Here is a 117616-nt window from a genome sequence, read left to right as displayed (position 1 = left end):
CGTCTCCATGAAACATAAAGTGTCAGTATGTCTGTATTATACTGCCCCCAGGTGGCCAAGGTGCACGCACTAAAAGGAGCAGCACAATAGCCACTGAAATGAAGCAAAAGAAAAGTGACAAAAAATTATCTTTAATCATGTCATTACTGTATGTTGTTTTATATGTTCAATTGCTATTTTTTGAGTTTTGAGTTATTGACGTGGTCACAGACCAAATTGAACTATCTCAAGGCACCATTGCACCTAATATGTGATCGATACGTAATCTTGCAGTATGGCACACCACTAGAAAACAGTGCGAGGTTCGGATGGGGTGATTTGAACCTCTTCCAGCAGAGTGGCTTTTAATGAGGAAAAAAGCAGTGCACTTGAGGTTGGATCCAAGATATTTGAAGTAAAAGCTGCCTTCAAGTCATCATCAGCAGCAGTGTGGAAGCTGACAGCGTAATGCACCAAGTGAGAAAGCTGGAAATGAATGACATTTTTTTATATTTCAATTCTCTTTTGTTTGGAGGGCGGAAAAAAGAAAATCACAACGAAGTGTGCACAGCCTGACATGCTTCCCTTTAGCTACAGTATGTATCTATGTTCAAATGAGCCTTTTTTTTGTTGTTGTTGTTGTACATAGTTGAACTTCTGAAGCTGAAAGCCTACTAGAAGGAAGAGAAAGTCTTGTTTTTCTTTCTTTCTTAATTTTTTTTTTTTTGCCAAACTCATTCCCCCTCCAAAAAAATAACTTTACACCTTTGACTTCAACAATAGTTAAGTTATTTTCACACGAGAAAGACGGTAAAAAATGAAAATAAATAAATAAGTTCAGAAAAGTATAAACGTGATCTCAAACAGTGACTGGGTGGGATTAATTGAAAAAAATATATGTGTAATTTCCTGTGGCAATTTTGCAAATAAAGGGATTAGAGGGGAAAGTTGAAAGATTTTTTCCTTTGCCTCCGTGCCTCCGTCAATGCTTGTTGGTGTGCGGTTTAGATGGTTGTTTTTAAATTTGTGAGCTTATTGCTTCAAGACCTGCTCTATATTTAATTGGAGATAACTTGTGTTGGCAATTTGCTTCTATGTAAATAAAATTGACCTCACTTGGTTAGGAGAAATATGACTTAAGTGGACTTTTGTGTTTTTGTTGTTGGTGTTGTTGTTTTTTTGTTTTTGTGCGTGAGAAACAACTTCCAAGTGACTGAAGACGACAGGTTACCAAATGACTGTTTTCCCCACATTGGGCACCAGGGGGCGCTACCGCCTCGCGAAAAATAAATGCTAACAACCACTGCGACACACCTGTTTCCTGTTCACGAGGCCGACAAGGAAGGAATGGAGAGACTTGATATCAAAGTAGAATCTAAAATAAATACTTCCTACTTCACCAAACCACCCCAAAGTGAGCATTATCTTATGGTAAGGACACAATGTTTGATACAACTCTTGTATTGGATCACATTAGAATGTGAAGTTACTGTTGGGAGTGGAAAGCACAATTTAAACACGTTAGGTAATGTGGTACTCTAGCGTATACATTATCTAGCTAGCTAGATAACTATCAAATATCTCGTTTCTATCCATCTATCCTATAAACTTAATTTATCTGTCGTATGTAGGCTTACTGTATTGTACTTACTGTCGTTAGTGGTATCATAGCCAGGGTATATAGCATCTATCTAGATTGCTATTTTATCATCACTCTTATCTATCATAATGTGTCCATGTCCTGTGTCCATCTGCTGTGTCTACACCATATCTATCAGACAGTGTTTTCAATAAATGAATTATCAACTGATTGCACGAGAGTAAGAAGATAACCGCATTGTAAATATAATATATACCGCTGTATAAAACTGAAATAAAGCAAAACTACTCAACCGTCGAGGCATTGCTGATGGGGAGTCTACGTCATGCATTGCACGTTTTGACATTTTCACTAAGTGTACAAAGTTAATCGATACGTAATGAAACTTAAAGGGGAAATTTGCATTATGACTTGACAGTAGTATGACAAATGATAGGTGAAGAAAAACAAATCAGCTGTCTGGCCCTATCTTGTCCATCTGATTAATTTTTTTAGAGACAAGGAGTGACTTCCACGGTGTCAATCATTTGTAGCGCACTCAGCCCAACGGCCTCGCAAAATATTGTGTTATAACAACACTCCTTTACGAATAAGGCGTTTTTCTACGGTAACAACAGGTCAGCGCTTGGTCGAGCCTGTGAGCGCGTGACAAATGACTGACACCTTTTAACTCAGGCTTTGTCTCTGATTGGTTGTTTTCCTTGCGCACAGTGGTTTCTTGTATAAATTAAAGGCACAATATGGGGCAGAGACAGCTAATTTTTTTTCACAGATCCTATTTATCATGTATTACAGCCAAGTCATAATGACTCAACAAATAAGACCAAAAGTTTATATTGTTAAATTTCTTTTAAACTCCCCCTTTGAGAAATTGTGTAGAGGGAGAGTACTGCGAGTCGGGGAGATGACTTAATTCCTGTCAAAGACAGAACACAGTAATGTGTAGAAATTTGTGAAAAACACTAGAACACTATTGCATAAGAGGGAACAAACAAGGGAGTATGAGAGGGAGGTAGGTTGGAAGGATGGTTGGTAGGAAACAATGATGGTAAGGAGCAAAACAAGGCTGGTAAAACTGGAAGGAAGGATGGGGATACCCTACCTCTAGCTTGAAACCCTACTTTAAATTTACAAGTTTAAACTGTTAAATCAATGTAGGCTAATTGTAATAAATAAGTGTAAATCAGGGGTGTCCAAACCTTTTCCTTGAAGGAGTGCATAAAGAAAAAATTAAGAATGCAAGGGCAACTTTGACATTGTTTGACATTTTTTTAACACGCTAAAATCAATCCATCAAGCAATTATACTGTGTATTATAGTTATTTTTAGAAAATACAACATCACAGCTTTCTGTGAAAGCTGATTATGTAAGTAATTTTGTCTTTTTTAAATTATTCTTGGCCTGGCCGCAGCCCTGTATCCCACTAGTCTAGATCCGCCCCTGCCCTGAGCAGATCTCCATATTCAGAACCAAAATATTTCACAATCTATAATATGCTCCCAATCTTTAAATCTGTGTGTATTTGAGGATCATAATTGATCATTAATGTGATATGTTCACAAGTCAGACCTTGAGACAGAGCAGAAAGTGGAGTGCTTCTGAAACAGAATGATCTTTATTCATGAGGCGTAAAGAGAAATTTCGTTACTTTTTAGTTGTAAATCATTTCTTTACATATCTAAAAAACGACATAAAACCTATTTATTCTTCTTCTTGTAGTTATCGTAGCAGTTGTCAGGGGCGTGGCACCCATGGAGGATGTATCTATCTATCCGTCGTAAAATGAGCACTGCAGTCGGGTGGTGGTGTTGATGTTCATCTCACCATCTGCGTGTCTTCAAAAAGTCAATCCATCACTTTTTTATTTCCTTATTTTTTTTGGGAGCTTAAATAACTTCACTGAGCTTTTCTGTAAAATTGAAGCTTCCAACAACGACACATTTTCTGGGTATAACCATCGTTAGCTTGCTAACTGCACGCTGGAGTTGTAAATGGGCCTTTTTATGGAAGCTAAGCACAGCTAACTCACAACTGAGCAGCATAGCCAAACAAAACGACATCACTTTGTCCTTATATAGTGGGGGAGGGAACTTGCGCTAGGAAGTATACGCCCCAGCCCCTTTGACGTCAGTCTTTGTATATATTTTCAGCACTTTTCTTCAAACGTATTTAATGTATTTAGAAACAAAAATGGATATCTGTTTAGTGCCACTTTAATATATGCTGTGGGCCGCAAATGGCCCCTGGGCCGTAGTTTGGACACCACTGGTGTAAATGTAACAAAATGAATTTTTAAAAGCTGCATGCAGTACCTACTGTAATTTGGGCACACCCTGTACTGCATATTGATATTGAAGTCCCATCAGATTGAATGGTCTCACATGAGTCCATCCCAAAAACATGTGGCCTCCTTCCTCCCTCCAACTCTGGTATTTCTCAGTGAAGCCCACAGACACTCCCCCCCCCCCCCCTCCCATGCCCTCCCCTCATGTCTCCTCAGATGGATTCTTCAGCCAGTCGAGTGGAAGCTGCGCGGCAGACGTGGACACGAGGCTGCCGGGTCACAACACTTCGCACCCAGACGATCACGTGAACGCGCACGCACGCGCGCGCACACGCGCAGGGGAGAAGAATAATAAGGAGGAGGAGGTGGTGAATAATGTGACAGGATGTGGTTTCCCTGAGCTGGCAGAACATCTGCGCGCACCAAGCGGGGACTTGGAGTGTTTTCACCCCGCGTGTGGAGGACTGTGTTCAGCCAAGGGGGAGATTGAGCTCGGAACCGACACTGCCTAACCCAACCATCCTTCGTCCACGCGTGGGATGCTTCTCTCCGCGTGACGCACGCACGCTCTCTACTTTGATCCACAGCGAGAGGTAAGTACGTTACGCGTTTCACGGCACACATTTCCATCTATAATATGATTATTTGTATGTGTTATGATGAAATAAACGCAATTGTGACTGCGTTTTGCCAGTCTGATTGACTGCAAAGTTGACAGTTTTGTTTGTTTATCGTGACACGCGCGGACAAGTTTCGCGCACGCGCACTAACACCAACGTCACGGTACCGGGAGTCAACGTCACGGTACCGGGAGTCAAAGGATCGTCCGATCACGCACGCACACACGTTGACTGCGCAGACGCACATACAGTACGTGTGTGATGGTCATGATCGATGGTGGATTACAAAGCATCGATAGTGGATAACTAGGTCTGTGAATGACCACATTTGACACTAATATAACATATCGCCAGGTGATTTCCTATACAATATGAAAGAAAAGTGTATTTAAAAAAAACAAAAAAAACACTTTTGTGTCTTGGACAATTAGTTATTGTGGCGGTATTTACCTGTACATCAAGTCATTCTCAAAATGTGAGGATGATACAGTGAATCAAGACAAAAATATAATTTGTTAATACTTGTAATAATCGCCTATATTAATAGTTTACACCATCAAATGTGCAACAAACTATAGCCCCGAAAACACTTCATCATTTCAAACCTAATTTACATTGTGACGAATGGCTTACTGATGATTTTATTTTGAGAAAATGTACTGGAAGTGAGAGGTCACTGGCCTGAATACGTTGCAACCCTACTTTCCTATTTGCCAGTTTTTTCCTCTATTGACTTAGTGATATACATAGGCTGTGTTGGGAATCATTCACTCATTCCCTACTCCCTTAATCGCTGTACAGTGGTGCCTTGAGATGCAAGTGAGCTGCCTTACGATTTTTTTTGAATATTCGAGCCGTCATTCGGACGATTTTTTGCTTTGACTTGCAAGCGCAAACGTAATACATGAGTAATATATGGTGGCAGTGAACTCAGTTCAACTAACTTTACACTAAGCAGAAGTTTGGCAAATAGTGAAAAATTTATCAAAAAAGAGGCTTCAAGTTGTTTAATGTTGTTTTGTTGTTTATATTTATTATTGTTCTTACTTATATGTTTTATGAAGTACATATTATTGAGTACTATTTTCCTTATTAAAAACACTTGTATTTTGGGGGAAGCTGGTGTATATTAATATTTCAATTACTTTCAAGAAGGAAAGATTATTTTTATATATCAGTGTTTTGAGTTGCAAGCATGGTAACTAGAATAATTAAACTTGTATCTCAAGGCACCAGTGGACAGTGTAGCTTGCATCCTCGGTGTGGCAACTGCCGATTCACCTTTTTGCAGATTTCTTCCCCAATTTTTTTTTAACTTCTTTTCATTTTTTTTGTTTTTTCTTTTTTGGGGGGAACCAACCCAGGAAATACTTACTGCTGGTTTTCCCCCTGCTTATTTATGAATATTTGTGCAATTACAATGGGCGTCAATTATCCTTGGATTTTTGCTCTTCACGGTCCGGTACCGACCTGCCGCGAACAGTCCGGGTCCTCTGTATCGCAAATGACACTTCATCTTTATTTGAAAATTACTGTATCTTACGTTGGGTGGCATAGGGGAGTTTTTGTTTGTTTCCACAGGCAAAATTACGAATGGTGAATCACAAATAGGCGCTGGTTCACTGGATCGTCGTGATATATCACTCCAAATATGGCAATATTATTGCATTGTAAGTTACTGTACGTGCTGGTGGATAAAAGGGGAAAAACAAGCTGAGGCATGTCAGTGAGGAGGAAGTAAGGGGTATGAGAGAGGAAAAGACGACCGTGTGTTTGTGTGTCAGTGTGTGTGAGAGAGTGAGAGTGCAGATAATTAGTTCCAGCTGGTGGCCTGTGGAGTTAACTTTACACTGTTGGTACACACTCACAGTAAGCATGTATACACACTACACACACACGCACGGTTATAAATGTGGAAGTGATTGGCGTTGCGTCACGCTGCAGCCATGCCACCGAGCCACAGGAAAGAGGTCAAAGTTGAACTAATGGTCGGACTAATGCTTACGAAATGCGTTCAGTTTTGTTTTCCTTCCTTTCTTTCTTCCTCACTCTGTGCTCCAGATGTTTGGGTCCCTAGTCAGTCAGCACATCGCATGAAACCAGCGTCGAAGGTTTCAGTCTGTATGTGTTGTTCTTCTTCTTTGGCTTTTTTTTCAGTGGTACTTATTCTAAAAGCCAGAAGCCTCAACAAGGCATGTTAAGAGAAACAGGAGGTTATCTTTTTAAACAAATGTTTACACTTGTATGACAGTGAAGAATGTTTTACTCATTCACTGCCAGCTTTTATCTAAGGAGGGTTCCCCATATTGACAGCTGTTTTGGAGCAGTTAGACTGATCTTTCAAGACCCACAGAATATTGTTCTGTGACAACAGAAGCACCCAACCTATCAAAACAAAGTAGACTCTCTTGCATTAGATTTATTTTTTTCTAGCATTTTCTGTTCTATTGTAATCAGCAGTAGAACATGGGTTGGTTTCACCAAAAACATCGGTTTCTGACCAAAACGTGGCGAGCGAAAACAAGCTTTTTGTGAAACTAAAAATGTTAAGCATAACAGTGACTTTGGCGGTAATAGATTTTGATTCATCTCAAGGTACTATAAAACAACAAAACAAGACTGAGGAAGGGCTTTTGATAGCAACATAATAATTTCTTTACCTATATGCAACTAAGAAACGCGCCGTCAGAGGCTTTTTTATATGCTGTTTTCATTCACTCCATGAACTGTTATTTTTACTCAAGCTTGTGACACATACTTTCTATTAACTACCACAATCCACACACTCTTTATAAATACATGCACATATTCTGTTTGAGTGCCAGGTGCCTGAACTTGTCCGACTTCCGTGTTAGTATTTCTCTACCTCATACTTGATGTGACAAGCTGAGATTCACTGCCTAATCCTTATCTTCTACACAAAAGTTATGCAGATCTCAAATCCAAAGCTATGCATCGCCACCATCTACAGGGATCTGTTAGTCATTACAGTGGTTTTTACAAACTTGTATTTTGCAGACAAGCCGCGTGAGACCCTTTTCCAAGCTTGCCAGTTAAAAAACATACTTGATGAGTATACACGTCAGTGACAGTAAACTATTGGATTCCAGTTGACAAATCTAAACCTCCACCGCAGTGAATCACTTACCAGGGGACAACACTAAACAGTTTCAAATGATTGTTTCGAAACAGGGTTGGTGAATGTCTTTCTCTGCCAGGTCCAACATCACCTCATAAATTGACAAAAATTCCCACGAAACTCTCCAACATTCACAATTACGACACATGCATACTGTAGCTAAGTCGCTAGCTCCGCGCATGTTTACACTCATGGCTCAGTAGAGCCCCCCGGGGAGGCCCGCCTCACGCTTTGAAAACATCATTAACACAGACAGGGAGTGGACATTGGCACGTACTTTCACACATTGACACTTCCGTTGATCGGGTGTTCACCACCGTGTGTCATTGTCTGCTTTAATGACTTCATGGTGGCGTCTGTGTGACTCCCATGTGTGTTGTTTAATGTCATTGAGGTAAATTGACTGCTGACTCAAATGTTTTCTCCTCGCTAAAAGACAAACGAGGATGAGTTGAGGAGCTTTTTAAAGCGCAGGAACCTAATCCCAAAACTATCAACTTTTGGAGGACTATTCTGTTTGGACAGCAGGAACAATTGTCTATTACTTTCTACTGTTATCTACATTTAGTTATGGGCTAATTTATTGTGGACAAAAGAAAACCATGTTTGAGGGGTCGCACTTGAAACTCTAACCATGGATTCAAACCCTAATTTGAATCCCTAACTAGTTTGAAACCATGATTTCAAACCTTAACCCTTCTTTGAAATGCTAACCTTTGTCTCAAACCCTAATTTGAAACCGTAACCTAGACTGAAACTGTAATCCTAAATCCTTATTTGAAATGCTAAAACTATCTTGAGAGACAAATTTGACACCCTACATCTAGTTTGAAACCCTAGCTTGGCTTTAAACACTAATTCGAAAAGGCTTGTTTGAAACCCTCATTTGAAACCCCAACCCTTGTTTGAAAGGCCAACCTTGACTTCAAACCCCAATTTGGAACCCTACATTTTGGTTGAAAACCTAATTTGAAAGACTGACCTTGTCTTCAAATGCTAATTTGAAACCCTAACATTGCGCTTGAACCCCAAGTCCTTCTTTGAAATGCAAATATTGACTTCAAACCCTAATTTGAATACCTAACCTTTGCTTGAAACGCCAACCTTAGCTTCAAACTCTAATTTGAAAACCCTACTCTAGTTTGAAACCCTAATTTTAAACTCTAGCCCTTGTTTGAAAAGCCAACCTTGGCTTCAAACCCTAATTTGAAACCCAGCATGTTTATTGTTGACACAGGTGTCATCATAGTCTTACTTCCCTTTTATTTAACCTCCTGTGGATTCAAACTGTGCAAATCCTCCGTTTCAGTAGTGTTAAATTGTCTGTTTTGTTTTGGATCACGGGAGCAGTCAGACAACACGCTGAGCGACCCGTCTCTAGATGGGCTTTGACATTTTCACCACAAGCGATGTCATCTCCATTGCGGTCGTTACGCTCCTGCTGCAAAACGCTCATCTGCGAGGCCGCAGTTTTCATTATTTTTCCTGTCCTCTCTCCAAAGACATCATGCATCCGTCTTTGAAATGTATGTAGCATCACCGTCGGATAACAACCATGTACCTTCACAGTCTACTCTTTATCTTCATGCAAGGATCACTGACTTGTGTTGTAATGACTGCTTAGGAAAATTGCAACACTTATTGATTGTGTAATGTGCACATGTCGATAGACGCCTAAGGACTGAACAATTTCAGCTCCAGGCAGGTTTTTTTATTTATTCACTTAATGAGCCTGCTTGCAGCAACTTTATGTGTAACTTTCGCCGTCTTTAAGAAACTAATATGACACGAATGTTGATAAAACAATGATAGCCAATAATGTGATATATACAATACCATATATGGAAAACGAGTCCAGATTCACTCGAATTGATGTGATAGCATTACCACAATGCAGATATAAGATATGCTCTATGCCAATTTTGATATGCTGCGATATGATACGATTACAATACAATATGCTTTATTCCAATTTTGATATGCTACGATATGATACAATATACAATACAATATTCACTCCAATTATGATACAAATAATTCAAATTACGATACCATAACATCTACTTCTTAGCAATGCAGTACAATACGATATGATTTACTCCAAGTTCGACGCGATATGATCCACTCCAATTACAAAGTGATAAAATACAGTACGATTCTTTTTAATGACGTAACGCTCTAATTATACTACGATTCAGTCCAATTACCGAGTGATACACTCCCATTACAAAGCGATAGAATGCTAAACAATTCTATATGAGTCGCTCAAATTTCAATACCGTATGATTTACACTCATCTCAATGCGATACAATATTATTTATCCCGATTGCAATGTGATGATAATGTGACTAATATTACTGCAGCTGACTGAGTAAATTTTTAATCTTTGTGTGTGCCTCTCTGTCTATATTTTACTGCCCCCAGGTGGCCAAGGCACACACACCAGAAGGAGCAGTACAATGTCCATCGAATTGAACCCAAAAAAAATGTGGCAAAAATTGTTTTATTCTTTACATTCGAATTAATTATGTCATTACTTCATGTTTTTCATAAAGTACAATATTATACAGTGTGTTTTTTTTCCCGTTAAAAACAACTTTTTTTGCTGGGTTTAATCAGGAAGTTTGAACGGATTAATAGCATTTTCATTCATTTCTATCGGGGAAGATATTTTGAGATATGAATGTGGTCATGGAACGAATAAAGCTCGTATCTCAAGGCACCACTTTTATTTTCTTCAATTCCATAGCAATATAATACAATACTGTTCACTCAAATTGGATATAATACTATCTAGCCAGATCAGTAAAATATTTTTTTTACATTTGCCACACTACACCACTATTGTATTTCAAATGTTCTAGTTTTTCAAATAGAATATGATGACCATGCATCCATGGCTGTCGTTTTTTTCCGTCTTCCTCCCCAAACACGACTGTGAATCCCTTCGTGTTTATTGCGTTTGCGAGCTTTAGGCTGGCTGACGTACTGCGGGGTGTTTGCAAACCTACGCCAAAGATGGTGTTTTTTTTTTTTTTTTTTTGCCTCAACAAATCTCGGCGTGGAAGGATTATGCGGCGCAAATCAAACTCATGACCGCCCAAGGCATGTGAGAGGAGCTGGAAAGGGGAGGAGGTGGGAGAGAAGAAGAGAAGGTGTTGGTCCTGAAGCGAGGCAGAAAGAGGGAAAGTGACAATGAAAGAAGCGAGAGGCAGAGAGAGAGATTGCTGCCTATTATTCTTCTGAGAAGCCGGCAGTCGGCGAGGGCTCGTTCCCATGGTGATAGCTGTCTTCATCTGTGTGTGTGTGTGTGTGGGGGGGGGGGGGGGGGGCCTTGAGACAGCACGGAGGCAGTGGCAGGTTTTGGCCGTAGTCCGCATCATGCCACTTGTTTCATTTACTCGCCATTTCATCGTTTTCATCATCTGAGACTCTTCCGTAGCATCCTCCAATGTCTTTTACTCGCGAGCAAACATTTGAGATATGACGGCAGTGTGGTGGCAGTAAACTCAACTCACTTCACAACAAGCAGCAGTTTGGCAGATAAACAATTCCTTGAAAATCTATTGAAAAGCGTCATCAAGCTGTTAAATGTCACTCGCAGTTGAAATTTACTGTCAAACTAAACACAGAACAAAGAGAATTACATTTATTAAATTTATTTATATAGCGCATTTCATACACAAGGTAACTCAATGTGCTTCACATGATTAAAAGCAAAAGCAAAAGCAGCTTATAAATATTTAAAACAAAGAGGGGGTCGGGGGGAATAAAAGTACAAACCCAATTCCTTTTGTTTTTGTTTTTTTTTGTTGTTTTTTGTCCTGTTCGGCTGTTAGGTCAAGCAGAATGGAAACTCTGTATCCCTGTATCTGTACAAACCTAATTCCAAAGTTGGGACGTTGTGTTAAACATAAATAAAAACTGAATACAATGATTTGCAAATCATGTTCGACCTATATTTAATTGAATACACTACAAAGACAATATAATGTTCAAACTGAGAAACTTTGTTGTTTTTAGCAAATAATCATTAACTTAGAATTTTATGGCTGCAACACATTCCAAAAAAGCTGGGACAGGGTCATGTTTACCACTGTGTTACATCACCTTTTCTTTTAACAACATTCAATAAACATTTGGGAACTGAGGACACTAATTGTTGAAGCTTTGTAGGTGGAATTATTTCCCATTCTTGCTTGATGTACAGCTTCAGCTGTTCAACAGTCCGGGGTCTCCGTTGTCGTATTTTACGCTTCATAATGCCCCACACATTTTCAATGGGAGACAGGTCTGGACTGCAGGCAGGCCAGTCGAGTACCCGCACTCTTTTACTACAAAGCCACGCTGTTGTAACACGTGCAGAATGTGGTTTGGCATTGTATTGCTGAAACGGATGGATTAATGGCATTTCCTTTTATTTCAGTGGGGAAAGATGTTTTGAGAAGTGTTTTGAGTGTATTGTCCTTGAAAAGTAAAATATTTACTGTATTGGATTTAAAAAAAAAAAAAAAAAAAAAAAAAAAAAGAACTTAGCATAGCCAACGATGAAATGGCGAGTAGCATAGCTACTATCTTCATTAAAATGTTTGACTGGATTTCACATTTTAAATGTTGCAAACTTTATTTCTATTTAATTCAGTGATTATTTTGCATACCACTAGAGGGAGCCCACGTACTACCTGTGATAGTCATACCACACTTTGACAATCACTACTGTAGATCTTTACGTCAGACTTCAGAAAATTTAGTTTAAAAAAACAGCTCAATTTTAGTTAAGTTTTTACGTAAAAAAGGCAGGGGGATTGTGTTTTTATGTGATGATATTGCGCTGAGATTCAGCAAATTTTTTTAAATTGGTTTTGTTCATTATTATCATTTTCATAAACTGTAGTGTATAGGTCCCTTTTTAAGGGAAAATGGGGTAAATAAATGTTTAACTCATTCACTGCTAGCCTTCCCATTTAACATGGATATTTGACTCGTGTTAAATAGTGTTGTGATCTAATAATAACTAATAACTCCGCAAGTTTCCTTTTTCTCACATTGCCTTAGATGTTGTGCCTTTACTGGACATGACTTTCTTCAGGCTTCTGATTGGCTACTGTGGCCGGACTGTTAGGGATTAGTTTAATGCCCTCTATAGCTGGTAAATGCAGTTTACTGAAAAACTTGTTCTGTGTGTGGATGTACTCTACATCTTTTTTTAATGCTGGAGCTAGGAAAATATATGTTTTTAAAATCATCCCCAAGCCTACAGTAAGTCAAAATAAAAGTTTCACAGCTATAGATGTTCTTTTAATCAATCACTACACTTGTGGTTGATTTTTGGCTTTTTTTTTTCAGACTTAAATCGACTTCCTCAAATCTGTAAACTGCACTCAAATCATCTCCTGAACGTGGTTCTGTTGTGTGACATTGCAAACCTCCAAATGACAGACAAAACCTCTTGCACTAAAATAAACGTCAAGAGGTTGGTTGCTCCTTTAGCAGAAGGGAAACCGACAAATCTCTTCTTCCTGTTTTTGCCCGACAGCTCTCTTCGCACAAAGCAATGATTTGAAACTGTGTGTACGCTTATGCTAAAAAACTGATCTGTGCGGTGAACTGACAAAATGGCTGAAAACAGGGTCAACTGGCAACAGTTTCCTGCAATAACTCATCTCTAGAGATCTAGAGTGAACCCCTGCGTCTCAGTGACAATATCGTTTTACACCGAACCTCCCAAAAGAAAGAGTAGACTCTTCTTTCACCAGAAAAAAGTTTGTTTCTAGCTTTTTCTTTTCTTTAATAATCAGTAGCAGAGCACCGATTAGTTTCACCAAAATCACGGGTTTATTACTAAAAAGGGGAAAAAGCGAGCTTTTTGTGAAAACGTCAAGCAAAACAACAAAAACAAGTCTTATGGCAAAATAATTATTTACACATATACAACTAAGGAACGTGCCGTGAACGATGCTGATTCACCGCATGGCTCGATTTGAATGTCAGTGGCCTTTTTACACGGCCTTCACCATTCACTCCATGAACTGTCATCTTTTCTCACGCTTGTGACACAAACTGTCTAATAACTCCCGTTTATACTACATACTACATTTATACCATACATATACATACTCTCTTCGAATGTGAGATGCCTAAACTTGTCCGACAGCCAACATGTTGGCATTTCTCTTCCTCATAGTTGATATGAAAAGCTGAGATTCACCGCCTAATCTTTATCTTCAACTCAAAAGCTGTGCTGAGGGATCTCAAATCCAAAGTGATGCAACGCTGCCATCCACTGGCGTGTGTGGCGTCATCATGACGGTTAAATTTCACAGACAAGCTGGGCAAGACCATCTTTCACGCTTACCCTTTGAAAAACACGCTCTATGAATACTGTATGTTATTTTGGTGGTGGTAAACGGCCGATTTCCAGTTGACGAATTTAAACGTCCATGGCAGTGAATGAGTTTATACACCCCACACAACAGGATAATCACTCAGGATCGTCTTTAGAGACAGCCAATAGTTTCTTTTTATTTTAATTTCAAAGGAGCGAAAATGCTTACATTTGTGCCGATTGTCTGTACGCGTTTACCCGGCCTAACATTTTCAATTGCTGGCCTTGACTGTTTTCCGAGGAAATTGTGCAACGAAATATCTCTTAAAACACACCCCCACACCACAAGATAATCACTGAGGATGATCTTTGGAGTCATCCGATAATCGGTTTTTGGTGAGTTTGATCACAAGGGAGGAAAAGGCTCCAATTTGGCCCGATGTCACGCACGATACCTCAAGGCTGTAAGATTATGAAGTGTACAACTTGTAGGTTTTGCAGGTTGTTGAGATATGAGTCACGAGTGCAGTCTGCCGTTTTAGTCATCCTGTCATACGTTTCGTTAGCCACATGACTTCCTGTTTGCCCATATGACTCTGATGTGCGTTGACGTTCACAAATTAATCTACAGCATCTTCTCCCCTCGCTCCTTTTGTTTGCTGTTCCGCGGCGTCTTCATTTCACGCTCTTCAGTCCCGCGTTCCCCGTTTTCTCCCTTGATTGAGTCTCACCTTTCCCATTCTCGCCGCTCACCTCATTAGCGAAGCGGCCGTCTGCTCATTTCCTCTTCTTGTCCTGCTACCACCTCCCAACAGTGCACACTTCCTGCGGTCCAAACCCTGCAAGCCCACAATCCCCCAACCCCCCGCACATCCTGTCCTGTTATTCATTGTGTCCGGACAAAACGTTCCACAAATAGACCCGTGCTTGATTTGGATGAGCAAGGAGACAATTTAGTATGAATTAATTTATTCATTTAATAATCCATCCATCTGTTCTATGTCATAGAGGGGTGTCAAACTAATCTTCTTTGTGGCTGTGGGCGTCTTATGGCTGTGAAAATCATATACTGTACAGTGAATTCCCGCTTTATCACGTTATACCGTTCCCGCCCCACTATGCTACAGATTTTTAAGTGATCATTCTGTATGGGTTTTTGCAGTATACAGCTAAGTCCTTATTTAGAGTTGTTGAGTATTGTTGTATGTTATGTTTATGTCCTGCTGCTCCGTGTGTGTTCGAGTAGCAGTTGTTTGAAGTTTTTTAATTACTGTCACTAGTATGCTAATTTCCGTTAGCCCATCTATGGCATTTCCCATTATTTTAGCATTTACTAGCACTTTCGTTAGACACATTTATATGGTTTAGTTGAAGATTTTGGTGTTTGAAAATACAATGTTGAATTCTCTTTTCTTTTGTGTCAGTTTTACAGTAAACCTCAACTAGGAGTGACAAACAGCTTGTAGCAAGCATGCATTGGCTTGAAATTTGGACAACTGCAAGCGAGAGTCTTCTTTCCTCAAAGTGATGTTACATGATAGAATCCCGTTTCTTGACAGTGAGAGTGAGAACGAGGATTAAAGAATGCTTTGAAAAGTGTGTTTTAACAAGTTTAAAGTGTGTAGGAGGGGTAAAACTATGAAACTATTTTATATGGTCTCTCATGCAACAATCCATCCTTAAAACCATCACTGTTTATCCATCCATCCATTCATCTAGCCTTACATACATCCTTGCAATCATCAATTCATCTGGTATTTCATCCATCCATCTATTGCTTCTTCTATAAATCTGTACATTTTTCATTTAGCTATGCAATAATACATCTATGCATCAATCATTTTTTTAGATAAATAAAATGTCCCTGTATGTTGATCCATTCATTTGTGGCACGAAGATAGCAGTTTGCTGTTTGGGGTTTACCTTCTTCGCCTCTTTCATGTGAGTTTGCATTTCATATGGTCTCAGGTGGGAACAAGGAAGAGCAAAGGCGTGAAAAAAATCAACCTTATTGACTCTCCCTTTTCTAATTTTTTTATTTGAGGAGGCTTAGCTACCTTGTACTTCCTTATTGCTTCTGCCTTTCATACTTGTGTGAATGTTAGATTTCCTACATCTTTTTAAAGCTTTACGCTTTTCTACCTCTCAGATACTGGACAGTATTACCACCCATCTAGTAGTCACACTGATTATGTTGCATATTTTGAGACTAACTAGTTGGGGTGCAGTCATAACTACACTGTGTTAATGCTGTTTTAATGCGCTTGCTCTATTCATAGGTTTTCCTTCGTGTCTTTGAACACGATATTAAAATTAATGAGCTTGCTCACTCCAAATATGTTTAACAGTACTTACAATATCAAAGGGGAAAGTCTATTACAAAGTGGGTGCACTGATATGTTCTATTATTAAAATGTGGCATTACTGCACTCTAATGTAGTTTTTTAAATATACTAAAAACAAAGTTGTTTAATAACTTAGTTTTGTTTTGTTAAAACAAAGGACTTCTAAGAATGCACTGCACTAAATTGAATATGTATTGTTGTTTTTACAGGAAAGCTCACTAATCTTCCAGCTCATCATTTGCTTCGATGGTTCTGTTGTTTTTTCCCCCTCCTAATACTGACAGACTCCCCAAAGCCTGGTGGGAAAATAACAACAGATTAGTCTGTAAAGAGGTTGGCTTCGGAAGATAATTGTTGGGGAAAAGCTCTCAAAACTGAAGACTGAAAGTGAAAATTGTCTGTGTTTCAAGTGTTTAGGTGATGAGTTGTGAGTTTAATAAGAGTTGGCGATCTGGGACTTTTTTCAAGCAAATCACAGGTTTTTTGTTCAGTGTGTCATCATGCTGACAGCCCTCATCAAGTGCTTTCATTCTAGATATGACTTGATGTTGTTTGGTACAAATGCCGTATCTTCACGACCATAGGGTGCACCGTATTAAAAGGCGCAGTCTCAGTTATGGGGTCTATTTCTGTATTTAACACATACATAAGGTGCACTGTATTATTAGGCGCAGGCATGGTAAAACATACGCTAGCTTAAAACATACGGTAGCATGCATGCACGCTAAAACAATGTTTTTAAAGAGGCAGCGGGAGCAAAACTGAGTTGGGTTGTACTTTATTGAAGTATTTAACAATGTACTAACTAGCTAAAAAAAAAAGTCACGCAGAGCGCTCATCACACAACAACATTTATAGATGTTGGAACTCGGTGAACACATAAGGCACGCCGAATTGTAAGGCGCCCCGTCCATTTTGGAGAAAATTTAAGACTTTTAAGTGCGCATTGTGGTCGTGAAAATACAGTTGATTTTTTTTTACATGAATACAGGTGAAGTGTGACATTAAGCAAATAGTTTTTTAGGTCATTATCATCAAATGTGGACATAAAGAAAATATAATTTCAGATGTGGAAAACCTTAATTGAGGAGCTACCATTTGAGGTATGATTAAATGTGGTGTGTTGTAAATTGATTTTTGAAATAATTAGGTGTGCTGTGAAATTATTAAGCAAATCACTTTATTGGTCATTGTGTCAACATATGAGGATGTACTGTATTAACAAAATAATACAAATATCTGGAAAGCCTTTGTCAAGGGCCTTCATTTGAAATATTACTCAATTTGTTGCAAATTGATTTTTGACAAATGTGAACTGAGACATTAAGCCAATCGCTTTGTTTGGTCACTATGGCAAAAGTAGGACATATTGACAAACTAGTTACAGATAGTGAAATCCCTGTTTAAGTGCTTTCATTTAAGGTATGACTCAATGTGTATTTTTGCAAATACATTTTTGGTTGATTCACAGGTAAACTTTGACTAAGGTTATCCCATTAAGTTCACAATCAATTGCCATCAAAAACTAATCACCTGAGTGGTTTTGTACTAACTACATGTCCATCGAATTTGACATTTTACTCAGACTTTGATGCTTTGGCATGGAGAAACTTTTCAAGCCAAAGAAACTTAACAGCGAACATCAAATGTTATGGTGATTGATGATTTGCGAGTGAAACGTGAACATTTGTTGGCTCTTCAGGGTTGACGGTACAACGAGCGGCATCATGGGCTGCGGACTACGTAAGATGAAGCCCACCTCGGAGGACAAGTCGCCAGGCAAGATTTACTCTACACTGAAGAGACCTCAGGTCGAAACCAAGGTGGGCATGGCCTACACCTACCGCTACCTGGACTTCCTCATCGGCAAAGACGGTAAGACTTTAATACAGTATTCTACTTCTGTATTAAAAACAAGACATTTACAGACATGTTTAATATTTGAACTGCAATACAGTGAACCCTCGTTCATCGCGGGAGTTAGGTTCCAGGACTGGGCACGATAAGCGAATTTCCGCAAAGTAGAGACACCATATTGATTTAATTTTTTAACGTATATTGTGACCTTTTAAAACCCTCTCTATCATATTATCCGTAGGATAATCATATAGGATATCACATTTTTGCACACTACTTAGTAGTAACAATTAAAATTAAATAAAAAAACAAAGATGGGTACTATACTGTAAATAATGTTCATACATATAACTTAAAAACCCCGCAAAGTCGTGAATCCGCGATAGTCGCACCGCGAAGTAGCGAGGGTTCACTGTAGTGCATTTCCCATGTTGATGAATAAAGTATCTATCAATCTAAATATGTGCCTTATATCATTCGTTTTATAATTTTCAATTGACAATCAAAAAATGAAAAAGGAAAGTGACTTATTTTATCAGATTTTAAATCTCACAAAAAAATTTAAAACTGCGAGATTCCTCACATTTCAATTTTTGTCTTAGATCAAAAATACGAAATAAAAAAATGGGCCACAGGATTTGAAAATTTAATTGGTCGGGCTTATGTGACCAGAATGTTCGGTAACGAGCATTAGTAAAGCTACATTAGCTTGTTAGCTGCCGCAATCAAGCGGGACCGCGACCACTAGCCATCAAATAAATAAATTTAAAATAAAAAAAGCCAGATTTTTCAGCATTTTTTTCATTGTTTTAGTTAAGAAATTATGAAATTTGTCATTTTTGTCAAGTGAGAATAGAAAAAACGAATGCTAGATTAATCTGCTTCTTGATGAATGGAACTTTCCAATCGCCTTGTTTCTGTCATGCCTACACAGGAGGAGATGAAGCTCCTTTACTGAGGCCGCCATCAATGTCACAAACATTTAGCGCTTAAAATTCATCTACTTGTGCCTCTTTGGCCATAAAACAAATTAGACTTGATGTCTTTTAATTAGTTTTACGCCACTGCTCTCTAAACACTTTCTGTTTTCAGTGACGATACATCCGAGTTACAAGTCACTCATCCTTTACTGGGAAGCGAAAGATTTAATTTTTTTTAAGATAAATGGTTTATAAATTGGGTGGAACGGTGGACGACTGGTTAGTACATCTGCCTCACAGTTCTGGGGACTGGGGTTCAAATCCCGGCCTCGCCTGTGTGGAGTTTGCATGTTCTTCCCGTGCCTGCGTAGATTTTCTCCGGGTACTCCGGTTTCCTCCCACATCCCAAAAACATGCATGGTAGGTTGTTTGAAGACTCTAAATTGCCCATAGGTGTGAATGTGTGTGCAAATGGTTGTTTGTTTATATGTGCCCTGTGATTGGCTGGCGACCAGTTCAGGGTGTACCCTGCCTCTGGCTCAAAAAAAAGCTTGGATAAGCTCCAGCACGCCCGCGACCCTAGTGAGGAGAAACGGGAAAGAAAATGGATGGATGGGTTCATAAATTGTTTTTAGACGAGCAACAAATTGTTGGTAATTACAATCTCTCGAAGATTCTGAAAATATTGGCCTATACACCTTTGTTTTTTAAGTGAGTGAGGTATGAACTGATTTGTGTATATAAGTGGGCACTGAATGCAAATATTTCTTACTATAAACATTGTGATGTTTTTTTTTTTTGAAACAACTGGCTTTTTGAAATGATAAACTTTTTTGACAAATGTGACATTCTGTTTATAAGTGTAACATCATCTATCACATAACATAAACATTGTTAATTATTACTTTTTCTACAAATTAATTGACTTTTGGGGACTCTTTCATGTCCGAACACCCACCAATTTATGCAAGTGCTTGTATCCTGGCGAAAGTGTAGGTATTTTAGGGGTCCCAATAGACACAAGAATAAGTCTCAAGGACTCATGCCCGAAATTAGAAGAGGAAGTTGGACATTTTGGTTCGAAAATTCTAATGCTAATACTTTGACGAACTCCAACTAATGAATTTGCCCAAATGATGCCCAATCAAAAGCATGTATCTGAGACAGATGGGCAACGCTAAATTGCCAAGCATTTTTTCCTTTTCCATCGAATGTGGGCGGAGCATGGCATTAAAGTTTGTTGATCATCATTTCGAGGATTCGTGGAAAGTTAGAAAAAAATAGCAGCTAACACCAGTTATAAATAAATAAATAGTGTCTGTTGATTATTTTAATCATAAAACTAGGGATAATTTAAAGTACTGCAGTAACAGAGTAAAAATTATGTAAAAATGATTTATTGCCTATAAAGAGGCTTTGTTTTCACTTTTGTGGGTGAGCTCATTGGGCGCGCTGATTTTTTGGGATCTAGGGGGAAAGAATAAAATGCTGAGCCTGCATCTTTCTGCCGAATGAAGACAAACTAACCATATTGTTTCCACTGTAAAGGTTTTGTGTCTGCTGACTTAGTGGAAAGAAAAAACCCCACTATAACAGCAAGGCACCGCCCACTTGGCGGGAAGTGAGGTGAAGGCTGAGTTCACTTCCTTGTTTGTTCCTCTGAGTGGAGGCCTTTTTGTTAAATTTAGATGCTTTGCTCCTCTTCAGTCCGTCCAGACTGATTGCATTTCACCACAATCGATAGAGATGTATTGATCCCAGCCAGAGGACAATCACAGCCAATGAAGCTTTGCTTTGATGCTGGCTGAAAAGAAGCAGCAAGGAGGCATGCTGGGTAAATAAAAACGGACGTTGTGAGGTTATGAGGGCTGCATAAATTACACCATGTATAATTTTTCACACAATTCTAAATGCATAGAATATTAAATGTGATGTAATGATGTTTCCTAACTGTTCCCAAAAGATTTCCCAAATGTTCCCTAAATGTTTGCTAAATGTTTCACAAATGTTCCCCAAATCTTCCCTCAACATTCCCAAAACATTCCCAAAAATGATACCCAAATATTCCCGAAATACTCCCCAAATCTCCCTTTAATCTTCCCCAAATGTTCCTGAAATGCACCCAAATTGTTGGTAATAATTTTCAAATCTTCCCTAAATGTTCCCTCACTGTTCATCAAATCTTCCCTGAATGATCCCCAAATCATTAGCGCTTTAAAGATATTAATAAGATATGGCACATTAGACATGTATTGAACATTAAATGTTGTAAATGACAATGTTCCCTAACTCTTTCCCAAAACTTCCCTAAATGGTATCCAAATGTTCCCTAAAAGATCCCTATATGATCGACAAATGTTCGTGTAATACTCCCTAAGGTTTTCGTTCTCTTTTTTTAAAAGCTTAACAAACCTCGCTGTTGTATTTGTGGGAATTTGTGCAGAACCTTTATCGATTTAACACAATTTCACCTTGAACGCCGCATTCAATCAATATTGACGTCTTTATTTTTTAACCCTTATTCTCCAATGGATAATCTTGGTAGTATTTTTAAGTGAAACCATGCCGCAGGACTAGAAAGGGGAGTGGACAGGGTAATAAAGGATGGTGAATTCCCGACTCAATGTCACGCTGGCCTTCGGTGAGATGGATTCAATTCCAGCTCTCCATCCGGTGAGCTGCGGGGATAAGTCCCAGCTCCCCCGCCGTGCCGTCACTAATCTCCCTCCAGAAAAGACACTCCGGCGCAACGCTTTCACGCTGACATCTCCTGCAGCACTGAGGTGCATCTAAGAGCCACTGAGTGCAAAAATGAGGGGGGCAGGAAGTAGAGCGGCGCGGGGAAATAGTTTTATGCACGTCCCTCACCTGACGCCATGACAACTGCTCATGTCAATTGAGGAGGGAAGGAACTCCAGGGGGCTCTTTTCATATCACAAGGTGATTTCAAAAGGTGTGTGATGCATCGTTTCCTGGTGTGTCTGTGATAGTGTATTGCGGAGACGCGCTGCATTATGAGACACCCGCATTGCATTGTGGTGATGGACTAGGGCTGGCACGACATTTTGAAGTTGACGCTAATGTGAAGATGGTCGAGTCGGAGTTGATTAATCGATGGCGTCATTATTTTTTCAGTACCATACAGCAGTCCCCAACGTTTATTGCGCCACTGACTGGTTTCACTTTGTAACATATAAAAACTAATGATTAAAAATACCATTATGCGGAATGTAGTTGTTGTAATTAGCCCTCAGTTGTTTCTCTTCAAAGAGCTGACTGTACTGCTAGTGTTACGATACAAGTGTTGCTTTACAACCAGTAAAGCGACTCAAGTATTGTTATGTTGGAATCTGAACTCGTTAGCGTAGAATCGTTGTCTGCGCATTATTGGACGTAACATTTTGTTAAAAGTTGTCATGATTTGACATTTAGTTTTTGTTTTATGCAATGTCATGTGTTCCCAGCTGTTCAACCTCTAGAGGCGACACCCGCATTGCATAATGGGGACATCCGCATTGCATGGTGACCTGAGGGCACTCCTGCATTGCATTCTTGCATGGTGGGGACCTGTGAGGATGACCACATTGCATGGTGTGGACGCCTGCATTGAAATTTGGCTTGGTGGGGATGCATTACACTAGGCATCGAAACTGGGAACCCACCCATCCATCCATTTTCTGAGCCGCTTCTCCTCACAAGGGTCGCGGGAGTGCTGGAGCCTATCCCAGCTATCATCGGGCAGGATGCGGGGTACACCCTGAACTGGTTGCCAGCCAATCGCAGGGCACATACAAACAAACAAACAACCATCCGCACTCACATTCACAACTACAAGCAATTTAGAGACTTCAATTAACCTACCATGCATGTTTTTGGGATGTGGGAGGAAACCAGAGTGCCCGGAGAAAACCCACGCAGGCACGGGGAGAACATGCAAACTCCACATAGGCGGGGCCGGGGATTGAACCCGGGTTCTCAGAACTGTGAGGCAGACGCTCTAACCAGTCTACCACCGTGCCGCGGAAACTGGGAACCGAAAGTTTTTAATTTGAAAGATACCGGGAGAACCGGAACTAGTCCCGGTTCCAATTGGTTCTCGATTCTCGATGCCCAACCCTACCCACCTATCATGTTGGGGACCTGTGCTTCTTATGTCCTAATATTTTTATCAATTTCATTTTGGCTATATCAGATTTTGGGCGCTTTCCCAAGGCTGCGGCGGTCACATCAACAACATTGGAGCGCTCTGTCATCCCCGTGGCGTCGCCACCCCAATATCAGACACTTTTGTTTTTGTGTGTGGAGCAGTTGTGTAATAAAAGCAGATGACAAGCTTTATTACTTACAGCTCTCCTCCAATTTACACTGGCTTTCATCAGCCAAAGCTTATTTTGGTACATTTGGAAGCAGTTTAGCAGCCTGTTGAGGCATCTCTCTCGTCGCTCTCTGTCTCTCTGTCTCTTTTTGTCTCTGTCTGTCTCTCTCTCTCTGTCTGTCTGTCTGTCTGTCTCAGGAGCAATGATCAGGGAGTCTAAATCTTGTGTTCTCTCAAGGATGCAATGATGCACTAAAGGTTTTCCAACCTGGGGAGTCTCACGTCAAATTCCCATGACCACAATAATGAATGATCGATATTTTTTAAATCGAAATTATCATAAATCATTTGATAATTTTTTGATATAACTCACTAAATGTGCATTATTCAATTGGATGATATCATTGATACGAATACATTCCCTAAAATATTTCTAAAACATTGAAAATAGTTTTTTGTCTTTTAAGCTACATACCTTACAAAACATTTTTTTACTGATAAAACAAACATTTTTAGCTTGTTTTTTTTTTTAATAAACGTTTGCAAATTGCAAAACGAAGAAAACATGATTTTACTGATTAAACAACATTTGGAGTTACCTGTGTACAACCTCATTGATACCAACATATCAATTATCACATTCTGAACGGTCAAATTAAAAGAAAGCATGTATTTCCATCATCGATATGAATCTTACATCGATTCAACACGATGACCACAATTCTGAACAATCAGAAATTTATATCAACATTTTAAACAACATTACCTTGGCTCGTGAATACCCATGATGCTCCAGTCATTTTTCTTGCCTGCAGCTGGCAATCAAACACAGAGAGCAAAATGTTGACTGAAGCAGAAAAGCAAACCACACCATCTCACACTTATCTTAAAGTATCTTTTCATGAAGCTGTGTGTATTTTCGTGTGCCCATCTCACACTACTACCTGGGCTTATTCACACCTTTAATGAAGCATGTAAAAAGAAAAAAGAAGTATAAATGGAACAAGGTCATTCTAGAGGAAAGTGGGATGCAAAACGTGCTGATGCAGTGAAGTCATTCAACCACTGGGGTGGCGCCGGCTGGCAGACTTTCAGGTCTCACGGCAGACGTGCTCTCTCGGGGAAGACTGTCTACGCACGCACACACACACACACACACACACACACACACACACACACACACGCACACACCCTTCATCCATCCATCCCATCCCGTCCTGTCCTGTCATCCTGACACGCTAATGGAGACTAATCAAGTGCCCGGGGGAGCACAATGGGCCCTTCATCTCCAGACTTCCCGGACCACCCAGCTCCCCTCCCACCACGGCATGTGTAATGTGATTTATGGGCAGAAATAACTACATAGACACTTACTGACCACTTCATTTGGTACACCTGCCTGAATCACATTGGATTTGGAGTTCACTGTATTATGCCAGTATTGCATCATATTTGGAGTTATTTCTATCCTATTTTAATTGGAAGGAATGCTATTGTAGCTGGAATAAATTGTATTGTAATTAGAGTGAGTCCCATTGTAATTGGAGTAAATTCTATTGTAATTGGAGCAAATCGTACTGCATCATGCAGTAATTGGAGTTAATTGTATCATAATTAGAGTGAATTGTATCATATTATAATTGGAAATAATTGTATGGTAACTGGAGTGAATCGTATCGTAAGTGGAGTCAATTGTATTATTGTATAATTTGAGTAAATCGTATTGCAATTGGAGTGAATTGTATGATATTGTAATTGGAAAGAGTCGTAACTCGAGTGAATCGGATCGGAATTGGAGTGATTTATATCCGATTGTAATTGGAAAGAATCCTATCATAACTGGAATACAATCTATTGTAATTGGAATAGTATCGCATCGTAATTGTAGTCAATCATATCGTAATTTGAGGGAATTTTATCGCATCATAATTGGATTGAATCGTATCGTAATTGGAGTGTACTGTATCATATCGTAATTTGAGAGACTCATAACACATTGTAATTGTAGTGAGTTTTGTCGTAATTGGAGTCAAATAGTATCACATCGCAGTTGGAGTTAACGGTGTCGTCTGGTAATTGGAGATAACCGTATCGTTATTAGATAGAATCGTATCATATTGTAATTGGGGTAAAATTGATCATATTTGGAGTGAAATCGTATCATATGAATTGGAGTTAACGGGAGTGAATCTTATCGTCATTGCAGTTAATATTGTCGTTACTGGAGTAAATCATATGACATCATAATTGAAGAGAATCATATCACAATTGACGAGAATTAAATCATAATTGGAGATAATCGTATCACATCGATATTGGAGTTAATTGGAACATACTGTAGCATATCACAGTAACTTCATACCGTATGTATAGCAACTGTATTGTACCATTGGCAGTGTATTAAGAGTGTGCCCCTGCTATAAACCCTACCACTAATTACCACAATCATGGGCACTCAGGCCTGACCAATCAACCACAGATCCTCAGCGAGAGCAGCACGTGTGACCTTGAAAAGCAACAACTTTTTCAGCCATCCAGCAGGTCGCCCCCGCCACTGCTCTGCTTGTACATAATTGATGAAAGTTGCATATCATTAAGGCAACTTGAAAGACGGATGTGACTGAACAGATGTTAGCATACAGCCAGCGTGTGCTAATTCAGAAATTGCTGATGCAAACTGCAGCATGCCATGGATTTCCTCTGCATTTCAACTGCTGCTAAAATGGAGCTTTCACACGGTGTGTATTTTGTGTTTCACAATATTGTAATATGGTTATGATCTTTTTTTGTATGAACAAATAACCTATTGTAGGTTATTCATTGTCCCAACATGTCATATTTTCTGTGCATTTCAGAGCGTAGGTCCTTTATTGATTTCTGTGTGTCTCGTCGTGGGGAATTTATTTAGATTTTACGTATAACAGACTCACTGCTGCTAAATTCTACTATTTTGTTACTCTTTGGTGCGCCCTAAAGCCCTGGAAAATCACACCTTCAATCTGACATAGCCGACTCCAAATGCATTTCACAGCTGAGGTTCTTCATTGCTTTCAGTGCTTCTTTTCGTGATGAATGTGTGCTGGATTTAGAGAACACTCACAAGGAGCTGCTGTAGGCTACAATTCACACCCAGACACTCATACGCAGACTCACCAGCCAACCGACTCCAGCACTTGATGTCACTCACTAGGCCATTGCCCCTTAAAGGCACACAACACAAATACTACAGTACGTACAGTAATTACACTTTATAAAACCAGGTTATTTCTTCACATTCTCTTATTACAATTAACAATTCCTCAAAAAAAGACTAAGCTTTTTAATGCCACTCCCAGTTGAAATTTACTGTCAAACTAAACAAAACAAAGAGAATTACTCGCTGCCTACTTTAAAACATCTGCAGTACTTTACATTCCGCTAGCGCAATAATAACATACAATGCAAAATGCCAAAACTGGCTAACAAATCACATCGATAGTCGCTCTGTTATGACTCTTTAACAACGGGTATTTGAACACAAACTGTGCATTAACACAGGTAGACAGACCATATCAAAATACTCACAGGCATATTCTTTGTCTGTGAAAAACAACTAATATTACTGCAGTTTACTGAGTCTCTTAAAGTAATGTTCGTTTGTCTTCGTGACTGTATTATGCTGCCCCTGATGGCCAAGTTGCAAACACAAGGTGTCGTAATGACTTACCGTAATCATCACAAACCATTTATAGTCTTTGCATTCTATTTAATTGTTATAACTATATTTCCATAAAGTACATTATCCGGTGCTATTTTCCTTATTAAAAACACATTTTATTTTTTTATTTTTTTGAGGAGGCTGGAATGATTATTCATGACATTTCCATTCATTTAAATGAGGAAAGATAATTTGAGTTATGAGTGTGATCACAGAACAAATTAAGCTCGTATCTCAACTGCACCACTGTATAGGTGAAGGTTTGAGTGAGAAAAAAAATAATGTCCTTCAATAAAAATCCAAACTTCAAACTATTAACAGTCCCTGCTTAGGAGTTGATAAAGGGGTTAAAAAAACATTAATTAAATTGTTATATTATTTATTACAGCCGCGTTGCTCCACACACGACAAACAGGTCTGTCTTTTACTCTAGTGAAGAGATAATCTGCCTCCCATGTTTTGGACGTTAACTGTTTTCCATCTTTCGTTTGGCCATTTTTGGGAAAGGGAAGTGTGAATTTGCTCGAGGAGACTGGTAGCATGTTGCTAACAACTGCAACAGAAAGGGAAGGGGCACTCGCCGGTCTAGCCTGATGGACCAACACACTAGCAAAGTATTCTGGGATTTGTAATATTAGTGGCGCATGTGCTATATACTGACGGGGCAGCTCTAATAGATATTTAATATGGTCTTGCGGGCCAAATATAATTACATCGTGGGCCAAATTTGGCCCCGGGCCTGAGTTAGACGTTATGCCTTTATCCCTGAAAATGGTAGATTCAAACCAGAATTGCTGACTATCTGTAAATTTAACCTCACAGGCTCTTTATTGTTTTCCCAGTGTCCTGTCGTGATAAACACGCATGCCGGATTGGGTGTAAAGCGGACAAAATGTAGGCAGCCTGCGTATTTACCTGGCGTCTTTTTATTCCTGGTGCGGCCAGTGAAGTGCCGCCTGATTGAGGCGCTTTTGCATGCACGCTGCTCTTTGATTGCAGCCATTTGTCGGCGTGATGAATTTGCAGACATGCAAGAGAGACGAAGAGGGAAAAGCAATCAGAGTTCACCTTGGAACAGCTGCAATGTGGACAGATTCTCTCGTCGTGATATAACCCCGTTGGATGCCGCAATGTCCCAACATGCTAATCTTAGTCCTGCTTGCTTGGGGTTCAGGTTGTCCCTCTCACCTGTATTACATTCATGGCATGTTTGCGTTCACAATCTTTACTTTCTACTCCACTCACTTGAATAGAAACAGTCTTTTGGTACACGTGAAACCCTCATTGAAATCCATAATTAAAACCCTAACACAGGATTGAACCCCCAGTTTTTTTCAATTCTTGTTTGAAACATGATTTGAAAACCAAAACTTGTCTTAAAACTCTAATTTCCAACCCTGAACCTTACTTGAAAACATAACCCTGTCTTAAAACCTTAATTTGAAACGTTAGCCTTAGTTTGAAACCCTAATTTGAATCCCTGACTCGAAACACTACTTTGAAACCCTAACCTTGGGTTGAAACCCTAATTTAGAAACCATACCCTGGTTAAAATTCAATATCTGAAGCCCTAAACATTGCTTCAAACCCTAATTTGAAAGCCTAACCCAAATTTCAAACCCTAATCCTGACTTGGCTTCAAACCCCAATTTAAAAGCCTAAATGAGGTTTGAGATCTTAATTTGAAATGCTAACCTTGTCTTGAAACGCTAAACCATACTTGAATCACTAATTAAAACTTTAACCCTAGCTTCAAACCTGAATTTGAAACAATAACCTTCACTGCAAACACTAATTTGAAGCCTAATTCAGGTTTGAAGCCAAATTTAAAACTCTTAGTCTTGAAACCGTAATTTGAAAGGCATCCAATAAGTCACCCAGACTCAAAAAATAAACCACACACTGTCCCTTTAAGTCAATAAATTAAACAGCAAACTTAATTTCATGAAGTTAGTCCACTGGTAAAAGAAAGAAGAAGAAAAAACACTGCACAATCTAAACAACTAAACGTAATCAATCATGAGTGAACTAGATTTATCTCCATGCAGTCAGACAATGAGCCAATCCATCATAAGGACACAAGCCTCTCATATTTCACTCCTGTGTGTCTCCAGTGTTTGCATTGACGCGACAGAGGTGGGCGTCAGGTTTTTACCAGGAAAGACCACCTGTCTCTCAAAGGGAAGGTTGGGGCCCGTCTATAATTAGACTTAATTACGTCTCATGAAACCGGGTGATGGATTAGCCACGTCTCCTTATTAGCATATGCTCTGGCTCGCCTTTCGTTTTCCGAGATGACACTTCATTACGTGCAATCTACAGCCCTTGAGTGGAAAAAACGCTTTCATATTTGTCACCCTTGGTTTGTTAAACATGCTAAAATCAAGTGTTAGCACACAGTTGTTGTCTGTGCATTATGGCACCGCTGGTATGAATGTTTTAGGACTAGCGGCACTCGGAATAGCTGAAGCTAGCAAGGATAATGGCTATGCTCTTCCGAAACTATCTTATTTTATAACTCAACCCCGCGCAGACACGTGCAGACTGTCGTCTTGTTGGCCAGACATTTCAGCGTGCTATGGTTATGGTCCAGAAATGGCAGCAGACGGGGAGTTGAAAGTCCTTTGTAATTTGACCAGTTGGAAGACGAGACGTCAAAAATGTGTGATTAGTGATTAGTTGACTTTAAGCATCGGCTTCAAGTCGACCAGTTGACTAGTCCACTAATCAGTTCAACCCCAAGCTGATGCGTTAACTCCTGAGATGCTGATGGCTTCAAAAAGTTTTGGAAGTGCTTCCTGTCCAAATGTTTTCCAAAGCGTGCCCAGTACAGATTGTTCTTCTTGTGATAAAGTTAATCGCATTTTGGGGGGTCTCAACATGCCGAAAACTCACCAATTTTTGCAAGCAAGTGTATTTTGATAAAAATTCATGTATTCTAGGGGCCCCCAACACAACCTCTCAAACGTAGCGCCCCCCTGGAACGTTGGAAAGCTCTCAACACCAGTCTGACTGACGCATGAAAACGTCTCAAGGATCCATGCATGAAATTGAACAGGAGGTCGTCCATTTTGGTTTGAAACTTTTATTCCAGAATTCCAGAGCTTTTATTGTGAGATACTCCTAAAAGCGAATTTGCCCACATGAGGACCAATTGGACACGGGTTTCCTAGACAGATGCGGATGCGAAATTGCCATCTAATGTGTCAAAGTTTGATGATCATTTTGATGATTCAAGTGTTTTTTTCTTTCTCGAATGGATGGTTGATCAATGGAAATGTTAATGTATTGTGGTTAACATTTGATTTATTGGACTCCAAGGTATCCATTTGTACATTTAACAGGTCCAAAAAGGCTACAACATTTGTTCTCAAACTCTTGAACTCAAATGTCAAGGGTACAAAGGAGAAACTTTGACAGAGACAAAGCATTGTACTCCGAAAACTACAACAATGCACTTTGTTTTCTGAGAGCGAGGCCACCCAAAGAGTAAAGGACTATTGGACTGTCGGTGTTTAATGGCTCTGTTGATGGATAACAGTGAGTGTTGAGTACAGACCTGAGGCAGTGGATTCAACATGCTGGCTTCAAACTGCAGCAAACGGCTCACTGGAGGCCTCGCTCGGTTCCGCAGTCAGGAGCAATTTGCAAGCCTGAAACCGTTTTTACCCTCACGCTATTTTTAGACACTCCAGTGAGGTAAACACACTTGCTTGAGAAGCGGTTTGTCGATGCTTCAGGCTTCTTCGAGGAGACACTTATTGCTTCATTTCAGCTGACCACTCATTGCAGCTGCATAGTTGGTTGGACAGTGTTCGACTCTGCTCATCTACAAACAGCACTATTAATTAATCGCCTCATCAAATCCAGCCAGTGGGACACACGTTTGTTTGTCACAAAATAGTTCACACTTGTTAGACTTCTATTTCAAGGTAAGTTGTTTAAATGTGTCGCAATCTTGTCGCTGTGTGAACTTTGACGATGCTGTTCAGCGAGCTGTTAGGCCATACTGTGGGATGTGGGCTGTGCTTCAGAGGCAGTAGCTTGCAAGCCCCTTCCACACTACCTGTTAAAGGGAACTTTTTTTTCTCATGTTGGTGTATGTGTGAAAAGTACTGACACAGAACTGGAGAAGTTCAATTGAAAGAAGAATTCCCTTGGTTTGAAGATAGTATCAGAAGCAGGATGACAGCTGAGCACAAGGGAATAGAGGTTTTAATTAAACACCAGACTCTCCCTTATCCAGCTCTGTTGTGTCAAAAGTAATTCTTGCAGTCTGACAACTATTAGATAGGAATTCGATATTTGAATGCAGCATGCTGTGTTGTATGAAAGAAAAATCCTGCTTCGCTGGGTCCTGTGTGAAAGATGTTACATTTTTCTGGGGAACCTCAATCCTGTTTAATCAGGACCTGAGCACATTTTTATTTTTTAATTCAGACCCCGAGGCCAATTTGACTTAGCAACATGAAACTTGGTAGGCATGTCTATCAAGAGTAGACTTACAAAAAAGTTTCAGGAAGCCATGTTAGTTTGAATCAGTCATTTGAGGATGATTTCCAGGAATCCTTCGAAGATGAACTTGTCGGCAGGGTAGCCCATCCTGGATTTGTTTTTAAAAATACAGCCTCCTGAAGTCAGTTTCACTTAGCAGCATGAAATTTGGTAGGTGTAAAAAAAAGAAGGTATACCAACAAAAAAAGTCTCAAGAAGCCATGCCCGAAAAGATTCAGGAAGTCAGCCATTTTGGTTTGAAGCAGTAATTTGAGGGTCTTTTCCAGGGATCCTTCAAAGACAAATTTGTCAGCTGGGTCGCATTGCCTGGATTTGTTTTTGAAAATCCAGTCCTTGAAGCCTGTTTCACGAAACAGAATAAAAATTTGATAGGCATGTCTATAAAGAGTATAACCACAAAAAAGTCTCAAAAAGCCATGCCCAAAAAGCACATCAAGTGTACAATTTTGGTTTAAAGCGGACATTGTATGGTCATGATGTTGGCCATTACCTGGGGCCCTTAAAAAACTAACTTGTCCAAGAGAATTAGTCTGATAGTTACCATCTGAAGCAATAGAGTGAAGGGCAACTTGAATTTGTGTGAAATTTGAGTTTTGGTCATTGTGTGTGGGCGAAGAATGGTAGCAAAGGTTGATAACCGATAAAAAACTCAAAGGGCTAAAACATTCAGTGCCATGAAGCCAGTCTTATTTCGCAAGAAGAAATGTGGTAAGCATGTCTGTCATGAGTAGACCAACAATAAGGTCTCAAGAATTCAGAGCGTATTTCGAAGTAAAAAAAAAAGTAGAAAATGCTTAAAATCCTTAAGCAAACTTGAGTGATGAGAGATCAAGTCTGCAGAAAACAGGTCAACAATTGTTGACCAGGTTCGCCTGGTCAACAATTTGCATGTCCTTGAGGTTCTTAGCTTAACCTTATCCTGGCCAGGGACAGCGATGCTAAATAATAACAGAGGTTCTCGGGGTAAACAAGGCATCTCAATGCTAATGCAGCTGCATTCTCTTTTGTGTGGGCATCATTTAAGACACCTAATGCCATCCAGGCATCCATTTGCTAAAAATTGGCAAATTTTCTCTTCGCTCAAGACCCAAATGTCATGTTTTGAAGGCACGCTACGTGACAAGGCGGTGAAACTACCTATAATTTGTTCAGCAAAAAGCTTTTTAAAGAGAAGCATGGTCTGGGATTAAAGTGGACCTCTAGCACAGGAAGCAAGTGTGTTTAGTCCGTCTTTTCCGCTGCTGACAGTTGCCAAGAGACGAGCGAGGGGCTTAGATGTGGAGGCTTTTTTTTTTTTTGTTCCGGGCTGCTCCATGCAGCCTGCCGCACAACTTCCTGGTAGTCAAACACGCTGGCATGAGTCAAATATCACATGTTCTGCTTAAAAGGCAGAGCTTTGTTTCCATTAGCATAATTTAGATGTGGAAATTCAATGATTACACTCTCAGGGTGTTGAGGCGGCGCCACAGGTCGTCCATTAGGTGGGTAATTACCTTGTCATCCTTGAAGATGGCAACAAATTACTGTATAATAGGGTTGAACAATTTATCGTTTTCTGAGTGAAATTGCGATTTCAGAAAACGCGATCATGTAATCGCCAAAGCAGCATTTTTAAAAATGTATTTTTTATTTTTTTTTGCAACACTCATGACTAGGGTTGGGCATCGTTTGAATTTGACCGATTCCCGTCCCGATTCCTTATTTCGATTCCGGTTCCAAACGATTCTCGATTCAGATTCTTTTAGGGGGCTGGGTCAAAAAAGTTTGCATGGTTTAAATAAAGGGTGTCCAAATTATGAACATCCATTTTCTTAGCAGGCCGCAGCATAGAGTAAAATGAACATTTGAATCGGGGTTCTTTATAACCAGTATCACTATCAAACCTATGATCTAAAAGGCAATGTGCGTGGAACTAACCCAATTGACTTAATATTCATTAATTAATGTTTCAGCTAAAAGTTAAATATAGTATTGTTGAAATCATTATTTGGGACTGTTTTATCACGGGCGGCACGGTGGATGACTGGTTAGAGCGTTAGCCTCACAGTTCTGAGGACCCGGGTTCAATCCCCGGGCCCGACTGTGTGGAGTTTGCATGTTCTCCCCGTGCCTGCGTGGGTTTTCTCCGGGCACTCCGGTTTCCTGCCACATCCCACAAACATGCATAAATTGGAGACTCTAAATTGCCCGTAGGTGTGACTGTGAGTGCGAATGGTTGTTTGTTTGTATGTGCCCTGCGATTGGCTGGCAACCAGTTCAGGGTGTACCCCGCCTCCTGCCCGATGACAGCTGGGATAGGCTCCAGCACGCCCGTGACCCTAGTGAGGAGAAGCGGCTCAGAAAATGGATGGATGGATGGATGGATGTTTTATCACGTCAAATGGTTTGTATGTGCAAGTTTCCTGTTTTAAGCTTGGAGCCCTTTATTTTGAAGGGTACGCAACTGAACTCAGCACTTTGGCACGAAAAGTAACTTCACATGGCACCGGTGATATATTTTTTTTTTTTTTTATGGATGGAACTAAATGCTATAAAACGTTGATTCCTTTCCCTACCCACAAATGAGGCACAAGGTTAGTGTAGTGTGAATTTTGTCCCAATTCATTGTGATGTAAAGTTGCTATGGTGAAGTTTTAGCTCAATGTTAAGCTTTTTTTTTCTTCTGTCATCAGCTCTTACGTTGGTTTGAAGACTAAAGTAAACGCTAAAAGCCATCAATGCAAAAGTGCAATCAACCAACCGTTTACCTTGTTAGCTGTCTCAATGTTGGCAGAGACATATTTTATTGTTTCACTCACCCAACTGACTGAGAGTTGACTTCACTGAAGTCGGTGTGTAGGCTGAGGCTCGGAGTGCGTCACACGCTCCACATCGTGAAAGCCTTCTTTGCACAATATAATCTTATTCCAAGTGTTGCACTGAGCCGACTGGTCATTAATTTTAACAAAGTTAAGACACACTTTTGTTCGCCGCCGCCGTTAGGCACAAGCACGTCTTTGTGAGCGTTCTTCTTCTTCGTTGGTTTTTGCCGCTTCGTTGGTTTTCCCCACTTCTTATTCGGGGGGGGCGGACTAGGCATCGAAACTGGGAACCAACATTTTTAAATTTGAACGATTCCGTGAGAACCGGAACGATAGTCCCGCTTCCTCTCGATGCCCAACCCTACTCATGACTGACCAAGGATCTGATTAACTATTTTACACACACACACACACACACATGCCGTCTCTCTCCAATCTTGCCAAGTTCACAAATCAGAAGACTTTCACTTGACATTCCTCCAATGTGGAGCTTGAAATGTCAGTACTGTAGCGACTGCCTGCCTCGTCGCTTCCTTAGCGATGGGAGACAAATGCAACATGTCACCTGGGAAGTTCCACACAGACAGACAGACTGCCTGGCTAGGAGGCGCTCGGTGTCAGTGTATTCTGGAGATTCATGTCGGAATTTACTGCTCAATGCCATTCCATTCAGGAAACATCTAGTAACGCAGCAGATGTAGACGTCACCGTCTGACATTTGGCATACCGTTACACACATAATAATAATTACACATTTGCAATGTGTTGTTCCCAAGTGTGACTTTCTTCATTGTGTAAAAAGAGGACAAGCTGCACTTTCCTCAAGATTTAAGCTGTTTTACCTTTTAAAATCTATGTTTTGTTATTTTATTATTTGTTTAAATCGTTAATTTGAGAAGCTGTAGTTTTTGGAGAATTTATTGATAGTAGTTTGATGACAATTGATGGTGCACTTTCCTAAAAAAAAAAGATGATGTAAGTGAGTATATCTTGTTAAATATTTACTTTTAACATTTTTGTTGGCGGCACTGTAAGCGACTGCTTAGCACATCTGCCTCACAGTTCTGAGGACTGGGGTTCAAATCCCGGTCCCGCCTGTGTGGAGTTTGCATGTTCTCCCCGTGCCTGCACGTGGGTTTTCTCCGGGTAGTCCGGGGTCCTCCCACATCCCAAAAACATGCGTGGGGGGCTTCAGAGTGGCAAAAACACAAGGTACTCGTCTCCCACGGTGAGTAAAGCAAGAAAAGGAAGAGAAGCTGAGGATGAGGAGGAGGAGAATGGAAGGCAATGGAAGGAGAGGCAAGGACGGCGGGCGCATTTTGGGGGCTAATGATGGGAAAGAGGGACGCCCGCAGGAGTCCCTGCAGGTCTGAGGCCTTATTTTAATTGGCCGCTGAATAACAAGACGGTGACTTCACAGGGAGAAAAGTCGACTGTAAAAGGCCAATTACAGCAAAGACTTGATGGGGGCGCAGGTTTATATGGAGCACATCATTCATTATTCAAGTGCTCTCATAAAGGAAGTACGGTACTTTCTGCAAGTGATGGAACAGGCGTCTCATATTAGCACTGTTAACATGTTGGACCACGTTTTGTTTTTGAAATCCTACTTTGAAACACTTCCCCAGGCTTGAAACATGACACCCTGCCCCTGGATTAAAAGACTAATTTGAAGCCTCAACCCTCTTGAAATCCTACGTTAAAATCCTAACCCTTGCTTTGAAGCCCTAATTTGAAACCCAAACCCAGACTTGGAACCTGAATTTCAAACCCTAACCCTAGTTTGAAACCCTAACAATGTCCTTGAACCTCTAATTTGAAATCCTAAACTTGGTTTGAAATCCTACAGAAAAACCTTAACCCAAGCCTGAAACCTGAATTTCAAACCCTAACCCTAGTTTGAAATCCTAACCCCATTTTAAAACCCTAACCCATTACTGAAACCCTAATCCTTGTTTAAAACCTTATTTGGAAACCTTAACCCTGTCTTTAAACCCTACTCTGAAACCCTAATCCAGGCTTGAAACCTACATTTGAAACCCCAGCCCGAGTGTAAAACCTTAATCCTGTTTTAAATACCAACTTTAAAACATCAATCCTGTTTTCAAACCCTACTTTAAAACCACAACCCTCGCTTGAAATCTTAACTTGAAACCTCAACCCTGTCTTGAAACCCTACTTTGCTCTAAACTAGACATGAAACCAAAATTTGAAACCCTAATTCTAGTTTAAATGAATTCTGAAAAGTGTAAACCCTATTTTGAAAGCCCAATCCTGTTTTAAAACCCTAATCTCTGTTTGTAAAACTAACTTCAATCCTGTCTTGCAACCCTAATTTAAAATCCTAACACAGTTTCGAAACACTATTTTGAAACCCTAAAAACCTTGAAACTAAAATCTGAAACCCTAACCATACTTTGAAATACTAACCCTAGTTTGAATCCCCTTTTAAACCCTGTGCTTGAAACCTAACTTTTAAATCCTAACTTTAGTATGCCTAACCTAGGTTTAAAACCCTCATTTGAAACCCTAACCTTAATTTGAAAGCCTAACCCAGGTTTAAAACCCTAATTTTGAAGCCTTAAACTTAATTTGAAAGTGTTATTCAATTTTGAAATCCACATTTGTTTCCTGTGTGTGTTAGTTTGTCTTAGTGGAGGCTAAAACAAACCCACCTCAAACCTCCAGACATTCATCGTCGTGGCAGCGGGCGCATAATTGATGCCAGCCTATTTTTCTCTCTTCGCATGCAAATTTTGCTCCCGGAGGCGTTGCGCGTGTGCATATTAATTTCATATTTACTCATCTATTTTTAAACCTGCTGAGTGATGGCAGCCTCGCACAACCAAGGCATCAAAGTAGACTTGATTGTGTGACTTTCTCACTTTTGAGGATGAGATGTTCTGCTTATTGTTACATTACTTTTGTCACCTCCAGTTATGATTAATTAATTGTTCTATATATTTATTAATTCATTTTCCATACCTCTTATCCTCAATAGAGTCGCGGGCGTGCTGGAGCCTATCCTGGTTGTCTGCGGGCGAGAGGCAGGGTACACCCTGAACTGCTCGCCAGCCAATCGCAGGGCACATAGATAAACAAACAACCATTCACATTCACATCTAAGGGCAATTTAGAGTCTTCAATTAACCTGTCACAAATGTTTGTGGGATGTGGGAGGAAACCCGAGTACCCGGAGAAAACCTACACAGGCACGGGGAGAACATACAACCTCCACGCACGCGAGGCTGGAATTTGAACCCAGGTCCTCAGAACTGTGATGCAGATGTGCTAACCAGTCTTACACCATGGCACCTCTATTTATATATGTTATTTTATTTATGAAATAGGGTTATTGCTCCGACATAGTATGAAGTATTATTGATTAAAATCAATAAGGTCTTTGTGCCGAATGGAAGGTATTTCCTGATATTTTCGAACAACATTACGAGCGAGTATTCAAAGTTTCAGACAAGGGTTAGGGTCTCAAATTAGGATTTAGAATTAGGCATTCATACTTGGATTAGGGTTTTCAATATTACAAACCAGGGTTAGTGTGTCAAATAAAGTTTTCAAATTAGGGGTTCAAGACTGGATTAGGGTTTCAAATTATGGTTCCAAAGTGTTTCATAGGAATTTCAAATTGGGATTTATTAGTCAGGTTTAACTTTCAAATTAGGCTTTCACAACAGGTTTAGCATTTTAAATTTGAGTTTCAACCAAGGGTTACGGTTTCAAATTCATGTTTCTTGCCAGGGTCAGTGTTTCAATTTAGGGTTTCCAGTTACTCCAGCCATCCATCCATTTCCTGAGCCGCTTCTCCTCACTAGGGTCGCGGGCGTGCTGGAGCCTATCCCAGCTATCATCGGGCAGGAGGAGGGGTACACCCTGAACTGGTTTCCAGCCAATCGCAGGGCACATACAATCAAACAGCCACTCGCACTCACATTCACACCTACGGGCAATTTAGAGTCCCCAATTAATGCATGTTTTTGGGATGTGGGAGGAAACCGGAGTGCCCGCAGAAAACCCACGCAGGCACGGGGAGAACATGCAAACTCCACACAGGCGGGGCAGGGGATTGAACCCCGGTCCTCAGAACAGTGAGGCAGACCCTCTAACCAGTCGACCACCCGTGCCGCCTGTCAGTTACTCATGGTTTTCAATTATAGTCTAAAATTAGGGTTTCAATCTAGGTTTCAGGCACGGTGAATTTTACTGGAAAAGTGATCCTTTGTAATTTGTGATGCATTTTTTTGTAGTTGCATCTGCTGTAAATAATTACAGTGAAAGTGTGATGGTAAGGGGTATTGTTTGTTTCACCCGATGATGCAAAAATAGCACAACCGATTTCCACGAATCTTTGTTCTCCAGAGATTTTAGTTAGAATTCGATCGGAAACGTTATGTGTTGTAATTAGTGACGCATTTTTGGTGTTAACTCTTTGCCGTAAATAGTTACCATAAAGTGAAACTGTGACAAGAGATATTGTTTTTATTGCTGTTTGTTGGCAGGATTATGCAAAATACAGCACAACTGATTTCCCAAAAACTTTGTCTCTACAGGTTTGAGTTGGAATTAGATCAGAACCATGATACATTGTAATTGGTGACACATGTTTGGAGTTAATTATTTTCCATAGTTACCTTAACATGAAACTGCAAAGGCTAGAGCAATTGTTTTTGTCGTTTGTAATCAAGATTATGCAAAAATGGCACAACCGAGTTCCTTGAAACATTCTTCTAATAAGATTATAATTTGAATTTTATCGGGGATAAAGAGATCTTTTTAGTTACAACACACAAGGTAGAGTGAATATCAGCATAAATAAAAATGTTATGGCGCATGATACCAGCGCAGACAAACACGGCGGGTGGCGTCACGTCACCTCCAGGTCCAATTTCCTCCTTAAATTGTTTGCTGCCATCTTTGATTAGGAGTTGTCACTCCATCAGCCATTCGGCATCCAACCCCCGAGGCTACCTACGCCACCCTCATGGTACATCCATATAAACAAGCCCCCCAAGCATCGCTGTGTTTAATGTTCCTGTCTGACGCTGCGCTAACACAATTTCATGGAAAACCAATTTGTTCTCTGTCAGACAGAAAAACGTCTATTTTTTGCTGTGATTTGTCATAATGCCAGTTTGTTTCCATGTATGTTACACACACATACACACACACGTCAAGAACTTCCTGTATTTCATGTCATTTTTTTGTTGGTGTATTTTGTCGCTACATGGATGGTTACTTTCATGCCTTGTACAATATTGCTGCTATAATGCACGACAAAAGTAACACAATTACAGTCACTATAATATAGTACTATTACTATTTTACCTGTTATAATCTCAATAATCAAATATTCATTTACCTGTCTGTGTTACTTGAGTTTCTGTGTCTCACCTTTCTCTAGTCATTGGCTGGCTTTTCAGTGACTTTTGACGCATCTGGGTGGAATGATGTCAATCATTAAAGGAGCAAGCGCTGCCACCGATTGGTCGTGGTGACACTTAGTGGCAAATAAATGTTTGTTATTGACTTGTAAATAAATAAATGTTTGTTATTGACCTGTCATAAATGTTAGATTTTCTGTTGAAAAAGTACAAAAAATTAAAGTAGGGTTATTAAGTGTTTTGACATTGTTGTCTTCTTAAAAGACATACATTTATTCAAGTTAATTTTAAAATATAGAGTTCTGGAGTTGTTTTGATAAAAGTAACTCAAGACATAAAACGCATTACAATTCAGACCCAGTCAATATGGAAATGTCATGATAATTTGTACATTTTGGATCCAGCTTGGCTAACACTGACATTTTCATGTTATCGCCACATGAAACATTACCTCTCTTCCATTTCAGATATCGTGGTTGTCAACTCCAGAATCGAGAAAGCACGCTTTCACTGAGGCTCTGTGATCTCCAATGATGAAATAAACGCGTGTGTTTTTAAAAGACGGGATTAATAGCGACACCCAGGGTGATTAGCGCCCACTCGGGAAGAAGTGGCCCGTGGTTGTTTCCATGGCTAATTGAAATCGCTTCTTATTTACTCTTCTCTGCTTTTCACTTCCTGCTCTGAACCTTGTCGCACCGTTAAAGCTTCCCTCCACCAGGAGTTCTTCTAGCACCAAAGGCAAGAAAACCAAATTAGGGATCACAGAAGGATTAATGCGCCAGTGGTGCAGGAAGATGGAAATTGGAGGAGGGAGGTATGTTTCAGTCATTTTCCATGACGGCCTATTTATTTGTTAATTCCTTCATGCCTGTTAGTTTCCAAAGCGGCAGCATTGTGGTGCAGTAGGACAGTGTGATTGAGAAATTTGGGGGAAGTGTTTTTAGACGGGGATCACTTGCGCCCACTGAGGACACTTCTTTATCTTCTTCTTTTGCTTCTTTTGTCAGCACTTCCATAATACTTTGCTTTCTGGGAGGACATGTCGGGATGTTAGATTTGTACTCTTGCTAGCAGACACAGTTCTCAACCAGGCTTCTCCAAGCGTTACTCAATGTCATATCAAAGACTATTGATTTTGGATAATAAATGGATGTAATTGGCAAAGGTAGAAGAGCATTTATATTGCGTCTCCATAGATCTATTTTCTATACCACTTGTCCTCATTAGGATCACAGGTGAGATGGAGTCTATCTTAGCTGACTTTTGGTGAGAGAAATAGGGCTGCAGCTATGAAATATTTTTAGAATCTAGTATCCTATCGATTACCCCATCGATTATTAAATTAATCAGATAAAATCTGAGTTTGTGTTATTAAACACAATAAAATGTTTATGTCAGGTGCAGGTATTATTTTTGTCCACTTGTGGTCACCATGCTCACATTTCTATTGTAGTATCTGTGACTTTGAGTTTGTATGGCATTAAAAGGCGGGGCCTGGCCTGATGAGTGACGTAGGCGTCTGCAATGACAGTGTCGAGTTGGCTTGCTGTTAACTGGCTTGCCTGTTAGCCAGTCTGCGTGTTGCGTGAGTTGCGGGCATTGGCAGCTTGTGTATGAATGTGCTTATTATGTGTTTCTTACCATTTGTTGAATTGGTGATTAAAAGTGCACCGGTACAACTGATGATCTCTTATGGTGCAGTGGCTGGAAATCATTGCTCTAAATGTTACCCACAATCCATTGCTGCATTCTCTATCAAGACAGTCACGGCCACCCTTCAGGCATAGACTAGACCGTGCAAGATGTTAGCGACTTTAGTTAAAAAGCCTGATCTCCAGTGCTGAGCAGCTAACACGTTTTTATTTAACAACGCTGGCTGATTGCAGCTCATTAGCCACTGCTAACGCTACTACTCTCGGACCACCAAGCCAAAAAGCACATGCGGTGTCAGCAATCAGCGCTGATTGGATTTTGATCTCCTCTGATTAAGTCTGGAGCGGCAAGGCTAATTTAGCAAAACCAACCTGGAGTGAATTCTTAATCACATTGCTATCTGAATTGCAAATCATCAGATCTTTTATTTAGGTTTTTTTTTTTTTTTTTGTATGACAGTTTTAATTATACTTTAACTCCTGCTACAGCTGCAGATTATTGCTCAAGAATGCTCGCCAATAATGTTTGTTTCATCAGTTGTAAAAGTAATTTTTTTGAGTAATGTGATGTTTTTTTTCTGTTGTGCATTTTAATGAGCAAAAGGTAGTCAAGTTATAGTTAGTTGTTTTATGGTGAGTCATCAAACTTATTAGCCATGCTCTGCCCACATTCAATGACGAACAGGAACCCTGGAGATGGCAAAATGGCCTAACATGAAACCAAATTCGCAGTCTTACTGTGTCTTTTCAGGCATGGCTTCTTGAAACATGTTTGTGTATCTACTTATGATAGGCCTGTCTAACAAATTTCATGCCGGTACGTGAACCTGGTTCCTGGGGATGAATTATTTTCATTTTCGTTTTTTTTGGGGCAAGACATAAAATTTCACTTCCTCAAACACATCTTTCACAATTTAGCGTTGTCTGTCTGTTTTGTATACATTGTTAAAATTTGGAAGCAATCAGACAAAATCTCTCGGATGAGTTTGGCTTTGAAGGAACCCTAGAAATGGCAAAATGACCCAAAAATGGTGACTTCAAAGTAAGATGGTAGACTTCCTGTGTCTTTTCAGGCATGGTTGCTTGAGACTTTTTGGTGGGTCCAGTCATTATATAGACTTATCAAATTTCATGCCGCTAAGTGAAACTGGTTTTGGGTGCTGAATTTTCAAAGAATAATTTTTTGAAGTACGGGAAAGCCATGAAAATTTTGATGAAAAATTGTATATGGCCAAAGAATAATGACAAAGAAAAGGGTCAATAGGGTTATGTCCCTGTTCTGACAGACTCCCTATTTGTGTTTGTGTCTCTCAGGCGGGACGTCCACGCTGCGTCTGTCATCAGTGCGAGAGCTGCCAGAACAGTTGCAAGATCTTTACCAGCAGGGTTTCCTCCTGGCGGCCATCCACCCATTCATCCACCCCTGCGGCCCTGGGTCCAACAGCCCGCAACACCAACTCTACCGTGCCATCCTGGTCCAGATCAGCGATGGGTATGTGCTCATTTTTTTTTTTATATAAACACACACTTATTGTATTTACTGGAGAAATAATACATTGGTTTTTAACTGAAAAGACATGGAAGCAGTTTCTATAGAATGTCAATGTTTTAGCTGGGCTGCCTGAACAATTGGTTCCTACATATGAATCATAGATGGTTAAATCCAAAATGTTGTGCTTTGTAAATTGTACTTTGTCTCTCTTTGTATGTCTAACTTTGTGTTTCTGCTGCTGCCTGTCTTGGCTACGTATCACTTGAAAAAAAGAGGTTTTTAATCTCAATGGGACCATCCTGCTTAATTAAAGGTTAAATATATATTTTTAATAATAAAAAAAGAACAACAGTTTAGATAAATAGGGCATATTTGGAAGAATTCCCAAGTAGGAGTTCGGTGTACCGATACTAAAAAAGTCATTGTCAAAAACAGTATGATCCTAGATATTTTTAGTGCTGCTGCTATTGCTGCTAACGCTGGTATTTTTTAAGAGTGGCTGTGTGCAGTTATAAAGATAGCGAACAATTGTTCAAATAAGATACAAAACGTGCTTGCTTCAAGCTGTTTATTTTTCACTCCCAGTTGAAGTGTAAAACATTCAAAGCTGATTGAGGCTCATTTGGACAACTTCCGAAGTAGAAATTCCGAATTCGCCGAACTGACTGCTTCAGACCAAAATGGCTGACTTCCTGTTCACTTTCAAACATGTGTGCTTGAGACTTTTTCATGCATTCTGTTATGATAGACATGCCCACCAAATATGGTGTTGATTGCTAAAACTGTTAGGGGCTAACTTTCTCTTTTCTTTTTTTTTTCTTTCCTAGAATCCTCGAAATAATCATCAAAAATTGATCCCATGTTCCACCCACATTAAGATGGGCCAGGCTTCTGATTGAGGTTCATTTGGGTGAATTCCCTAGTCGGAGTTTGTCAAAGTATTTGGCCAAAATTCCAGGCTGCGTCAAACCAAAATGGTGGACTCCCCTCTCTCCCCCCCAATTTTAGACATAGGTACTTGAGACTTTCTAATGCTAATGTTATGATAGACATGTCCACTTATTTTCGTGTCAATCCATGAAACTGGTGTCAGGGGCAGACCTTTTCCAATTTTCCATGGGGCTCTACTGAGTGAGTGGTCTTGTTCAGGATCCCTCAAATAAAAGATTTTCGCCAGGGTAGATGATGCGGTAACGAATGGAGGAAACATGTTAAAGATTAACACAGGTCGTAAATAAAATAAGAAGTCATTTGGGGGTGGAGTGTCATCCCAGATGTCTTTTTTTTTTATTTCGGAGAAAATAATCCTCGCTTGCAGCAAAAAAAAATTAGTGAGACAATCTGTCACTTGACAAGCTAATTGTGCCGTTTTTGTTGAATTATTCAAGCTGTGGTATGTACATCTTTGATGCTTTTAGTGCAGAAAATTCCACAAAAATATCCTTACTCAATTCTAATTATATTCAATAGGAAATCATGATTCAATGGTTTTATTTTCATTTTTAGATAACGGTTGCCGCGAAGGTTAATAGTGACGCCCAACCTCCAGAAAATATGAAAAGAAGAATACATTTATAGGACAAACAATGACCTTCAAATGCAGCTCAATAGTAGTTTCAAATCACCCCCTTGTAAAAAGCAGCTCTATCTATCTATCTATCTATCTATCTATCTATCTATCTATCTATCTATCTATCTATCTATCTATCTATCTATCTATCTATCTATCTATCTATCTATCTATCTATCTATCTATCTATCTATCTATCTATCTGTCTATTTGTCTGTCTGTCTGTGTCTGTCTGCCTGTGTGTCTTCCTGTCTGTCTGTCTGTCTTAAAAAGACATGCTACTACTAATAATAATATTAACCCTCATGTTATGTCTGAATGAAATTGACATGCATGTTAGAAGTTTTTAAAAAAATAAAAACATATTTATAAATGATTAAGTAAAAAAACAGATAATGCTTCTTTTGCTCTGACATTACTAATGCACTTTAGTCATTTTTTATTAAATATTTTTTATTCCATCCACCCATTTTCCATACAGCTTGTCCTCCCTCGGGTCGCGGGTGTGCTGGAGCCTATCCCAGCCATATTCGGGCGAGAGGCGGAGTAAACCCTGAACTGGTTGCCAGCCAATCGCAGGGGATATATAAACAAACAACCATTCGCACTCACATTCACACCTACGGGCAAGTTAGAGTCTTCAATTGACCTACTATGTCCATGTTTTTGGGATGTGGGAGGAAACCAGAGTACCCGGAGAAAACCCACGCAGGCACGGGGAGAACATGCAAACTCCACACAGACGAGGCCGGATTTTCTATTTATTAATTTAATGACATTTGACATTGACATTTGATGACGATTTGTATTGAAGTTATGCGCATGTTGTCATAGCAAATTTTGAGTTAAACAAACATCGGATGGCACTTATCATGTGGCATTAATATAGCTCCTCTGAAATTCTTTTTTTTTTTGTACAATATTTTATTTTGTATATTTTAATTGTGAATTTGATTACATGGGACAAAAATATTGTTTCAAAATACAATTTCAAATTACTTGTATAAAGAAAAAAAAGAACAACCAAACGAGTAGAAGAAATTCACATGTCCACATTACTGGAAAAGAAAGTGACCTCAAAATGCAGTTTTTTGTTTTTTTGTGTAGGTGAAAGCACAAATTGTCAAAGGACAATAACATATGTAAACATGGTCAACATCATCAGTGTGAGATCTTCAGCTAAACGCTCTAAAACGAGACAACAACTACCTCTCACTTGACTGACACGGGGAGCAATTTGTCCTCCCCTACATCCCCCCTTGCATCATCAGAAAAATATAAAATGTCAACTGTCAAATCCCTCACTGTTCCATTAGTGAGCGACGTGGCGAGGTTACAGTCGAGCAGGCGGTGGCTGATGGGAGGTATTCATCATTACTGGCTGATTACGAGAGAGGAAAAAAAAGAGGTGTGTGTGTGGGGTAATGAGGTCCCCCTTTAAAGAGCAATAGAGGTGAGCGCCCAACATGAAATGACTCACAAACAGGTGAAAATGTGAGGAAATGTTCTGTGGAACACTGTGTTGTCATAGCGATGGATGGAAGGCATGGATGGATGGACAGAAGAAAGGAAGGAAGCAGGGAGGGAGTGCTCGAGCGGGGGGGAAAAAGAAAGGCACCGGAGGGAGTCGACTTCTTCGCCTGGATTTCTTTTTATAGTCTAGTTTTTATATTATTTCTAGTCATCTATGAACACCAAACGGCGTCATCAGTCACCTTAATGCAACGCAAATGTTGTTCACACCTCCTGCGGGCCACGGGAGGAGGAGGGAGGGGAGTCATCAGGTGTGTCTGTGGTGGACATTTGTTAGAGGACTAAGCAGGCGGCGCTCGTGATAGATGAAGACAAGAGTTCACACTGCAGGTGACGCGCTGCCATTTTTAACATGAACGCCCCCAGGACCCAAACACAAACACTTCTGTTTTCTATTTCCGTCCTTCTTTGTCGCCCCTTCTAACTTACCGTATTTTCTCGACCATAAGGTGCACCGTATTAAAAGGCGAAGTCTCAGTTACGGGTCTATTTCTGTATTTAACACATACATAAGGCGCACCGTATTATTGGCCGCATGCATGGTAAAACATACGCTATCTTAAAACATACGGTAGCATGCATGCACGCTAAAACAATGTTTTTAAAAAGGCAGCGGGAGCAAAACTGAGTTCGGTTGTACTTTATTGAAGAATTTAACAATGTACTCTCGTTATTTTTTGATAATCCTCATCCACAAATCCATCAAAGTCCTCATCTTCTGTATCCGAAATGAACAGCTGGGCAAGTTCTCCATCAAACACGGCAGGTTCCCTCTCGTCATTGTCTGAGTCAGTCTCGTTGCCGTGCGGCTCCTCAGAAATGATGCCGTCTTTTACAAAAGCTCAAACAACAGTGCAAGCAGACACTTTAGCCCAAGCATCCACAATCCATTCACAAATTATGGCGTAACTCTCCCGGCGCTGCCTCCTAGTCTTAGTAAAGATGTGTTCGCAAATAGGACAGAATAAATGGTAACTGGACTGCACTTATTTGCTCCCAGTGGGCCTGGCAGTGCCTTGCATGGCAGCAGTCGCCCATTGGTTTATGAATGTGTGTGTGAATGTGAGGCTTTGTAAAGCACTTTGGGCACTGTGATGGTGTAGATAAAGCGCTATATAAGTCCAGTTACCATTTATTTTTCATAAGATATCAAATAAAATAAACATTTTTAACCATCTCAAGATTCAAATTAACCTTGCTGGTTGCATTCCTTAACCGAAGAACATTGACGTCCGTATTATTTTATTTTGAAGCTGGCTTTCGCGGCGAGTTGGCGATTTATTACCGTAATGCCGAGTATGAACACAATTAGGGGACCGCAGTTTGTTTCCGCGGAAACTCAGCTTCGTCTTCTTGAATTGGCGAAGCTCGTTTTCCTGCTTCCTCCACTTGCGAACCATGGATTCGTTGATCTTGAATTCTCTCGCGGCTGCTCGATTCCCATGTTCCTCCGCGTAGCTAATAGCTTGCAGTTTAAACTGTGCTTCGTAAGCGTGTCTCTTCTTAGGTGCCATTTTCGGGGGTCCTTAGCCAAACCGAAGGACATACTGGAACTATATACCTACTGGGGGTCTTTAGCGTCCTCTGTCATGCGCACCCCTCCCCCTTTACGTCTGCATGCTGTCCTCAGTCAAGTCCGCCTTCCTCTATATAAGCAGCGTGTCGGCAGGAAATGCTCCCAGTCAGTCAAGCGGAGCGCTCATTAAAGTCACACAACAACATTTACAGATTTTGGAACTCGGTGCACACATAAAGTGCGCCGCATTATAAGGCGCCCCGTCCATTTTGGACCAATTGCTTCCCCCACTCCGTTATTTTGTCCTGCGCACTCCGTTGCTCCCCCACTAGCCTGCCATGACTCCCTCATGCCCTTCTCCTCGTTCCCTCATTTCCACTCTTCATCCTGTCTCTCTTTCTCACTCTCGCTGAACCCTTAAAGCTATAATCCGTAAATTCTGTCACACCCTTTACTGGAATTTAGTATTAAAACAACAGAAACCGTCACCTTTAATGATGTGACGCAGGCGTCCCCTTGTACGTGATAATTCTACAACATTTGTATTCTGTTTTGAAGGACAGCCAATGGGGAGAAAAGATGGACAAAATTGTTGTAAATTCACTGTTATTGCTGCGTTTTGTGCACCACTGACTCCCACGCTGTGACTCCCTTACTCCACCCCGTGGACAAGTTAATCTTCAATGAACCAAAAACATACGTTTAAAAACCATGAGTCAGTGAAGCTGACCCAAAAAGGTTTATAATTTCCTATAAATGCCACAAGATGGCGACAAAGCACTTCTTTTCTACTGAACTCAACTTTTAACACAAACGGTGGAGCAACACATGTAGAGAGGTGATATAACAATACTCACATGCATATATTCTTTATCTTCTACGACTAATATTATTTCAGCTTACTGTGTAGCTGAGACTGGCTCTGTATATCCATACGTCTGTATTATACTGTCCCCAGGTGGAACCAATACAATGTCCATTGAATTTAAGTAAAAAAAAATGTCTCAGAAACCGTTTGTCTTAACAGTCTATTTAATTTTCATTACTGCATGTTTTTATCAAGTACAGTATTTTAGAGTGCTATTTTTCTTATTTAAAAACAAACAAAAAAATTGGGGCTTTTGGGAGGCTGGAACAGATTAATGGCATTTCCGTTCATTTCAATGGGAAAGATTATTTGAGATACGAATGTTTTGAGTTACAACTGTGGTCATGGAACAAATCAAACTTGTATGTGAAGGCACCACTGTACCCCCCCCCCCCCCCTTTAGTTGCCTACTTGATATGCTGGATGCAATGTTGGATGTGGTCTCAACCTTTTCCCGTCAAAATCAAATTACACCGCATTAGAGCTCTCGAGGCCTGGATTGTCTCCGAGGAACCGTTTTCACGAGACTCCCAGCGCACGAATGACGAAGTGGATGCCCCCCACTGGCCATTTCCGTGTTCATTTAATTAATTAGATTTCAATTTAATTTCTTCTTCTTTGTACAGTAACACGAGAACAGCTTGGAAAAAGCTCCATAATGTGTGTCTGTGTGTGTACAAACTACAGCTCGTATCACTCCCTGGACACTTGCAAACGGAGTACAAGGTTTTATGTAAAAATAGATTAAATGGAAAGTTATATACAGAAATGTATGTTTGTATTAGTCTTTGATGGCATTTTTGACATTATGACAATGTGAACGGCGAAACAACATGATTTAATTCCTGCCTTTATTTTCATTGTGTTTACAAATTGGACCACAAATACATCCATCCATCCATCCATTTTCTGAGCCGCTTCTCCTCACTAGGGTCGCGGGCGTGCTGGAGCCTATCCCAGCTGTCATCGGGCAGGAGGCGGGGTACACCCAATTTCGAGTCTCCAATTAATGCATGTTTTTGTGATGTGGGAGGAAACCGCAGTGCTCGGAGAAAACCCACGCAGGCACGTGGAGAACATGCAAACTCCACACAGGCAGGGCCGGGGATTGATCCTGGGTCCTCAGAACTGTGAGGCTGACGCTCTAACCAGTCGGCCACCATGCCGCCACCACAAATACATGACGGGGAAAAATCTTTACAAATCCTCTTGACAAATCGTCACAGCAAATGAATGCAACTCTACATTGTTGGATTCTAGTGACACATTCGCCCTTACTGTTATAACAGTCACCATGACGACCGAGCCACAACGCTTTCTCAGACCAGGCCAACCAAGGTTTTTTCATATTATGCATTTTTTCCCCCCCACAATTTAAAACAGTTAACAGGTGTCTTCATAAAAAGCATAAAAACATTTTTTAGTTAAAATCCACAATGGATGAAAAAATACAGGCCAATTATCATTAATATGTAAGTATTGTATACTGTCACATGCCATTTCCAATATGATTCACTCCAATTATGATGCGATTCAGTCCAATTCAAATACAATACAAAATGATTCAATCCATTTACAATATTAACTCCAATTCCACTACAATACATAACGATCCAATCCAGTTTGAATATGGTTCAATCTATTCACGATACACTCACTCTATGCACGATATGATTCAGTCCAGTTCCGAAACAGTACAAAACTATTCAATCTATTTAGGACATGGTTCAATCCGTTTATAGTACATTCACTCCAATTATTATCTGATTCGTTCCAATTACGATGCGATTCACTCTAATAACGATACGATTTATTCTATGCTATGATTCCTTCCGATTATGATGGGATTTCCACCCACTTGTAACTTGATAAAACACTGCAGTAAATTGCAGATGTTTTGTTGTAGTTTTGGCTGTGCATACATACACAAACACAGCAATATCAGAATTTGGACGTTCACATTTTATTTTTTTTATTCTATTGCTGTTCATGCTGTGGTTAAGAAAATTAGGTTACTCGCTATTTACTCAGTACTTGAGTAATTATTTCACTGTGTACCTTTTACTCTTACTCAAGTAATTTTTTGGAGGACTACTTTTTACTTTTACTTGAGTCACATTATTGTCAAGTAACAGTACTCTTATTTGACAATGTTTGGCTACTCTACCCAAGTCTGGAGCAGACATCCTCTATTGCTACTCTTACGTTTAAGCAACATTTTTGCACATCAGATCAGCCAGTGTTGTATTTGTTGCACTGGTCTTTTGCATTTTCACATTGAATAAAAAAACATCTCTGCGGGGGCCCGGGGCATCCCCCCTAGAGCCCTTACAGTTTAAAAAACAAAAATTGTTTTTGGTCACCTTTTTCACGCCTTTGGTCTTTGCATGTCTGAATTATGATTACGATATGATTCACTCCAATTACGATATGATTCACTCCAATTCTGATGTGACACAAATCCCTCCAATTCTGAAGAGGGTTTCCACTGTTATGAAAGTGACTTTAGTGAGTGGCATCCAGTTGTCCTTCCGTGTGTGTGTGTGCGTGCGTGCGTGTGTTTGTGTGTACATGAGGTGTTAAAAGTCGGCAAGTGTCATCTTATCCCCACGCGAGGTCGAACACCAGAAGCTTTAATGCACCCTGCTGCATGTCGGGTGACTACGTTCTAGTCATGCGCGCACCACACACACACACACACACACACACACACACACACACACACACACACACACACACACATGCATGTGGTGAGGAAAAGGCCGTGCGGGGCTTCTTGTCAACAGGATGAGCAGCAGGGAGATGGAAGTGGCGGCGTTGTCCTCCTGGGGGCCAACGTGGGAGAAGACCGGAGGGGAAACGTCTTCTTATAAATAGAAAGCAGCCAGCCTGAATACCCACGTGTGTGAGGGGAGGTTCTGTGCATGTGTGTCTATGTGTGTGTTGTGGTGGGAGATTTACATGGAATTTCCTGCCTTTGCCTCCTTTTCATCTGCGTGTGTCTTTAAGTTTGTTTGATTGTCGTCTTCGCCTCCCGCAGGCCAACAGTCCCGCCAGCAAGTGTTTACACGCTCAGCGTGTTACACGGCCGCAGAGAACAACACGTTATTCACTTCTTTTTTTTCGAAGTGAAATCTCCATTTTAACTTTACATCAAAGTCAGAGCGAAGCTAATGCTGTGCTCTTCCCGCAGGGTGGACAGGAGGCAGGCGGTGTGCCCGCCATGCAGGTTGCAGCTGGAGCAGTGTCTGCCCGCAGAGCAGGTGCCAACCCCAGAGCTCATCCAGGGATACGTCAAGAAGGTTACATTTCAAATAAGATAACATACAATACCATTCACTCCAATTATGATGCGACGCAATAAGCTCCTATTACAATATAATTTATTACAATTACAAAGCAATGTGATTGTCCCCAGTTACGATGCAATACGATTTCCCACTTTTATGGTATGATTCACTCCAATTACAATACGATTCATTCCATTTGCAATACAATAGTTCACTAGGATTCACTGCATTTATGATATAATTTACTTCAATGAAGATGCGACACATACGATTCAGTCCAACTACAATAAAACGAAATCCGATTCACTCCAATGACAATTCAGTTCACTCCTTTTACTCTACAATACAATTCACTGCAATTACAATGCAATACAATTCAATAAAGTAGCGATAGGATACTCTGTAGAATATGATTCAGAACAATTACAATATGATTTACTCCATTTAGACTACAATTTACTCAAATTACTATACAATTGACTCCAATTCCAATACAAAACCATTCCCGCCAAATATGATTTAATATGATATGATTCACTCTATTTATGATACGATTAACTCCAGTAACAACTTAAAATCCAATAAGATTTACTCTATTTAACTCATTCACACCCAACCTTCCAAGATAACATGGATAATTGACTTCTAAAGCTGTCAATGGCAGTAGAATTAAGGTACAATTGTCTGAATTTACGATATTAATCACTCCAGCTATGATAAAACAGAATTCCCTGAATTTCATATATTTTAAATGTACTCCAGCTGTATACAATACGGTTTTCTCCAGTTTTGATACAATGCAATAAACTCAAATTACGAGTCAATATAATAGGATTGACCCCATCCATTTATAATACGATTCACTCCAGCTACAATTCATTAAGATTTATTCACTCATTGGATGGTATGATTCACACCAATTATGATGCGATATGATACTCAATTTACGTTACAATTCACTCTAGCTACGATGTCACTCTTATTTGGATGTTATACGAATCACTCCAATTACAATACGATTCACTCCAGTTAAGATGGTATAAGATTCACTGATATAATGCTATACAATTCTTTCCAATTACGGTACTATTTAGTGTAATTACGATGCAATGTGATATGTCTTATCTTCCTGTGGGCACTGCGAGACATAACATACACACTTCATCATCTTCTTCTCCACAAGCTATCCTGTACATGTAACTACTGCCGTGATGTCGGCCCCTCCCGAAGTCTCCCCTCGAACCCTCTTTGCCCTTCCATTAGTCATGCTTCTGCCGTCCTGTTGGACCTCATTACCGCTGCTTATCATTTTCATCTGCCGAGCTGAGCGGGAATGCTGGAATTCTATTCCAAGTGAGATGAACACGGACGACTTTTTCTTTCTCTATCATTATTTTGGCTTTCTCTCAATCTGTCATTATCCGGCGGCTTCCGTCATGACCTTCAAATGCCTGCTCCTTAATACCATCACCGGGAGAAAAAAGGAAAGATTCAAAATTGTTGTTACCTGCCTGGAGGGATGCTTCCGAAATATTGTTCAGCGGAGTTTCTGCCTCGCAATCATCTTGGCTAACAAAGGGGAAAGAGAGCAGCGCAAAATGCTTTGACCTGAAAGGCATCTGGCTCACCTTCTCGCTACCTTCTCGGTGTTTAAGCTGCGGGAAACGGTTGCGCCCAAGGATGTGTCTGACGGGTGCATTTGTTCGTGGCGGATCCAGACAGAAGTATCTCAACTGTGTCATGAATATATCACCGTGACACCCACAGCAATCATTCCTGATCCCAGGAGGTCTCGGCTCATTGCACAAACAGCAGGACTTTTTGACTTTTTGGATCACGAGGCACAGATCAATCACAATTCACAAAAAGTTAGGATCTTGGGCTTTCGGGTGAAATTTCAGGATGACCCTTCAAATGCACTGTAATTTTTTTAAAATATATTTTTAAAAAAATAATAAAAATTACAATTCACTCAAATTACAATCCAGTACATTTCTCTTCAATTATGATACAATATGCTACATTCACGTTTCAGTCCAATTACAGGACAGTACAATTTACTCAAATTATGATTTATTCCAATTACGACACATTACGATTCACCCCAATTACAACACGATCCGATTCCCTGACATTAAAATTCATCACTATTCATTCATTCATCACTATACAGTATGATTTACTTAAATTACAATACAATACGATTCACTCCAATTACAGTAGGAGACAATTCTCTACAATTATGAAGTGATACATTTCATTCCAATTATGCTACATTTCACTCCAATGCAATATGATTCAATCCATTTACGATGCAGTACGATTTACTCTAATTACAATACAATTCAATTCACAGCAATTACGGTGAGATTCACTCCAATTCCACTAATAAACAGTTCACTCCAGTTGCAACACAATATGATGTAATTCACTTTAATTACAATGCGATTCACTCCATTTATGATAAAATACTATTTAGACACATGCACAACCGTAAACACAAATACTGCAATCTGCTGCAAGATGATTGTGGGATATCATTATTTAAACACTCACATTCTTACAGTAGTCAATGATATATTGCGAGATCACCTTGGGAAGGAAGGTAAATATATGCACTTACCGGCCACAATCTTATGGTCATAATGTGATGACGACCACTACATGAGACACAATAAACATATGTTCTAATAAACACCTCACTGACAGTGTCATTCAATAGTGAGCATTATTATTTTTCGACAGGCAGATGTTTTGATAGCAGATCTCATTAGATTGCCGACCTAACACTGTGGGTGTGCTTTGTATAACATTATTATAATTAATGTGTGTGTTCTACTTTGCCAAACAAAGCCTGTAATAAAATTATATTAATGACGATAGTGTTATTGAAAATGAATTCATTCTAATGCGTGAATGAATTCATTCATCTCAACCCCCCTTTGCCCAAACGCTCCATCACCCCGTCCATCACCCCTCCTGCATGCATTAGCCTTAAATGAAAAAAACAACATTTTATCTGTGTGATTCCATTTGGACGCATGGCAAGGAGCAGCATGGCGTGGCAGCCATCGCCTCGCATGAAGCAATAAGGCCGGGAAGCCATTTGACTGTTTTCCAATTTCATTTCATAGTGAATAACCTTATTTTTATTCTCTTCCATCAGGGAGATGGAGATTGTGGGGCGGGCCGCAGTTGTCTTTTTGCTGGGTGGCGAGCATTGGAGTGATTATGTATATGTGTGTGTGTCTGTGTGTTGTTTCGATGCTGAGAATGACGCCCATTAACATTCTTCGACAGCAAACGGCTCAATCTGTCTCTATGCCACAATCACAATATCGACAGAAAATGCCAGTCGACAGCAACGCGTGTGAGCGTGTGTGTTGGAGGGTATTTCATCAAATAAATGAGGGGAGGAACAAAAACAGAAGTTTGAAGGAAATCTCTGATATTGCATTCCTGTTCCTGCCAGTAGTTGGCGCCTGTGAGTCTTCGCCATCACACCTCAGACCTTTGGTCAAGCTCTGACTTATTAGTTTGGGGTTTTATGGCGATTCGTCGAACTTTTCTGCCATGTTCCGAACATTGTCTATGTTCGGATAATAATTAATAAGTCTCGTTATGTGCAATTTAGGATTGTTTATTCGTGTACTCTACGTGTTTGAAATGTGATAGGAACCAGACATAATCTCTAGGGTGAGTTTGTTTTTAAAGGACCCCTGGAAATGTCCAAATTCACTCCAAAATCGTAGCTTCAAACCACAGTGGCAGAGTTCCTGTGTGTTTTTAGGCATGACTTCATGAGACATTTTTGTGTCCACTCATAATAGATAGGCCTACCGAATTACATGCTGATAAATGAAACTAGCTTTGGGGGCTGAATTTCGAAAACTGTTCATGTTGCCCTCCCAGGCTATCTTGAAGAATCTCTGGAAATGACTCTAAAATGGGTGCTTCAAACCAAAATGGCAGACTTGTGTCTTTTTTTTTTTGTCTTTTCTGGGATGGAAAGTTGAGACTTTTTTGTGGGTCTACTCATGCTAGACATGTCTACCAAATGTTATGCTGCTAAAGAAAACTGGCTTTGGGGACAGAATTTAAAAGAAAGTTACCATGGGGTACTAAGGACGTGACAGTTTGTCTTGGAAGGATCCATGGATATGACCCCGAAATGACGACTTAAAACTAAAAAAAGCAGACTTCCTGTCTTTTCATAGCGTAGAGGTAATATGACTTTGTGACCAAACTAGTGTCTTTCTTCCCAACAGCAGATCCAGGACGCGGCCGACCAGGGCGTTACATTCGTGGGCTTTGTGCAGGAACCCTACGGAGCACCCTGCACCATGATCCCAGAACCAGACACCCCCACGCTGTCCCTGCACTCTAGCCCCAGCTCCGTGCTCGGCTCTCTGGGCAGCTGCAGCCCCTCCGTCCCCTCCAGCCCTTCCTGCCACGGAGGTCCAGGAAAGGAGACAAACACGTGCAAAAACTCCGGGAATCAATCAGAGGCCCGGGGGGAAGTCTCGGTCACCTCATCGCCAATATCCGAGGAGCTGACGGAGGAGGAGTCGCCGTGCCATAACAACAACAAGGACAGCGCAACGGATTCAAAGCAGAGGACCAGATACCTGCAGAGATCCTATGGTGAGTGGTTTCCGTGATTAGCGTCTTGTTGTTCCGTGCATCTGCAAGTGATCCCCCCCTTCCCCACCCGCTAAACTAATTGGCCCGTGGAGAGTCCGTAAAGGTCATCATTCCTGCCCGTGCGCAGCTTGTAAACCCCCAAAGACACACCAGACGTTTTTCTATCCCGCCCGACAAATCTAAACAATCGCGATAAGGATGTCACATAAAGCGCTAACAAGCCATAATTAACATAATGAAAGGTCAAAATGTCCAACCACTGAAAAGGACAAAACCACTTGAATCATGTGTCGGAACTTTGACTCTGAATTATTACTACTTACTTTGTTTATTTCTAGTAGTGGTCATCATGAATAACTGACAAAAGGAGCAATCATATTAATCATGAGACACCTTTATGCATTTTTTTGACGGTGTGCTTGGTGGCCGTTATAAGGAATTACTGACAAGGAATGATCACATTACAGTCATTGTATGGAACTTCTAGATCTTTAATCGTGCCATAGTCCACCTCTCCAAAATGTGTGATAGGAGGAGAAGTGTACCGAACTTCAGTACACATCAGAGCACTCACACCAGCCGAACATATTACGTCTCTAGCGGGCCCAAGCACAGCACAGGTTACGGACCCTAAACTTGTCTTATGGCTGTTAAAGTAAACATGAGTACATCAGTTTGGTTTCCCGCTATTGCCTCAACATTACACAACAACACTCTGCCCTGGGATGTAATCCTCTTTTGCAAAAATAATCATTCCGCTTTAAAAAAATAAAATAAAATCTTAAAAAGAATCCTAATTAGCACGACCACGTCTGTGAAATCATCTGCAACTGTTTCGTCGGGTTCCTCGCAGGCTTCACATGAATTACTCCTCCCGTCTATCGAGAAATGCCGTGTACAAGCATGAACAGATGGAGACACCCACTTCTTCACTTCAAGATCCATTCTTGATAGAACAGATCATGTATACTGTGTCTATAGTAATACAGCTTTCGCATAATAAATATGTGACTTGTATGTTACATGGCATGACAGTGTCTCCATCTGGGCCTCTCCACAAGATCCTTCCCGAGTCCCGCACCTCCTCCAGCTTCCATCTTTCTTGGTTCATCTTGGCTCACCGTAGCCCAGACGGCATGTGAAGGGGAGGCCCCTTGCCAAGCTCCCATGTTCCCTTGCTTTAACGCCCCGAGGTTCTGCTGGCTTGTCAGCGCTAATCCCGAACATGACGGCCAGCGTTGGCACACCAAGAGAGAGAAGGAGAGATGTAACTGGGAAAGCTTTTGAAGGCTGGGATTGAGCTGTCCCAGAAGAGCTCTCTCGCTTAGATTCGACAAATGTAACATGAATACCTTAAATCACTGTCCTTAGCCTCATGCCTGTCCGTGTATGCCATGGACTTGTATGACTGTAGATTCTTTCTAGTTTTTGTGTTTATTTCTATTGTGCAAGGTGGCCGTTATCAGACATAGGTGGCAAAAGTACCCATCGCATACTGTGTGTCCAGAAGAGCAGGTGAAAAGGCAGACTGGCTCGAAGCTTCAGCGTTCAAATTATTTTTCACTAAGCTGTAGATGAGAAGATAAATGGAGTGAGGGTTGTCTTAAGGGCAGAGTTAGTTAAGAATGTCCTAGATGTGCCCCACAGGTACTATGTCAACTAGAAGAGACATTTTGGAAGGAGCTAGAAGAAGTACTTCAGGCATCCCAGGCAGGAGAGAGTAGTGATTGGTGTAGATTTTAATGGACATGTTGGTGAAGGAACCTGGCGTGATGAAGAAGTGATGGGTAGGACAGGAAATTAGAGGGACAGATGGTGGTAGACTTCGATGAAAAAGGCTGTAGCGAACACTTTCTTCCTGAAGAGGCAGGAACGTAAGGTGACCTACAACAGCGGATGAGAGTATGGAGCAGAAACATTTGGAAAGGTGGAGGCAAGCAATGGAGAGGAGAGAAATGAAGATTAGCAGAAGTAAAACAGAATATATGTGCACGATTTAGAAGGGTGGTGGGGGGAGAGTGAGGCTACGGGGAGAGACCTTTCTCAGCCTTGTTTTTGTCACTGTTCTGTTTGTTTTCACAAAAAGCTAATTTTCTCCCTTCTGGTTAGAAACCGGTGTTTTTGGTGAAACCAACCCATGTTATACTGATTATTAAAAAAAAGGTAGAAATAAACTTTTTGGGGAGTGAAAGAAGAGCGTACATTTACGTTTGATAGTTTTGGTGCTTATATTGTCACAGAACACAATATTCTGTGGGTCGAGAAAGTTGAGTCAAAATGCTCTAAAAGGTCTGGCAATATGGGGAACTGCTTTGAAAATGGCTGGCAGTAAATGAATAATTTGGTGATGCATAACAGACCATAATGACCATTTTAGTGCTCTGCTCTAGAACGCAAACACAGATCAGACAAGTTTTCCGGCTCTGAAAGCCACAAAACACATTGTGTCATCAGAGGAAGGTCACACATCCTCAGCAAAGACAATTTATTTGTCTTTATTATCGCTGAACCGTGAGGCCCCGCTAAGAGACTGATGTTATTTGCTGGTGAGGCTGTTTTAGATAAAAGAAATATGTGCTATCTTAACAGTAAACTATCTGCTCATCTGGAGTTTGCACTCTCAGAGGTTGGGCGTCATCTGATATCATATTCTTTTTTCTTTTGTTGGGCCTCATTTTTAGTATCATCCACACACTAATGCTAAAGATCACAATCTGTTACATTTGCTTTGTGTCTCCCACAACAGTGCTTTCTTTAGTAGTGGTTTTTAGAGGTACAGTGGGTTTTTGTGTTTGAAAACATGTAAAAGATGGATTATTATTATAGCACTGCTGACTCAGTTGATTATTTCTAGTCGTTCTGTTTATTTCTACACCTTGATGGCTATTATGAATAACTGGTGAGAGAAGCCGTAGCATTAATTTCAATAGATTTAAGATTTAACAGATTTCAATTTGATTTATAAAGTACTGCATGATTTGGCCCCAGCTCCTCTGGCTGAGTTCATCAGCCAAAGAAACACCTCTGAGCGTGTCACTCGAGGCTCTGTCAGAGGTGACTGTCTCAGTCCTCTGCGCAGGAGCACTTTCAGTAAGTCAGCCTGGTCAGTGAGGAGCGCTGGTGAGTGGAACTCAGTACCTGAGGAGGTTAAACTGCTTACAACATACAAAAAAACTGAAAATGTGGCTAGTTAACACCTATAGCTGCCAACACTAAAAGACAAGTATGTTATGTTGTTTTTTTGTTATGATAAAAATTGTTTTGGTTTTATTCTCTCTTAATAGTATAGTTTGATTATGTATCCTGTATTATATTGTCTTGTAGATGTATTTTACTGCTTTTTTACATCATGGCCAGGGGACTACAGATGAAAACTAGCCTTCTGGCTAATTCTGGCTTTTTTAACCATGTGTACTTCATGTGTTTTATGAAATGTCATTGTCCCCTTTCAAATAAACTGATTAATAATAATAATAATAATTAAATTTGTACAGTGGTGCCTTGAGATGTACTTTTAATTTGTTCCATGCCCACCCTTGTAACTCAAAACATTCGTATCTCAAATCATCTTTACCCAGTGGAATGAATGGAAATGCCATTAATATGTTCCATCCTCCCCCCAAAAACTAAGATTTGTAACGTGTTCTATAATAAGAAAATTAGCACTCTATAATATTGTACTGTCCAAAAACTTACAGAAATGACATGATTAAATAAAATGTAAAGAAATGTAAGTTTTGCCACGTTTTGCTTCAATTCAGTGGATATTTTGCTGCTTCTTCTGCTGTGTGCGCCTTGGCCAACTGGGTGCAGTACAATAGACGTGCAGAAATACTGTACCTGGAGACGGTCTCAATTTTTCAGTAAGCCGTAGTAATCTAAGTAGTTCTTGGCACAGGATAAATACTATAGGCCTGTGAGTATCGTTATATTGTCTATCTACATGTGTTGCTCAAACATTTGTGTTCAAAAATCTGTTGCTTAAAGCGTTATGACACTGCCACATTGATACTATCCGTTAGCCCCTCCATGGCATTTTTCATAGTTTTTTCGCATTTTTTTTTTGTTCGCATTATGTGAATAGAATTTTATAAGGCAAAGCTTTCTGGTTGTTTTAAATGCATAATTTGTAATTCTCTTTCTTTGATGTTTAGTTTGACACTAAACTTCAACTGGGGTTCAACAAACAGCTGGAAGCCTCTTTTTTGAAGAAATGTTTACCATCTGCCAAACTTCTGCTCGCTGTGAAGTGAGTTGACCTCACTACCACCATACAGCACTTCCATTAAACATTTTTGCAACTAGAACAACAAAATAAATAAATTGGCCAAACGACAGCTTGTACTGCATCTTGAAAAACCCTTAAGTTGGGTGATTCGTATCTCAAAAGCACCATTGTACTTTGCCCGGGAATGCAGAGTTGTTCAAATGCTGATTATTCCTAGTTATTGTGTTTTGGTGTATTGGTTATCATCAATAACTGGCAAGGAACGATCTCCTTACAGTCAGTGTATGACATTTTGTATGACTGCTTAGTATCAGGCGTAGAACACAGCTTACATGAAACTGGCGACCCACAACAAGTCCTCGAAGACGTATGTGTGTGTGTCATTTGGGGATAACTTTGGCCGGCTCGGTTTCCAATGTTGTGCTCGTGGCCTCGTGAGAATTCGGCAGTGACTGGACAAAATGTCAACATTTGGGGGGATAGTTTGGCGTCCGGCTGCCTTGTCAGTCGGACCACCCTGACAGGAAGTGCTCATAAATGATTAAATTTTGTAGATGCGCTGACACCGGAACCGAGCCCTGACTCCCATGCTGCCACATCCAAGTGTGTGAGTGTTCATCTGTAAGTGTGTGTGTGTGTGTGTTACTTCCTGTTCGCATGTTTGTCCATGTGTTCATGTGCGTGTGTTCATGTGTGTGTTTGTGGTTTTGTGTTCGTATGAGTGTTCATGTATCTTTGTGGGTTTATGTGTGTGTGTTCATTTACGTAGTGTGCTCATGTTTGTCTGTATGCGTGTATGTTTGTCCTTTTGTTGTGAATGTGTGATTGGGTTTGTGTTCATGTGTGTGCTCGTTTAAGTGTGTATTCGTGTTAGTGTGTGTGTTTGTGGCTTTGTGTTTTTGTTTGAATGAGTGCTCATGTGTCTTTGTGGTTTTATATGTGTGTGTTTATTTAAGTATGTGTTCATGTTTGTCTGTATGCATGTGTTTGTGCTTTTGTTGTGTGTTTGTGTGTACGTGTTATTCGGTTTGTGTTCATGTGTGTGCTCGTTTAAGTGTGTATTTGTTAGTTTGTGTTTTCGTGCTGTGTAGCGTGCGTGTGTGTGTTTAGTGATTTTGTGTGAGTGTTCAGAAGGGTTTGAGTGTTCCTGTGTCACACACACCTGTGTGTGTGTTTGTGTGCGCATGTTTGTGCGTGCCTTGTGGTTGTGTTTTTGTGAGTGCAAAAGAAAATATTTTGACTTTTGTTTTGCATTTTTCTTTCCTTACTGTACTGAAGCATGTCCTTAAACCCAAGGTACTGTAAGCAGCAATCCAGACTTTTTTTTTGGCATGCTGTTACAACTCACAGTCACTTGGCTCATTAAAACAAAGTAAGGACTATGAAAAGAAATGCTATTTGCTTCTGTTTCACATTTTTGCACTTAAACCAAGGTATGTAATCCAACCATGATTTTCCATGTACCATTACAACCCAAAGTCAAAGTCTCACTTCACTAAAACAAAGTAAGAACTTTGAAAAGAAAACATTTATGCTTGTGTTTGCCGTTTTAGTTCCCTCACCGTACTAAACCGCAACCTTTAAACCAACGTTGATTTCCAACCTTAAGTGCGCATGTGCATGCATCTGTGTGTGCGCATGTGCATCTGTGCGTGTGTGACCATGCGGCCGTGTGTGTTGTGGGGCTAGTGTGTGGTCGTCTCCCATTCTGCTCATCCATCTGGTTGACTGTGGTTCAGGTGCACTCAGTAGTCGCCTCCTTCATCTGCTACCCGCTCAGCTTCACTGCTTTTGTCAATTTATATATATATATTTTTTTTTTAGTGCAGAGCAAAAATATTTCCACTAACAAAAAAAGAGGAGAAAAAAACCTCCCACTTTGCTCATCTTTGATATGGGGACACGTGCGTTCCTTTCTCTCTTTTCTCTTCTCCCTCCCGAGGGCGTCTGCATTATGTATACACTTCTTCTTGATGTAAACAGCGAGCCGGCGACAGAGCCTTTAATGCATTATTCACTCAGTCTGGCCGCAAATTAACTTACAGTGTAAACGCTCCCTCTTAACTTGCTGCATTCCTGGAAAAACAATCGCAGGAAATTTCAAGTTGCTTTTAATTCGCTGCACGTTTGGCTAGGACAGAAGACAAGCGACAAGGGAGATCAGATTTTTGCAGATCAGCACATACTGTATCCTGCAAGTGCAGTGTATGCTAATGACAGAGAACAGACAGAGCAAAGAATCGCAGCATGCCAAAATTTCAGACTTTGTTTTGTGCCCTTGGTTAAAGGGCACAGTTCGGGGACAGGTAACGGGGGAGGGTGGGAATGCAAAACATGATCTTAAAACTTCTTTTCAAAGTTCTTACTTCGTTTTAATCAACCGGGTGACTTAAGGTTGGAAATCAACGTTGGTTTAAAGGTTGCGGTTTAGTACGGTGAGGGAACTAAAACGGCAAACACAAGCATAAATGTTTTCTTTTCAAAGTTCTTACTTTGTTTTAGTGAACTGAGACTTTGACTTTGGGTTGTAATGGTACATGGAAAATCATGGTTGGATTACGTACCTTGGTTTAAGTGCAAAAATGTGAAACAGAAGCAAATACCATTTCTTTTCATAGTCCTGACTTTGTTTTAATGACCCAAGTGACTGTGAGTTGTAGCAGCATGCCAAAAAAAAGTCTGGATTGGTAGTTATAGTACCTTGGGTTTAAGGACATGCTTCAGTACAGTAAGGAAAGAAAAATGCAAAACAAAAGTCAAAATCTTTTCTTTTGAAGTCCTTACTTTGTTTTAATGAACCAACAGACTAAGGATTCTGTGCTGGAACTCATGGTTGGCTATGCACCTTGGTTTTAAATGTACTGTTCAGTACAGTAAGGGAACAAAAATGCAAAACACGAGTTGAAAGCATTTTTTAGGAATGTGCAACATCAATAATTTTTGTTTTTAGGAAACTGAATTATGAGGGCTGGCACGGTTCAATCCCCGGCCCCGCCTGTGTGGAGTTTGCATGTTCTCCTCGTGCCTGTGTGGGTTTTCTCCGGGCACTCCGGTTTCCTCCCACATCCCAAAAAAAATGCATTAATTGGAGACTCTAAATTGCCCGTAGTCATGACTGTGAGTGCGAATGGTTGTTTGTTTCTGTGTGCCCTGCGATTGGCTGGCAACCAGTTCAGGGTGTACCCCGCCTCCTGCCCAATGACAGCTGGGATAGGCTCCAGCACGCCCGCGACCCTAGTGAGGAGAAGCGGCTCAGAAAATGGATGGATGGATGAATTATGAGGCTATATAAAATGTTCGCTAGCTGTGACGTCTACTATCAAGAGGCTGAGCTGTACTGTGTTTGCTTGCAGAGTAGTGTGTGGCTAGTTACGTGTCCTGTTTCTTACCTAATAGGTTCCATGTGGTAACTCAGTATGCCTCTGTACCATCCAAAAAGAAATCAAAATATAAATATGGGTACATACATCCCCAGTCAACATTGCCTTTTTTACTACTGAAAAGAAAATAGTGATACTATGCTACCTTGCAAAGAAACTGCCTTGCAAACAACCTCCTTTGTGGAGGTAACAACCAAGTCTGAGAGTATTGAAAGAGATAACATTTCATATTTAAAAAGACTGTTGGATCAGTAGCAGCTTGCACCATTATCTGAATATGTCCGAGACGTAACATTTCCGTCTTTCCTCTCCACAGGGGCTGAACTTCTGGCTTTGTATAACCACCCGGGTGTGCGCGAGGGCGGTGCGGTAAAGTACTACACGGTCAAAGTACCGCTGCGGGTGCACGGCAGCGTCAGCGGCGGCGGTGACGACATCCGAGAGGTGGAGGCCAACTGGCTGGATCACATGACACAGCACTTTAACAATGGAGCCTCGTTGGTCGACGGACACTTCCACCTGGGAAACATTCATGGTAAATAATGTGTTGTTGTGTGGGGGTCACAATGTTGTCTGGGTTTTTCTTGCTGGCATCCAAACTATTTCCCGTTTGCGTTCTTTGGCGGTCTTTGTGTGTGTTTTTGTTTGGGGGGGGGCAAGGCAGTGAAAGTAAACAAGTTGTAATGCATTCATCTGGCAAGGTAATGTCTGGAAACAGATTAGAACAGAGTAGCTTGCCTACTTTTTGTTGACAATATTGCACGGATGTTTCTTGTAAGAATAAGAATTAAAGTTTAAGTTGATATGAACGGAACGTCGCAATTTAGCGTTGCTACCCTAGGATACCTTCTTCCTTCTGGGCGGATTCCGTAGTGGGAGTTTGTCAAATTACAAACCCTGGAATTTGACTGAAATGGCTGTGTCAAACCAAAATGGCTGACTTCCTGTTGAATTTGCTTGCATCCTGTTATGATAGACATGTCCACCCAATCAGTCAAACTGGTGTGGGGGGATAATTTTTGGGAAACTTTCACGGACTTCTGCGTGGTGATTGGCCAGTCTGCATTTTCAGGGTGTGGCTTTGCAACAAGATTGATAAAAGTCGCGAAATCAAAAAGACGTAAGATTATCTTTAATACTTTCAAGGGAACGTGTGGTAAAACGCCACTCTTTCATTCCCTCGAGGCCATTTACATGCTTAGGTGCTGCTGTTTTTGTTTACAACAGAGTTAAACTTGGCTCAGCTTTGAATTGCAACTCTTGTCCGTGTGTGAACGATGGCGTTTAGAAGTGCTGCAACTTAAGTTTTTTTTAAGCCGTCGCTTGGTCAATTTATTTTTTTTTCTTTCTTGGTGTTGCAACCCAAAATCTGAGATATGAGCGAGCTCCAGACACTGTCGCTCGCATGTGGACAAGGACAGCCACAGTCGCCAATGCACTTTTAGCCATTTATTGAACATGACGAAGAGTCAAAGAAACTAATATAAAATGACAAGTCTGGAGTCTGACTCACAAGAAGTGACTCAGACTCCAGCTTCTGATCTCCCTTTCGAGGCCACGCCCCTTAAAGGCACACAAACAACACATACAATAGTGCAATTTTTCGTTCTTTTCCTTTGGTGGTTCTTTGGGGGCAGAAACAAATGAATAGCCTTTCAATTAAAATGGGAAAATGGATTTGATACATCATGGTTCACCTATTAGTGGATTCAGTGCATTGCAGATTTTTCATATTTATATCACACATAATTCACCATATCGCGGGATTCTGAGTGTATGCTGTCATTTTTGGGGGTTAAATTAACACTTCCTACCCTAAAACATTAAAACTGTAAAAAAAAAAAATAAAGAAAAGAAAAATGTATTCAAATTCATAAATTCCAAGGAATCAAATGTACATAGTGTTCAGTATTACTGTGTATTACTGTATGTTTAAGAGTTTAAAAGGTGTTTAAGAATATAGAAAGTGTTTATAAGAGAATGGTAGAGATTAATAGGAGTGTGGGGGAGATTAATAACAGTGTGGGGCAGTTCATACAGCTTTAAAATAGCTATAAATGATGTGGTCACTACTTTGCAGATTTCACCTATTGCAGGGGTTGTCTGGAACTTCACCCCCGCAATAAAGCGCTAATTGGTCTACTTTTACCAAACAAACATTGGTGCCATGTTCCCGTGTTCAGATCTTTTTCTACCATATTTTCCACCACCTGATCCAGTTTGTTCCAGAAACAAATGGGAGCAAGTGCACTGCATCGGAGCATCAGCGCACGTCCCTATGCTCCTTGTACAGATGTGTTGTCATGGTGACGTGACATGAGAGAGTGCAATAGGGCCATTGTTTGCATACACATGCGTACTGTTTGTGTGTGTTCATGTGTGTGTGGTCATGTTTTTGTTTTTCTGTGTGTATTTGTGTATGTGGGGGAGTTTGTTTCTGTTTAGACGTGTGCTAATGTGTGTGATTTTTGTGTGTATCCGTGCGTGAGTGTGTTTGTGTGTGTGCACGTGCTTTCATGTGAGTATTTGTGTGCGTCTGTGCGTCTGTACAGTATGTACTGTGAGTGGGTTTGTGTGTGCGTGCGTGTGTGTGTTTGTGGGTGTGTGTACGTAGCTGTGGCCGCAGGTATTTAAAACATATTGAATTTGCCAAACACATTAAACATTAATATGCATACACACAGGCGGCACGGTGGCCGACTGGTTAGAGCGTCAGCCTCACAGTTCTGAGAACACGGGTTCAATCCCCGGCCCCGCCTGTGTGGAGTTTGCATGTTCTCCCCGTGCCTGTGTGGGTTTTCTCCAGGCACTCTGGTTTCCTCCCACATCCCAAAAACATGCATTAATTGGAGACTCTAAATTGCCCGTAGGCATGACTGTGAGTGCAAATGGTTGTTTGTTTCTAGGTGCCCTGCGATTGGCTGGTAACCAGTTCAGGGTGTACCCCGCCTCCTGCCCGATGACAGCTGGGATAGGCTCCAGCACGCCTGCGACCCTCGTGAGGAGAAGCGGCTCAGAAAATGGATGGATGGACACACACATATGTTGCCACTGCCTGCCTCTCGAGAGTTGCGTTTCCTGAGGAAGTGACAGCAGAAGTGCCAAGCGGGACTATGCCTTTTGTTAGCCGAATAGCTTAATCTCTCCTCAGAGCTGCTGTGAGGATTTACAGCCTTTCTTTCTTTCCTTCATTCTTTTTTTCCCTCTTTTCACACACACACACGCCTGAGCCGCTATTCAACATGCGCCACACTCGGCCCGCCACGCGTTCTAAATTTGGGCAAAGATGACAAACATGCTGGCACTGACGTCGGCGTGCATGCAGTCTTTTTCTCATACATAAGTTACGCCAACTGGGTTGTTTGGATCATGAGACATTCAAGTGCTTGAACAAAATGCAGGAATAATTTACATATAAGAAAGAGGTAATATTTGACAGCATATTATAGAAACCCCCAGAGCCAATTCTTACAAATAAATAAATGTATTAAATCAAAATTGTATGAATGTATTACAATTGCAATTTAATGTAAAGTGCAGCACGGTGGCCGACTGGTTAGAGCATCAGCCTCACAGTTCTGAGGACCCGGGTTCAATCCCCGGCCCGCCGACTGTGTGGAGTTTGCATGTTCTCCCCGTGCCTGCGTGGGTTTTCTCCGGGCACTCCGGTTTCCTCCCACATCCCAAAAACATGCATAAATTGGAGACTCTAAATTGCCCGTAGGTGTGACTGTGAGTGCGAATGGTTGTTTGTTTGTATGTGCCCTGCGATTGGCTGGCAACCAGTTCAGGGTGTACCCCGCCTCCTGCCCGATGACAGCTGGGATAGGCTCCAGCATGCCCGCGACCCTAGTGAGGAGAAGCGGCTCAGAAAATGGATGGATGGATGTAAAGTATGAAAATTATTTTAATGTATTAAAATTGTATTGTTTTTAAATTTAAATTACATGTTTTTTATTTAATTAAATGTATGAAATTCAGATTAAATTAATATTAAAATTTAATTAGTATTTTTAAATAAAACAAAATTATATTTAGAATCAAATTAATACATTAAAATTTAATTGTATTAAAATTGAAACGGAATTGTTGTAAAACTGAAATTGAATATTTGTATTAAATTCAATCAGTGTATTAAATTAACATTAAATTAATTAAAGATTAATCAATGTATTAAAAGTAAATGTTTTTAAGTTGAAATTTATTTAACATTAAATTACCATATTAAAATTAAATTCATGTTTTTCAAGTACATTTGGTTTTTAAATTGTTTAAGAAAACTTGGTGAAACAAAAATGTATAAATAAAGACTTAGCTGCAACCATCCGTTCTTACTGCCGTCAGTCTCGTCTTGAATAAAATTGGCTTCCTGACCATGGCCAACGTTCTGATTACTCTGACTGAAACAGGGTTTCTGTCGTTTCCTGTGACTGATTATGCTGCCACAGTCTCCTCTTTGTTGCATCTCTCCGTTTTCTTGATACCCAAATACAATGTGTGTGGTCTCAGCATCCAGATTTATACAGACCCATCACAAACATCTAAAAAAAAAAAAAAAAAGACATTTATGTAGCGACAAGGCAACCGGCACTGAGCTAATCCCTTTGTTACATACCACAAGCTGTGTAGGACTAACAAAGGATTAGTCTCCATCCACAAACATTACTGTCGCTACTACAACTTTTACTTTTCTACTTTTTTACTACTACATCCAACGCAGGAAATAATTATAGTTATTAATTTTTTTTACTACCTTCTTTAGCTACAAGAGATGGCCAAAATATTAGAAATATCAGATACAAAAATAAATGCGTTGTTAAATCTCGTAGTAATAATCAAAACTGAAAACTAATCTCTTGATAAAGGCAGAATTCTTGTCTATTTTTGTCTAAATGAAGCTCCTCCTTCCAACATAGTTCCTTGTCACCTACATGCCCAAGACGGCGCCAAAGCAACACTATCATTGCTTTGGCCTGAGCACAAAAACAGCAAATAAAAAAGGATAAGTAAAAAAAATTAATAAAAAAATCTGAATGTATGAGTTCACGAATGCTGAACCACAAATACATGGTGATTCACTGTATACATTTATGTAGTCTCACTGTTATAACCAGACTCCCGAGAGCAACCACAAAAACAATGCGGCCTAACATGAAAACAAGTTTGACACCTCCGCCATAGTTAAATCAGGAAAAGCAAGCAAAGTGAGCGGGCCTATCAGTTTACAGTGGACCCCCGCATATTCGTGGTTCAGCTTTCGCGAACTCACATAGTCCTTTTTTTTTTTTTTTTACCTATCCTCCATTATTCAAAGTGTTACCCTGCAGCCTACATGTTGCATTTTGGTATGTTGAAGTGAATTGAGAAGCACCAGTTACACAAAAGTAGTGCTTTTCCACCATATGGTGACATTGTAGGAATTTAGTTGAAGTGAGTTGAGGAGCTTTATTTAGACTATATAAGCAATATAATTGGAGTCCATTTACAAGAGTATTGCTTTCTCACCACCCGGTGGCCTCTTGGTGCCAAGGAACTATGTTGAAATGAGTTGCGCTGCTTCATTTAGACAAAAGTAGTGCTTTTCTGCCATCTGGTAGTATTTTGGTGCCAAGGATATTTTTTGAAGTGAGTTGAGGACCTTCACTTAGACAAAAGTAGTGCTTCTCTTCCATCTTGTGACCTTTGGTGCCAGGTAACTATGTTGAATTGAGTTGAGGAGCTTCATTTAGACAAAAGTGGTGCTTTTGCATCATCTTGTGGCATCTATAGCCAATTGACCTTATGAACCTATTTATGGGTGTCGTCAATTACTCAAGGATTATGGCAAGCCTTGTCCCCTACTTCACTGTACTGTCGTTTACTGCCATGTGCAATCTGCCCGGCAGCAGGGGTTACCAGCCTGACAACCAGCCACACATACATGCAGACACACGCACAATGTGAAACATAGATGAGCTGTCAGTGCCGCTACCGGCCTCCATTTTGAAATAGGCAGACATGACTTGGTCACACGCTGTCTCAGATTCTTAATGCACACGCACTAATGAGCACAAAATGATGTATATTTCATTTTTCAATTGACGTGGTCATTTATTGATGATTAACCACCCATAATGCATTGCATTGCCATCAAACATCAGCAGTCGCCCAACAATCTGGTTTTCTCCTGTAAATATCTGTCACTCAGAGGGCAGACCTTTACCAAGGAAAAACTAAATCCAGAACATCTCTAACCCCTTTCACGCTGGCAAATTAACACATCAGAGGCGGAAAGGTAGAGTGGCCATTTATCCGCTAGTGTTATGCACCTTTGTTCACAGACCATATCGCAATCAAATAATTTGATACTACAGTAACTGGGGGAAAAGTCGCAGGGTTGACTTCAACACTGCCATTTCGTATCAGTACCTTTCGCACAAAACAGCGACACAGGGAAAGAGACCGCTTTGGTGAGTACTGTGAGAGGTGGGATGTTTGGGTTTTCCATCCATCCATCCATCCATCCATCCATCCATCCATTTTCTGAGCCGCTTCTCCTCACTAGGGTCGCGGGCGTGCTGGAGCCTATCCCAGCTGTCATCGGGCAGGAGGCGGGGTACACCCTGAACTGGTTGCCAGCCAATCGCAGTGTTTGGGTTTTGTAATGGTAAAATTTTTGAGTTGCTAAAAGTGCAAAAATTATTGCAGTGGAGCTGGGTGGGGGCTGTTGTTGATAACATTGAGAAAGGTGTGGGTGATGAACCTTGTCAATATTGCAAACCGCAATTGGAGAGTTAAGATACTACAGTGAACAATTGTTAATCATGGAAGATACGTCGTTCAACCCTCCCGTGATGTAGAGACCATACTGTATGTAATTTCTTTTATTGTATTTAAACATATTAAAAGACACTTAAACGTATTAAAACACACTTTAAAATATTACTTAGCAACTGTTATCTCTCTGTCGCTGTTAAGAAATGGAAGACTTTCATATAACATCACTTTGAGGAAATGAAGAATTTTTCGCTCACACAGTTCTCCTGTGTGCTTGCTTTAAGCTGTTTGACACTCCCAGTTGAAGTTATTGTTAAACTGACACATAAAACAAAAGAGAATTAAACATTGTATATTTAAACATCAAAATGTACAACCAAACCAAATAATGAATCTGAGTCTGAATTGCGTCCAAACGAAAATCCACTAGCTTAATGCTAACATATACAGTGGACGGCTGCATATTCGCAGTCCAGCATTCGCGTTCACTGATTTTATTCTGGAACCTATCCACTGTTATTCATGTAAAGCTGCCCTTATTTGTGTGTTTGTTTATGTTTTTTTTTGGGGGGGGGGGGGGGGGTTGTTTTTTTGTTTTTTTTAACTCAACCCCCAGCTTACATTATTCGTGTTTTTATTTTGTGTTTTTTTTTCATGGCAATTTTAAGGAGCATCAATTATTCATGGATTTTTGCGGTCTGGCTCGTACCCTATACCTCGCGAATAGCGGGGGTCTACTGTATTCTTTAGCGCCTGTTCTTACTCTCTGGAAGACTAGCATTTAACATCTCCTTGAGGAAACAAAAAGACACAGTTCTCCAAATAAGAGTCAAAGTGTGCTTGCGTCAAGCTGTTTGTCACTCCCAGTTGAAGTTTCCTGTAAATCTGACAAATTTAACAAAAGAGGAATTCAACATTATATATTATATGTATTTTAACACATACATGTTCAACCAAACCAAATAATGAATCATCATATTACACGGAACCCCATAGACAAGCTAACAGAAATTAGCTCAAATGTTACGGTAATTATGTACCTTCAAACAACTGCTACTTTAACACAGGGAGTAGCAACACATGGGGTACCAAGCCCAGGAGTAGGGTATATGAAGGACACAGTGCAGTGTGTTGATTGGTTGACCAAGAATAGTCACTTCCAGAATAGGAAGAGGACCAAAAAAAAAAATGGATGGTTGAATAGTATGTAAGGGGGGTCTTCAGAGGTTTGGAGTGAACAATGTCTGCATTTGGGCGACCCGGCAGATGTCGGAAACGTCTTCAATTGAGACGACACTGGCCCTAATTAGGTTTTGGGGGGGAATATATGAATGCCCCACTGTCTGTCTACTTTTCTATCCTCCTTCCTGTCGCTCCAGGCACCCCTCCCCCACACACACTATTATTGGGGTCTCGAAATGAAATGTGGAGTGTCTTGTGTTGCGTCTGGGCTCCGGCAAACTGTATTAGTGTGGAAATGGCGGGGCAGTAATGAGAAAACACTCAGGGCCGGCCAGGATGACCGTGTGTGTGTGTTGTGTGTGTTGTTTTTGTGTTGTGTGTGTGTGTGTGTGTCTCAAAGGGATAACAAGAGACGCAAGGAGTTTGGGGGGAGTGGATGAGGGTCATGAAGGCCAGTCTGTCTGGGATGTGATGCAGAGGAAACGTTTCAGCATTGGCACATGTTTGAGATCATGTGACTCATTTACCCCCTTTTACACTGCCTGCCAAAGCTGGCTTTTCCCACATCGTGTACTGTGTTAAAAAAATAACAAAAAAATTAAACTGCATCCGCCTAAGCAGATGAGAAACTGGTCCCGAATGCTGCTACTCGAGTGCTGACTAGGATTAGAAGAGATCATGGCAGTTTAAGAGGCGTAACAGGTGCTATGTTAAAGGGAATTAGTGAAAAAAACTGGGCAATTGTTGTTACAATTTTAATATCAATGTATCAATGTCTCAATACTTTTTGTCCAAGCCCATTTCTAAGAACCTCAAAGGTTGTAAAATGAGTACTAAAACTGTCACTCTCGTTGTTATTCATGGCTGTTACGTCTTCCTCTCTACAGATTTTCTTCACAAGTCGGTGGAATGCGTCTTCGTGTTCCAGGAAGCGACCGAAGGCGAGGCCAACACGACCTACGACGCCATTGTGGTGGAGCAGTGGACTGTCATTGACGTAAGTGTGCGTTTAGCATTTATTGTTGATTTTAGCAACAGGACTTATGTCTTTTGCCAGTGAAAATGAGATCCGTAGCATGGTCGCTTGCAAAATATGCAAGTCTATCCTCAGATCCTCAATCCAATCTGACCATCAGAGAAGGGACGATTCTAGGTTCGAAGGTTTAGGGGTGCTGGGATACATTTAAGCGGTGCTTCAAATCAGCGCCCCCAAAACTGGGCTAGAAACACCTAGGGTGGGGTATGCGGGGACACATTTTACCGCTCAAACAACACAAGGGCGCACACACAATATTAAACCTTATAAAACAGGTATGCCACGGCGGGCAATGAGTGGACTGTATTTTTGTTGTTAAAATATTACCTTTCAACCAAGTACTATATGTTTTTTTTTTTAATACTTTTCTAGCTTGTTAAAAAAAAATAAAAAATCTAAACAATTCCACAATTTTGGAGGTACTTTTATTCACTTTAGGTGTGCTTCAGGTGGTCCATCAAGAACCTCTTTATTGTAAAAATGAATGGTTAATGTTCTGTTAGCCATCAGCTTTCATCCCACAGACAGTAGACGCATGCTCTTTCTCCTTCCAATATCCCCAACCCAGTTGGCTCAACCAATCACAAACACCAGACACTTTCATGGTCTCATAGGCAGTCAAAATTTAGAAGGCAATGACAACAATCCGTGTAACACAACTGCAGGGTTGCCACAATACATTAATTCAAAGTATTTCCTCCTATGTTATTTTTAATTAGATGCTATTATTATGTACTGTAGCAAATAGCAACCCTGCAGTTGGGTTACGTGAATTGGTGTGAGGAGTCTTACAAATTCTGTCTGCGAAGCAGTCAAGGTTTCCAAATGTGGTTGAGTTAGCGATTGTCTGAATGTGATTGGATGAATGTGCTGTGCAACCGAGGACGGTGGGAAAAGTGAGTGAGGGAGCTTGTGTTTAGAGGCGCACACAGTGAGTTACAGCTGAAAAAATATCGATAATGTCATCGATTAGTCAAAGTCGACTCGGCCATCATCATCTTAGCGTCAACTACAAAAAAATCAGTGCCGTTCAACCGCTAGTAGGCTACCTACTAGGAAACATGGAGGAGACTTGGTTATGTTTTGCTCGATCCGGCACAAGGTGTCTTGAATCAGTGCAGAGTACAACGAAATCTCAGGATTTGTGAAGGCATTCTGGAGCTGAATGTGCACAAAACCTCTCAAACCTCGGAACCTCTTGCTTTGACACAAATCTCTCCTAAGATTCTCAACGTATTCTTGAGCCAAATGTGCTAGCCGACGTCAGAACAATTGGTTTCATGTGTCCTCCAGTAAGGTAAAGATTCAAACCACACGGCTAAAAATCCAAGAAAGGTTTAGAACAACATATCGGACTATTGGGAAGAACCTTAATTTAAACCCTAGTGAACACCTATGGATCTTTCTTTCTTTAATGCAAGGGTACCAAGAGTTTTGGCTTTTGTGTGTGTACAGTATTTGTCATCTTCATCACAGTTTTGCTGGTTTTAAGATTGTTTTCATTGTTTGTGGAATGAAACATTGAAACATGCAGTACATCTTATCGACATAGTGTGTGGGTGTGTGCGTGTGTGTGTGTTCGCAGTAAACAAGCTCTTATCTGCTCCTGATTATATCATCTGTCAGCAAAGGTTTGGTGTTAAAATGGATTTCTGTCCAGTGTTGGTAAAAGGTGTGTAGTTGCTTGCTTGTCCGTGTGTACTGTGTGTGTGTGTGTGTTTACAGATACTATCTCGCGAATTGAATTTAGACTTTTCTAAGTGTGAAAGGACGTTTTCTTGTCCCACAAATTCGCTCTCAACAGTCTGCTACTGCACTGATGGATTTAACAAGCTTATAGTGAAGCTACTCTGGGGATTCACGAACTACAGCAGTCAATATATCGATGACAAAAAAAATCTAATTTTCTTTCCCCTCAAACGATTGAAAGAAAATTTAAATAGGAACCAAAACCTTAGACTTTGGAGAAAATAGTGGACTTTACACATGTTGCTCGTTAGTAGGATGCATGTCCTAAACTAGTTGTTTTTGATACCAGAAAAAAATTGTAGGTTTAATAAAAATACAGAAAATGTTGCACTTTAAATTAAGAAAATGGGATATATATTAAGCACATTATCTTAAGACGACAACAGAGGAAATGTTGCACTTAAAGAAAATAGCATTCACCGTTGTACAGAATAAATTTAATATAACACGCTTCAATATTAAGATAACATTTAAGCATGTTATTTTATCTATTCTGTACAATGTTGAACGTCATTTAAGCCAATTACAGAACAGCGCACACTTCTCCAAATATGAGGCAAACCAAGCTTGCTTCAAGCGGTCTAGTTATCACTTCCAATTGAAGTTTACTGTAAAACTTGCACAAAACAAAAGATAATGAAACATTGTATATTTAAACACTAAAATGTTCAACCAAACCAGATCATTTTGTCTAACAAAAACTCCATTAGCTTAACGCTAAACTATGATGTGAAATGTAATATAAGGGCTAATGGAAATTACCATAGATGTTATGGTAATTCGAAACTTTCAAACTGCTACTACTGTTTCACAGTGTAGTCTGCCTACAGCTTGAAAGTTGTGGCTTTTCGGCCACCCAAAGATTTTATATTGGTTTAACTTCTAAAAACAAGACTCAAAAGCAATTTTAGGCCCGGTACACACACACACAAAGACAATCGATCTGTTTTTGTGCCGATTTTGCCCGTTCCTGACCAAGGATGTCAAATGCCAATCTGTGTTTTACAAGATTATCCTATAAAATTGTCCTTAGGTCTGAGTGGGTTCCCCAGACGGAAAGAAGTATTTTCCAAAGCAAGTTGTTTTTTTGAGGACGTTGCCATTTTACACGGCTCCGGAAACATTTGCCAAAGACCAGCGCATATCCGGAAAGGTTTCTTCTTCTCCGGTTTTGTGAGATCACATGTGATCAACCGTGATTTCGAGATCGGCGCCGGAACAGAATCTTTGTGTGTTCTGTGTTGAGATTATGGGAAAACACCGCACACAATACGACCAAAACTGTTAAAATATTTGTGTGGGGTCTGTCACAGCTAAAAAAAAAATGTTTTTACATCTTTTAACATTTGAAAAATCCTTGTTTACACCAGGATTTAGTCGGTCGTTACTCTTCATCATACGTTCACTTTAAATTCTTCTCAGCTGTCGCCTCAGAGTTTAGCCAGAGAGCTCCAAACCACCCCAGAAGGTTTACTTCTGCTATAGAAAACAAACAGAATGTATCCTTAAAAAACTTCGCGTTAATCCGAATGTTAGGAGCATTTGTGAGTCTAAATCCATTGATTTAACATTCCGGGACTAATTGTGATCATTTTTCCTTCATTCTTATCGAACCAGCAAAACCTGACAGGCCGAGCGCGACCTCTCACGCTGAGCGGCGGTGCAAATTAGCCCCGCTGCTATCTGGGTCGTCTTTTCTCTCACCTCTGCCAGGGAGAGAACTGAGATATCACACACTGCAAGCCATGCGTGACATCCAATCTGGAGATGTGTACGTCTTCAGTGCAGAAGACACTTTCTGGCATTGAAGACTACACCAGGGTATCTACAGTGGGTACGGAAAGTTTTCAGACACTACATTTTTCACGCTTTGTTGTATTGCAGCCATTTGTTAAAACAATTTAAGTTAATTATTTTCCTCATTAATGCTACACACAGCACCCCATATTGACAGAAAAAACGGAATTGTTGAAATTTTTGCTGATTTATTAAAAAAGAAAAACTGAAATATCACACAGCCATAAGTATTCAGACCCTTTGCTCAGTATTTATTAGAAGCACCCTTTTGAGCTAATACAGCCATGAGTCTTTTGGGGAATAATGTAACAAGTTTTTCACACCTGGATTTGGGGATCCTCTGCCATTCCTCCTTGCAGATCCTCTCCAGTTCTGTCAGGTTGGATGGTGAATGTTGGTGGGCAGCCATTTTCAGGTCTTTCCAGAGATGGTCAATTGGATTTAAGTCAGGGCTCTGGCTGGGCCATTCAAAAACAGTCACGGAGTTGTTCTGAAGCCACTCCTTCGGTATTTTAGCTGTATGCTTCGGGTCGTTGTCTTTTTTTAAGGTGAACCTTCGGCCCAGTCTGAGGTTCTGAGCACTCTGGAGAAGGTTTTGAGTCCAGGATAACCCTGTACTTGGCCGCATTAATCTTTTCTTAGATTGCAACCAGTCCCTGCAGCAGAAAAACACACCCACAACATGATGCTGCTACCACCATGCTTCAATGTTGGGATTGTATTGGACAGATAATGAGCAGTGCCTGGTTTTCTCCACACATTCAGTTAGAATTAAGGCCAACAATGTCTATCTTTGTCTTATCAGACCAGAGAATCTTATTTCTCACCATCTTGGAGTCATTCAGGATTTTTTTTTTTAGCAAACTCCCTGCGGGCTTTCATGTGTCTTGCACTGAGGAGAGGCTTCCGTCGGGCCACTCTGCCATAAAGCCCCGACTGGTGGAGGGCTGCAGTGATGGTTAACTTTCTAGAACTTTCTCCCATCTCCCGACTGCATCTCTGGAGCTCAGCCACAGTGATCTTTGGGTTCTTCTTTACCTCTCTCACCAAAGCTCTTCTCCCCCAATCGCTCTGTTTGGCTGGACGGCCAGCTCTAGGAAGGGTTCTGATTGTCCCAAATGTCTTCCATTTCAGGATTATGGAGGTCACTGTGCTCTTAGGAACCTTAAATGCAGCAGAATTTTTTTTGTAACCTTGGCCAGATCTGTGCCTTGCTACAACGCTGTCTTGAGCTCTTCAGGCAGTTCCTTTGACCTCATGATTGTCATTTGCTCTGACATGCACTGTGAGCTGTAAGGTCTTATATAGACAGGTGTGTGGCTTTCCTAATCAAGTCCAATAAGTATAATCAAACACAGCTGGACTCCAATGAAGGTGTAGAACCATTTTAAGGATGATCAGAAGTTAAATATATGACTGTCACAGCAAAGGGTCTGAATACTTATGGCTGTGTGATATTTCAGTTTTTCTTTTTTAATAAATCAACAGAAATTTCAACAATTCCATTTTTTTTCTGTCACTATGGGGTGCTGTATGTACATTAATGAGGGAAAAAATTAACTTAAATTATTTTAACAAATGGCTGCAATATAACAAAGAGTGAAAAATTTACAGGGGTGTGAAAACCTTCCCTACCCACTGTACATACACACACACACACACACAAACTTAAATGTAATAGCCTTTTATACCATTAATGCCTTCTCATTATTTAAAATCCAATTCCACACTGATTTGCTAGTTTTACTAATTTCTAATTAATTACAAATTTTATTTTTTGTATTTTAACCCCTCCTGGAAGCCGTCACCTTATCATGGTGGAGGGGTTTGTGTGTCCCAATGATCCTAGGAGCTAAGTTGTCTGTGGCTTCACGCCCCTGGTAGGGTCACCCATGGCAAACAGGTCCTAGGTGAGGGACCAGACAAAGCACAGCTCCAAAAACCCCTATGAAGAAAAACAAATTGATTTAGGTTTCCCTTGCCCGGACGTGGGGAAGTCTGGGCGCCCCTGCTAAAGCTACTGCCCCCGCGACCCGACCTCGGTGAAGCGGTAGAAAATGGATGGATGGATGGATGGAAACTAATTTTAAGATAAATACCGTGATAAAACCGAACAGTGACATATAGCAAACACTGTGGCGTTGCATGAAGTTTCGTTTTAAAAAAAAAAAACAGCAGAAGCCTGAGCCAGATGTGTCATCTTTAAACAAAAGCCAATGAAACTCAAAACTCTCCCCATGAATAAAAATGAAGCAGCAGTAAGCAAAGGCAAAAACAAGCTGGACTTTGACGTGGTTTGTGACGAAAATGACTTTTTGTGATTTTTGGAGACAGTTTAACGCTGTTGACATTTGAATGCAGAACATGTGCAGTTGTTTACTTGCTGAACACGTCTGCCGCTTATCACTTATTGCTCTTGCCTGACATTTTTATGTTTATTTTTTTGCTTTCTCTCCAGGCTACGTTTGGCTCATACGTCGCTGAATGAGTTTGAATTGCCTTTGAATCTTTGTGATGTTTGACATTTATTATGTGTGTCTGTTTGCGGGCCTCATTACCTTTTTTCATTTATTTGTCTTATCAAACTGCATTAATTTAGACTTAAGTTGTTTCATTTCCTGATGAGGCTACTTGTTATTTTTATTATGCTTTTGTCCACACATTTCAACATCAGTGATTTTTTATTCACCCCCCCCCCCCCCCCACACACTTTTGCTCACTCAGAACTTGTATTAAAGTAAATAGTCCACACAGCTGATTGTCAGGATTCACCAATAAACAACTCAGAATGCAAACAAAATGTTAAAATTTTACTTAATGCACTTTACTTAACTAATAACTTCTATTAAAGGTGACATATTATGCAAAATTGACTTTTTAATAACTTGTATACATATAGTCAGGTAAATCTTTTGTTGTCTATTTCTTAAAACAGGTCTGTGGGCAAGCTCTTCAAATCTTATAAGTCATGTGAGAGAACCTCAATACGAGAATTCCACTAATTCACACAAGATGCCAGCTAAATCACGCTATACAATGTAAGATCTTGCAACAATAAAAATAAAAAATGTCACAAGATTTCTGTTAAATCTCAAAAGACCTCTGTTCAATCTCACAAGACTTCTACTAAATCACACGAGACAACCTCAAATCTCAAGACTTCTTGTGCAAATTTGGAATGTACTTCACTTTTGTTTTTCTTTTTTTTTTTTTATGAAAATGTTTTCTGTAATATAAATGTATGGCTACCGCCTGCCAGTGAGGCATCTCATCCCAAAAAGCAAAAGCACAAACAGCAGCAAGATGTGAATGTTTGCCACAAAGTGAGCAGTTTCACTGAACAGCCTGTTTGTTCAAGGTCTTAGTGTGCTTACAAACTCTTGTCATCAGCTCAGCCCGTTGCTCTGTTGACTCATAGTAAGTCTACGGTTGCTGATTTATTTTTCTTGCCTTTGCAGCAAACTCCAACACGACACAAAAGCCTCGAATAAAAGCACCGATACACACAATCATATGCGAAAGTTGATGCTGTCTTAAAGCCTTACTTAAGGCCTCTTTATACTCTGGCGCTCGCGCGGCCGACAACGCCTGCATTGCATCACGTGACTGACGCATTGGGCCGCACGGCCCCTATGCATCACTTGACGTGCACACGGTAAAAATTGTTGCTTGCGCGTAGAATGCCACGGAGATCATCTTTCGTGATTGGTCCGTTTTAGTCACATGGTGTGATGACGTACTCAGCGTTCCTCTCGGTTCCACATACCACCTACGCCGCCGCCTTCTTGATCAATTTCTTGCAGCATAATTAAATGTATTATCTGGTCCTCTAGGTCCATTTGTTCTAGCAGAGACTATTCCACGGTCGCCATTGTTGTTGCTTTGTTCCTTGTTACGAAAGGAAAGTAAAAACGACTACCGGAAATGGCCAAAAAAGGCAGAGGAAACTCCACCCTGTGGCGTCCTAGCCAATACCAGCTGTAGCAACAGCCCCGACTTTGGAGGAGAACTGCAGTACATTTTCAAAACTGCACACATGGGTGGCGCTCGAGTATAAAGGCAAACTGCGCGCGGGATAGCCGCAGTGACGTCAGCGAGGTCGCCGCCTGCGCGAGTATAAAGAAGCCTTTACAGGTCATGGAGCTGCACAGTTGAAGGTTGATTGTAATAGGCGGTGTGTGTCTTTTCCACGTAGGGTTTGCAGGTGAAGGCTGATTATGTTCCCCTGCTGCAGTCCTTAGCCATATACGGCTGGAGACTCACCTGTGTGCTGCCAACACCTGTCATCAAGACCAACAGGTAATCACCTACGCTTAACATTAGGCTGCAATAATGCCTACTGTATTCAGCCCCCCGAAGCTAATTTCACTTAGCAACATGAATTTGGTAGGTATGTCGATCATGAGTAGACCCACATGAAAAGCCTCATGTACCCATGCCTGAAAAAATACAAGAAGTAGGCTGTTTTGGATTGAAGTGTCGTGTACTGGACAGATTCACCACTTTTTTGTGGCTGTACTGATGTTTCTTTCCGCCATCATTTGGCCTAGATTGTATAAAGTGGAACATGCACTGGATCATATAGCATGCACACCTTGTCTTGGGTTGCGGTTCAAACAAACTTCCTGCGCTAAGACATTGGCCTAAATCTGCGTCTCTGCACCTTTTAAAGCAGAGCAGCTGCCGCCCGTCACAGGAAAATCTCCACGCAGAAACGCTTCCTCTGCTAAGCCACGCTGACACATCGCTAGTGGCAACGACGACATCCGCTTTTGGTTAAGAGGAGGGGGAAATCTGTGACAGAAACATCATGCATGAAAGCCTCTATGCCCAAATGGAAAGTTCCTCTAAATTCTGCTACTCAAGCTACTTGACAAACTCAAGTCACAGTTTTAAGATAGAATCAAATGATCAAATATACATCATCAAAAGAAGCTACACAGAGTCTCCTATTAGGTTGAGGCCACAAAAGCCACGGGCGAATAAATACTGGCTCTACTATGATGTGCAGAGAATTTTTTTACTGATACGAAACCAAGTATAATTGATGGTACCTCCTTTTATACCCAATCATGGCACCCACCTGTTCCCAATTAGCCCGTTCACCTGCGGGATGTTCCAAACAGGTGTTTGATGAGCATTCCTCAATTTTCTCAGTCCTTTTTGCCACCTGTCCCAGCTTTTTTGGAACGTGTTGCAGCCATAAAATTCTAAGTTAATGATTATTTGCTCAAAACAATGAAGTTTATCAGTTTGAACATTAAATATTTTGTCTTTGTAGTGCTTTCAATTAAATATAAGTTGAACATGATTTGCAAATCATTGTATTCTGTTTTATATATGTTTAACACAACATCCCAACTTCATTGGAATTGGGGTTGTACAATTTTTTTGTTAAAAATGTTAAAATATCAATATTTTATACTGGGAATTGATTCCAGTATCAGGAATGATGGTATCACAGAACCGATATTTCAATATGTAACCAAGTAAAACCGGTGATACCGATAGTCATACTGATACTTAAAAAACAAAAATATTTTGAAAAAATATTCATATTACTCATTTGTGTTAAATATGTTGAAAGACCAATATCTTGTCCTGGGAATTGATTCCAGTATCTGGAAGGATGGTATCGCAGTACTGTACCAAAATTTCAATATGTAGCCCAGTAAAATTGGTGATACTGATAGTGGTAATGATAATTTAAAAACAAGAGAAAAAATTTGGAACAAAATATTCTTATTACAAATTTGTTAAAAATGTTACATAATATTGTGCCCTGGGAATTGATTCCAGTATCAGCAACGATGGTATCAGAGTAACTGTATTTCGATACGAAATGAAGTAAACCTTTCGATACTAATAGGGATACTGATACTTTTAAAACAAAATAAAATATCTTTCAACAAATATTCATCTGAAAAATTTATGGTAAAAAAGTTAAAAAAAAAAAAAACAACAACAAAACAAAACGGTGGCTGACTGGTTAGCACATCAGCCTCAGAGTTCTGGGGTCCCAGGTTCAAATCTTCCCTCGCCTGTGTAGAGTTTGCTTGTTCTCCCTCACCCTTTATCCAGGTACTTCGGTTTCCTCCCTCATTCCAAAAACATGCATGGTACGTTGATTAAAGACTCTAAATTGTCCGTACGTGTGAATGTGAGTGTGAATGGTTGTTTGTCTCTATGTGCCCTGCGATTGGCTGGCGAACAGTTCAGGGTGTACCTCGCCTCTCGCCCGAAGTCAGCTGAGATAGGCGCCAGCGCGCCTGCGACCCTAGAGAGGATAAGCGGTTCATATAATGGATGGATGGCTGTTAAAATATCAATATTTTATCCTGGGAATTGATTACTGTATCAGGAAGGACGGTATGACAGTACCAATATTTCAGTATCAGCCCGCCCAATACAAGCCCTTTTTATTGCAACCGAGTCTGGTGCAAACAGGGCATAAAACAATTCAGTCAGTTCAAATTTCTATTGACAAAAAGCTTTGGTGTCCCACTAAAGGGAAAGGAGTGTTACATATTCCCATCAGCACACTGACCAAGTGTTTTTCTTTCCTCTTTCACAACTGATTCATTATCTCACTTAGCACTCCCCTCCTTTTACACACAAAGTGCCTCCACGCCGCAACAGCGCTAATTAATCAAGGCGGCCTTGATAGAGTACAGCAAGCAGCTTATTTCTCACCCAGCCTGCAAACAGTTTGATGATACATTTCACTCTGATACTCATTAGGTTTGTTTGTGCGGCGACGACTGTTCGTTCGCTCGTTTAAACAACACGTCTGCAAACGGGGTTTTTTGTTGTTTTTGTCTGGTCTGTAATGGATGCTAGCGGACGCTCTGCTGGCGTATCCGCGCAACATTAACCCGGTTGCTCGTCTCGCCTTGGCTGCATTCAATTAGTGTAGCTGGTGATTACATTTCAGAGCCATTGTCATTTCTCATCGTGCGCTGACAAAAAAACATGTATGGTGAAGACACACAAAAGCTGTTTGACTGATGACTGAGTCGGAAAACAAAAGCTCATTATGGTAAAGAGAAAGACCAAGTAGGATATTGGATCAATAGGGTTCTTAAATTGATACATAACTACAATCTATATTGTTTTGAGCAACGATGAAGAGCTGTTACCATTATGAAACTTCGCCCATGAATGATATCGGTTAATATCAACGGGTTTCTTGCTTAGATACGCAATGATAATCTCAAAATGTTTGACAATCCATGAAGAACTGCTACCATGGGAATGCTTAATCTCAACTACCTTGAACTGTAATGCCTGAAAACTGTGGCTGCCCAAGTAACGAAAAGAAACGTCTGGTGTGACTTGTACTTCTTAACCAATTTGACATCAGCAACACTAAAGCTCTCGGGCTGGATAAACGTTTCGGTTTCTTGCTTTCACATAAAACCACAATGCCTGAAATCTGTGGCTGCTCGAGTGCCGAAAAGAAACAGCTGACGTCTTGTTTGACTTTGCCACCTTGTCGTACTTCCCTCCAAAATAAACCGGGATCATAAATAGAAAAAGAACACCTTCAATTTGAAAGTACTGTAGTTGCTCGTGTGTAATGCGCACCCATGTATAATGCGCACGCCCAAAGTTGACCTCAAAATTCTGGAAAACCCTTCAACCTATGTATAATGCATTTTTTACAATCCATGATTTTGCTCCTACCCATATGATCAAAACATGAAGTATTGTCTGTATGTATGTTGTTAGTTTTTTCAAAGAATTATTCTGAAGTTAAGCACTTTATTTGAACACATACTGTCTTTTTATTTACTTGCTCATATTTTGAAATTCACACCCCTACTTTTAGTTAGTAAATCAGAAAACACACAGTTGTGCTCATGTTTGATTACTCAGACAGCATTTGTAAGATGTGTACAATTTCTTTAAGAAAACATGAAGGACCAGGCAAAACACATTTTATTTTAATGGTATTCAAATTAAACTGTCAAGGATTTCAGAAAAGCATTATCATTAAACAAAACATAACCATAAAGAAATTAATGATGGTTGTTGTTCAGTCATCAGTCAAATTTAAAAAAATAAAAATAAATAAAAAATATTTCACAAATTCTGCCTGGGTATGTAAATTTATGAGCACAATTGTACATATATGCAGTCATATGTACCCCTGTCATATTGGAATGAAAGTGTAGGCTACACCTTTTTCATAACCTCTCGGTGGCATACTAGAATGAAAGTGTACAACTTTTTCATAACCTCTAGAGGGCGGCATACATTTATAAAATGTGGAAGTCTTTTTCATTTTCTCCTATACCTATGTATAATGTATCATTTTTTTGAGGGGGGGAATGTGCCTTACACATGAGGAATTACAGTAAATCAGTTGTGAAATGCGACGATTGAGTGCCGATTAGAAACCTCTCAAGGACAAATCCTAAAATGTCGAGGTTACTATTCATTTTATCTGGAGTGTGTTTTTAAGTGCCTATTCGTGCAACAATAAACCTTCTTCAATAACAATAACACTTCCAATGTTGAATTACAGTAGATCAGTTAATGATGCACAACAGTTGATTGCTGACTAGAAAACAATAGAAACCTTAGGAAAACGTCCAAAATAAATCAGCTTTTTGCTCAGACATAGAATAAACCCTTCAAATTGGAAGTGCCGACTAGAAACTTCTCAATGACAAATCCTACAGTGTAGAGTCCACCATTCATTGTAGCAGTATAAGATTTTCTGTGGCTTTTTAAACCTTCTATGTTGCGTTGGAACACGACCACCTCCAGTTCCATTCACTACTGAGTAGATGTGAAGTCTTAATAGCGCAGCTGAGTGTGTTGCACAAAGGCCTGTCATTTCCTCAACAAGCCGGACCGAAGCTTCTGCTGGGAAAGCGCACTCCCTTTTTTGCCTTTGATTCCCCAGGAAGCCATCCAGCATTCTTGACAGCCCAGAAAATAGCTCAGAGAAACGGCACGAGGTAGGCGCTAATGGAAAAAGAGACACTTTGTGAGGCTATTTGGGTGGTTTATATAAGAACTCTTGCATCTATTTCATGTTGAGAAAAGGAAAAGATTTGTAGCCGGGCTTTTAATGTTGCCGAGCCGTCATCAAGCAGCCGGAGTTCTTTTTCGTGGGCGACATGGTTTCTTTTGCTTTAGCCCGAAAACAGCAGGGCGAAACATAAAAGTCATAAAGCAGAAGCAAATCATAAAGCTTTCAGCAGGAGGCTGAAGCGGCCTATTTATAAAAAAAAAAAAAAAACAGAGCAGATGTCTCGTTAATATGAACAATGTGGAAAAAGAATAAAAGACGCAGGATTACAGAGGGGCGCCGACCCAAAGCATGACACGGGCCCACATCGAAGCGATAGCTTTTTTGAAGCAGGAAAAAAAGATGCTCAAAGACAATTTAAAAAGTGTCACCGGCGTGAAAGTGACGCTGACAAATGGTAGCACTTAGGGGGAGCCTGTTTTAGCCAAACCGGCGGATAAGAATGGTCGACGAGTCGCCTGCTTATCAAGAGTCTTCTTCTCGAATACAGACAGGACTCAAGTTTATTTTCCTGCAATACAGCAAATGGCAGGACTAGTGAACAACAATGCATCAGGGGATGAAACAGTAGCTTTCAGTTCCACCCACACTTTCATTGCCACATGGTGAACACTCTTTGAAGATGGCCTGCGCATATGGTTTTTGAGTGTCTGTCCTTAAAAGCAGCGATCCTCAGCCTCCTTTGCAGACCGTCCATTCATCGATTTTCCGTACCGCTTATCCTCACTAGGGTCGCGGGCATGCTGGGGCCTCTAACAGCTGACTCTGGGCAAGAGGCAGGGTACACCCTGAACTGGTCACCAGCCAATCGCAGGGCACGCATAGAGAACCAACCATTCGCAGTCATATTCTCACTTACGGACAATTTAGTCTTCAATTAACCTACCATGCATGTTTTTGTAATGAGGGAGGAAACCAGAGTATTCGGAGAAATCAAATCTCTACAAATCTTTGCTTTGTTATGGGCTTTTTTAATAAATCACTTACGCGACTGAGATGTGCGGTGTGTACGGAGGCACAGGCAAATGCACCCAATTTTCAAAATAAAACTTTATTAAGATTGTGATGATCAATTACATATTTTTTGTTCAGTCTGCAGCCTGGTACCAAATGGCCTACAGATTTGTCCGCAGCATGATGTGTTGGGGACCGCTCCTGTAAAGTACTTTGTCGCCTTTGTCTGTAAAAGGTGCTAGAGAAACTTTACTTCCCGAACGAGTCTGGTCTCAGACTCAAGACAACTAGAATTTATTATCAAGACTAGTCAAGACAAAGTCTGCTAGGTCATCAAATACATCACGTCATATTTTTAAATGGCTACCAGAGAAATAATTTGGAAAACATTTATTCAAATTGGTATATTATGTTAATTTAATCATACCATTTTGTAGATTTCTAAAGCCATCATCATGCAAGCCCTAACCCGTTCTTGGTCTTGACTTAGGTTTCAGTTCATGTGTTTGGTTTTTGATGCTACAACTGCTCAGTACAATATGGCTTAGTCGGCATTAATAGGGGACGTGAGTATCGAAGGCAACTCAGGATAAAATAATGACATTTGTTTTTATTGTTTTGCCATTCTCATGCCATGAATGGAAATATTCACCCCGGTATCCAAAAGGCTTTGTTACATCTTGGATTATGAAACCAACTACCAGACAAAAATAATTTTGTTGACGTTTCGACCTTGGCAGATGTGTTCTACTGAGTACAGTATACTTGGTAAAAACTGGGATACCTGCTTAGCAGATGATTTTTTTGTTCAACTAACTTAATAAAAACCTGCTAAATAGAAATTTGTACCAAAGAACTAAATGCCTACCAAGAAACATTTTCTCTTCATGTATTGATCATGTCATTCACTCTTCTTGTGTCCTGTGCAGCGATGGGAGTCTGGCAACCAAACAGATTGTATTCCTTCAGCGACCTGTCCTGGTCCGTAAGCGGAGGGAATCCAAGGTACGCGACCTCTCGTTTCTACCTTTGTTTTCTTGGCCAATATCATAAATCCATGGCCGTTTTCACACAGATGTTTTCACTTTTACGCCAAACACAATGGCCTCTCTGTGAGCACTACGGTGAATTCCGCGGGAGTGGGCAAAATGTTTACGGAAGCAGAGCTGGACATTTATTGTAGATGACCTCGAATAGTAGTGATAACCTTTGAGGCTAACCTTTGTGTGAGTGAAATGACATAACAACAGGTCTAATAGGCCAAACATTTAGGAGATAGCAAGAGTCAACCAGATTTCCTATCTGTGTCTTTGCCCTTTTGCTCTGTAGAACCATGCGCAGCTTGTTCATGTCACCAATCAAGTGTTAAATCGTTATGTTTGTTCAGACCGTTCGCCTTGGGGCCACAATTTCTCTCCAATGATTGCAACAGTCAGATTCATTTCAATTAGACAGTTGTGTCTATGTGTATTATCTTCATGTAAGTACTGTTTTATGTAAAATGTTGCCACGCTAATGACAATGTCCCCATGTTGCAGAAACTGATCTTCAAACCTCGTGGCAAGGCCAACAAGAACAGTATCAAAAACAAAAATAGGAAGCCCAAACCTAAACCGGATAAAGACATTAAGATTCCCAATTACAGGGAAAAGGTTGGAAATGACGACGAAGAGGGGAAGACCCGAGAGAGCATGAAACCGAACGTGCAGGATGGAAAAATTGAAGATGAAAGCGCCATCAAGGTAGAAACTGGCCAAACGAAAGAGGAACCAGCTGAAGTAGAAGAGACAGAAAAGGAAATGTCTGAACTTCACAAACCAGGATTGATGGATTCTTTGGAGAGGACAGACACCCAGGAAGTGATAGAAGCTGCTTCTGGGGTCGAAAACGAGGACAAGACCGCGGTAGAGCAGGAAGTTGAAGCTTTGGTGGAAAATGGCGGGGAAATGGAAGATGAAAAGGAATATGAAGTAGACCAGAACCAATGCAAGACTGAAGAATTTGCCGTCCTAGACGTCACCGCCAAGGACATGGTGGTAGATTCACAGCCCCCAACGATGAATGAAATTCCACAAGAGTAGCCCAAAATTGTGAAAACCCTACCTATAAAACCTCAAACTCAAGATAGGGTTCACACCGGCACATTTTGGGAACTTGGAGCGTCATAAGCTGCAACAACCTCTAAAACTATCATCTTTCGTCCACCAACTCTGCTGTATAACCACACGTTGTGAATGTAACATGTATCCTTGGAGGACCTGAAGGAACCAGATGACGATGATAGGTCTACACCTAGAACTACAATTTACAGTCTATTAGCTGGCCTGCAAACCCTCTGCATTTGAAGGAAACGGAAGTGCTACATGATTGCTGTATGTGGAAAACTGACTATGTATATGGATTACTTGTGGACTCTCGTTGATCTCCGCTTGCTTTTGAAAAAAATTACAATAAAAAAAATATCCAACAAGATGACGAACCTAAAGTCAAAAGACACCGACAAAGAACACTGGCCAACCTCTATTGTACTACTGACTGCCTAAAGACAGAAAAAACTGCTGATTCGTTCAGTTCCACTTGATTTGAAGTGTTGCTTTTGACTAGAGGGCCTACACGGGGGGAGGACTTTGTTTGCGACAGGCAATCCAAAGTAGCGTCAAGAGATCTTCGGAGCGATACGACAATGACGAACGACTACACTCACCTTGCATACAGAATGTTCCGAAGAAGCGGATGTGAAATTCATGGGAATGTGATGTAGGTTTTACCTTCCAGGATGTATTCCCATTTAGTGTTTCTCATCTGCCAAAAAAAAAAAGTCCGTTGTACCATTACCTGTGAGCTAAAGATTAGCATTATTTACATTTGTGGTGTCCTTGCTGTGGGCGTGATTTCAAATACAAGGAGTCCTCGGTTTACAACCAAGTTAAGTGGCTACATAACATTCTGTGAATATTGCATTCTCAGGGCATTGAATCGATCGCAACTTGACTGTTCTGTTTGTCTTAGAAGACGTTTTGCCTTGGATCCGAGCAGGCTTCATCAGTTCATGCAACAAGGCTTAGTTAGGACGCACTGGCCAGTGTTTGTGTGAAAGACTCAAATATTTATGCTCCAACTTAGAGCCTCTAAAGACCAGTTGCAAACGATTAAATGCCCTGAGAATGGCTACATAACACAAATTTGTATGAAAGTCAGAAAACGTCCTGGTCTATCACTAACCTAAACTCATAACTACAGTAAATATTAGTAAGAAAAAGAATTATACGCCATGAATATAGAGTTTGACCCCTGTTTATGCACTGGAAAGGCAGTGCTACACCCTGTGAGGAAATACCTTAATATGAAAATAGGAAAGTCGAGGAGCAGTATTTACTGCCTTTTAAAATCACTGTGAATACCCTAGTCTTAAATCATTTTTGAGGTGTATCCCCCCCGCTCTTAAATTGAGGTCAAATTGTAAATTGTGTTTAACTTAAGATGTTCTACCGTAATACACAATCCTTGGTTTTGTTCTTACAGTGGCAATGTAACCCGATTTTGTACCAAAAGGTCTATCACTAACCTACGCTAACACAGTAGTAAAGTCATAATTACATTAAAAATCTGTATGAAGGCGGCATGGTGGCCGACTGGTTAGAGCGTCTGCCTCACAGTTCTGAGGACTGGGGTTCAATCCCCGGCCCCGCGTGTGTGGAGTTTGCATGTTCCCCCCGTGCCTGCGTGAGTTTTCTCCGGGCACTCCGGTTTCCTCCCACATCCCAAAAACATGCATGGTAGATTAATTGAAGACTCTAAATTGCCAGTAGGTGTGAATGTGAGTGCAAATGGTTGTTTGTTTGTATGTGCCCTGCGATTGGCTGGCAACCAGTTCAGGGTGAACCCCGCCTCCTGCCCGATGATAGCTGGGATGGGGTCCAGCACTCCCGCAACCCTTGTGAGGATAAGCGGCTCAGAAATAGAAAATGGATCTGTATGAAATACACTTGTGAGCTGTAAATATAAAAAAATCAAATGCAAAACAGTAAGTATGGCGCTAATTGACGTATTATCATGCCGCTGCACAAACTAGTTCATTGCACGCCATTCTTAAACGTTGTATGCTGGGACTCTTTTGAAAAGAGAAAAAAAATTTAGCTTGCCATGCCAAGGATTTGACATACATTTTCCACCAAATTTCACATCACAGCAACCCCCCAACAAAATCCCTTTTCTGGAAAGAACATTCATGCCTTGAAACTGCCAGGGTGTAAATTAGGCTTTAAAAAAAAAAAGAGAAGCCACCCGCGGCACCTAAAACAAAATATAAATGAATTGACTCGTTTAAAGTAAGAGCAGTTAGTGTGGCTTTTACCTCAGGCTAGTGAAACACTCCTCAGCGGGCGTTGTTTGCAACAATAAGTGAGTCACGTGATGGCAATTTGGGGCGTAGTGTAGTGAAAGGAGGACGGCGGGTTGGTCTCTAAAATGAGAGGCGGCCACATCCCGCTTCACGGCTCGCTCATTTGGTCGCTGATGGCTTTTGTCGGTAGGGCATCTGTCAGGAACAGGAATCATGCGTGTATTGTAAAAAGAGGGGGATGCTTGTGAATATTCTCATTCATGCAGGTCATTTCATTCTCAGGGCATTGAATCAATTGCAACTGGACTGTTCTGTTTGTCTTAGAAGATGTTTCGCCTCTCAGGCTTCATCAGTTCATGCAGCATGGCTTAGTTAGGATGCGCTAGCCAGTGTTTGGAAGACAAAACTATTTAGGTGTCTTTGGCTTTTGCCACTCAACTATTTATGTCTTCCACATAAACACTGGCTAGTGCATCCAAAGTCTTGTTGCATAAACTGATGAAACCTGCTCAGATGGCAGGCGAAACGTCTTTCAAGACAAACAAAACAGTCAAGTTGCGATCGATTCAATACCCTGAAAACAAAAAGGGTTAGGGGCTCACTTAGCAAGGGCGTTACTGACAACAATGTGGTCCCAGGTACCTCAGCAAATAGTTTTCAGATTTCATGCAGTTCACACTTTGTGAACTGAATGATTTTTCTATTTTTGATTGTTTTGCTGCTTAAATGTAAAAATTTGACCCGAGTGAGACGGATCATGTTAGCTTTCGGTGTCCACCTGTTGCAAAGATTTGTCTAGTATGTTTTTGTTTGGAGTTGTGTGAGACCAGCTGAGCTGAGTGGGTGGAACCTAATTATCTTGAAATTGCTTCTCTTAGAAGTAATTGCCTCTTGGAGGACTTTTCCATACTCAAAAGTCCCTAAAAATTAGCTTGTTAACACCATCCGGAAGGTTTTGAAAATTCATTCCTGCAGCCAGTGTCACTTAGCAACATGAAATTTGGTTGCCATGTCTATCTAGACCCTCCAAAAAGTCTAGGGAAGTCATGCCTGAAAACACACAGGGACTCAGCCATTTTTGTTTGAAGAACACATTTGAGGGGTCAGTTTGGTAATTTCCAGAGGTCATTCAAAGACTAGTCAGAGATTTTGTCCGATTGCTCCGAAATTTGAATGATGTATACTAGACAGATGAGTGACACTAAATTGGAAATGTGTTGTTTTCGTCATTGTGTGTGGGTCGAGCATGGCTCCGAAGCTTGATGACGCGCCATAAAACATCGCGGCCCCAAAGCCAGGTTAGCTCGGGCACACAAAATTTGGTAGGCATGTCGATCACAAGTACACATAGAAAAAGGTCTCAAGAACCAAGTCTGGAATTTTGGTTTCAAGTGGACATTTTAGGGGTAATTCCAAGGGATCCTTGGAACACAAACCTTTGGTTTTATCACACCCCATGTAATGACTTGAAAATTTAGCCCCCAAATCACTCAGAAGGAAATTTAGTAGCCCATGTCTATTATGATTAGACCCACAAAAGGTTTTAAGAACCCATGCCTGAAAAGTCAGCCATTTCGGTTCCAAGGGTCAATTTCCAGGAGCCCTTCAAAGACAAACTCCTAAAGATTTTGTCCAATTGCTCCCATGTTTGAACCACTTACACTCGGCAGATGATCAAGGCTTTAATGTTGATTATATATTATAATATATGTTGATTACATATTTATATATATTTATCAACATATATATATATATATGTTGATTACATATTTCAAAGTTGTCTTCACAGTTGAAATTCATACTTGAGGCACATTAGTGACGTTAACTTTTCAGTATTTTGTAGGTGACCTATCACTGACTGGAGTGTTGGAGAAGGGGGAGTACCCGTTTTAAAAATGAATTTGATGTTTTTATGAAGTGGCCTGCCTGGCATTTTGACCGACTGATGGGCCAAGCTACCTCCCGAGGGTCTCTTGGTTTTGAACTGAAGGTCTACTCTACCCTCTTCCTTATGGCGAAGTATGAGGTCATCCTTAATGGCAGCCCGGGTTCAAGGGTCATGTTTGGCCTTCGGATTGATTTTTCCAGAGGAGAAGCACTCTAATTGTGATCCAAGATGTGAAGTGTGATTAAATTCTCTTACACGTGGAGGTCTTTTGGCTCCTCTTGAGCTTTAGTTAACTTTTTTATTTTGTTTTACAATGATTTTATGCAAATGACATCAAGCTTGATGAGGCACAGCCCTAACCTAGTTTCCTTTCCCCACTGTTTGATGGTTCTTCGGTTTCCATAAAATTGAGGAAAGAATTCTGTGCCACTATAGTTAAAATTATAACATTACGATATGGCGATCGAGCAATAATCAAAATATTGGAATAAAACTTAAAATCTATTTAGGTAAGGGAAGAATAAATACATAAACCAATTTTTTTCTGCATTAGAAATTTTAAAGTGGGAATCTCCACCAAATTTTGGGCCAATTCTGGTAAATGCTCTGACATTATGAAAACTGCTTATTTTTAACTACAATTGTGGTGTTCAGCACGCTACTGTGTCGGAAACAAGAACTCCTATAACCGTCGACAGATTTCCTTTCCTACTGTCAATGTCTCAGATGATTTCATGCATTTTCAAACAGGTAAGTATTTTTTCATTTGTACCCAAGCCCGACTGCTGTGGCAGAAAAATAAATCTCAAATGAGCGTTACACCATATGTTATGAAATTTCCACAGCTGTATCGTAAAATATTTATATTAGTATTTTGCAAGGCAAGGTGAGGACGACTTAATAGAAAACTAAAAAGACAAAAAAAACAATAAAATGCATGTAAATACTTAGTGTTTGTTTGAACCAGTGGGGGCGCGGCATACGGAACTGTGTGAATTATTGGAATGGTTCCCAGAGGAAATAACGTAAATCCAATTCATCAGTTCCACACACCTGCAGTTCCATGAAAAAGTATTGGTCGCCCTTCTCAAATTCTTATAGTTTTGCAATTTCCCCACTTTAATGTTGAAGATTATCAAACAAATGTAAATATTAGACAAATATAACCCAAGTAAAGTTAAATTGCTGTTTTGAAATTATTTAATTTATTAAGGAAAACAAACTATTCAAAGTTACCTGGACCTGTGTGAAAAGGTAATTGCATCCTAAACCTAAAGTCGTCGGGCCATCCTCAGCAGCAACAACTGCAATCAAGTGTTTTCCATAACTGACAATGAGTCTTTCACATCTCTGTGGAGATATTTTGGCCCACTCTTCCTTGCACAATTGTTTGAATTCAACAAAATTGGAGGGTTTTTTAGCATAAACGGCCTTTTTAAGGTCATGCCGTTGCATTTCAATCGGATTCAAGTCTGCATTTGAGTAGGCCACTGCAAAACTTTCATTTTGTTTTTTAAGCCATTCAGAAGTTGACTTGCTGGTGTGTTTTGGATCGTTATCCTACTGCAGAACCCAAGTGTGCTGCTTCAGTTTGAGGTAACAACCTGATGGCTGAACATTCTCCTTCAGGATTTTCTGTTAAAGAGCAGAATTTTCTGTTAAAGAGCAGTATTTATGGTTCAATCAATCACAGCGTTGTCCAGGTCCTGAAGGAGCAAAGCAGCCCAAGACCATCACACTGCCACCACCATGTTTGATTGTTGATATGATGTTGATATGATGTTCTTCTTTCTGAAATACTGTGCTACATTTATGCCAAATATAACGAGACACAGACCTTCCTAAAAGCACAACTTTCATCTCGTCAGTCTATATAATATTCTCCCAAAAGTCTTAGATGGGTTTTTTTTTTTTTTTTTTTTTTTTTTTTATACAAAAGTAAGACGAGGCCTTTGCTTTTTTTTTTGATCACCAGTGGTTTTCGCACCTGGAACTCTGTCATGGATGCCGTGTTTGCCCAGTCTCTTCTTATTGTTGTGTCCCAAACACTGACCTTAACTGAGGCAAGGGAGGTCTGCCACTCCTGGGAAGGTTCGCCACTGTTGCATGTTTTCTCCATATGAGGATAATGGCTCTCCCTACGGGTCGTTGGAATCCTAAAGCCTTAGAAATGGCTTTTGTAACCCAAGACTGATAGATGTCAATTACTTTATTTCTCGACTGTTCTGGAATTTCTTTGGACGTGTCATTTTGTTTCAGATTTTTTTAGATCTTTTGTCCAACTTGATTTCCTGACTGAACAGGGCTGGAGGTAGTCAGTGAAAATTAACCAAAAGTTGTGATTTGCTACAATTAATTCATGATTTACCAAGGGGGGTAATTACTTTTTAACAGGGCCAGGTAACTAAATAGTTTTTCACCCTTAATAAATGAAATCACCATTTAAAAACAGCATTTTAAGTTCACTTGTGTTACATGTGTCTAATATTTACATTTGTTTGATGAACTTGAAAAGTGGGAAAACTATGCAAAAATCTTAGAATTTGAGAAAGGGGCAATACTTTTTCACAGAACTGTGAAAATAAGATTTTTTTTATAGAGAATAACACTAATAATACACAGTGTGAAATATAAATTACTAATAAACATGAACATTTAGCATAACCTTTTGGTATTATTTTGACATTTTTTTATTAAAGACTTGATGGCATATGGAAGACAGCCAGGAGAAAGAGAGGGGAGCTATTTTTGTACTTTGCTACGAGGTCTTTCTTGAATTCAATCGTTTCTCTCACATTTTTTATCAAATGGCTGACACGCAGTACCTTCTGTCATATTGTGTAAAAAGAGTACATCAAGTGTACGGAAATAAAAACACTACAACAAGTTGGGGCAACATTGGCATAACATCCTGTCAAAAGTCAGGCCTTCAAAAAAAAAACAAGACCATAAAATAACAATTTCACCACACTTACTCTGGCCCCAGGGTTTCTTGTTCAGCAATCACACTCAAACTATTTTGTGCTGCTTTATTGTGTGCGACTGTGTGGTTAAACTGTTATTGTACTGCGTGCTTTTATTTTGAAGGTGTGACTTTTGACAGGGCCTCACAGTTCTGTGGAGCGGGGTTCAATCCCCGGTCCCGCCTGTGTGGAGTTTGCATGTTCTCCCCGTGCCTGCGTGGGTTTTCTCCGGGCACTCCGGTTTCCTTCCACATCCCAAAAACATGCATTCATTGGAGACTCTAAATTGGCCGTAGGTGTGAATGTGAGTGCGAATGTTGTTTGTTTGTATGTGCCCTGCGATTGGCTGGCAACCAGTTCAGGGTGTACCCCGCCTCCTGCCCGATGATAGCTGGGATAGGCTCCGGCACGCCCACGAGCGACCCTAGTGAGGAGAAGCGGCACAGAAAATGGATGGATGGACTTTTGACAGGATGTATTACGTTGATGTTACCCGAGTGTCGCAGAGCAGGCGGGGAAGGGTTATTGCCTTGAGTTGTAAAATACGCCTAACCGTCTGTTGGACCCTTCATAAAGGGTATCTAGAGGATTTATTCCAGGAAATGAATGGCCAACTCATGCGTTTGTGTGGGGGGTTTTTTTGTTTGTTTTTCGTACAAAAAAAAAAACAAAACAACGAAACACAAACAGGTGTACAAAAAAACAGGTCAAAATATAGATGAAAATAATCTGCAAAACCTGAGTCATACGAAAACTAGGGCATGCAAAAACCGAGGTTTCACTGTACTTGGGTTTCATTAGACAGCAACAATATCATTAGTCCATACTGGTGTATTGATACTGCATCATGATGAACAACTAGGTGATGCGTGACTATCAACTACAAAAATATACTAAATGAATTAGGAATTTTACAGAAGTGAAAGGGAAAATGTGCTGTTATCATTTAGCTGTGCAGTGTTGACAGTACACAGGGAGATTATTGGCACCCTTGGCTTTAATCAACAGTGATGATGATGATATTTCATACTAGTGTAGCGGTACCGTGTCGCGATGAACAATATGATCCATTGCAATGTCGACCATGGCAGTATACAAGTCCTAACGTTAATTTATATTTGCATTGTTGGCAGTAGACAGGGAGGTTATGGATTTACAGTTGGTTTTCATCAGCTTGCAATGATCCATATGTCATGTTGGTGTATCGATACCGTATCGGTACACGGTGATATCGATATTTTGTCATGTCAGAAAACGTATAGAACGTTCTCCGTTTTGCCTTGACTCCTTCACTTTCACATTTCCCAGGAATTTACTTTAATAAATATGAAATTTTGTTTTGTTTTTCCCAATGTTACGCCTGTCAATCACCAAGATCCTTGGCCTGCCCTCCCTTCAGTGACATTGTCAAGGTCACGTGATAGCCATTTATTTGTCTTAACATTCCATTCGGACAGGTCGTAACCTTGACAGACGTTCCTGTCCCAAGACTGGCGGAACACAGTCTTTTCCCGAGAAGAGACCTCTGAGACCAGCCCCCACTTTTTAGTTTCGCGTTAGGTAGAAGACGTTTGAATATTTCATCATTCCAGCTGCCTGTTTGTGGAGAAAAAGCTAACATGCCAGTGATGATGTAAAAGTATTCTTTATCTCAATGCTGTCCTGTCCGTCTACGTTGTTATTAGGGTTAACCGCTGCCGCCGCGTCTGTACAATTTGTATATTATAAAAGTATTTATATTTAATGTCCACATGTGTGCTTCTTTATTGTGTCAAGGTGGATTCTTAAACAATGCCATGGAACTGATGGCCTTTGTTGTGAATTAAAGTAAGTTAGTACAGTAATAGTAATTTAGTAAGAGAAGATTTGAAGGCAAAATTTACACAAAAACAGCTCCTTTAAGCCTTACAATTGCAGTGATCCACATGCAAAAAATAAGACCAGAAATTACAAAAATAAGAAAAAAAATGAATAGTACTAAAGAATAATAAATATCAATACATACAGAATAAACAAATAGAAAGTATGAATTTCCACCAGTTCCTGCACCAGTTACATTTCAAATGGATTAATGAATATTTTGTGCCTGTTTTTTTCCCCCACAGCCAAATTTACTGTAAATTTGAAAAAGAAAGTAATGACAGAATGTGTAGAATTAGACATTAACATTAACATTTCCTGCCTAAAATAGCAACAAAAAAAGTATTACAATATTAAATTCCATTACTACTCTCATTGTATGCCATGATCATCTTTTTTTTTTAATGTACATTCCACAACTACTACTTTACTTTTTGTACAAACAAAATGTTTTATTTTTTTCAGGACGTTGTATAAATTCTAAAATTGTCAGGTAAAGGCTACAAAGTTTTTAAAGTATTATTAAATGGCTTTCCGTACTCTCTTCATAGAGTACGGAAAATATTATGTAATATTATAAAATATTATGTAATATTCATTGTGATCTATAAAATAAATATGAAAAAGATTTTGAATGAACCTAAAATCGTCTGCCTCACAGTTCTGAGGACCCGGGTTCAATCCCCGGCCGCGCCTGTGTGGAGTTTGCATGTTCTCCCCGTGCCTGCGTGGGTTTTCTCCGGGCACTCCGGTTTCCTCCCACATCCCAAAAACATGCATTAATTGGAGACTCTAAATTGCCCATAAGTGTGAATGTGAGTGCGAATGGTTGTTTGTTTGTGCCCTTGTTTGTGCTCTGCGATTGGCTGGCAACCAGTTCAGGGTGTACCCCGCCTCCTGCCCGATGACAGCTGGGATAGGCTCCAGCACGCCCGCGACCCTACTGAGGAGAAGCGGCTCAGAAAATGGATGGATGGATGGATGGATATATATATTTATACACACACAGTGGGTAGGGAAAGTATGCAGACCGCCTTAAATTTTTCCCCTTTTTATATTGCAGCCACGAGCTAAAAGTTGTTCCCCCTCATTAACGTACATACAGCACCCCATATTGACAGGGAAAAAAAAAAACGGAATTGTTGAAATTTTTGCAGATTTATTAAAAATGAAAAACAGAAATATCACACAGCCATAAGTATTTATACCCTTTGCTGTGACACTCATATATTTAACTCGGGTGCTGTCCATTTCTTCTGATCATCCTTGAGATGGTTCTACACCTTCATTGGAGTCCAGCTGTGTTTGATTATACTGATTGGACTTGACTAGGAAAGCCACACCCCTGTCTATATAAGACCTTACAGGTCACAGTGCGTGTCAGAGCAAATGACAATCATGAGGTCAAAGGAACTGCCTGAAGAGCTCAAGACAGACTTGTAGCAAGGAACAGATCTGGCCAAGGTTACAAAAAAATGTCTGCTGCAATTAAGGTTCCTAAGAGCACACTGGCACTGGTCATCACCTGTCGAATAGAGTCCCAACAGTGAAGCATGGTGGTGGCACCATCATGCTGTGGGGGTGTTTTTCAGCTGCAGGGACAGGGAGACTGGTTGCAATCAAAGGAAAGATGAATGCGGTACAGGGATATGCTGGACGAAAACCTTCTCCAGATTGCTCAGGACTGGGCCGAAGGTTCACCTTCCAACAGGACAATGACCAGAAGCGTGTGCTTAGTGGCTTCAGAACAACTCCGTAACTGTTCTTGAATGGCCCAGCCAGAGCCCTGACTTAAACCCAATTGAGCATCTCTGGAGAGACCTGAAAATGGCTGTCCACAAATGTTCACCATCCAACCTGACTGAACTGCAGAGGATCTGCAAGGAGAAATGGCAGAGCATCTCCCCAAATCCAGGTGTGAAAAACTTCATTTCCCAAAATACTCATGGCTGTATTAGATCAAAAGGGTGCGTCTACTAAATATTGAGCAAAGGGTCTGAATACTTATGGCTGTGTGATATTTCAGTTTTTCTTTTTTAATAAACCTGCAAAAATTTAAACAATTACGTTTTTTTTGTCAATATGGGGTGCTGTGTGCGTGTGTGTGTGTGTGTGTGTGTGTGTGTGTGTGTCTCCCCTGACCCTGAACAGAATGAGCGGTATTGAGAATAGATGAGAGATGGATCCAAAATACATTACCTCCTCTCATGTCTAAATAAAATTATCACGAGAGCACTCTCGTAATGCATGTTTTGTTGATGGCATCATTAAACACGGCCATCATTAAATGTATTTTGCGCCTCTGTTTTGCTCACAGCGGTAAAAGGTCAACAGCTTACATCTTACACTGATGGGATATTTGCGCCGCTGTTGTGCCGCAACACGACACCCCAGGGCCACATTACAAAGGCATACGCACACATTCATGACCGTACACCACACTCCCATTCGTTTCTGTATGGACGCGAAAGTCCTAATAATGCCACCGAGGCCCCAGACACAGCCCTCGCAGGTCAATATTTCAGCCCAGACAATAACACGGCTCAGCGTTATGAAGTTCATTTAAAGGCGGCCCCCAAGGCCGACTAAATCCATACAGCTCAGACTAAAGATCATTAAGACAAAACCGCAAACACCAAAGCACGCTGCTACCTGCATTGATTGATTGATTGCTGATTGAAGCAGATTGAAGAGTCCATCACACACACATAGAGACAGCAAGAAAGGTTTGCATGTCTATTATGTGTGATCCACAGGACCTCATCGAATCCCATACGCCAGCTCAGCTGACTATTTTCAACAATAAAGGCTTGTTCAAAAATACTTTTACTGTATAATCTAGTTGAAAGGAGGGTAATAATTGACACCAACGGGAATTTAAAAAAATAAATTAAACTGCTCAATTTTCAGCACCAACATTCAATTCAAGCCTTAAAAAAGTTATGTGAAATCATACACCGGATGTGCCACTGGCTCTAGTGCATAGCTCCCTCAATGTCACACTTCCCTCTAGTGGATATCGGTGCAACAACACTTACACTCAATTGGTCAACAATGGAGCTCGAATTCAAAATTTTAGCTTTAATGGAACCTTTTTAAGATGGAAAAAGTAAATGTTAAAAGAAACAGTCTATACTTTATATGTTGTAGGACAATAAATAAGTCATTAACAAGAAACATAATTATGATTAAAGCTGCATAAAGCGATGAATGGGCCTTTGCGCACCCAAAATTTGGCAGTAGAGCAGATGAATAAGCTTACTTCCTTACTTGGTTGCTTCAAACTAAAATGGCCAACTTCCTGTTCGACTTCAGGCATGGGTTCTTGAAACTTTTGTGCGCGTCCTCATATAATAGACATCCACACCCAATTTGGTATCAATTAGTGAAACACAAGTGTTGGGGGGCTAATTTTTTTCAAACTTTCTGAGACGCCTCAAAATGATCGTCACACTTGGACACGAAAAAGCGCCGCTTCAAACACAAAATGCCCAACTTCCTGTTCAATTTTGGGCATGGGTCCTTTTCGACTTTTTCGTGCATTCTGTTATTCCAGACAAGCCCGACAAATTTTGTCTTGATTGGTAAAACTGGTGGCCGGCTGGTTAGCACATCTGCCTCACAGTTCTGAGGACCGGGGTTCAAATCCCGGCCACGCCTGTGTGGAGTTTGCGTGTTCTCCCGGTGCCTGCGTGGGTTTTCTCCGAGCGCTCCGGTTTCCTCCCACGTCCCAAAAACATGCATGGTAGGTTGATTGAAGACTCTAAATTGCCCTTAGGTGTGAATGTGTGCGCGAATGGTTGTTTGTTTATGTGTGCCCTGCGATTGGCTGGCGACCAGTTTAGGGTGTACCCCGCCTGCTGCCCGATGATAGCTGGGATAGGCTCCAGCACGCCCGCGACCCTTGTGAGGATAAAGCGGTTCAGAAAATGGATAGATGGATGGTAAAAGTGGTTTTCATACTTTCCAAGGTGTGCTCGCGAGTTAGTTTTCGTCATGTCGTTTAGGACCCTTAAAATGCATTTTCATGACATAATGTAAAATTTGACATTTTTGTTACTTCCTGTTAGCCTCGCGAATTCGCCTGAGTGCCTTTTCCACTGACAGCAAGAGAGAGTTATGCATAATTAGGGATGCAACAGGAGCTCTCATGATTGGCCGACAACAACGATAAGTTTAAATATATTTACCAGCAGGCTTGGTAATAGAACCACGAGAAGTGGCGTAATGAGGTCACATGGTGAAGTGTGATGTCACTATGCCGGTAGAGGAGGTACATCAGAGATAAGACACCTCATTACAAAGCTATGTGACATCATCACTAATTTTTCAGAAACAACTGGCAGTGACAAAAACACCAATAAAAACTCCATTTTACAATAACATAAGAAAATCCTAAAAGTAAAAAAATAAAACAATAGCTGAGTTTGAATTTACTTTAGTTTTTTTTTAAGTGCTGCCAAAGGTGGATTTGTGTCTGCCATGAAAGGAAAATGGATGAAGAACAGGTTAGTAAGCAATAAAATGAAAATGGATTTAAACACCACCCTCCATTCTACTCAATAGCACTTGTCAAATTAATTAACTAATTGGCTAACCTGGCCTATAACCCTACTAACTTATAACCAAAACCCTACTTTGAAAGCAACCCTCTCCTGGAAGAATCATTTGACAGCCTAACCCAAAAATGAAACCTAAACCCTTGCTTGAAATACGAATATGAAACTCGAGCTGTTGTTTGAAACCCTAATTTGAAACCCTAACCTTTAAACTAACTGAAGAAACCATGTTTGAAACTCTTACCCTCGTTTGAAGCAGCAATCATGGCTTGAAAACCTAACCCTGTCTTGAAACACTACTCTGAAACTAACTCTACCTTGGAACACTAACACTGGCTTAAAACCCTCCTTTGAAAAGGTAATAGTCTTGAAACCCTAACCTTAGTTTGAAACTATAAGACAGACTTGAAAAACTAATTCCAAACCCTTACCCAGGCTTTAAACCATAAACAGGGTTGAAACCCTAATTTGAAACCTTAACCCTTCCTTCAAACCCTAACCCTGGCTTCAAACCCTAACTTGAAACGCTAACCCTGGCTTCAAACCCTAAACCTAGTTTGAAACCATAACTCTGCCTGAAAACCTTCACTTGAAATTCTAACCCTTGAAACCTATCACTGGCTTGAACCCCTAATTTGAAACACTAAGCCTCTTTTTTTAAAAACCTTAACCCATGTTTAGAAACCCATCACAAAATAAGTCAAAAAACAATTTGATAGTTTGAGCTCTCTGATCCAGTACAATGGTTGACTTCCACTGCGGCCCAGCAGAAACCCCCTTACAGGGTGCAAGCCAAAGACGTCACGTCATCAGAAGAGGAGGCCATCGCCATGTGCCCCTTGCTCTCCAATGCTGACAGATACGTGACGGTGCTCCACTCGCCCGCCTCCGACTATCACATCCTGGACTTCCTGGGGGAGGGCACCTTCGGTGACGTGGTCAAGTGCTTCAAGACGGCCACCAGGGAGGAAGTCGCCGTCAAGGTCTTCAAACACATCGACGCCCCGGAAGAGTTTGAGAAGGAGGTGCCGAACAGAAGACATGACTGACTACTTTATCGATAACTTGATTTGATTTGAATGTCTTTGGCAGGTCAGCACGCTGAAAACGTTAATGGCTTTCGACACGGACAAATTCAACCTGATCCAGTGCAAGAGTATCTTTGTGGACAGAAATGTGGACAGAGTGGACAGAGTGTACATGTGTCTGGAGTTTGAAATGTTAGATATCAACCTGTGGGACTTCATGAACACCAGACCCACCAAGTGCCTCCTTGTCAAGGAGATTCGACCCATCCTGCATCAGGTACATGTCGTCATATAAAGTTACGGCTATTGTAGAAATGTTAACAGAGTATGTGTAAATTTGGGGTTCTTCAACATCAGGCCGAGATACTGCAGAGACATGTTCACCCATTGATTTTGTCAGCAGTTCTTCTGTCCCCAACTGCAGTTCAGCGGCAGTTTGAAAAGTTTTATGCCCGTCACACTACCTCAACGCGTAGTCCAATTTACACGACCCATGTCAAGTTTCTCGAAACGGGATCTGTTTTTCGATCTCTAACTGCAGTTCAGCAGCAGTTTGAAAAGCTGTATGCCCGTCACGCTCATTCAACGCGGCATACAATTTACGCTACCCATGACAAGTTTCTCGAAAAGGGATCCGTTCTTAGCAAACCACACAGCAGAAGTTGTTGCCCCTCAAATTGGTGCTGAACTGTGGTCAAGGACATAAAAACGTTTTGCCAGGTGACAGTTCTGCAACGCTGCCCCAATGTCATTTGGCAATCCAAACTACATTATATATAACGTGCTTTGTCATACATAACAGGATACTAACACTATTATAAGATAGCAAGGTATTCTAAAGGTTATCCATTTAACACGTCAACATTTTTGTCATGGAATCATTTTAGTGAGTGTCAGTTTTTCTGGCGTTGTTACATATAAACATTTTTGATACACAACATTTTTCATTTATCTCCTTGATGCACAAACATAGTTACATAGGCATACGTCTATACAGTATTTCTGTCCATCCTTTGAGCTAGAATATATCACTGGACCCAACCCGGTGTGTCTTAAAAAGCTAGCGAGCCAGGCCGATGAAGCTATTATAATTGAATACCATGTACTCGTGTCTTCAGCTGGCTGTCGGCCTGCATTTTCTGAACAGTATTGGACTTATCCACGCAGACCTGAAGCCCAACAACATCATGATGGTGGAGCACGTCAACCGACCGTACAAAGTTAAAATCATCGACTTTGGCTTGGCCCAGCGCATCGCCGAGACCAACCAGGGCCGACACTTTCAGAATCGGCGCTACAGGTACGCAAGGATTGTACTCGCAGTGCTTTTGTTTGCTTGATTTTGTTGAGATGTAGTCAATAGTATATTTGCAGCTTGTTAATATTTCTTGCTCTATATTAGGGCTCCAGAGATCATCCTCGGTTTGCCCTATGCAGAGGCCATCGACGTGTGGTCTCTTGGTTGCATTATTGCAGAGTTGTTTCTGGGTTCCGCACTTTTCTACAGCACCTGCGAATATGACATGGCAAGTTGCCCCCCCCCCCCCCCCCCCCCCCCACACACACACACCTCACACACATATACACACGGAGTCCCTAAAAATATATAGATATTTATAGGATAATGCATAACAATCCTGACAAGTCTGACATAAGGTAGCATCAATCATTAACCTTTTTCCACAGTTGAGAAAGATCGAGCACATCCTTGGTCACTTTCCACAAAGACTACTGAACATTGGACTCAACACTCTTTACTTTTACAAGAAAGAGAAGGGCTACCGGTCATTTCACTGGAGACTGAAGGTATAAAATGTATTGGATGCATTTCAAAACTTCAGATTAGCTACAAAACAGCAGCCTCGGATCCTTAGGTGGTGAATGGCTAAAAAGGTCTTGTGGTTTTGAACTTTCTTGTAGCCTTTACTGTTTCTGATAGTTCATCCACAAATCACTTCTGCCTAGACGCCCAACGAGTACGGCTTTGTAACCTGCATTGACACTTTTATCAACTCTCTGGATGACCTTTGCAAGGTATGAAGCTTTGTTCTTTATTTTAATAGAATCCCCACCAAGAACAAAGGGATGAGAAATGTCATACTACTCAGAAATCGCATGTGAATGCTACTGGTGAAAATGCCAAAAGAGAGAAATCAATTGGGGAAGATTAATTGATAGATATTATGGGTGTAAGGGTATGGAACATTTGGTACGCTGCCGAGGACTACCAAGTTCCCACAAGTAACACACAGTATTAATTCAAGCACGGGATGTGCCTTGGCCTCCCGGACGTCAGAGCCAGCGATGTTTTTGGTGGTAGGCTACGACTTGTTAACTCGTTTGAAACACCTGATCAACACAACTACTGATTTTACTCTTTCCTAAAGAGAAAGGATTTAAGAAAATATTCTCCGGGAGAATTTCCTGTTTCATCTAACACACAAAGGCACGTTCTGTAAAGTTCCCTGACTACCCAATATGAACCGAACCATAAAATCCAGCTACAAAACAAGCCAGAATTCCTAACGGTTCAAATTAAAAATAACCCCTAGAGGCAGCACAGTGACCTAGTAGTTTGTACTTCTGTCTTACAGTTCTGAGCTTTGGGTTTTAAGTTCCTGCCATTGTATTGTTTGTATGTTCTTCACGCGCTGGCATGGATTTTGTCCGGGTACTCCGGTGTCCTCCCATGTTTCAAAAACATGCATTCACATGAAGTCATTCAATAAACCTAACATGTACTAAATTGTCCAAAGGGTTTAATTTGATGTGAATGCATGCTATGTCTCAAAGTGCTCTGCGATTGGTCGTGACCAGTCTGTGGTGTACCGTGCTTTTCATCCGATGTCAGCTAAGATGCTCGATATTTTTTTGTGTCTTGGATGCTTGTGTCTCAGTATTAAAGTCTGCAGTGTGTTTCGATCCAGATCAGACACGTGGTCCACCTGTCAAACGAGGACACCACAGCAGAAGTCCAAGACCAGGAGAGCTTTGTGGATTTGCTGAAACAGCTCCTGAGGCCTGATGCCAGCCAGCGACTGATCCCCTGTCAGATTCTACAGCATCCCTTCGTCACCATGGCTGACCTCGCATTCAGCCACGCCGACAGCTTCTAGTAGGTTCATGGCAAGAAACTGTAGAAGCCACTAAAGTGGGTTAAACACCTGATTTCTTCTTTTCAAGCGTGAAACTGAGCTGCGAAATGATGCATGCCTGTCAGATCCCAAGCTGCGGTACTCAAGCCGATACATCTCTAGCTCCGCACCATGAGACCGTAAGCGCTCATCCCACTTGGCGGTGCCACCGAGAACATCCTGAAATCGTGGGGATCTCATCTCGCATTTCAAGGGGCCTCAATTTGGACAACCTCATCTCGGATCCGCGGATGACACTCTCAGATCAGTTCCGTTTGGTCAGACTCCACAAGTCTCCACCTCATGAAAAGATGTGCCACATGGAAGGGTAACCGGCGGAAGACTTTTAACATCTTCTGGTTGGAGTTTTGGGATATCTGATAGCATTTGATTTGCAGAAGACCACAACAGAAGGAGGATCAGGAGTCAGTCCAGGAGCAAAGAGGTATGTTAAAACTCATTGTTGGATTCAAGGTACGATTACATCATTTCTGATATTCCTATAGGGGGTTCCTCCATGATGACCACGGAAGCGGCTAAATCTGAGCCTCCATGGCAAAAGAGCAACCAGTCAGTTTTTGCCTTTTTTTTTGTTTTTAAATTTGGTTTGGATTCGCTTTAAGATGTCTTCCCAATCAGTTGTTCCCGTTGGTTTGCAGGATGCCTAAAAGTACCGACGGAGACGGGAGATGGAACAAAATCCCCAATGGTGACCAGACACCAAAGGGTAAATCGCAGTTACAAGTTCCTCTTATTATTTCAGATTTCAGGGCTACCAGAATAAAAATTGAAATCTTACAAGAATGGTTGTATTTTTTTGAGGAATAAACTATTTATTTATTTTTTTAATTCCCTCAAGACTGACAAAGTAAAACCTTATTCTTGCAACAACAACAAAACACTATTAATGTAAAATTATGACTCGATTTTTGTGCATTATTTTTTTTTTTTTCCCCAATCTTCCCTTATGCACAAATGTCACATGGGCATAAATCCGTATTTTGGTCCAGAGTATACAGTTGAATCTGACCTGGCATGTCTTTAAAAGATAGCGAGCAAGGCTAATGCAGCTTGTTATATTTTAATACCATTTATTTGTGTCTTCAGCTGGCCGTCTGTCTGCATTTTCTGAACAGATTTGGACTGTTTTAAACAGTCTTAAACAACACTCCGTCCCCTTTCTCCCCAGACATTCCCAACCAGTTTAATGAATCTTCGAAGACTAGTATGGAGACCGCAGAGTCTTCAATGCCAAGGAGCATCAAGAAAAAGTTTGTTTTATACTTGATAATTTGTAACTACACACTTGTGTATCTTACCTTTCACGTCTTTACTGTTCTAGCAGCAATAGGTGGAAATGGAAGACGAAGCCAGACAATGGCCACACACCAAAAGGTACGTTTTATGAACTGTACACATCTCGAGAATGGATTTGTTTTGTTGTGGCTCATCGGCACTTTCTTCAGTAGGAAAGGGAAAACTAAAAAGGTGGAGGCCCAGTTCACCAAACACCGCCAAGTCAGTATTGTTTTTGATAAACTCAGTCTTCCAGCTGTATAGGTGCTTTCCACACGAGCACACGTTAGTTCATTCTGGTATACTTGTATTTTTTTCCCCAACTGAACCAGTGGGTACATGGACAGTTTACAAACCATCAGACCAAATAAAGAAAACCACAAACATCAATGTTTTCTTATCTTACCTTTTCTGTGTTATCTTGACAGGGACTCACCAATAACAAAGAAGAGAAAACTGAACCCAAAAGATGAGGCTAATACCTCTGCCGGGAAAAGAACCGAGTCCACGGCTAAACCTACACAGCCCAGTGTGTAGGTATCACAGGCTGACGGACATACTGTGTTTTATTGGACATAATAGCTAGATCCCAATCAAATATGACACATTATTATTGTACCTTTGTAGAAACACGAACCCCGAAGGCGTCCCTACACAAAGTAGTAAGTCAGTCAGCTTGGAGAAACACTGAAGTACAAAATTGGCCCTGTAGAGACTTGCAAGTGGTTCATTAGGCTGCATAACAGCGACTTACTTGTGTTGACGTCTTTACCCAAGAAACTCCAAAGAGGACACGGAACACTTACGCAGCCTGGAAAAGGAGTAATAAATCATTGGGTAAATTGAAGGCGAGCGCCAGCGAGAGCAGAGCCAAACCTACGACCAAAATACAGACCCCTTTTGGAACTACAAACCCCAGTGGGTAGGTATTAGAGGGTGATGTACACCCCTGTCAGATCCTGTACTTTTTACTCTTGTAGTGATTGTTTGCATGATTATCTAATGCTAATTAACCATGAATGATGTGTTCTTCTCAACAGTGCGGACACTGACAAAGCAGAAAAAAAGAAAGATGGGAACAATGCCAAAAATAAGAAAGATAAGACCTGACGGTGCCCAAACACTTTATTGTAAGTGCCAACGATCAAAACGCATGCAAGTGGCAAATTTTTGAAAGTCGTTAAGTCGTCTTATCTAAAAAAAGTATCATGCTTAGCTTAGTTATCAAGGTCACTATATTCTCAAAAGGTTTGCTTATTTTTTTTTTATAGATAATAATGTCACCAGATAATCTTGATAGGTTCGCTTTGCTCATTTACAAATGTCACCAAGCCTGTTCTTTCTTTGTGCAGACTTTCCTAAGAGGAAGAGAACATGATTCACTTTAAATGTGATCGCAGTCTGGTCCAGCAGAAGCTCAGAACCTGAGGTGACCAAAGCTGAACCTCGGAAGAAAAGGACATGGTATGAGAACTGGAATTATACCCTTACCGTATGTCATATTCTCTTTTGTTTTCATACAATATTTTTGTCTTGTCAAAACTGTCCTGACAGTGACTCGACAGAATGTGAAAATGAGTTCCTGGAGGAGGTCCAGGTATGACATGCATGGCAAACAAATCAATTGAAGCAAACAAATCAATTTCAGGCAAACAAATCAATTTCACTTATAAACTCTCTTCTTTGTTTAGTCTGTCCAGGGTTAGCGCCTCAATCTAAACGTAAGGAGTCTTCAACTGATACTGGTGCTAAAATGGTACGGACCACTCTGAAGCTGCAAAATGTTAGCGATGTCGCATTCCTTTTGGAGTGCATTGTATTGAGTGGTGTACCTGAGCTAGTTCATATGTTGGATGAACGTGAACTGAACTTAGTTCATTTCTGCCTGATGAACGATAACTGAGAACAAACTCATTCTGGCGTCAAAGAACGCATTTCCAACGTAAGTTCATTTTCATTCAAGAGTGCCCGGTTCATAAAACCAAGCATTTGCCGAGTTTAAGAGTTAATAGAGATTACTTCATATTAACACTCATCATCTTTGAAAATGCACAACATCAACAATCAAGGCAAAACTAGTGAATCGGAAGCAGATTAGACTTCTTGAGAATAGATGGACTATTTGACACAAGTACCTTAGAGATGGACGTTGAAGTGGACAGGTCATTGTTTTTCCACCAAACTCTGAACAAAACGTTTACCAAAAGGCATGTATGCAAACCTATACATAAATAATACAATAGGCTACCGTGTCAGGCAATATTAAAAACAGTTAAATAAAAAGCAAAAAAACAATTCAATGTAAATACACAGTGGCGACATTATAACACCAGGTTGAAGATCAGTTCCAAAGCAACTACTCAGTTAGCCAACTAACTAGCTAGGCTAGTTAGCCACTTAGGTATTAGAAGAGCGAGCTCGAGTCACTTGTCTGTTCGGCTTCACTTGATTTGTGTGCTCAAAATTGGCAATTTTAAAATTAAATATCAGTTGGACAAAATAGAATTGTTGATTATTATTTTCTAAATGACCAAATAATTTCAAATGAAAACGTAACACACCTGTTTCATGCTCATTAATCACTCTTTCGCCCTTCGGTTCCTACGGCAGCCAATCAGTGACGTGAAAACATGTCAGATGACCAGACGTGGACTCGTACGCGCAGTACCGTCAAGTACCAGCAGATGACGCTGAAAGACCACGAAGATTTATCAGCACAACATTTATTAAATGCGCGTGTTGCTGCTCCTGCGTGGCTGACGCTGATTTAACGCTTTATGGTATTATTGACCTTTAGTTTTAATAGTAAATTACAAACACGAAAGTTGAGGTTGATGCATGTTATATTATTTTGCTTGAGGACTTTTACGACAGTGTCGGTGGTCACTTTGTGTCCAGACGTGGTACAAATAAGCAGATGGAGTTTTGTGTCTGGCGGCAGACATCTGTTTGAGAAAAGAAAACAAGGAAGCAAAATGGGAGGATAACGTGACTGCGCTGTGCTGGAGACATCAGAAAAGACAGACACACACAAAAAAAAGGAAAAAAGACAGATGGCCTCCATGTTACTTAGTTACTTAAATTACTTAGTTACTAACTACTACTACTACTTAGTTACTTAAATCTACTATGGTTTCAAATAAGGATTAGGATGTCAAATTAGGGTTTCAAGACAGGATTATGGTTTCAAGTTAAGGTTCCAAACAAGGGTTAGGGTTTTAAATGTGTTTATGATGAGTATGAGTATGAGTAATGATGATTGACTTGAAAAGTGCTGGCTCGGCAGCGGAGGAATGTTTTTGAATCAAACATTAAATGCACACAATTGTGTAGTATAAAATCACAGCGTTGCCTCATCTCAACATTCGGGCCCCTCACGATTCTCTGCACGGCAACTCAATTAGATTGGCTGTGGATCACGTGACATTGGAGTTTGCAAACCTACTCTACTATCACAGAAAAGTTGTATGTATAAAAAATGTACTAACAATCATTATCGGTGCAGATGCTCTGGACTGGATCATTGAAAAAAATTAAAAATTAAAAATAAAAAAATGAAAGAGTTTCTGACTCACCCTCAACATTGTGCGATTACAGTGTATTGTACTTTTATTAAAAGATAACAGATTAATAGTTGAGGAAGAAGCAACTTGCCAAAGAGAGTGGGCGAGGGCGAGAATAAAAGCGAGACTGGATATTTTGGAGTCTCCCTTCATTTGAATGTAGCCAGCTCGGTATAGTACCACGCGCGTACATTTTGGCCGCAAACTAGGCTTTTTCATTCACAGGCACTTTAGAAATGAGAAATATAGTTACCATAGTAAAACACGGCGGCCCTTCTGTCATTGGCGTGCTTACAACCCAGAAATGTATTTTTAGCGTGAGCGACAGTTTGATTTACATTCTGCTCGGCCGTAATCTGCAATGTTGCAACAGCATGCGACAAGTTTTGAATCACAGCAAATGTATTTTGCTTTGCTTACTTATAAGGAATCGCAACTTTTGTAGCCTGCATGATCTGATGACAGTATTACGTTTGGAATATGAATTGTAATGAAAAACAAAAAACTCAGCTTTGCTTCATTTTGTGAATATACTGTCTTGGCGTATAAGCAGGTGTATCGCCTTTTGCTGGTTTTTGGGTGGCTCATCACGACGGAAACACTTTTTTTTGTTTTTTTTTTTCATCGGCCTGAGCGGCCATTTTAATCCATCTGACACAGCTGCCCGGATTACCGGCGCACCTTGACCTCCGGCGTTTTGTATCCCTGCTCTTTCCTGGACAAAAGCCGCCGCCCGCCTCACCTGCCGCTGCGATGTGCAGATAAATGACAAAATAGGATAATAAAAAAACAACAAGGGACAAACGAGCTCTGATAGCAATCTGACAGCGGTTTCATTACATTAAAACTGTTTCTCAATGGGACTGTCCACACAAAATCGTAAATTAGCGTTTGAAGCCAAGGGTAGGGGGTTTTAATTTGGACAAAAGTGTTTTGCCGCCATCTTGTGACATCTTGGTGTCAAGGAACTATGTTGAAGTGAGTTCAGGAGTTTCATTTCGACAAAAATAGTGCTTTGGCACCAACTTCTGGTATTTTGTTGAAGTAATGTAGACAAAAAGTAGTTTTTTTGCCGCCACTTTGTGGGATCTTGATGTCAAGGAACTATGCTGAGGTGAGATGAGGAGTTTCAAGGAGTTTAAACACAGATTAGGGTTTGAAGCCAAGGTTAGGTTATAAACACTGGTTATGAGTTCAAACTATATTTTCAAGCATTTCTTCTGCTTCTGCTTTCTGCAGTTTTTTTAAATCTTATGCTTTCAAATCAAGGTTTGAAGATATGGTAAGCGTGTTGCACACAGGCCAGGGTTTCAAATTAGGGTTTGAAGCCAAGGTTCGGGTTTTAAACCAAACGTTAGAGCTTCAAATTAAGGGTTTGAAGTCACAATTAAAATTTTAAATACAGGTGTGTTTAAACATATAGTAGGGTTTCAAATTAGGGTTTGAAGCCATGGTTGGGGTTTTAAACAAAGGTTAGGCTTGGAAATTAGGGTTTCAAATCTGGGCTACGGTTTCAAACATGGGTCGTGCTTGAAATTGAGGATTAAATTCAAGGTTAGGGTTCCAAACAGGGATAAGGGTTTCAAGCCTTTCTTATGGTTTCAAATTGGGGTCTGAAGCCACAGTTAACGTTTACAATTGGGGTTTCAAGTCTACGTTAGGGTTTTGAACAAAGATTAGGGTTTCAAATTTGGTTTATAAAACGGTTTTAAAGTATCAAAGTAGGGTTTTTAGTGTGATAGGGTTTTGAAACTTGAAGATCAGACTTGTATGAGTGTGGTGTTAAAGCCATGCCGTAGTGTAATGGTCTTAAGCGGGTGCCGAAATCTAGTTCCCTTTGCTGGTTTCTTGTTCATCATGATCGGGCCGACGTGCTCGGCTTGCAGTCATGTGACGCCCTCGCGCGTGAGCGGCGCTCGGCGGGATTAACGGTGGCACGGACGATTGGCTGCAGTCAGCTCGCAAAGTGGTTAGAGTTAATATAAATATATATATATATATATATATATATATATATACAGTTAATTAGCGTTGGCCCTTAAAGTGCACACAATGAGGATTTTTATTTTGTTTGGTTTTTTTAGCACAGGTTAGGGTTTCAAGCCAAGGTTAGGGTGTTAAACAAAAAGTTAGGGTTTAAATTAGGGTTTCACATCTGGGTCACATCAGTACAGTACAAAATTATCGTTTTCATGGGGTGAAAACACCGGTACAGTATAAAATTATTGTAAATAAATATAAAAAGGCTTTAAAATGTTTGAAAAGTTTTTAAGTTTATCCAACCTCACCTCACGGGTGCATGAACGGGTTCTAACTGGACAGTATTTTCTGTCCGTTGAAATCGAAGTCCATTAAATCGGGGTCCGTTAAATCGAGGTTCCACTGGACACGTGTATTGTGTATTTCCACTATTTTTTTGTGTATTTCCAGACAGGATTAGGGTTTCAAACAAATGTTTGGGTTTCAAATTACCGTTTCAAATCTCGTTTAGCGTTTCGAATTCGGGATTCAAGATAAGGTTAGGGTTTCAAGTTAGGGTTACAAATGAGGGTTTGAAGCCAAGGTTAGCATTTTCAACAAAAGATTTGTGTTCCAAAAGAGTGTTTCAAATCAGGGTTATGGTTTCAAGTTTGGGTTTCAACGTAAAGTTTCAAGACTAGGTTATTGAACAGGGTTAGGGTTTCAAACACAGGATAAGGTTCCAAATTACGGACTGCGGCCAAAGTTATAGCTCACAATTAGGGTTTTAAACCAGGGTTCGGGTTTTCAATTCCAGTTTCTAATCATGATTAGGGTTTGAAACCAGGTTTAGGGTTTGAAACCTGGTTTAGGCTTTCAAATCAGTGTTGAAGCCATGGTCAGGGTTTTCAACACAGGTTAAGGTTTCAAATGAGCTCATTTCCCCAATTGGCTCAGCTGGCTAAGTGAAAGCGAGACGAAGTTAGCACAGCAGCGGACTCGTCCCATTGAAACTGACAAATGTCTTTGAAATCGAATTAGCCTCAATTAGTGTTGTCCCTTTCAGAGCACACAATAAGGATGTGGGGGGGCCTCGCCTGCTCTGCCACCCAACGTAAAGATCCCCCCCCCACCCCCCGAGACCCCCAGGGAGGCGCCCAGCTGGGACTCTGTGGATAATGGACTCATGACGACAGAGACTGGATGGCAAACGTCAGCCGTGGGACTCATAGCTAAATGGAAGAAAAACAACAAGCCTCAGCTAGCCTGGCTTAGGGTTTCGATTTAGGAACTGTAGACAAGGTTAGGGTTTCAAATCAGGGTTTCACATCAGAATTAAGGTTTCAAGTTAGGGTTTAAAATGAGTGCAGAATAATTTGGGATTTCAAGCCTTGGTTACGGTTTCAAATTCTGATTTGAAGCCAAGATTAGGGATTAAAGTTAGCATTTCAAGAGAGGTTTAGGGTTTCATGCTCGGGTTAGGGTTTCAAATTAGGGTTTCAACCCAGGGGGAGGGTTTCAATTGTTTAGGTTTTCAAATTAGGGTTTGAAGCTAAGGTTTTTAGGAGTTTGTAGGGTTTTAAATTGGGATGCATGGCTTGGGTTAGGGTTTAAAGTTAGGGCGTCAAACCAGCGTGAGGGTTTCAAATTAGATTTTGGAGCCGAGGTTAGGGTTTCAAACCAAGGTGACGAAGTCAAACAAGGGTTAAGGTTTCAATTACCGCATGAAACCAAGTTTGAAGTTTCAAGCCTGGGTTACGGTGCCAAATTAGAGTTTGAAGCAAAGGTTTCAAATTAGGGTTAGGGTTTCAAACCCTAGGCTATAGTTTTAAATTAGGGTCTCAAATCAGGGTTTCAAGCCTGGATTAGGGTTTCAAGCCTGGTTAAAAGGATTTTAATTAGAGTTTGATAGAAAAGTGTCAAGTGAGATGACTTTAACATCGTCACACTTCTTTGTCCTTTTCCTCATTTTCTTCCTCTCCTTTCTCCTCCTCCTTTCTCATCTCTTCTTCCTCACCCTCTTCCTCCTCTCATTAGCGTTCATTTAGTGTAAGCCTCTTAGTGCTGCAGACAGAAACAGCCGAGTATTGGGGAACAATCTGGAAAGCCAATTGCTTTAATGAAGGTGAGAAGCAGTCTGCAAGGCTCGTGGTGGGGGGACCGAGGGGGGAGGAGGGTCTTAGGGGGGTGAGGGAGTACGGAATGAGGCTCCTGTGTCACTTGTCAACACCCTGACGCTTAAATCTTTCATGCCTGCGCACGTATTAAAAGATTATGCCCGCGTTCTGCATGGCTTCCCGCACACCGCATAAGGGGCTGCTTCTGGAGAGGGGCCTCAGTTCACGCCAAGGGGGGGAACACCGAGGCCCTTGTAGGGAGAAGGGAGGTGCACTGGACCCTCCTGTTCCGCTCCAGTCGAAGGAACGGCAATAAGGCTACTGGGTCGATTTGACCCGGGACATGTTTAATTAATAAAGTGTCAGAAACCATAAAAAAAAATAGAATTGGAAAAAGTATGTGACATTCTCAAACATGTCACAGGACACATCTTCTGTTCCGGGTCAATTTGACCCGCTACATGTTGTTAGCCCAAAAAGGTCCAAAACTATGGAAAAAATGGAATGAAAAAAAATACATGACATTCTCTTTTTTTTTCATGTTTTTTCTTTGAATTTTTATGGCACGAGACACAGGACACATGTTCAGTTCCGGGTCAAATTGACCCGCTCACTTGGAATCATGAAAAATGAAGATTTCTTTTTAAGGCAAGGTTACTTAACATAAATTCATCTTAGGGTTTCAAGCCTGGGTAGAGTTTCAAAATAGTTCTTTGAAATTATAGTTTCAAGCCTGGGTTAAGGTTTTAAACAAATGTTAGGGTTTCAATTTTGGGTTTAAAATTTGTGTATCAGATCAGGATTGGGATTTTAAAGTTTAGAGTTTAAAATCAGGGTTTTAACCTGGTTTAGGGCTTCAAACCAAGTTTACGGTTCAAAGCCAGCTAGACAAAACCCCAACTTTAACCTTAAAACCCTAATTTGAAACCCCAACTGTGGTTTGAAACCCAAATTTGAAACCTTAACCTTGTCTTCGTTTCTTAACTTGAAATCCTAAACAAGGCCCTTAGCCCAATTTGGAAATTGTAAACTTTGTTCGAAACCTTAAACCAGGCTTGAAACCCTAACGTGCTAGCTAACTTCAGATGGACGCGTTGATAAATACGTTGCTGAAAGGTGTCTTTCTGCACTTGACACGACCACTTTTTTTCCCTCACACACACTCACACAAACACATACGTTCACACACACGCACTTGGCGAGTCTGCTATTGGCATGCAGCTCTCAGCACCCGGGGGTCCTCGGCTGAGGGGGGCCCCTGCAATAATAAAGCGCTAATTGAAGGAGTGCAGTGAGCGGGGAGGCGGCCGAAGACGATGAAAGATCAGCAAGAGCAGCAAACCTACGAGGACGACGGGAAGACCACCAGTTAGCTCGCTTCTGTGTGGCCTGTGTCTGTTTGTGTGTGTATGTAGAAGATAGAGTGAGCTCCGCCTATATGGTGATTCATCCGGACTTTCAAGTCGAGGTGGGTAGTAACGCGTTACATTTACTCAAGTAACATTTGCCATAAACTGTACTTGTCAGGGTAATTCAAATTTGTACTTTTACTTGAGTATTTATGTGAAGAAGGATCGCTACTTTTTCTCCGTTCCGATGATCAACATGCCGTTCGCTACTTTTATGTATTCATTCTTGCATGTGCGCGTCTATTTGTAGACTCCATCTTCCACTTCCGTATAGGGTGCCCGTTGCGCCAATCTAACATGATCACTCATGGCATTTGACTCCAATTCACCAATCACGACATAAGGCAGACCGCGCACGTAGCCTTCGCGAGCCAATCAAAATGACTCATTTTGGGGGGGGTAAAAACACCCGTGCGACTTGGTTTATTTTACAGACTCCTTAAAACAACAGCTTTATCATGCAGCTCTTAAATTGTGACTGCCCAAACTGGGATATTTCAGCCCACTTCAAACTTGAGAAATCGCCTTGCGGTAAGTCGCAGATGTTTCTGTTGTTGTTTTGGCAGCGGATATGGCAAAATTAGCCCTAATGCTATGGCGTCGCACATGCACACACAATTGCCAAGTTTGGTCAGCAAACAGCTTCTTCATGAAGCCATAATAAGAAAGCAAATAATGTTTCTGCAGGGCCCAAGGCATGTGTTGTCGGTTTTGGGGCAGTTCAAAATTGAAATGGTGGCATGTGTGTATCGACTCCCATAAATTATGTTTTATTTTTTATTTTATTTGTTGTTCATGCGCAGATTGAAAATAAATAAATAAATAAAATCAGAAGTTACTCACAAGTTACTTTTAACTTGAGTAGTTTTTTCATTGAGTACTTTCTTACTCTTACTCAAGTAAATATTTGGATGCCTACTTTGACTTTCACTTGTCATATTATTCTAAAATAACAGTACTCTTACTTGAGTACAATATTTAGCTACCAGTAAGCGTCGTCATTCCCACAG

The 117616-nt window shown here is 40.6% G+C and overlaps 1 protein-coding gene across 1 annotated transcript; it reads left to right on the top strand.

Moving 5' to 3' along the window:
- The first annotated feature begins 4055 nt into the window (after positions 1-4055).
- LOC133401944 (raftlin-like) lies at positions 4056-89326 on the top strand. Its single transcript, XM_061675476.1, has 11 exons — positions 4056-4169; positions 4249-4457; positions 17997-18169; positions 42765-42942; positions 51623-51731; positions 55988-56363; positions 64288-64506; positions 72797-72906; positions 80687-80790; positions 87418-87493; positions 88027-89326. The coding sequence occupies exons 1-11, from the start codon at positions 4056-4058 to the stop codon at positions 88567-88569; spliced, it is 2211 nt and encodes a 736-aa protein (XP_061531460.1). The 3' UTR covers positions 88570-89326.
- Positions 89327-117616: the final 28290 nt, after the last annotated feature.

Source organism: Phycodurus eques, chromosome 4, assembly GCF_024500275.1.
Source record: "Phycodurus eques isolate BA_2022a chromosome 4, UOR_Pequ_1.1, whole genome shotgun sequence".
Classification (NCBI taxonomy): Eukaryota; Metazoa; Chordata; class Actinopteri; order Syngnathiformes; family Syngnathidae; genus Phycodurus; species Phycodurus eques.
Note: the sequence above shows the minus strand (reverse complement) of the source record. Positions and strands in the feature narration are given on the sequence as shown.

Bases quoted from the DNA above. Each gene is read 5' to 3' on its own strand.
- LOC133401944 (XM_061675476.1), top strand. From the start codon at position 4,056: ATGCCCTCCCCTCATGTCTCCTCAGATGGATTCTTCAGCCAGTCGAGT. The intron at 80,791-87,417 runs GTAATCACCTAC...TGTCCTGTGCAG, and splicing joins CCTGTCATCAAGACCAACAG to CGATGGGAGTCTGGCAACCA. The intron at 87,494-88,026 runs GTACGCGACCTC...CCCATGTTGCAG, and splicing joins GTAAGCGGAGGGAATCCAAG to AAACTGATCTTCAAACCTCG.